Source organism: Miniopterus schreibersii (assembly GCF_964146895.1).
Source record: "Miniopterus schreibersii genome assembly, chromosome: 10".
NCBI lineage: Eukaryota > Metazoa > Chordata > Mammalia > Chiroptera > Miniopteridae > Miniopterus > Miniopterus schreibersii.
Window position 1 is genome coordinate 55,472,970 of NC_138110.1, and position 144,179 is coordinate 55,617,148.

A 144,179-nucleotide genomic window follows, 5' to 3' on the forward strand; every position below is an offset into this window, starting at 1 on the left:
GAACGTAGTGAATTTAGGCATAGAAAGAAGGCTAGAGTTTAGTTAGTGTGGGGGAGCACTTGGGGTGAAGAAGTAAGGAAGACAGGTAAGGGCTGAATGAGGACCCTCCCTGCCTATCTGATTTTGTCTATTTTTCTAGGAGGGCTGCTCCTAAGTGCTGCAGCCCTCCTTGAGCTTCTTAGGCAGCCCGTAAGCTGTAATGTACTTTTAAAATCAGTTTTTCTAGTTTCTGAAGTTTCCCAACATGCCGCTTATGCTTCCTTGCTTTTGCTTGTGTTTTTGCCTCTGGGGCTGGGCCCCCAGGGGCTCCAGAAATGCCTGCCAACAGGAGCTCATATTTTCAGTCTGCTGCCAGGCCCTGCTTTGGGAAAACAGGGCCCCATTTCCTCCTGGGTCTTCTGAGCCAGCATCCCAGGCCTCAGGTGGCTCCCTCCACCAAAGGAGGTTCAGGAAAATCAGGGCACGCAAAGGGTGTGGCTGGTATGGGCTTCCCCCAGCTCAGCATATATATGGGTATGTGGGTGTCACTGGCAAAGCGTGCAGCTGCGCTGGCTGGGAGGGAGCAGCCTAACACCCACACAAGGCACATGCCTGTGACATCACCAGGCTAGTCCTGCTTGGACCTGTTTCTGCCAACACTCAGGCTTCAATATGCCCTGGCCCACACCAGTACCTGTGCCTGAAGTCTGGGGAGGTATCTCAGCCCACACCATCCTCTGGCCTTGTGGGCCTGACCTCATAGGTATTCATTTACCAAACATTTAGAACAACACTTAGCATATAATAAGCCTAACACAACTGCTTTACCCACATTGGCTCATTTACTCCTCATTATAGCACTGAAATAAGTACTTTTATTCCCATTCTACAGATGAAAAACTGAGGCACAGAGAGATTGAGACATGTTCATGAGAGGTGGCAGAGATGGGATTCGAACTCAGGCAGCCTGGCTCGAGTCACTGCTACGTTACCTCCCATATGGGTGTGAATGTTTTATTGTGCACCCTCACCCTTTCCATTCTACCCATACCCAATACGTTTTCTATTTTTAGTTATTTGGTTAAGTGCTGTCACAGGTTGGGTTCTTTGGGGGAACAGACTGTACAGAGGTTGGTGTGCAGAATGTTTATTAGGGAGGGCCCTTGGTTGGGATGAGCACTGTGGAAGGAGGCAGCACAGGGAGAAGCTGTGATGCAGGCCAGTCTCCAGGGAGCCCCACCTCAGCCAGCCAGGATGCGACTGCCCTGGGAGGAGCACAGCCCCAGCCAAATGGCTCTCTGCTGCTGAGGTGACATTAGGGAACTGACAGCTCTCCCAGCAGTTGGGGCAACCAGTGCTTCCTTCTTAGGTGATGTTTGGGTGGCATACATCACTGTGCCCACCACAAATGTATTCTTTTCCAGTCCTTTAAAAAATAGTTTAGGGTACTTAAAGGACAAAAATATTTTAGTACAGAAATGAGATCTGCAGTTATAAAAGGAGGAACAGAATATGGTTAACATGGGTTAATATTAGCTCCTGTGACAAAATCAGATGTGGCTGAGCTTCCTGGTAGCCAAAGCAAAAGCTATTCTGATGACTGATAACTTAGGGGAGAAAAGTTTTCCTGGGGATACATTATAAGAGAAGTTTCTCATATGGACACTTATTTGATTGAAATAGTGGAGAACATACTCAACAAATTTACAACAAATCCTGCCAGTTTATTTGTTCATGGTAATAACCTTGAGTAAATATAGAAGGTATAATATAAAAGTATAGCTCAGTGAAGCCCCTTCCACAATTGAAGGTAGGCAGATTTATAGATTGGCAGTGTCTAATTTGATCCATACATAAAACTTTAGCCCTTTAAACTATTCTTTAATTTTTATTTAGTAAGTACTCACCTCAGTGCACCTTCAGCTCCACCCACAACCTTCAGTCTAGGCTCCTTAACCTCTGGCTCCAATATCTATTTTTGCCTCCAACTTAGTCGCTGGGCCTCACACTTCTTAGGTGATGTCCTCCTGCTTTCCTCCTCACCTGGGACATACTCTCAGCCCCTTGAGAGCCTCATGTCTTCTATCATTCAAGGCAAAACAAGGCCTGGCCCAGCCTCTCCCAGGGATTCTGCTCTCTCTGTAGATACTGCTTTGCCTTTGCTGATGGGTCTCTATACTGGGATCCAGAGAGGCAGGGGAGCTGGGCTCCAGATGTACCTTCTTCAGGGAGGTGGCAGGGATATGTAATTGTTTCACTGAAGGAAGAGAAGGGGAGAGCCCTTGCTAGCCACTGGCCCAGGCCAGGGCAGACCTATTTCTCCACTTTCTCTCCCTTTTTCCTAATAAATACTCCTGATACCTCCTCTACAGCAGTAACGCAGTGGAGATGGATCAGACCAAGTTCCCACTCCAGTAAGGGGTACAGAAATGCCAAAGAGGACAATTCAATGTGATAAGGGCCTCTGGAGCCTTGAGAAGGGACACAGACCTTACCTAGCCCTTTGGTGGCTGTGGGAATGGAACAAAGTGAGGCACAGAGTACATGCCTGAAGATATGGCAGGTCCAGATATAAGGTGATCACTTGTTTTTCCAAAAAGGTCCTTCAGGTGTTCTGTGGCTTCTTTTGCAACTAAAATACAAACATTTTTAGAGATGCAGGATTCAAATATCCACACGTAACAGTTTATTTAGTTACACATACATATTTTAAGTCACATATTATTTGAAACAATATTTCTTACAAATATTGATTTCCCCACATCTTACCTGTGAAGTAATAATGTTCAAACTCTTTACATGAATCTTTCGTTTCTTTGTAGAATCATTAGAGCCACTTTTTGAGTCAGATAATATAATTTCTGAGAGCACAGCACCTTCACTGTCTTCTAAGTTGTTTGAGAGAACACTTTTGAAAAATCGACTTTATTGAGAAATAATTTCCATTTAATAAAATGCACCCATTTTAAGTGTAAAGTTTGGTGAGCTTTGGCAAATGTATACCACCCAATCAAGATGTAGAACATTTCCACTGGCCCCAAAAGTTTCTTGATGCCCCTTTGCAGTCAGTCTCCCCTGTCCCCATCTGGCAGTCACTAATCTACCCCCCCCATTTTGAGAAAAGCAGTTTATTCTGAACTCAAGTTTTCTCTCACACTAATCTACTTTCTGTTACTACAGATTAGTTTTGCCTATTCTAGAATTTCATATTTGTGAAAGCATTAGCATATGCACCGTGTCTAAGTTTAGCATAATGTTTTTGAGATTCATCCCTATTGAAGAAAGAATACTTTTTGAATCAGTATGTGATGCTATCACTGAACATTTTAACCTAAGCCTGAATACCTTTCTGTATAACATTAAAACAGGTTTCTTTTCCATTCTCTATTCAGCGGGTCATGCAACCTACAGACCCCTTCCATAATGTTTTGAAACAAATCTTAACTCTATAATGTTATCCATAAATATTTCAGTGTTTTTCTAGGAGTCTTTTTAAAACTATATACAGAACTATAGTACCATTATCAAACCTAAAAAAATCAACACCATATTGCTATTTAAAGTGACCATTAAGAGGCTCATTTACATCTAATACTTAGGATTGTGCGAAATAATTACTAAGTCTGTGGTACATTTATTTGCCTCCTTGTTTACTGATTTTTGTCAGGGGACTACTTATAATCATCCAAAAGTAGCTTGGCTGAGGTCATTTCAGGGTAATGTGTTTTCTCAAAAAAAGTGCTTTTTGGTTCAAAATAAGTTTAGAGAGCATCCCATTATATGAGGGATTTTGTAGGAACCAAAATATAAGTAAACTCTCTTCTCAGAAGAAAAATTTAAGTTTTCTGTGGGGAAATACCTATACTCGGTGTGTAAAGTATTAGGAGGTGATTTCAGAGGCATTAATTTACTGGACGTGGAAGTGAAAGGAGTAAGGAGGATGGCTACCCTGGGTTCTGGTTGAGGGGACAGAGTGGATGGGTTTCACCATTGGGTTTGTAGTAGGCACTGAACTCAGTTCCAGAGATCTGAGATTGAGTAGCCTGCGGACACCCCCTGCAGAGATGTAGTTGGCAATGTGTGTCTGGATCTCAGAAAAGGGGTCTAGGCTGGAGCCCTCACGTTCAGGTATGAATGAAATCAGGCCGTATGAGAAGAGGAGGTAACTGAGGAGCAACAGACTGATAGAGGTAGGAGTAAAGTCAGAAGGTGGCGTCGTGGGAGCCAGAGAGAAGTGCTTTAAAGGGGGTGGTCACGTATGTATTGTATGATTCCATGTATGTGAGGTGTCCAGTAAAGACAGTTTACAGAGAAAGTAGATTAGTGAAGGTTGAAGGTGGTGAGGTGGGGGCATGAGGGATCTTACTGGGCAGATGGTGTTCAAAACTGATTTATGGTGATGGCTGCACCACTCAGTAGTTACCAAAAATTATCGTACACTTGAAATAGGTGGATTTTAGAATATGTAAAATATACCTCAATAGAGCTGTTAAAAAAAAAGTGATCAACTATCTAGTGCCACAAAGAGCTTAAGTGGGACGCAGAGCCCACTTACTGGTTGGTCCCTCATTCATCGGTGAATTGAGGTCAGAATGGAGAGGCAGAATTGGGGGCAAGACAAGGCAAGAAGCTGGTTGCAGTGGTGGGGAATGCCGGCGTTTGTCCAGGACTCATTCCAGGTGCTTGTGAAATGGAGAGGGAAGGGGTGGTGCCTGGAAAGGGCTGGGAGTTGTGGTTTCTTTTTTCCTGTTTTAAATGTGTAAGAGGCCTCAGGTAGATTTGGCAGGGAGAACGGACAGGACCTGCTGACCAGATGTGGGGGGTGAGAGGAGAGAGTAGTCAAGGAAGCACCAAGCTGTCTGGTACAGATAGCACATAAAGGCAGTCTCCCTCTGCCCCACCGCTGGACTCAAGCATCACAGAAAGGCCTGACAGGAGGTGAGTGGTCGGACCCTGCACATTTGGCCTCTGCCAGCCATGGCCGGGAGGACACCAACAGTGAATGAATAAGCAAAGGGGTGGGTCTCCTCACTCCATGCTCAAGCATCTTTCCTGTTCAGCCTCTTCCCTCATGCCCAGTGGCCAGGCCAGCTTCCCACTCTGGCTTCCTCTCTGAGGGCTGCTGCCACTATGCAGGGTGCTCTTCACAGCTTTTCTTGACCAGCACCTAATTGCCTTGCACCTACCCTCAGAAGACATGAAGAAAGGTCCTTGCTGGAAAAGGTAGGCACAAGTTGCTGCTTGTTAATAAAATCTGCCTGCAAGGCTTCCTGTTCCTGATTTTTGGTTGTGGACCAAAGTTTGTACCCTAGTTGTGGCAGGTCCTGCTGAAATCCCAAACTCAAGGTCTACTTTCTCATCACCCACCCACCCACCCACCAGCCAGCCATATGGTTTATCAGTTGGGCACTGGAAGATCCTCTGTTGCTGTTTCTTACACCACCACCCCCCCCCCATTGTCTGCAGTGGACCCAGCCTGAGCCTAGCCCCCAGGAGTTCAGAGACCATCAAGGAGATGGCTCTGCTCCAGAACATACCTGCACATGCTAGCAAGCTGGAGGGCCTACAGCTAAGTGACCAAGTGCCAAGACTCTGGCCTTCTTGCTCCATGCTCCATTGGACCCAGAGATCTCACCCTTCACCCTGAATTCCAGACTTAGCTGTAACCTAGGATGAGGAAAGGAACAATTTTTGTAGGGTCCCTGGTCAGCCTGGGTACCAGAGCACTGGGAAATGATCATAGATCACTCTCTTTCAATTAACCAATCAATGCAGGGAGGAGTCTGCATTCCAAGTGGGAGAGGGCTTCTGGGATCCAGTGTCCTAACTGGCTTAGTACCCTCAATTCCTGCTGTCCTGTTAAGTTTAGCCACATAAGCAAACCCAAAGCTCCCTACTGCTTCTGGTCAGCACACATGGATAATGCTTCCAAAATCTGCCTCCCAAATACACTTGCTTCATAAACATCCCCCGCACTAGGTTTCTAATATAGTCCCTGTACCCCATCTGTTCTGCACCCTCCCTCACTTCCTGGGCTGCCTTTATCTAAGGGTGTGGACTTTGGCTCCCCTTCAGCCCACACCCACTGCAGCAGGACTTCTGGGGAGGGACCCACCCTTGCTGACCTGAGCAGCCAGGTAAGTCCCAGCCCCAGAGCCCCACTCTGGCCTGGGGCCCTGGGTAACAAAGAGGCAGACACTAAGTTTCTGTTAGGTTGTAGGAATTTATTTTAAATAACCTACAGTTGATTAAAAGGGAATTCATGATAAAAATAGAAGATACTTGAGGAAAGATGTGGGAAATGGACTCTGCACACACGCTAAACTAACAATGCCTCTAAAACTAATGATTATAGCAAAAAATGTTTTCACATTAAAATTCTGCTTTTTATGGGGTTTTTTTTCCATTTTTTACACAATTACAAAAGAAAAAATAAAAGCCCTAAAATCTTGATTATTTTTCTTTTTTTGGACCAAATACTCATTTTCCTCTAGATTTATTGACCTATGGAACTTTTTATACAATAAAATCTTTCAAGTGAAAGACTGGGGTTTAAAATGAAAAAGATGGATATCTGAAAGGGTACAGAAAATGCTCAGAACAAAGGATGATGGGAAAATGGTTTCAGTCACTGATTATTTCATTATCCTTAGACTCACTCACCCCTCATCCCTCCCCGACCCCAATCTACACGATCTTTAAGATCAAGAAAAAGGTTTAAATATTTTAAAATAATTAAAAAGAAATAAAAATTCACATTTAAAAAGGAACACTCAAGTCAGGAAATATTTTCCCATCATGCTTTTCTGTGAACAGGTGTCTGAACCAAAACACTGCCAATGTCACAACTGCTTCAAGTTTAATGAAAATTGATTCCCATGACAATAGATATTGAAGACTCTTAACAGGTGCGCTGGGTTTTTGTTCTACTTAATTTTAAATTCCTGAAATGGGGGAGAGGGGAGGGAGTTTAGGAATTCATTTCTATTAAAATATAGAAGTTATTGCAAAACCCTAACTGTAAAAACGCACCAATATAATCGGACTTCGTATACAGTAGCTAAGAGAATCCAAATGCTTCAGTGAAACAGTGAATTTGCCTGGCAGAACTCTTGACAAATTCCCATCCACTTGCCCTCTTGAAAATAAAAACAAAATTCAAAACAAATCATACAGCTAGAATTTTGATATCTGAAATATTTTTAAATAAGTTGTCCATAGGACAACTGGCTCAGCTCTCCCTTATAATATCTTCAGGTTTATCTTTTCTCAAAGATGTTGGTTTGTTAAGACTTGCTGCCTCTCTCCCTCAGTTGTGAGGGCAAGTGAGGCTCACAGTTTATCCATCTTCCCCAAACCACGCTGTTGCTTTTCACAGAACTGCTCCTCCAGACTGGCTAGAACTCATAGTCCTCATCAGCCATGTCGATGGCCCAGGCAAACTTCTCCCTCTGGGTTTTGTTGTAAATTTTCTCTATTGGGACCCCCCACTTCTTGCACCTGCAAACAAAGGAGAAAAAGGGTGGGTTAGTGTCTCAGGGAGCAGTGGCCCAGCCTGGCGCCAGGGCTTGGATGTGCTGCCTTCTCCACATCCATCTGGTGAGAACAAGAATTCAGGGGCTCAACTCATTTAACCTTGATAATGACCTCTAAAGTAGGTGCTATTACAGAAGCACAAAAGAGAAAGGTACAGATGAAAAGACTTAAGGCAGAACAGTTACTTCTTCATGCAGCTAGTGAACATGGAGCTGAAGACTGAACCCAAGCAGTCTGGCTCCAGAGTCCGCAGTGCCTTTCAAGCTAACCAATCCCCTAGCACCAAACAGGGCAAAAAGAGTAGACAGGGTATAGGAGCAGAATGGAAATAGGCCCAGAGGAGCAGGCGCCACAGGGGATGATTCCTCCTCCTAGGCCCAGAACTCAGCAACTCAAAGTAACTAATAAGCACCTTCAAAGAAGCCACTGATTTTGGGGTGTTATTTTATGACTGTGTGTGGCAGGGGATGGAGGGAGTGAGCGAATAGAAAATTTATCTTTGTTAAAAGGTACCTCTAACTCTTTGAATAAGTTGCTCAGATCTATGTTCTCATCTGTCTTTTCTCCTTGTTCCTACCTTCCTTATAAATTATTTTATTGAAACATTTTATTAAAGTGAGAGGTTCTTCTATAGTTTTCCTTCAATATGGGTGAAGAGTTTCCATTCTTGTCCTAAAGTTCCATAAGTGATGGGACTGCACCTGCCTTTTCAAAACAGATGTCAGCACACTGAAAGGCAGTGTAACAGCGCTGACACTGAGGACCACCCAGAATGTTCCAAAGCCTTTGCAGCATGCGTATCAGAATTCTGGCAGAGGTTTCCCAGAGCACAGAAAGTGTGCTGTTTTCTTACAACCCCACTACCGTTCTCCAGCCAGCAGCAAAGAACTCAATGCTTACCAAGCCACTGAGATCCTCGGGTCCAGATAATTGAGTTTGGAGGTTCCCAGAGCAATTTGTTTATTCTCCTCTCGGTCTGTGGCCTGAACTTCGAGCTTCATCAACTGCTCCTCCAGTCTCTGCACAGCCTTCTTCTTTGACTCTACCACCCTGGGAGAATGGATCTCATCAAGAACTAGGCCTAGCCTCTGGATAAGAACACTGCAACCCCACTCTGCCACTTAGGAGGCAGGACAAGCAGAAAAGCCCCAAGTACAGAGATTTCCAAAAGGTATCACTCCGAAACCCTAGAAAAGCTGGAGCCCAGGGCACCTGGCTGTATTACACATGCTTTTCTCTCTCAACCAACCCCCAGCTTTGTACACCACCAGGCACATACTTCTTGGTCTTTGCATCCTTCATGACCTTGGCATCAGCTTTAGCACTTTTCAGGTCTCTCCGGGCATCTGCTAGCTGTTCCTTCTTGGCATCAATCTGGGTGGGGGAAGAACATCAGTCAGTTTTAGAAATAAATGAAGCCCAGAGAGAAGACAAGAACTATATCAGAGAAGATAAAACCTAGATGTCTCCACCAGACAGGCAGTTCCTCTTGGTGGTCTGCCAGGTAAAGACACCCAGGGGTAGCGTCATGAAAGCACAAAGTAGGTGCACAGTGATTGCTGAATTCAACTGCCATTTGGCCATTTATGTTCTTCAGTGACCCATCAAGAAATGAGCATTCTACTGGCAGAGATACAGGCCCCCACTAATCCAGGTGTTTGAGGAAGAGAACTCGCTGGGACTGGGAATGTGGGTGCTAATATTTCAGAGATCCTTTTGGCCTCAGACACCTAAGAAGAGGGCTACAGATGAGCTGTTTTTCAAGTGGAGCCTGAGCCAGGATATAGCCTTCATTCCAAGAATGCTGCAGAAGATACTCTTTATGAAGCTGAGACAGACAGGATCCTTGCAGCTACTGAGCCCAGCTCACTCAGATTCTGCCAGCACTCTGGGAAGGAGCTGCACGCTTTTCGAGAAAAAAAGGATGTATGAAGAGAACATCCAAAGGACTGGAGAATGGCAGTCTGTTCCAAGCTGACACGTGGCATGGCCTGCCTTTGGCATTCTGTTTTCAAAAGGAGAGGGAGTTGAGCCCTGGCCAGCGTGGCTTGGTTGTAGTGTGTCCCATACACCAAAAGGTTGTAGGTTCGATTCCAGGTCAGGGCACATACCTAGGTTTCATGTTCAATCCCCCATCAAGGCGCATAAGGGAAGCAACCAGTCGATGTTTCTTTCTCTCTTTTCCCCCCCTCTCTAAAATCAATAAACATGTCCTCTGGTGAGAGTTTAAAAAAAAAGCACTAAGAACGGGAAGAATACGAGTTTCCTCAGAAACAGAGATTTGAAAACACTTTTAGCTGTGGAGCTCTTTTTCCAAAATGAATCTCATGGAGTCCCGGTCTATAAAGAAAAGACCAGAGCTCTTCTCTGAGTTCCTGCTTGAGGATGGCAGCAAGCAACACCATGGAACTAGAGCCCAAACCTGTAAGCTCTCACTGCTGAGCACAGGTACCCCAGACCTGCTCACCTTGCTAACCTGTGAGGTCGAGGGAACCTCTGCACAGCAAATGCACGCCTGACTCTCACACACTGGGCTGTTGTTCTCAGCCTAGAATTGTCTGTTAGATACACACACAGCCCCAGATTGGAAACAGAGACTACTATTGTGAGACAACCATTAAATGCATTTTACTATGAATGGCTTACTTCCAAACATTTATGTTGTCCAAAGGCAAGCTGAAGGAACTAATCCTATACACAAAAGCATCACAGACACCACTAGCTAGATTCTTTTAGGCTAGAAATGCAACACACCACAATCTTTTAACCATTTCTGTGAACGCTAAATTGGCAGACTGTGTCAAATTCTCTCAAAGCATCAAAGACTCCATTGATTCACTTGGCAAACAGGCGTGTGTTTGCTTTGTGGGCACACAGGAGAGGGTTCCTGGGCTTGGAGGGCTCGTCTGGCAGGCAGCCTGGGCTGCTCAAACAGTGGTTCCAGAGTGAGATCAACAAAAGACCTCCTCATGCTCCAGGGAGGGGTCTCCTGCATTAGGTAAACAACACCTGAATATTCATGCTTTTAATTCTGGCTCAGAACAACCTGAGAATAAACTACACCAGGTGACCACCATTTAACAGAGTGGCAGCAAACGGGAGCTGCTAGGAAGGGTTGTCTGTACAGAGTTCTTTGCCTGCTATCCATAGAGTGCAAGGACCTGAGAGCTCTATGGACACATACTCATTTACTGTGGACATGTGCATCCCTTCAGGAAAGCCAGATGGCCCCACAGGTTGTGTGTGTCTTTTGACCCAGATGTACTGCTCCTGGGTATTTATCTTCAAGATATTTCAACAGAACACAATTTCAACATGGGCCTGAAAATGTGTTATGTGGTCTCACTCTATAGCAATTTTTAAACTCCAACTGTCCAAGTACAGAATTCTGTGAACATGGGTGGGAAAATATGACATCTATAATTTCATTAACCTCTAGTTGAAATTCATCATTTCTCCTTCAATTATGTGGGCAACAAATCATAGTGATGTGATGCCAGTAGTACCTATGACTTTATCAGCAATAGACTGTACAGGTATTTTCATATAATTATTGCAGAAATCCTGAAGTACCATTTATGTTCATTACTACCTTGAAATTGACAGAGGTTATTAGAACCATCTTAAGATCTTAGTAAATTAATAAGGAAGCACATCTATTACTGTATCAGACTTTAAAAATACATTTGGTAAGTATATTTCAAGATAATTGGTTACCTTTGTAATCCTATGTGTCTGTCAGCAATGAAATATCTGCAAATTTTCATTGTGGATTAGTACATGAGAATGGATTAGTTCTGTAGCCACTGCCCACACAAAAATGCTCACTGTCAAATGTTAAGTGTCTTGTGGCTTAAAAGTTCAGTACCAGGTAGAGTCAGAGGGAGGAGAAAGACACATGGAAGAGGAACAGCATCTATTTGTTTGCACGTCACTTTCTCCCTAGGGTTCAAAATATGTATGAGGAAGAATTACATAAAATATGATTCCTGTGGAATGTGTAAAAATAAAAATAGTGCTAGAGTTGGGGGGAAATTATCATTGTTCCAACATCTTTTCAATTTCATACAATCTAATTTGGAAATAATTGCATTTCTAGGCTGTGGCAAGGAATTGTGAAGACTCTATATCCATTATCCTCCTGTATAATAAGGACAACAATTAGCAATATTTCAAGGAGGGTACATCAACCTTAGCTTTTCAAAATGGGAAGTGGCCAATGCAAAACTTGTGTCCGCAAAATTAGCACCTCCTGAACTGGGCACCAGGTAGTCACTGTCTTCATCAGGGATAACTACTATCATAGGTCCACTTGTTTAGCTACAGCATGGACCTTTCTTCCAGAACAGACCCAGAACTGGCCTTCTGATATCCCAGCTTGGAAGGCTAGATTAAAAATGCCTCTCGTTTTCAGATTATCAGCCCATGGCGAACACGGTTCTCTTCATTTTGCCACCCTGCCACCCAGATCCAAGATACCTTAGATTGCAAGTTCATCATGGACTTCTCAAAAGTTTTTGGTGGTGCCCTCTGATGGTTACAAAGAATTGCAACAGCTCGGTTGGCACGGTTATAAGATAGGATCTTTGCTGGGATATTCTCATCCGCTGCACAGAAAGAAACGCGACAGTAAAAGAGTGAGTTTGTACAACCAGAGAGAATACGCGTGCCTTCCCCACTGCTCCATCCTCATGACTTTACTGGCTCTCGTGTCACTCTAATGGTCAATTCAAGTTTCCCCAAGCCACCAACCAGGTCAAAATCGGTAGTCAACATGCTCATCTGCTTGCTGCAGTGTCCACCTCCCCCACCTACCCACCCAATGTAACCTGAAGAAAATAGGGACTTGGGGACAGAAAAAGCCTGTAGAGGAGAAGACAAAGGGACCACAAGTTTTACATTTTAAAACCCCAAGGCAATGTATTTTTTAAAAATAAAATCAAAAGTGTTACCCAAGGAATTTTCTTACTTGTGTCATTCTTTATCCTACCCTAAAACACTGACCTTCTATATACTGATCTTTGGCTTTTCTGGCTCATACTAAAGCCATTTGACCTATTGATAGAGGACAGTGGGAATTTAGCAGTGGCTGGGCTCCAGGAAAAAGCTTGTGGATTGTGGTGATACCTTCTACAGCTCGTTTTTAGGAGAATACTACCTACTCTTAAGGGGAAAAAAATGACAGAAACCTCAAGGGAAGGATTTGCTCTGATATTTTTTTTAGTAACCATGACAACCTACTCTCTCCAATTTAACAGAACATTACAGCACTGTGTCTTCTTTCTATGAGCTTTTAAAAAACATACATATAAAACAAAGTGCAGGCATTTTCAGAGCAGAAAGAAAGCCACTGTCATCATTCCATAAATCGATTCTAGAAGCTGGGGTAGGAATGGGAGAAACAGCAGCGGTCTTATGTTTATACAAAGTAAGCCTTAGCTCTCTATTAGAGGAATGGAAGGAAAAAGTTTCCAGTCACAATGTTAGGAGAAAAAGTGGAACAGATCTAGGACTTAGCGGAGCAAGAGCACCAGACATCACTAGTAGGGTGTGGGCCCTGGGTGGCCAAGCAGTACTTACGGGCTGTGAGTTCTTTTAGCTGCTGCTGTAGCGTGATGGAGGCGTTGTATGTACGAAACACCTTGGCTGTCAAGCCCTCCATGAGATCCTGAAGATGCTTATTTAAAATAGCAGTCTGGACAAGATAAAGCAACAGGATGTCAGGATTTAGGTAAGAGTCACACAACTCTGCCCTTCTGGCAAGCGCTAGGACACTGATGCCAATGCAGTCATGACCTTGCCAAGTTTACTGCTCTGCCAGAGGGGAGTTAGGAAAAGAGGGGAGAGAATTCCAGAACACAGGGTTGCAGGATACATCCCTAAGAAGTACATCAATCTTAAGCAGGCCAATAAAGTAAATGTGTCCTTCCTTGGTAACACCTTCCCTGATGTCAAGAACAGGTCTTGGGTCCCCAGCAGAGGTGGCTGGCATCCAGCCAGGGGCAGGCTCAGGGGAGTCAGAGGAGGATAAGCCAGGTCTGCCTAAGCCTTAGGGCTTTGGCCTCGGATTTGCCGAGTGCCCCAGGGAGGAAGAGCATAGAAGACACTGCAGGACAAGCTGAGGGGAGAGCCCGCACCACCCCCAGGCAAGCCTCTCCTCTAGGAGCTTGTGACGCTCTGGCTAGGCCCTCCTCAACCCAGTGCACTTTGTCCACTCACATTGAGTCTATCAAAAAGATCATCCTCAGGCTGTTTGTTCTCCATAAATAGTTGTAAGTTCTTAAAAACCTAAAAGAAATAAGCAGAGCCTAATTATTATTTTTAAAACCTTTACTTTGGAAACAATCGCAACTTTAAAAAACCCCACAAAGCACTAGGAGCACCCACATCCTTTACCCTAACGCACTTACCATTAACATTGTACCTTACCATTTGTTCAGTGTGCATGTCTGCTCACTCTTTCTACATCTGTGTGTATGTGCTAATTATCTGAACCATTTGGGTACTTACGCAGAATAAAGGTACACAGTATTTATCAGCTTCATAAATTTACACTGATACCTTTTATCTAACCTACTGTCCATATTCCAGTTTTGTCAGCTGACCTAATGATGTCCTTCACTGCCCACCCCCAGTGTGGAATCTAATCTAAGTTCAGGCATTACATTTAATTGCCAGATCTCTTTAGCTTTGTTTCATTTGGAGCATTTCTACAGCCAGCAAAGCCTAAGTACTGATGAAGCATCAGCGAGAAGGGCTGGATTACTGGGATCCTGCACTCTGTAGGTCTCTGGTTCAAACCCAATTATTTAGGGTGGAGGCACTGAGCTGCAATACCCTCTTCAGCTACAGGCTCAGAAATCTGTGGACCAAAGGGCTACCTTTTCACTCAATCAGGACCTGGGGAGAAACTGAGCAAAGGGACAAATGACAAATGTTCAGCATGACCAGGGGATATGGAAATGTGGTTAAATCATTAGAACACATGGTGGTTCAATCTTATCCTGAGTTTGTTGTGAGGTCCAACCTCTACAGAACACTTGAATGTTGCTATGGGAGATGGCCCTCATTCCCAGGAAGGTAGAATCAGGGTTGGGGGTTAGGGCAGGGACACCAAACAATAGCTCTTCCCTCAAGTGATTTTTTTCTAGTGCCCAGCAAAGCACAGAGCACACAAAAAGCACTCAACAAATGCTTGTTGGAATGAATGGATGGATGGATGAATGAATGAAAAAACAGGCAACATTAACTTACTCGTTTCTCTACGGGGACTTTGTTGTAGTATCTGATTGAGTCCTTCCCAAGGAAGTCAAACTCAACCACATATTCCTGGCCATCCAACTCCGTGTGCAGATTGATGTGCTCCACGCGTAGGGAGCAGCAACCCACAGTGTCCGCTGTTTCTCCTTCCTCCTTCTCATTGCCTGCTCTCAGAGCAAGCTGTCCCAGGAGGAGAGAGAAGAAAAAAAGATGAGCACGACTGAAGAAACTTGAATCTCACAGGACCTCTAGGAAACCAAAATCAGAAGCCTCCCAATTCTCTTTGGGGCAGAACATCCATTAGTCTACAAGGCCTGGGAATTCTGGATTCTGCACTGTTGCTTATTCCTCTATAAAATGAAGTATGGAGAGTCGTGGGGATACTAAACTTCCCTATAAATCCAACCTCTTTACTCTGACTTCTCAAATGGGAATGGAGGAAAAGAAGAACCTTTTTTAAGCAGCAACTGAGGGAGCATTTCTAGTCTTGGCAATCAGACTCAAAAAGTTAGTTTCTTAATTTTGCTTAATTTTTTAGACAATTCAGAATTTGTGCTCAAATATAAGAAGTGCAAAACTGGTGGGAAAAACATGAAATCTTTTCTTCTAAAGAATACTGAGCCCGGCCAGGCGTGGCTCAGCGGTTGAGCACTGACCTGGGATCCAGGCAATCGGGGTTTGATTCCCAGTCGGGGCACGTGCCCGGGTTGCGGGCTCGATTCCCAGTCGGGGGCGTGCAGGAGGCAGCCGATCAGTGACTGTCTCATCGCTGATGTTTCTCTCTCTCTCTCTCTCTCTCTCTCTCTCTCTCTCCCCCCCTCTCCTTTCCTCTCTCTGAAATCAATAAAGATATATTAAAAAAAAAAACAAAAAACTGAGAAAATGATCTCCAGAGCAGTCTCTCAAACTGTAGTTGTGATATGTTAGCAGATTATTTAACCAATTTTAAGAGTTACAATCTTTTTAAAAAACTAAGAAACAGAAAAATATCAGAATTCACTGCTCTGAGAGGACGGCTAAAGCATTGTTTTGTGCAATTTTTGTTTTAGTTACACAAACACAAATATAATTGTGTGCTGGGTTGTGATGTCAAATTATTTTTGGTGGTTCACAGAAAGTTTGAAGATGTCTAAGTATTTCTGACACATTCAGGTTCAGGCAAAACCCTCCTACCAGGCAGACTGTTCAGGGAGCAGCAGACTCGGAATGACTCTCTTCTCACTTCTACCTTCCCTACTGGACCAGAGACTTGAGTGAGCAGGACCCCCCGGGTGTCCAGCTGTCACCACCTCTCCAGAACTTAGCAAGGGACCCAAGGGAGTAAGCACTCCCTACATCTTTATTAAGCTGAACACAGCCAGTGATATGACAGGCAGATGCTCTCACCTTGTCGATGAAGTACAGGGCTACAGCTCTCTGCCGGACTTTCATCTCTTTGGACTTCCAGTCTTCTCGATACTGGTTCCGGATCTTGTCCACACACTTTTTCAGCCGCCGAGCAGTCTCGTATTTCTGCCAATCTTTCTCACCCTGCAAAGACCCAACCCCAAAGGTGGATTGTTTAGGGATGGTCTGTAAAGACAGACAGACTATAAATATCCAAGTTCAGGGCTTTGTACCAAAGAGAAGGAACTTGAGCTTAAGCAAGGCAGAAAAAGAAAAGTATTGATGAGAAATTTTCAGGCCTTTAACCTGATGAGAAATCATGCTGTCCCATTTCACTGTTGAGTTCAACTGGCTCCTGTCTAATTCCTAAGAAAGCCTGTGGCTTCCACGCTGTGAAATGTTACGTTCCTGGGAAAAGCCCACATGGCATGTCCCAAAAACTGACTTCTGTCAACACAAAGGGTATAAAGATCCCCATCACAGCTTTACTGTGGAATCTGTGCCCCAACAGCAGTTTTCCCGCTAGAACTGAATTTCATTAAATTCAAGACAACCATTTAGTTTGATGGAAGGAACTGTCAAGGAAGCAGAACCAAAGATTACAACATGTAATTACCAAGGAACACAATGATTTCTAGGAACAGCCATAATTACTCACCATTTTCTAACTTCTGCATTTAACAGTATTCTTGATTAGACTGAAGGAAACAATGTTACTGGGAAGTCTTTCCTTTTTAAACATTAGAGCTTTTTGTGGAAGGTTTAAAAACTGAATTCTAAAGCCAATTAAAGCTTTTTAAAAGGGTGTGAAAAGACTGAATGTAACCAGCAGTGATGGAAGATTTCTGCTAGCAAGGACTAATAGAATCAAGTGAGAAAGGTAAGGAAGGAAAAAAATATCCAAGAAATGAAAGAGGGTCAGAAGTATTACAAGGCCTAAAACGGACTATATGACAATGAACACAAGGATGGAATTTAAGAACTCAAGAATCTCTGCTCTTAATTCCCCTACCCCAAAACAAAAGAGGGGTAGTGATTTTACCCACGTATGCCTGATTCCTGCCTAAGGCACATGGTCCCTAAGGCATAAGAACTGTGGACAAGGTAACTGGCCTTCTGAGCACACAGGAGTGTGGGTTACATGGAACAAGAAAGGTCTTCTAACAAATGCTCTGAAATGATAGCTCACCCAAGTATGCTAAGGAGTCAGCACATTCTCACAGTTGAGTGTGGACTGGCTATATGTACTTGTTTGGCAATAAAACAAGAGGTTCGGTAACTACATGTTGCTGTGGGTGGGTGAGTTAGTAGTTTGGTGATCCGGAAGAAATATCTATTTCCTGACAATGAAAAGCTGAAAATTTCTCAGTCATTTTTCTCAGTACATTTTGACATTTAAGAGTAAGAAAAGGTGCGATACAAGCTGTCCTTGTGTACAAGTCAGTAATACATCTCCATGAGATTACACTTACATAAGATTACACACAAAAGGCTCGTCTTCAACAATATAGTTTCCAGCTCAGGAGTGGGCTCTCTCCCTTTACTCTAAAGGCACACAGGCCTACCAAAGCCTGACTCTGACTCTTCAAAGTCCTGCAGAATTTACTTCCTCGGTCCCTTAGTCATGCCAGTGAAACACTGTTTAGAAAACCCAACAAATAATTCATTCACAGAGGCTACCAACTTTTCTTCATATGTTGGTTGGGCTCCTGGCACAAGGATCCAGGATTCTCTGAAATAGGGACACAGCGATGGGGATGAGGCAGAAGCCACCTTGTCTAGGTCCAGTGGGGGGAGGGCGGCCTCCAGGAAGTATGTACAGACATACATCTGCTTCTGTTTCCCTAGACAGAATCCAGAGTAAAATGCACCACAGCAAGTTTTCTCAGAATACTTCTGGAAAATATCTAATTGGTCTTTCCAAGCAAGGTGGTTATCAAGACCATCTCAGTAAAACAAGGTGTGCACTGGAGCGGGGCGGCCTTTAACCCCCCACCCCCCGTCCTCGCCCCTTACTCAGTCAACACTCCATAGAGGACAAGATCCCGATTTGATCAGTGTGCCGAACATTCTTTGGGTGACTTTTTTTTTTATTAGTGGGCCCACCATATTTTCTCTCTCTTTCTAATATAACTACTTACCTACTAAGCGCAGTGGGTAAATGGGGGTCAGGATCTGGATTCAGGATAGCAAAGTGGGAGGTGAGCTAATCCTGCTCTCTCATCCTTTCTCAAAGATTTGTACAGGGCAACAGTGGCATTTGCCAATATCCTTAAGTGGCTCTTTACTTCTCACTTAGCTGGTGACCCCTGTGTCACTTTTCCATTGTACAGAGCACCAAAGAAAGAGTGAATGGCATTCTGAACCCCAAACATATGTCATTAAAACAAAAGACACAACAAATTGGCCCTGTATATTTATACCATGTTTAAAAATAAAATACAACCACCTCTCCATACATGCCCATTTTAAAATTTAGCTATCCTTTTATTATTGATTTGGAGACTTTATATTTTTTATTTAAATCCTTTTTCAGATATTAGTGTTATTTTCTTCCAATCCTTTCTTTCACCTTTTATTTGAATAAATCTTTAAAAGATTTTATGTTACATATATTTAAGTACACAGTTTGATCAGTTTTAATCCACTACACCCACCCACCAAGACAGAATATTTTTATCATTCCAGAAAGTTCCCTCATGCCCCTTCCCAGCTAATCACCAACTAAACAACTACTGACCCTTTAATCTATCATCATAAATTAGTTTTGCCTAATCTATAATATTACATAAATGTTATCATACAATACAGACTCTTATGTCTGTTTTTAAGATTCATCCATGTTGTTGTAGTTATCAGTAGTTCACTCCTTTTAATTGCTGGTATATATGGTATGCCCTATGACTATCCCTAATGTGTTTGACTATACCATAATGTATTTTTCTGTTATGTTGATGGACCCCTGGGATGTTTCCAGTTTTAGACTCTCAGGAATATAGCTGTGCTATGAACATCCCCCCCTTTTTTTAAATCATCATCCAAGGATAGGTTTATTGATTTTTTTTGAGAGAGAAGGAGAGAGAGAAAGAAACACAGATGCAAGAGAGAAACATCCATCAGTTGCCTCCCATATGAACCCCAACTGGGGATTGAACCCACAACCTAGGTATATGACATGACAAGGAATCGAACATGCAACCTTTTTGGTGTACGGGACCATGCTCCAACCAACAGAGCCACCCAGCTGGGGCACTATGAACATTCTTGTACAAGTATTTTGTAGACATGTTTTCATTTCATTTGGGGCAAAAACACCTAGAATTGGAATTAAGTATCTCACTGTGGTTTAAATATGCGTTCCCCTGCCTGGTCAGCATGGCTCAGTGGTTGAGTGTACCCCTATGATCCAGGAGATCGAGGTTCGATTCCCAGTCAGGGCACATGCCAGGGTTGCGGGCTCGATCTGCAGTGGGGGCATTCAATGAACCGCTCATCATTGCTGTTTCTCTCTTTCTCTCCCTCTCCCTTCCTCTCTCTGAAATCAATAGACATATTTAAAAACAAACAAACAAACAAACAAATATGCATTCCCTTGAAAATTGGTGATGTTGAATACTCTCTACCATGTGCTTAGGATGAGCAGAGAAAAATGTAAATGAACTCAGGATACTCTTTTTAGTACCTGTAAGACAAGTTACTTTGGCTCTCAAAAGTCCTAATCATTTCAGTGACATGGGAGGGTGGAAGTACAACCCTGGCTATGACTGTAAGTAAGCCAATCCAAGTTTCCAGAAAGGGAGCAAGGACAGGATACATGCTTCAGCTGTGCTCTTTTCTACCCTGACTGAACATATTTTTTAAATTGTCAAAAATTCAGTCACATTATGCTTGAGCTAAATTTCCCAACAAAGCAGAGATGGGGTAGAATGATACCATGATGTTATATGGGGGAAGTGAACAAGTAAAATATAGATACAAAAAGAAGCAAAGAATCTCAGAGTAGGAGAAATCTCTGCGGGTTGAGCAAAAAGATGTAGAATAAAAGCTCCGTGATGGTAGCCCCCCATAAATTGCACCTAAAGTCCTCCAAGAAGTAAAATGACCATACAAAAGCTTATTTTTATAGATGTTTGGGTCAGATCAGGTCAGTAAAATCGTGCTTTAAACATCCATAGCAAGGAAAGAACTCCATGCCAGAAGGGACCTGAAGCCAGGGGCTGTGTGAGCTTGGGCTGAGATGGGCTAGAAGACTCCCTCTAAGACAAGAGGAGTGAGCAGAGAAAGTGGAGAGCAAAGAGGATAAAAGGGAACGACTACCAAAAAGGACAAGAAGTTATAAAACAAATGAAATTAAATAAAATCAGGTAGATTTAGGGAACTGGAAATGAATCCTAGAGAACTACCCCCAAATGAAGACCAGACATAAAGAGATAAAGAATACGAAAATACAGTTTTAAAAAGCATTTGTAGATTGAGACACTTCAATATTCACCTAATAGGACTCTAAAAGCAGCAAATGGAAAGAAGGGCCTAGCAGCTATGGAAGAAATAATGGCTGAGTTTTCTAGAATAAAATACATTAGTCCTCAGATTGAAAGTTTAGTCTGAGTACCTTGAAAAATATATCTATACTTAGATACAGAATAGTGAAACCAGAGATCACCAATAATAAAGATGCATTCTTTATTTGAGAAAAGGCAGTCATGAGGATGAAAATAAATTTTCAGGTAAACAAAGGGAGAATAGGCTGCCTGTAGATCCTCACTAAAGAAACAGTAAAAGATGTGTTTCAACAAGAAAAGTAAACCTGGAGGGAAAGTACTGAGTACAGAAATTAATCAAATATTTGACCGTTGACTAAAGAGAGGGTAGGAGTTTTACGGATCCTTGTGGAGGTCTTTTAAATAAAAAGTAAAATGTAAGCAAAAGAAATGATGTATAACTGGAAATAAAAAGTTAAGACTGTCTTTATAGTAATTTCTTTACCTATATGGAAACCCCAAAAAATACACTTCTGGAATAAGAGGTCAGCAATGTTGCAGATATAAGACAATATTAAAAAATCAACAGTATCACCACTCCAGTATAAACCAACAGAAATATAATAGGAAAAAAATATCATTCAATAGCACTAAAAACTAAGTTCTCTAAGAAAAAAAAGTTTGTAAAAATGTGTAAAACCTCTGTGGAGAAAATTATGAAATAATACTGAAGGATATATTCAAAGACATGAATTAGTGGAGAGGTATATAACATGTTCATGTATTGGAAGACAACAAAATATTGTTAATATTTTCTCCCTATTAATCTATAAATTCAATGCAATTCTAATAAAAACCTCAAGCCTTCATTGGAACCTGACAAATGTATCTCAAAATTAATATGAAACAGCAGAGAGCTGAGAACAGCCAAGACAGTGTTGAAGAATGAGAGGAAGGAAACTTGTCCCACTCAGTAGTAAAACTCTCTAAGACTACAGTAGTTAAGGCGGGATGCTGGCAAGGAAGAACTAGAGGGGCAAACGCAACAGGACAGAGCCCAGAAGCAGTCGGACATACAGGTAGAAATCTGGTATATGACAGAGGGGGTAATACAACTAAATAATTCTGGGACAGCTGGTTATTTGTGTGGGAAAAATATCAGATCTCAATTCATACCATACACAAAAATACATTCCAGTGGGTTAAAGATCAAAATATAAAAAGTGAAACTCTAGAAATGTTGGCAAGGTTGTGGAAAAGGAACCTGTATGCCCTGTTGTAGGGATGCTGGTGATGCAAACTGGTTCAAGTACTTTAGAGAACAATTTGGAAACGTAAAGAATAGTTGAGGGAAAGTTTCATCCATACACACAAGGAAAATATGTTTATTCCAGCACTGTTTATATAACAGCAAAAGATTGTAAACAACCCTAAAAGTCTAACAAGTGGACAGTTTCTATAAGACCAGAATGCCATGTAGCGAACAATAAATTAGAATGTATGTCAAGATAATAAAATCTCAAAACCAAAGCTGGGTGAAATAAACAAGTTGCAGAATGATCTCAATAACATAATTATTTTAAAATTAAACCTGATAAAGCAATACTACATACTGTTTATGCACACATAAATATACTGCAAAAACACAACAATACGCACGAGAATGAAAACATTAAATTCATTATAGTAATCTCCAGGGAAGGAGATAAATGTCACACAGGGGACTTCAGCTGTTTATCAGAAACGTTCATGAGATGAAGGAGTTGAATAGGACACAATGTTAAGGTTTGACACATCCAGATGGTGGGCATGAATGTTCGTTATATTACCTATTCTTATAGATTTGAAATACTTTATTAAAAATAAAACATGTAATGCTTGTATCTTTCTATTTTATCTATAAAGAGAACACTTCTCTTGCTGGCTGTGCAGTTAAAAAGCACTGTCACATCCAGACCTCAGAAGACCTCACTGTTCCGCTGAGTGGGAGACAGCCAAGGAGGGCTGGTAGAAAGCTGAAGGAATCACATTTCTTTTTCCCTCAACACCACCACTTGCCAAGCCTTTAACCATCTTCTTGACTCTTAGAATCCCAACCCAGCTGACTGGAGTCAGCTTCTGGATATAAGGTTCTAGGCAGGGCTACATCTGGGTGACTTCTAGGTTCACTACCATAACCATCATCCAGAAACCTGCACAAATTCCTATGGTGCTAGGAGTTATGTGGATATTGTCTGCAATAATTGACTGGCTCTCTGCCCTTGGGGTACTTCACTTGGCTTTTCTTACAAGGATCGAAACACTCAGAGACTTTCCCACAATCAACTCTAATCCTGTCTGTAAGGGTACACAATATATATTTATTTTGAATCTGTTCAGCTCTCCCCATCCCTGCTGCCATCACTTGTTTTAGGTCATCACCATTTCTTGTCTGGAAACCCACTGGTCTCCCTACTTCTTGTTTGCCTCTAATCCAGTCTCCATAGAACAGCAGTCAGAATGATCAATGATCAATTATGTTACAGGTTTCTAAAACACAAACCTGGCATTATTCACACTCTTTAAAACTCAGTGACCTCCTATTGGATTTAAGATAATATAAAAAGTTTTCAGGAAATGTCTGAAGATCTGGTCGCATCCCCCTCCAGCCTCCCCTGAGTTTCCTTCATGAAGTTGTTCCTGATCTCTTTAACTGCTGGAATAACTGCTCTATTTATCTAAAGCATCTAACACATTTCTTCTAATATAACTGAATTCTTACCCAATCTGCCCACCAGACCACAAGTTCTCTGAGGGCTAAAACCACTGTTTATCCACCTTTGTGGTATTTCAGAGGGGAATATAACATGTTTCTTTATATGAGTTCACTTCTGCTCACCATGAGGGTTCTCTGACTCTACACTCTAAACTAGAAAAAGTGACACTTTCGAAATGAAGAAAACATATAGATGGGTAGTTTTCATTAGAAAACATGACTATAAGCTAGAAAAAGTGCAGTTTAGTCTAAGACACATAGCCTTTTGAGCTGTGGCCTTACTGTGTTAACAAACCTCTAAACCAAGATTAAGAAGATCTTTAGTTCCAGTCCCCTGCATATAAATAGTCACAGTATGTAAGAAACTAATTCCTTGACTGTTTTCTTGTGAAGCTCACCTCTTTCAGGCTGCTGTTCACATTTCCATAGTATAACTATGGGAGAAAGTTTGTGGGACTCTCCCAAGTAGGGTATTCCTGGCCAGCTAACAAGAACTGACTGCCCTTCCCAAACAGTTTTCCCCTTTCAATAATAGCATTGATATACAACACCAAATGGGTATATAGAAATTCGTGATGTGCTTTCATATGCATTATCCCATTTGGTCCCGGTGAAACCCACCCACATGAAACTTTGTCGAATCAGAGCAGGTAGGATTTTACAACTTCCTTCTGGATTCAGAGCAATTACTTTCCCTTCCTCAGAGCCAGGAAAGGTAAGGAAGAGGAAAGGAGCTATAGAAGCCAATAGACACGTACTTACTACATTCTCCATCACATTCTGACACTGGATAGCAGGCAATGTGAAAGCAGAGACTTGTCTTGTTTACTAACACAATTCCTAGCACCATGCATATACTGTGCCAGGCGCACACTAGGATTTCAGCAAATATTTATGAATGAATAAGATTACAGTGTGAATAATGCAGAAAATAGATATGTCTCAGGGAGGTCACCAGGTAATGCTAACCATGAAAATACTTGCCTTCTTTTTGTGGAAAGGGATTTTAATGTGCCAAGGTGACTCTAGAGTCTAAGAACATTACAGTTCAACAAAAAGAGACTAACTGGGAATCTGAGCCACCCCCTTACCTTGATTCGTGAACTGGGATTCAACATGATGTATTTAATGGAACCTTGAATGTTCTCTGTCCAGGAGACCAGCCAAGTAACCTTGTTATCATGTCGGACTTCTTTCCATTTATGTCCTGGAGGAGGAGAAGGAACCTTGGCATCTCTGTGGACATAACAAAACAGGAGGGCAGTGAAATGAGGACATGTGAGGAACAATTTCACCTTTCTTGACCTGATGTGAATAAACCTGCTGAGTATATATGCCCAAGTTTCCTCCTCACCAATCAATACATGAAACACACTTGGAAATGTACACATGGAAATACTGAGCTGCCCTGATCAGTTCTCTGCAATGTAGGAAATATTCCCCACTACTAAGGACAAAGGAAGCCCCCATTTTATTTCTGGCCCAAAGGATGAATTGGGCTCACTTGCTACAGTTGATGATTATGTCCTCAGGCATGATCCGTCTCTTCAGCATGCCCATCTTGGGGTGGTTGCCACGGCCACGGAAAAGCCCAGGCGGTTCTATCTTGAAGTTAGCAATCCTCTCTCTGTGGTTATCCATAATACAGAAACCATATTCTTTCAGTAATTTTTCATTCTCCTCTTTGATTTTCTGGAAGATAGCAAGAAAGTAGTTAAAATGAGTTCAAATGGCTGTTCTCAGATATTCCTCCCTCTTATGTGAGAACAAGTCAAGGTAAAGTCTAAAAATTACTAAGAAATGAATTCAAGTAAGGGAAAAACCTTAAACACAATAAAATTCCCCTAGAGATCTACCTATAAGGATTAACTTCAACTATAAATTCAAAACTGATTCTCTCATCTTTAAGGATGTATATTTATGTTACCTCAGTATTTTTACGTACAACTTTAAAAACTAACATTGTTTTGCTGAGCAGTGTCAAAACGGGATGGAGAAGAGCCTCTGTGACAGGCCCTCATAGGCATCACCTCCATGTTCTCTAACAGGTTCTAGAGACATTCAGTTGAACAGCATTTCACATGGGTTTTCAAGCTCAACAAACCTGTTAGGGATGCTTTCTTAGATATAGGTTATAGACATTGTGACCCTTGCTCCAAAACGGCGAGGGAAAGGATCTGAAGCCCCCGACCCTCTGCTGCCTCTTCATTCCTATTATACTTAGCAATTCAATTTTACTAAGTCCTGCTGCCCCAGATTCACCCACAAGGTAGCAGGGGTCCTTGGCAGGCACTCTGACAAGGTGAGACTTATGAAACCTATCTTTGGATCAATATTCCAAGAACAAAATACCAAAGAGGTTTGTAAGTTTAAGTGAGTAATAAACCAAATTTCACTATTCTAGAATATTGGGGAGAAAACTAAGCCAAAGCCAACACAGAAAAGTCTGATGCAGTTATCGTCCTTATGATAACTTATCATTTTAAAACTAAAGGTCAAATAGGCAAAACTAAAGGTCAAACAATGGGTTATAGAAATACAGCCCTGGCAGGGTAGCTCAGTTGGTTAGAGCGCCATCCTGATACATCAAGGTTGCAGGTTTGCTCTCTGATCAAGGAACAAACAAGAAGCAACCAATGAATGCATAAATAAGAGGGGCAACAAATAGATGCTTCTCTCTCTCTCTCTTTAAAATCAATAAATAAAAAATTTTTTAAATAAAATAAATACACTGGCCTAAATTTTAGAAACATGCAAGTCTTTTAAAATACTGAAATTACAGGGCTTTGAAATGCAAAGAATTTCTTAAAATCCTTAACTTCTGGACCTCCAATTTAAAAAATGAAACTCTAGCTTGTACTCCTCTAGATCAGGGGTTGGTAAACTTTTTCTGGATAGGAATTATTTTAGGCTTGAGGGTCATAAGGTCTCTGTTGCAACTACTCAACTCTGCCACATAAACACAGCCACAGATAACATGTAAATGAGTAGGTGTGGCTGTGTTCCAATAAAACTTGTTTACAAAAACAGCCTATCGTTTGCCTGCTGATGGTCTAAAAGAAAATGACATCCCAAATGGATACTGAAAAGAGCCTTCAGGGAAAAGGATGGTTAAGGCTGGAAGATAGATATAGATGAGCATGGCTAGATTCCAGTGCAAAATCAGAGAAGAGGGAGGTACATGGCCAATAGTATTTGATTTGTCATAGCTCTAATATCCAGGAGCCACTGCAGGGAGGCAGATCTGTCCATCCTTAAAACACTGTATTATTGGAGTTACTGACTGGTTTTTAGGTCAGCAGTACTAGGGTTCTTATATTGAGCCATTGAACAAAGTGCATATTCACAATTTCAGTCTACACAAAACCCTGAAGAAAATTTACTCCACTAGACTGAGAATTCTAAATCTTTAGTACAGAGCTGTGTGAGATTACAAGTCAAAGCTGTCCTGTAAGAACCAAGAAGAAAACTGGATGAACCAATCACTATTCCGAACTCCTCGGGAGGTTTAAGAAATAGTACCAGTTTCTCTTCCTTGCTCATCTGTTTCCGAGCTTCTGACTGGGCTTTGAAATACTGGCTCATCTGGGTAAAATCACATTTGCTTAGGTTGGTGATAATATTCTTCTCTTCATTAGTCATTTCCTAGTCAAAAGAAAAGGGGGAGATAGAAGAAGGTAAATACACTAATAAGCCCTCAGGCTTCCCTACAATTATAGCAAAGCACCATTTCTTCAGTCAAAGGTGTCTGGATAGGTAGTAAATCTAAATTAGTGAGCTTTGAAAAAATATACAACTTTATTACTTCCTTTTATTATAAAATATGTATCTGATATTAAAATGTTTAAAATGAGTTATCATTGAAAAAGGTAACTTATGTAGTATCTTAGATTCCTTGGCACATCGCCACAATCCCCTAGGCATATGAATACCACAGTTGGCGAAACACGAGTATGTCATTTGTTTCAGTAATGAAATATTCCCATGCCCAGTCTCTCTTAGAAACATTACCCCTGCTCTATTCATTTATTAAACCTTATTTCCAGAGCTATTCAGAAGGCAAACTTCAACTTGACCTATGTCTATATTATCCAAACTGAGAATAACAAGATTGTTTAAAATCACCTAGGCAGATATAGGATACGTGGTTTAAGAGCAGAAAGTACCTAAAGCAAATAAGCAAGAATCAAGAGGGACTAGGACATCACACTAACATCTCTCTGCAACAGCAAACAGAGGGCAGCTCTCCGAGACAAACTCTCCCTTGCTCAACTAGAGCTGAGGTTTCTAGTCGGCCTAATATAATAAATTCCCACCTTGAGGGAGTTATATGACAGCGGGGAGGAAAGAAATGTAAGCATTCTTGTTAGATAGAAACCCTATATAATACAGTAAATAAGCAGAAAAAAATAACTTTAACATAATATAATTCATAAACTCAAATTTTATATCCAGGGATTTGCTGTAAAATTAGTTTATTATTTAGTAGTTAATCACTATTTTTGCAAGGTGATTTTGGTAGGATATTACTACATGAGCTACAATACCTTTCTCCAGTCTTTAAAGAAATTTTTCCTAAATATTTCCTTAGTAGTATATTCATGGTCGAGCATTTTTGCAAAGAACGTAGCTACTTCTTCTGCTTTAGGGCTCAGCTTCATGACTTTACCTAGAAAAAAAAGTGGTTCCAAAAAAATAAGGTATAATATTCATGTTCTGAGTATAAACACTGAGCTCTGGAGAAATCTGCTGTAATAACTGTTTACCTTCCCAAGGTATCTAGAGGTCTGGTGACACGTGGAAACAACAACGACGACAATATTCTGACTTATATCTACTTGTATAAATGTTCCTTCTCTTTAGCAGATATTTACCTGGGTCATTCTCTGGAGACTATATCAGTAAATTGTTCCCAGGTGCCTGCTCAGAACAGGGATGACCTGGGGGAGGCCCAGTCACTCTTCCTTTTCCTTTCAGTAAGCAGGGTCCTTTACACCTCCTCAGTGGTTTTTAAAAATCAAATCCTCAGAGGGACTCTTGCCACTGCTAAACTAAGCAGTTTCTGTTCAAGAAGGGGAGGAAAGGATAGGGCAGGGAGTAGAAGAAAGGAATTGTGGGGAAAGGAAATAGGCATCTTTCTTCTTTAAAGTTAGGTGGGTGGAATATGAATAAAAAAATATATCCATAGCAGGTAAGCCCAGATATCCTTTATGAAAAGTCTAAGTAAGACCCTCCTCTACACCCTTGCTACTCAAAGTGTAGCTCACAGACCAACAGCATTGGCATCAAGCGGAAGTTTGTTTGCAGAATCTCAGGCCCCACCCCAGACTTACTGGATCGGTAAGTGCACTTTAACAAGACCCAAGTGGCCTGTGTGCCCACCAGAGTTTGAGATGCTCTGCCCTGGAACACAGGCATTATGAGGTTGCCTCATTCAGGGCATCAGGACTCAGCGAGAACACAAGGGATGACTGGGTCCTCGGCACAGTGCCCACATTTAGTAAAAGCACTTCAAGGAATCCTGATGTTACACGGCGTAGAGTAAATCTGAATGGGGCCTTGGGGTTTTATGTACCTCAAGTAGTTAATAAAAGTACTTGGGAGTTTAATCTACTTTTCAAATAGAGTACTTTTTAACAGTACTTTAGGGCCCATTTCCTTTTTTTTCTTGAAAATCCGACTTTACAATACCATCCATGGCGTAATAATTTGGCTATACTTAAAATTGGGTTAAATACTATACCACTACCTTACTATTATATAGGTACTAATAATTCACCAAGGATTTTCACATGTTATAGAAAACTAAAACTTAACCAGAATCTAGTCATTTCAAAACTCAGATGACATCTCATCTCATGTTGACTGGCAGGTTATGGTCCCTGATTGTAGGAATGCAGGGAATCGCTGCACAAAATTGAAACTGCCATGGTAGACAAAACAACCTGCTTAGAATCCGTAACTTAAGAGGCCGACAGGTGGCGCTGCTTCCCCCCAACCTCCAAGCTCCAGACTCTGGAAGAGATAGTGGGGAGGACACAGGGTTTTCTGCACTTCTTCAGAACCCCCCATTCAGGTCTGACCCACAGTTGTCACTAAAGCTGTAACATGCTTCCAATATAAAGGAAAACATTAAGTCTCTAAGAATAAAATAAATGGCAAGAAAGAATATAAACTGTTCTCTCAGGTCTGTTTAGTATAAACTAAATAAACAACAGTATTTTCTTTTAAATGGAGACTCTGGGCAATTTTACTAAATTCTGTCTCAATAGAGGAAGCAATTCTGACACCTCCTGTTTTAGATGGGCTGTCAAAAGACGAAATGACAGCTCCCAGCAGCATGTGATGGAGGATGACTCGAAGGCTCCTGGCAATGAGCACTTTGTGGAAGAGGCTGAGCTCCAGGAAGAAGAAAGTGCTGAGTCAGAGTTGAAAACTGGCCGTTCTTAGAGGAAATTCACCGCTTCGGCCAGCCCATGCCCTACCTCCCTGGCAAGTTCTAAAAGAATCTGAGAATTCTCTTCCCTAGAGAGTAGGCAGGACTGCAGAATCAATTTGGACCAGCAAGACAAATGCGACTTCCTGGCTTATTGCAAACTGGGAGCTTACATAATCAAAGAGAAGAATTCCAGAGAAAAGACCAACTAAGAAAATACTATAGCCCTGGAACTGGAGCTCCTATGACCAAGGACTGGGCAAGAATCAGGGGAGAGAGCATGGAGACCAGTGATGACTGTTCAGGCCTTGGCTTTCCATCCTGAGAAGAGAAACGCAAAGACTAGGGAATCTAGTGTCCCCTAATAACTTTGAACCTCAAAGTGAGGCTTTACCAGTTGACCTTTCTAAAGCTCTTGGTAAACCCAGAAGGGCTACAGAATAATTGTACTTTTATGACTATCTTCTTCAAGGTCTTAGGCTCTTTCTTTTCTTTGGAGTTTTGGCTTTGAGTCATATTTAAGAGTCTCCAGGAATGACCCATTGTGAGGGCTGACAGAACTTTGTCCTGTGCTCTCTGGTGAACACAGGTCAGAATGTTTATTTGATGTGTTTGTCACTGAGCCTATGAGGTACCACTAGACTGCAAACACCACGCGATCGAGGATTAGTCAATACTGGCCACTGCTGGGTCACAGTATCTGAACAGGCATGATGAAGAAACACTTACTTGCAAGACCCAGCCTCTGAGTATAAACTATTATCTTGACCTGTAAGCACCCATGGCCCCGAGGTATTGCTGGTAGACAGAGATGCATCAGAACTCTTAGTGCTCACCACTGATACTTTGAGTTCTCCTGCTGAGCCTTTCTCAAAGTTTGGTCAGCAGACCAGTTGGTTCAGAAGCACCCAACTCCACACCTATTAAAGGGGCCCAGATCCACCTGGGGTTAAGAGCATAAGGGTTTGAGAAATCATGCTCTAGCTACTTCTGGATAGAAATCTTGGAACGAGGGATATCAGTTGAGCATTACTATCTGTATACTGACTGCTATGCTGCCAAAAGGAGGAGCGTCAAAGACTGCTCTCAAATTCTTCAATCCAAGGACAAAAATACCTATGAGAGTTAACAGACAATTCTAAAGGTTCTACAATATCTAGGCAGGGCATTTCTTCAAAGCAGCACATCAGACTAGACTGCACATGTAGCAAAGGCGTAGTGTTCTGCTATGTACAGTGAGTGACAGACACCCACCAGCCCTACTCCTAGATGTTGATGGCAGACTAATCCTCAACCAAACATTAATACTATTTCTAGTGATGCCCGGCTTGTCAAGTTTGCATTATATTGCTAAAATAAAACACTATCATCCAAGTAAGACTTTTCTAATAACTTTTGGAAAGAGTAGCTCCTTAGAAATAAAGTTCAGATAAAAGCACTTAGACTGCGGGCCCAGTGCTGTGAGCTATGTGGAGGAACTGTTTTGAGACCATGTAGATAAGGCATTAACAGCCTCTTTCTCATGGTACCTTCTCAGCACCAAATGGGCCTTTGAGAGTTAAATAAATACCTGACGACCCTTCCCCCAAACAATATGACAATAAAACAAAATGAAATAAACAAAAGTATTATACAGCACAGATCCTTCCTCACTTTCTATTCCTAAATAGAATCAGTCTTTTCTTGGCCAAGAATTGGATAACCTTGGAACTCACCATCATAGTAAAACTTGACACTCTCTGGAAGAGGCTCATATGGTGGAGCAAATACAGGACCTTTATGTTCTAGGAATTTCCACTTGATGCCCTCAGGATAACGCTCTTCTTCCCACCTTTAGAAGACAAGGTACAACCTCATTTAGTGATCACTTTACCTATTATAGAGAATATCACCTATTAAATGCCAAAATTATTATCTGCTCAATCGACTGGTGCGCTTTACAATAACTCAGAGCCCCACATTCAAGGCCTGGATCAAAATAACCAGTGTTTTTCACTTTGAAAAAGCCAACACAACAAATAAGATGAAATGGAGGAAAATACATTTCAACAGTTCAGTTCAAAGATATTGAATACAAGAGTCATCACTCCAGGAGCTCAGCAACAAGTGGGGATATGGAAATGAACCAGTTTTATCACTATGGTATGACAGTAAACCACAATGGAATACATGACATTTACACTGTTGACACATAGGAAAAGGACTCCTGTGGGTGGAGATGCCAGTTGAAGGTATAGGGGAAACAACCCTATGAGAAAGTACATAATGGAACAGAAGACTGGGAAGTAATAGTTCAGTTGGGTTATATTGAGTTTAAGGTACTTCTGGGCTATCCAAAGCTATCTAGCAGACAATGATAAGTGAATATAAGCCTCAGTGGAAATGGCTTTTAAAAACCTTTTTATTTTAAAAATGAGCAAACATGGAAAAACAAAGAATCATGTATAGAACACCATATACCATCACCTACATACAACAATTGTTAATATTATGCTAAATTTCCTATTTTTTTTGCTGAACCATTTCAAAGTAAATTGCAGATATACCACCTCACCCCTGAATATTTCAGCAAACATCTCTCTAAAAATAAGGATGGTCTCTCATTTGGCTATAAAACAATTATCACATGTACCAAAATTAATAATTCCCTAGTAGCATTCTACTATCCAGACCATATTATAAACTTCCCAATTAAATCCAAAATATATTTTATAAATTCAGATCTAATTAAGGACCATGCACTGCAATTGGTTATATGTCTCCAAAGTCTTTTTTCTCTAGAATTAAATAGACCTCACCACCACCACTTTGTTATTTTAAGAGTCAATCAGTTATCTTACAGAGAGAATATTTTAAAACGTAACAAATTTTAATCTTCACTATTTCTACCTTAAAATAAAAAGTTCTAGAGTTCTACAGAATCATTTCAAAGGCCAATTATTCACATTATTACTTCCTATCTTCCAACTCCAATATTTTAAACAAAGATCAGAAACATCAAATAAAAATTACATGTAACAAAACTGTGCTGTAATAATAGTATACTACATAACCAAAGTCAACATATAGTCAAATGATTTCTGACAAGGGTTCCAAAACCATTCAATGGAGAAAGTACTGTTTTTTCAACAAATGATTTTGGGAAAATTGGATATTCACACGCAAAAGAACAAAGTTGGGCTCATATTGCATACAAAAATAAACTCAAAATGTATCAAAGACACAAATGTAAGAGCTAAAATTATAAAGTGCTTATAAGAAAACATAAGGCAAAAGCCTCACAACATTGGATTTAGTGATGATTTCCTAGGTATGACACCAAAAATACAGGCAACAAGAGAAAAATTAGATAAACTGGACTACAAAATTTAAAATAGTGCATCAAAGAACACAACCAACAGAGGCAAAAGCAATGCATGGGATGGATAAGGGGTTAATATCCAAAATATATAAAGAACTACAAACTCAACAACAAGATAAACAACTCAATTAAGAAACAGGCAAAGGACGGAATAGATATTTCTCCAAAGATGCACAAATGGTCAATGAGCACCTGAAAAAATGTTCAACATCACCTATAATTAAGAAAATACAATTCAGAGCCATGAGATAGCACTCACAGACATTAGGATGGCTAGTAAAAACAGAAACAAACTAGAAATAGTAAGTGTTGATGAGGATGTGGAAAAATTGAAACTCTTGTGCCCTGTTGGTGGGAACGTGAACGGGTACAGCTGCTGTGGAAAATAGTATAGCAGGTCCTCAAAAGTTAAACACAGAATTACCATATGATCCAGCAATTTCACTCCTAGGAATATACCCAAAATAACTGAAAGCAGGTATTCAAGCAAATACTTGTACATGAATACTCATAGCAGCACTATTCACAACTGCCAAAAGGTAGAAACAAGCCAAGTATCCATTAGTAGGTGAATGGATGAACAAAGCGTGGTCTTTATATAAAATTGAATATTATTGAGCCTTATAAAGGGAGGAAATTCTGACACATGTACAACATGGATGAACTTTGAAGACATTATGCTAAGTGAAATAAGCTTGTCACAGAAGGACAGATACTGTATGGTTCCACTACATGAGGTACCTAAAGTAACCAAACTCATAGAGAAAGTAGAATGGTGGTTACCAACAGCTAGGGGAAAAGGGTCAGATGAGAGAGAGTTATTAAGAGTTTCAGTTTTATAAGATGAAGAGAGTTCTGGAGATGGATGGTGGTGGCGATGGTTTATACAACAATGGGAATGTACTTAATACCACCACTTAACTGAAACTTAAAAATGGTCAAGATGACAAATTTTATGCTATTCTACTACAATTAAAGATAATTTTAAAAAACAGACCTCAAGGTGAAGATGTAATAAAATCTTAGACCTAGAAGGAACATTAAAGATCCTCTATGACTAACCTACCACTCCACAGATGTGAAACTAGCAGGATCTCTCAACGAGACGTTGGCATAAAAAGGTCTAGATGCAGGAACCCATCCAAAATGCCAAGTCTATTACTCTCCAAATCAGTTTAAACAGAAAGAACATATCTTCCCACAGGCTGCTATCACTGGATCAGCAACTCTCTCTATACAAATGTCTCTGACAGTACTGATGCCCTTTTACACCCCCATCAATGTTTCGCCAACAGAATGAAGAAAAACGTAGATATCGAGATTGACATCTCTATAGCAGACTTGACTTACTAACACAAGTTAGGTATAAATTTGACAATAAAGTGTGCTTGAATAAACAAAGTGGAAAAGTGCTAGAAATGTGTGTAAGACAGGAAAGTAAACATCCACACGCTCTCGGAAATCAAATTCCCTTGCAGTTAAACACCTCATAGTACACTGTAAAATGCACATTAATTTTTACAATTTCAGAAATAAAGGTCACAAGCTACAGCTTTCTGGAAGCTAATCTATGGAATCAATGGCAGTTTCTCTGGTTTGAGGAGACTATCGATCCATATTCCATAAATTTCTTATCACTACTACTGGTTGTATTCAGAGTCCTGGTCTTTCAACACATTATAATCCTTTGAGTCTCTTTGCTAAAAAAGACTTAAAACTCCATTTAAAGTCACACCTAACACCCGCAACAAACTCCACGGTCTCCAGGTCTTTTGGGGAAGCATCTTCTGTGTAGAACAAACATGGGACCTGGGTCTCAACAGGTGCAGCCCTTACACAAAAGTGCGCTTACTGGAAGGCGAACTGAAATCCTACACGGCTACAACAGCACCAGTTAAAATGGGGTCTAGGTTAAACAGCTTTCCACGGGACTAAGCCTGAGCACACTGCCGCCCCTTGTAACTATTCCTAAGGGAAAGCCGCGATACGGTGAAGAGATCCAGAGGGGTCTCGACCATTTCCCCATCCCCACAATTACCAAAGACAGGGAAATAGGGATCAAAGTTTGTTTCTGGCAAGATGAACAAGTCTGTAGACTCTGCGGGGAAGCAAAAGATCTGCACACTAGTCAAGTTGGTAAAGTGTGTAATTCTTTCAGTGCAGTAGCAAGAGGACAGTACAAACGAGAGTATCTGCCATTAAAGATCCCTGGCTGCACAGTCAGAGGACTGGGCCACTAACTTCAGAGTGTAACATGCAGCCAATAGTGACAGAAGGAAAGAGAAAGAGAGCTCTCAGGTAAGAGGCCAATTATTCCTGTTCTCTACTTCTAAAACTCACACTGTACCACAAAGCACTGTGCTAAAGAATGCACAAGACTTAATCAGGCTTGAGAAAAGCATGCAAGGAGGCTATAGCAAAGACTGCTTATTCTCAAACCAACCATCTTCAGTTAAAGACTAACCAGTCCCACACTTAAACAAAAAACAAACAAAACCCACAAAGTCCAGTCTCTCAGAATTAATGTGTGGCAACACCAGTAAGAATTTCAACCACGAAAGCAAAATTAGACTATTAGACCCTTCCAGGGTACACACACAAGGCTGGGCTGGGAAAAGAATACATCAGGGCCCAAAAGAGCCAAGGAAAGGGAAAGACAGCAAGGAGATAGTGATGACAAGGAACTTATTCATTCAACAGACACAAGCTCCCACCACAGAACCTGGCAAGACAACAGACTGATGAGTTTCTAGCCCTTCTCATGACACCCAGTAATAACCCCTGATTTACACAATCACTTCACTTTATCTAAACAAACAAAAAAAAATTTCACTTTATTAAAGGCCATAAAAACCTTTCAATATTCTATCATTGAAAAACTTCAATTAGTTCCAAAGAAAAAAGTGAAAGAAAGTGAAAAGAGCAAAAATACACCTTTTGTTTTCTGACTCTGACCTCTGCAAAGGCCCAGGATTCCCTGATTTTTTCCTACACTTTCCTTTTAACCCCATGTGTGTTCACACACACAATGCCAGTTTCACGGCTGTGCTGACCATTTCTGCCACTGCAGCTCTGCTCCTCTTGACCACCTCCTTCCCCTTTCCTCAGATCCTGGGAAGATTATTTTTCTAAACCATAAAATCCATAGAGTAAATGCATACAAATGGGTCTGGAACTCTACCCACCAAACTACGAATAGTGGTTGCCCCAAAGCTGGAAAGGAAAAGCGGGAATGGGAGAGAGGGAAAGAGAACTGTCATTTTTTTCCTAACTCCTATCCCTCTGGATCACTTGAATTTTTCAACATAGATACAAATCATCTATTACTGGTGTAGCAGTTAAATAATACAAAGTTTTAAGTAAATCAGTATTAAAAAAGTGTTTATTTCAAAATTCTAAACATCAAAACTTATTAACTAGAAAACAAAATTTCCCACCTAAATATCCTTTTCAAAAGTAACCTCTGTAATTGCTAAATTGTCCTTCATAAGACTGCCTGGTTCTTCATCCGACAGTGAAGGAAAATGTCCGTTTTCTCATACAAGCCTACACATTTTAATACTTACTAATCTTTCCCAGTCTGAGAGACATTAAATAAAAAGATGTATCATTTATTATTTTTCTTTGTGCCTTTGTTACTTGTAAGGGTGACCGTATTTTAAGGTGTTTACTAATCATTTATTTTCAGTGGGTTGTCTGTTCTTCACTTTTCTGTCATATCACTCCATTCATATTTGTTTTAAAAGACCCTTTTTCATATTAGGAATCTCAGCCCTGTGTATTACAAGTATTTTTCCTTAAGACTTTTTCAAAATGGAATGAGTTTGTCTGTCATATAGAAGATTAAACTTTTTTTTTTCCTTAAATCCTCACCTGAGGACATGTTCATTAATTTTTAGAGATAGGAAAAGGGAGAGAGAAAGAGAGAGGGAGAGGGAGAAAGAGAGAGGGAGAGGGAGAGGGAGAGGGAGAAAGAGAGAGGGGGAGGGGGAGGGGGAGGGGGAGGGGGAGGGGGAGGGGGAGGGGGAGGGGGAGGGGGAGGGGGAGGGGGAGGGGGAGGGGGAGGGGGAGGGGGAGGGAGAGGGAGAGGGAGAGGGAGAGGGAGAGGGAGAGGGAGAGGGAGAGGGAGAGGGAGAGGGAGAGGGAGAGGGAGAGGGAGGGAGGGAGAGGGAGGGAGAGGGAGGGAGGGAGGGAGGGAGAGGGAGAGGGGAAAACAGCGTTTTGAGAGAGAAACACTGATTGGTTGCCTCAGACACGCTCCCGGACTGGGGCCGGGGATTGGACCCGCAACCTACATATGCCCTGACCGGGAATTATACCTGCAGCCTTTCAGTGTACCAACTGAGCCACCTGGCCAGGGCAGAAGATTTAACTTCGACGTATCAAATTTATAAATCTTTTCCTTATGGCTCTGTTATGTCATGCTTCAAAGGGACTTCAGTATTCTACAATTATAAAAATATTCACCCAGGTTTTGGGAGATTATTTTTTTAAAACAGGCAGTTTCCCAGGCATTATTTATGGAATCATCCATCTTATTTAAAATAATTCCTATTATTCAAAATGCAGTGTTCTTCATATGCTAAATTCCCATATATTCATAGCTCTACTTCTACAGTTCATTCTGTTCCATAGGCTGGGACCTAGTTTTGAGATCCAACAGGTTAAGAGCTAGTTAATGCTTTCACTAGGACCTGGGAAACTTCTTTCAGAATGTTATTCTAGAGAGATTCTTTTACATACTTCCCTCCTCCCTCAAATATCAGGGTATTAATTTTAATAATTCAACACTATTGCTCAATTAGGTTGTGGAATCAAAGAGCTGACATTTTAAGCCCGTGCTGAGATGTTACCATTTCCACTTCTGCTCCTCTTCTTTCTTCGGCTTCTTTTTCTTGCTATCTGGCTCAGGAACTTTTTTATCCTTATCTTTATCTTTATTCTTGGGTTTTTTCAATTTACCGTCCTACAAAGAAACATTGTGAGAAAGCACTTAAATAAGGACTAGTTGCATTTCTAGAAGTAGTTTGGGGGAGCCATTAGGAAGAAAAACTGGAATCACAGAACATGACAACTAGAGACATTCTTAGGTCCAATTCCTCCTATTTGACAGATGAATAAAAATTTACTAGTACTTTTCTCTAGAGCAGTAGTTCCCAAAATTCCCTGACAAATAATTACTCAAGAAAGTAGTTAAAACATACATTCTGCAGAGGAAGAGCCTGGGAATGTGTAATTTTTTAACCTCAGGTGAGACTGGGAAAGCACTGCTGCTGTACAGAGAAACCCCATTGTATTATCCTCACTTATGTTTAAATCTACTCATCTTTATACCTCTTCTAACACCACCAAATAATGAGGATATGAGGCTTTTTATTAGATGCTTAATATACAATTGGAAAGAAAATTCCTGAGCCTAGTGAGGAACTTTCTATTACTGCTGTCTGCAAACACAGTCACAAAACAGTAAGCAAGGGTTTGGAAGGTCCTAAAGTTATTACTGATTCTTAAGGTGGTATTTCTTTATGGCTCTGACCCTAGCTGAGCTGTCACAGTGGCACAGAAAAAGATCAAACATAAACAAGTGCAATTCACCAATACAGGAGATAAATCTCAAAACATATACACATCCAGGCAAATATGTGCTGTTCAACAGGTGGAGCTACCACTCAAGAGAATTCAAACTCTTTTAAAGAATATTTTCCTTTGTTCTAACTATTCAAGATCATTTAAGTCAACAAGTTTTACACAGCTCTGAAAGGTGGTTTTGAGCTATCTTAAAAGCAATTACAGAATGGCAGAACTTGAAAGAGCTCTATAGACAGTTTGGTTTGACCTCTTCCAGTTATAATCAAGGAAACTCTGAAACAGATGTTTTGTTACTTCCCCAACGTCACATCGCTGATATTGACCATGATGAAAGCCCAAGCTGACCAGAAAAATAAAAGAATGTGACACATGGAAATGACTGGAATAGATAACATTCTAGGACTACGTGATAGGATGGCATTCAAGACAAACTCGGGATCTTTAAGCAAATGACCTTTGGGGTAAAAGAAAGAGGAAAGACTACAACACCATACATATTTAATAATAGGAATATATGTGTGTGTATGTTTGTGAGGAGAAAGTACTAGAGGATCACATAATTCAGAGAATGTTTACTATTTAGGCTGACACACACCACAGGAAAGGGAAATGTTTTTCAGTTAAGACATTCTCTGAATAGTTCTTCTGAACAGGAATGCAGATGGCCCCATCATCAGTAAAATACTGGCTACTGTATGTTTTCAAGCCTTAAAATGGGATAATCAGTCACTGAGAGACTTCAGAACAATTCCCAGAAATGAAAACACACCATAGCCAGCAAGTGAGGTTTCATGACCAATCCTGCCATCTGGGGTCCTTGCCACGATAAGACTGTATTAATTCAGTCTTTCAGCCTGAAATTTTTTCCCCTCCCTCCCCCTGTAGAGAGAAAGGGGTTGCTAAACAACAACTAAAGGGGGTGTGTGTGTCAATTTTTCTTTTTTCCAAATGGCCTAACAGTTATGACTAACCTCTTCCAAGCTCTAAGAAGAGTACTATTGTGCCTAAATGCAACATAAGCGTTAAGGCAATATGGAAAGCATGGAGAGCTAAGCTTTACATCTCTTTATTGACTAGTCTGATGATCTACACCAAAGTGAAGTGACTGACTACCATAATCACTACTCAACACCCCACTCTCAATTCCTTGAGTTGGCTCTCATAAACTTGAACTTCTGCCAAGAACAGAGTAATTGTCAGAAAAACTACAATTCCCTAAATTCAGGACCCAATCATCTCTCTATGGCTCACCTACTTGTTAATATTCTTAATATGATTTCGTTAAAGGCACTTCTCCTCTCTTTATGTGGGAAAAAAGTCTCCCAGGAGGCAGGATGACATGGTAGCTATTGTGCTGGCTCTGAAATCCCTTGTACATTCCTGGAACATAATCAGCTATACAATACTGCATGGGATCAAACCCCAGCTTTACCACTAGAAGCTGTGTCAACTTAGGCAAATGATTCGACCTCTCTATACTTCAGTTTCTGCATCTGTAAAATGGAGCTAATAGTAACAATATTTGTCTCTAAGGGTTGTTCTAAGGATTAAATGAAATGACATACATATAAAATAAGAGCAGTGCCTGGCATACAATAAGCACCTGTTACATTTAACTTTAATTATTACTTTTACTCTTATTGCTATGATAGATTACACTCTGAAGATTCACTGCCCCTCACTATCACTATCTTTACTGGCAATACTTCAAGCTATTGTCTTTATACTTGTTGAATCCCCTCTGCCCAAGACAGCAGCTACCCTCAAATGCAGCATGAGAGTTAAAACTCACTCAACTCCTTCTTCTCATAGGAGAGTGCAGGATTAAGACCCCTGTGAATTTCTGGCATGTTTTACTTGAACTACTTGCTAACAAATCTTTAGTATAAGAAATAGAAAAGGTCAAAAGAAGGAACCATAACATTATATGTTCAATCTACCACAAACATCAAATAGAACCCTTAGAAAAGTATTGGTTTTAACTGAGATTTTTAAGGAAGTTTTATAAGCCGGGAGAAGAAGAGCATGTGTGTTCCTGACACAGGAAATAGTAGGTGCTACAGAAAGCACTAAAGCACAAAAGAACAGTGTGGAAAAGAAACACAGGTGGTCAGTGCGGCTAGAACAAAGCAAATTAGGGAAGAGGCACAAGATGAAGAGAGGCACAAGATGCAGAGGCCACACTGGACAGAGCTGTGGTCAAGAGCCTGGACTTCACCCTATGTCCAAGTGGCACCTACTAAGGGACATTACATAGGCATGGTTACCCAAAGTGAGGGGTGAGCAAGCCTTGTTAGATATGGCAGAGCACTAGAAAACGTTCTTAGGGAAGCTCTTCTAGACTGTAGGCAAATATGATTTCTTTTTTACACCTCCCTCTGTATGTATGCTGACGGCAGAGCTTCTCTAAGAGGGTCAGTTGGCAGCATAGCTATGGGCAGACACCCAGGAAGGCTGGGAGAGATCTTCACACTATCAGTGCCACAGCCACTATACATGTGTAAGAGTTTTTCCTCCACAGCAGACCAATTAAATCCCTAAAACCCATTTGCCTTCAAAAGTTGTTTTATGGGAAACTCCCTATTCCAAACTCAAGCCCCAGAGGGCCTATGTCTCTTTACTAACCTCTTCTTCCTCTAGTTTTCGTTTCTTCTCTTTCTTGGTATCTTCTGTTTTAATTTTCTTAGGTTTATAATCAGCACTAGAAAGGGGAACATGAATATGCAATTAACACAACTGTCACTCAGTAGTTCTCACCAACAGGATTAGGATCTCCTAACTCTAATAGGATTAGAACCTCCTAACTCCTCTTGGAGACTTCCAAGGTAGGCCTGTTTGCTATTATTCTAGGCTCAGCATCCTAGTCAAGAATGGGAGAGAAAGAAGGCCAGACCAAGGCCCAATCCTTATAGCCCTAGATGGAACAAAACAAACAACTTTATACTACACGCAGGCCTGGGGGGGAAGTGGAATGGAGGGACATATACATAAATGACACCACTAGAAGATGGAAATCTAGGAACCTACAGTGCAACAATGGTTGCCACAAAGTAATGACTGGCTTGAAAGGGGAGGAAAGAAATTCTGTATGAATTCTGAATGAACATAAATGAGTTCACTAAGTGTTTCCCTCCTCCCTCCCCCACCACCACTTTCTACCATAAATCCTTTGTACATTCCTGGAACATAATCAGCTATACAAGAGTGAAAATAATGAATAGAATTTAACTTCAATGATTGAATCTAAGAAAGAGGTACCTATAAGCCTTAAATGTTTTAATTAAGAGCAATTTTAGTACTTCTTCTATCCACTGAAACTTCACTTAGACTGTATTAACAGGCACAGATCCCAAGAGAAATTGCTTTAATAGTGAAAACTTATCTTTGGTAAGTGATGGTAAACTTAGAGTAACTTAAGTAATTTAAATATTCTTCATGAATTCTGCTTTATTTGAAATTCCTATAATATGCATTACCTTTTTAATAAGAAAAATGGAAATATATATTCTCCATTTAAGCCTCAGGTACACCACTTATTTGCTCAGCAAACCCTACTTCTCATAATTCAAACAGAAATCAGTCACCCAGTCCATTAATCACAAATTCCAAATGAATAAAAGTCCGTTAATGTGGTTTTTCTGTGTACTGCAGAGACACACATCACACTATCCTTTAAACAGCTCCTCTGGCTCTCAAAAATCAAAGTAATGAGAGGTACTCACTCATCCTCATCTCGAGGTCTCTTCAGTGGCTTCAAATCCTCTTTAGGAGAAGCAAAATAGCCATCATCTTCAGGCTCATCTTTAATTCTTGGCGGACTAAAGAGGAAAAGAACTGTTAGTTAATGAGCACTGGAACATCGATATCAAGTAATCCAAAGTAGGGATAAATTCTCTCACTGAGAAGCAGCTAATAGGACAACCACATACACTTTATAAAGGTTTTCCATGAGCACTTTTTCTCACTTCATCATCAGCTGAACCCTGTGAAGGAAAGTACTGTCCTCACTTTACAGAAGAGCAGGCATATCCAGCTTTGGGATCAGGACTCCCTCTAAGTCAGTCTTCTCCACTATACCTTAGCTGCCTTTACAGGCATGACCCAAACCACAACAGGAACAAAACGAAACTGAATTGTTTCCTCATTTCACATGAAGGGTAGACTATGTATCTGATCTGAGGAATGATTCGAACTGATTATTCTAGTGCTCCAAAAGCTAAAATACAGTTTTTACAAGGAAAGGAATAAAAATTTATTTCCCAAACTTGGTATCTTAAAAGGTCTAGGAAAATAACCTTAGTTACATGGGGAAACAACCAAGTTGACATTACAAGAAAAGAAGGGCATGTGCTAAATGAGAGGCCCAGGTTGAATTCAATTCATTCTAAGCCATATTTAGTCAACGTTCAATGTCCTCCTTAGGTTTATTTACTTGATACACAGAAGAGTGTCTTGCCTTATCTTTACTAAGAATTTGTCCTCTGAATATAAAAAGATAATTCTGTTAAACTATCTTGAACCAAAAAGAGGAAGGAAGAGGAGAAACGGCCATGGGACTAGCAATCACCACAGCCCTGGGATGTTCCCTGGCTTAGCTCATTGCATCCGCACTTCACTGCTTACAGCCTGAAGCACTCACAGAGCTAACTAACCAGTGCAGGGAATGGTCTCTGGACGCAAAGTTTCCCATCTCTAAGAGACCCAAGGGATAAGCTTAGAGACTCTGCTGCAAAGGAAAGTCAAGATATTCACAGAGTTTTAAGAGTAGAAAATGACACCCCCACCCCACCCCACCCCCTCAAGCATACTGGATCCCCTTGCTTGCAACAGAATTTGAATGTTTACAGAAATTAGCTTTCCTTCCTTATTTCTGCACACTCCCCAAATGCCAGCCTCTAAAGCTGTTTCCCCCACCACAGAAGTGACTGACATAGACCCAACAGTCCAGAGTCTCCACAAGCTTTGCACCAGAAAGAAACACTGCCATTTACCCAACCAATAAATGCTAGATCCTAGTCTCAGCGCAGGTGAAGTTAAAAACATGTGGGAAGGGTTACCAGGCCTGAAGAAGCTCTAAAACCATTTCTCAGAAAACGAGGTTACACCCAATGAACATGTGGATTCCCAGCAGACACCGTGCACGCCAACAAGCAGCCCAGGGAGGTGGAGAGGCCACCGACCAAGGGTGTTCCTAACCTCCTGACCCAGAAAGGCTGAAACTGAGCCCAGACTGTGCCAAGTCCAAGAGTCCATTAGTTTCTGAGGATCTATTAGTTCAATAAAAACCCAGGCAGTCGGTTTCTTGGCAGAAAATAGCCTCCCTGTGCTCCGTCACTTTATCTAGGAAATCAGAACGTCTAGGCTAGCTTATAGTGAATTTTATTATTCAGCATTCCCAAAACAGTTACAAAACATGCCTGAAGAGGGCTCCTGCTTCTCCTAGTCTAAGGAACTTGGAGGACATGGCAGTTTTCAAAAATGTTCTCAAACGAAACTGAAAGTTCAAAGTTTCAAGGAAGCAAAACTCTCAAAACAGTTTGTCCTAGACAATAATGCAATGCAAACACTGCCTACAATTCCTAATAAATCCATTCTGTCATTTTGTGGAGATGAGTGAGAATATATGACCATAAACTTGTAGTTTTTGATGCTCAACCACTGAGCCACACCAGTCAGGCAAACACAGTTTTTTGAAACTAGAGGGAATCCTCAGGCTTATTTTAAAATGTTGAGGCTGATGAGGAAAACAAAATCATAACAGCAAAAATAGCAAAGGAAAAGTGACCTCTAGACTGTGCATATTTTCCTTTCGTTCTACAAAAGAGATATGTGTAGGGTGGGGCAAAAGGAGGTTTATAGTTGTTCCTATGGAAAAAGAGGTGCAGGTCATGATTATTACAATAGCTTTACTAACTCTGTGTTTTGAGTACTCACAACTGTACACCTACTTTTGCCATCCCTGTATTTCTACTCAAATTTACACCCATCCCTAAAGTGTAGGTCAAGAAGGCATCAATATGTGAGCCTCGGATTATTATCAGTAATAATTCCTACTGACTGGGTATGGAGTTTCCTTTTGGGGTAATGAAAGTGTTCTGAAATCAGCACGGTAGCGGGGAGGACGCACAGCCTAGTGAATATACTAAAACCCAATAAACTGTATACTTTAAAAGGGTGAATTTTATGGTATATAAATGATATCTCAACTTAAAGAAATTTCTTCCTATTAACCTTCACTCAAAATAACTTCTGGAAAATGGGCTGGCCAGTCTCACTAAAAGGCACTCTAGAAATGCTCCAGTGAGCTTCAACCAAGGCCTCTCACTGCCACTCCCCGAGACCTGGAGGGCCGGTCAGTGTCAGGCACAGGCACGCTTGGGCAGCAGCACATGTGGGCAGCGGCCCGCTGGCAGCCACAGAGAAGCCGGGGGCCCTTACCTAGAGAAGCCATTCTCCTTCTCCTTCTTTACTTTTGCATCTCCGGAGGCTCTAACCTGAAAGGCCAAACATCAGTAACTGATTAGTTCCTTGAAAGAGCTACATTTGAAGAAGCCTCTCTCTTATTTGAGAACATGTGGCCTCAACCCTTGGGAGCACCCTGATAGCAGACTGACTCTTCTTGCTAAGCAGGTGAACTGAAGGACTTCATATTTTTCTAAGACTCAATTTTTACAATTCTTCAGGATGAACTTCCCAATTCACTGAGAAAAGTTTCCCTGCAAAATGGCAGCTTTTTACCTTTAAATTGTGGCAGGTCCCCCCTCCCTCAGTAAATATATTCCACCTCTCAAGGATTTGCCCTTGGCAGTACAGAGAGGAAATAAACAAACAGACTATTTCCTGCCTTCTCTGATTTGGGAAGGTATATTCACATTCCCCTTCTTCAACTTCCCATTTTCTAGACTTGTCAGACACTCTAGGTATTTCAAAATTCTTTGTACACACACACACACACACACACACACACACACACACGTACACACACATATACACACACAGTATTTTTGGAAAAAGACAATAAAATAGTTGGTGTAGTGGCCACCTCCAGAAAGGAAATGATAGAGGCCAGTGAGTCAGGGATAAAAGGGAGATGTATTTTTCACTATATTCCCTATTTCACATTGTCTGAATTTACCAAGTACAAATGTTACTTTTCCAAAACCTAAAATTAAAACAATTTTTAAAACATCGATCCACAGCACTACTCATTCGAGGCCAGAGGAGTTGGCCGTTTTGAGATAGCTGCACTGGTTCTGCTGGAACCAAAAGCCAGAAGAGGCACCAGCATCACATTTTCACTCAAGAACCACCTTCATTCAACACGGGACCAATGTAGCATTAAGCCTTCCCCCAAAACAATTTTCCCCATGAAGGAAAACTGACATTTCCAGAACCCTACATCCTCAATTTATCCATCTGCCATGTAAAATAATGATCTAGATAGCTATGGTACTGTAAATACAGTGGCAACAGGCTTTGGTTTCATAGTTTAAGAGTATGGTTGACTCTAAAGTCTCCTGACGGAGATCTTTTCACTCAAAGGCCAAGGGATCTTACTATGCAATGAAGCTACTTTCATTACCTGTTTTAAAAGATAAACAAAATGAAAAGAATGTCCCACGTCTCTTCCTCCCCCACTGGAAAGTTCTGTACCTTTTCCTCCTTTCGTTTTTCCTTGTCTCTGTCTTTATGCTTGTCTTTATGTTTTTCTGAACTTCCATCTTTGTGCTTGTTTTTTTCCTTCTCTTTGTGTTTCTTTTCAGAATCTTTATGTTCACTGTGAAAAATAAGACACAAAGGGTTAGCCCAGAGTAGGGACCACAAGGGTTCATTTCACAAGATCAACTCACAAGATACCTTAAGATCACATGAACCATGGAAACTTACAATGCTTTAAGTAAACAGTCCTGACAGAAGGTTCAGGTAGAGGCTTTTCTCTACATGGGACTTTATTTTGTTTGATGTTTTTATTTTTTCAAAGGAGCAAAGGAACCAAATAGAGAAACATAGTCATTCTAAACAAACCAGGACATTTTTTTAAAAGTGACTAAGAATATACAGCAAGCTCAATTGTACTTCTACAACATTCTACCAGCAAAAAAACCATAATGAAAACTTCAACTTGAGCATTCACATCTGATGTGAGGGTAAAGACAATTCACCAAAAATGCATTTGGTAGCTCTGAGCCAGACCTGAGACGTACCATCCATGTAGCCAAGCCAGGGCTTTGTGCAGTGAGCAGTCCCACACAGTAGATGTTTCCTGCTAGGTTTTACTAGAAAAAGTTAGCCACTGCTAGATGGAGCTTATAAATCCTGCTTGGTCCTTTCCTCACAATAAGACAAGATCCATCGAAAAGCAAAGGCACGTCCTGTGCTAAATGTTTAAAAGCCTTGCTTTTAAAAGGGGTTGTAGACACACTGGCAGCAGTGTAAGACAGCATTGCTCCTCTGGAAAACAAAATATGACATTACAAAGCAAGAGCCATTAAAATGTCCACACCCTGACATCTAACTCCGGGAAATTTCTCTTTAGTAAATAACATTACACAAAGATGTTCATTTTGATGCTTCCCGTAACAAGAAGCAAACAAAAATAAACAAACCACCAAAAAACTAGATACAGCCTTAGTGAGTAACAAGAGGAAGACACTGTGATATATCAAATTAGGTCGCTAATATGCTATAATTTATGAGTCCTACAAATATACACGGGAAATATTTATGACACAAATGGAAAAAGGGAGTACAGTCATCCCCCAGTATCCGAGAGGGACTGGTTCCAGGAGCACCACCTCTTCCAGGTGCAGGTACTAATATCTAGGGAGGCTCAAGTCCTTTATGTAAAATGGTATAGAACAATGCATATGCATATAAAATGACTGCAACTACATAAAAAACATGCATGCGGACAGAGACTAAAGGGGAATAAGCAAAAATCACACAGTGTAATTTAAGGTGGCAGAATACCAGAAGACTGTTTTCTTCAGTGTATTGGAGAGATGGTTTAGGAAACTTGCTCACATCACCAATATACTCCACAAGTTAACAAAAGGAAGCTTGAATTCAAGTGCTATGAATTGGGGGGTGGGGGTCCATCTCACATGCAAAACAGCTGACAGCAACCCCAGCTGACAGGGACAGTCAGGCCTATGGGCAGCATCGGCTCTTGCCTTTCCCACCATAGACTGAATTTTCCCTCTGTCACATCTGACATCTTCAGTCCAGAAAAAATAGATTTACCAGCAATGAGCTCATTAGGTTTATATCCATCCCATGAAGTCTGTCCTAAAGAGATTTGGCCAGCATACTTTAGCTACATCGAAGGCCAAAAACGAATAAACAAATGGTAGCATCCAGTGAGGTGAGAGCCACAGAACCTGGGTCAAGAGAGCATCTGCTATCATATACATCTCTGCACACATAAGGAGCCCAACTGCATATAGGGGGTTGGGTAATAAGCAGAAACTATGAAATCTAGCCAGAGGCTACAGGGACTACAGGACTACAGGTTAGGGGAGACCCAGGAACTGTCTGGAAAAAACTGTCCATTGTCCTCTTGTTTATATACTCTGCCCTCATTGGGTTATTTAGAAGCGCCACACATAGAAATAACAATTTTCTACGTGAGCAAATTTTCTTTTGAACTCATGAAGGCTGAGCCTAGTTCCAGTGTGCCTGGAGGTACATGGCAACCAAGTTTTCCCACCATGCTTTTTATTCTCAGCATCATTATGATATCACTCTCTACACACTGTGTTCTCATACTCTCTTTTTACCAAAATGCAATGTTTTATAAAAAAATTTATTCTTTACTTTGTACAAAATAGCTCTCAATTGCATAACACTCCAGCTTTAGAATGATGGGTGAAATAACAAAGTTGCCAAGATTGCAATTGATCCTTCAGGAGTTTACACATGGTTTTGATATTATCAGCAAAATGTATGGTAATATCACTATGCTATTCTACAAGCATTGTAGTTTTAGTTGTGTTTTTTAAAAAAACATTAACTGTGAGAAATATTTATGGCCATCTACACAAGTTTTTGCTTAAAAGCAAAAAATATGGAACAATTACACCCATAATTTTGATGGGTGAATATACTTCTCCCCACAAAGTAAAAAATTCTAAGCAAGCAGTGTGCTTGGTGTGTTCACATATACTTTTCATTCAACCCTCACAACACTCCTGTGAGGTAGGTTTTATTATCCATTAGACGGATTTAGAAATAGAGGAGCCAGTGGTTCAGTCTTACTCAAAGTTATGTGTTAGAAAGTGCAGTTAAGGTTTAAACTCAGCATTTCCATCTCAAAGTTCAGAGTACTTCCCACTAAATCAATAACATACATTTCCATGAAGTTGATAACTGATACCTACCACTAAAGGTAGACTAGAGTAGGGGACCAATGCACAGCCAATCGGAGGTTTAACATTCAGGCAGCAAAGTAATCTGAGATGTCCAGAAGAGACACCTTGGATAACTGGAATGATAAAGCCTTGGGTCGCTGCTCCTCACTGTGCCCTCCCACAAAACTAAATGGCTGGTTTGGGGTCCAAGTTAGGGACGCCATCCTCCTTTATGCTCCCCCTTCCCCCTTGCTCTCTTCCTCAGTGAAAGCAATTCTTAAAACTCAGTCTATTTCACTACAAAGTTGGCTTCCTAGCCTTTTGGCATTCACAGCATAGGCAGTCTGTGAGTGCACACAGCCCTCCAGCTTTCAGCTTTGCTGTTCATTATCACACTGAATAGAGATAAGGGAAAAGAAGACAACAGATGACACAGCAATGAGACAGGACCCAGGCCACCCTAGGAAAGTGAAGAAGAAAAAAGTCATGTACTTCCCCTGCCCACTAACCAGAGGGAAACCTATTCAGGAAATTCAGAGTCCCTGCTAGGGTAGTAATCCCTTTGTAGGTCATAATCACAAAGACCAGAATGAGATGAAACTATCAACTTGACTTTCCAAAGGAAACTCTCTTCCACTGTTTAGATGAAAGAGAGCGGGTTTGGATTTTTATACTAAGTGAGCTCAGATGATTCAAGGGTAAGGACATCTTGTGGTACACAAGGCATTCCTTCCATTGGGGACTATCAGAAATTAGTGTTTGTGAAGCCCTATTCCTATTAGGCCTCCAGAAAGAGAGCAGAGAGGACTGAAGTCCGACCCCTCATCCATGACCCCTACACAGCAGGAGTGCTGGCAAAGGGCAAGCCATGGTGCCAGTCTTTCCTAGGAATCTACCCGAAGGAGGAAATGCCTCTGGGGGACAAAGTCCTGTGACACAGACATATGTGTAAGGCTGTGCCACAGAAATTAGAAGCAGGATTTGGCGTGGTAGAAAATGGAGCAAATCAGGGATCAGTTAGGTTGACTCTCGTCATTCAGGATTTCCTAGCATGAACCTCTTTTTCCAAAATGTTTAAAACTAGTTAGGCTTTTATGGTGGTTTAAAGAGCAGCACCTTTCCCACTGATAGATGATAGAAATTCAGACCAGTGCAGGAGTTCATGTGTTGACTGCCTGTTTTAAGAGATGTTACCCTTGTCTTTATACTGATCCCACTACTTTTACATACACAATGTCAAAGTCACAAAAAGGGCTTTAAATACCACTGAAGGCTACAAATACTGGCCAGTTCAGAGGCTGTAGAACAGATGACTGAGATATTGAAGAAACTTCAGCAGAGCTAAATAAGAAAAATATTTTGGAAGAAAGGCTTAAAACTGATTACAGTAAGGAAAAAAAAGATCTGAAGAACAAATACATTTTAAGAACAAATTTAACCTGGGATACACTAACGGCGAAAATACAGACAGTAGCTAGCATTCCAGAACCTCTGAGATGGTCACACTTTTGGATGAAACAGGAATTTCACTATCAGTAACTCTGAGAAAACACCCAATTAGTAGCTACGCATACATGCTGACTCCTTGGGGCTCAGGGCTCATGTCTGTCTGGGGATAAGATCCACCACACCAGCAGAGTCTGGACAAGCAGAAGTCAATGCCAAAGAGAACAAATGGAAAGAGTCAAAGCCACCTCTCCAGAGTGTTCATGCCTGTCTTATGCTTCAATTAGCTAAATTCCACTAAGGAAAAAAGTAACCTACGCTATTTTTAAAGTGACGACGGTGAAACTTTTGGTCTGTGACCCTTGCTGAAGCTGAGCAGACAAGTTTGACCAGGGTTCCTCTAGGGCACTTGGGCAGAAGGTAGAAGTAGGGATATGCCAGGAGGGAAAAGTATTTTCCTTCTGCCCCGGATGGCATTTGCTACCTCTTTAGAAAACAAAACAAAACAAAACGCCGGTGTCTAATATTGTGGAAAGCTAGGGTGTTGGCTATGGGAAACCATTTAAATCTGTTAAAGAAAACAAACATAAAACAACCACACACAAAAAAAATCCTCGTTTGTCCTCCATCACCAATAAAAGTATTTAACAGATACTTGAATATCACTAAGTGCCTGGCACTCTTCTAATTAATTCAATCCCCATGACAAGACTGAGATAAGTTCTAGTATCTCCATTTTATAGATGTGGAAACTGAGACATGGCCGGTAAAGATAAGTAACTCGCCCAAGGAGACACATCTAATGAGATAAGTAGGCTTTAAACTAAGGCAGTCTGGCTCCAGAGTGGACGGACCACTCTGTTACAATACTTCCCAAACAAAGCAAAAAAGCAGCACTGCTAGGAGCAGAAAGAGCCTCTTTATCTTCTGAGAACAGGACTTAGCCACTAGGTATGAACTCATCCCAGCTACCTGACCATTCCTCAAGGCAGCAGGCCCTTCCGTGCAGGTTGCAGTCAATAGAATCAAAGGGGATTCTATGGGAGAGCCTAGAGAACTTTAAGGCTGTGGAAGGAAATCTACAGCCCCTTCAAGGAAAGCAGATAATTAAAGCTTAAATGTTTGCTAAATAAAAATTCTAGGTAAATTCAAAAGTTGTCTCGGGGGCGGGGGGGAACAACAGCAGCAGTTTCTACAAGACTCTTAAGAAATAAAGATTTCTTAATGCTTATCACTTAATGCTCAAAATCACAAGAATTATTGGTACTTTGAGTTGAAAGGAATCTCAGAAATCATGTAATCCGTTGTTTGCAGACCAGAGAGGGTAAAGGGATGTGCCCAAGCCAGTACATCGTCTCAGCTCCCATTCCTCCCCTACCCCTGAACTCCTTATCTCTAGTAACAGGGAACAGCCACCCAGCTATCCAAATGAGGAGCCCTTTCTCTGAGAGTCCTCATGCCATTTATGGCTAAATTCTATAGCTCCCTTTCTCAACTATTCTCAATGGTCTCTTGTTCCCTTCAGAATCAAGTCCCAACCTTTTTTCTTTTTTTATGTCCCAACTTCTTTAATAGCTTTTAATAGTTTTAAAGTCACTTTTTTGACCTCATTTTCTACTATCCCATCTTGTTAATCCAGGCACCCGCCCAAATGAAGTCTTCCCAGAACAAAGTATATCACACAATGTTTCTATGTTTTGTTCATGCTTCTCTCACTGTCTGAAATGCCCCTTTCTAGCCATCACCTTCCTTTGTCAAGATTTTAACCATCTTTCAATGACTGGCTCAAATGCTGTTTCCACCATGAAATCTTTTAAAAAGTGATTATAGTTCATTATAACAGGGCTAGATATAATTGAAAACTAGGGCTCCAAATTAGATGTTATCAATAAATAACTACTAAATTAGATCAACTACCAGAATTGACAGCTCCAATTGATACTCGCCAGGCTTTGTGGCAATCGTCATCGTCATCACCACCACCATCATCATCTCAAATTGTTTAGTATGTTGTAACAAACTTGAAAACGTGACCAGGCCAGTACTATTCTCAACACTTGACCAAAATGGAAAATGAGGCCCAGAAGTTAAGAGGATTGGACCAGGACACACAGCTAGCAAACGTGGGGCAGGTTAGTAAATGATAGAACCTGGCCTCTCAAGTTCTATTTTAGCGTGCTTTTCACTACATCACACTGACTCCCATGTGCACAGTGGTGATGTACTCAGTTCCCTCATTTCTAAACTACTCGGCCTTCTTCTCTGCCTACATATGTCAGTTGTTCATCTCCCCCAGACAGGTTGACACAGGGATATGCAGACAAAGGGCTTCAGCAAACATCTCTTAAATTTGATTACTTTCAGAAAAATTGCCCCTAATCTGAAATTCCCCTAATATGGTTGCATAATTCCAGTACATTTTCCTAACACCTTACATTCTCTCAGTTCTGTTTCAGGTAGAATCTGGAACTGAAGCGAAAGCAGAACCCAAAAGCATCCTTATTTTCAGACGTCTCTCACACTGAGTGTATGCATCAGCACACGGCCATCATGGCTGGAAAAGCATTTTTTTTATTAGATTACAGTAGTGCTTTTCTGTCTTCCCTGGATTTCCAAAAGTTGTCACTCCAGCCTAAGTGCCAGGTTTAAAACTGGCAAGAGATGCACACAGTCAAAAACCAGCAGGAGGAATTTTGTTTTTCACACGATAGCCTTTATTTTCTAAACCTGCCCCTCCAAATTGCCTTTTTTTAAAAAAAATAATAGTTCATTGGCTTTTAGAGAGAGAGGAAGGAAGAAGAGAGAAATATCGATGTGAGAGCATAACTTCGAATGGCTGCCTCCTGCACTCCCCCTACTGCGGATCAAGTCCAAAACCCAGGCATGTGCCCCGACCGGGAATCAAACCAGCAACCTCTCAGTGCACAGGATGACGCCTAACCGAGCTACACTGGCTAGGACCCAAACTGCACTTAATAATGGTTTACAGAACAGATCTAGTATTAAAGATCATTTATGGCTAAGAATGCAACCTCTTGCCCTGGGTGGGTGGCTCAGTTGGTTGGAGTGTCATGCTGTACACCAAAAGCTTGACAGTTCAATTCCCGGTCAGGGCACATACCTAGGTTGTGGGTTTAATCCCCAGACAGGGTGAGTGTGGGAGGCAACTGATTGATGTTTTTCTCTCTCCCCCCTTTCCCTCTCTAAAATCAACAAACATATCCCTGAGTGAGGATTGAAATTAAAAAAAAGAAAAAAAAAAAAGAGTGCAACCTTTCAAGAGAAGTATCTGGTGAGATCCTACAAGCCCAGTGATCCCTTAGCATCTAGTAAGAGTATCCCTGCCCTAGCCAGTGTGGCTCAGTTGGGTGGGCGCAGTCCCATGCACCAAAGGTTGCCAGTTCGATTCTGGGTCAGGGCACATGCCTGGGTTGCAGGCTTTATCCCTCGGGGGGGGGGGGGGGCATGCAGGAGGCAGCCAATCGATGTTACACTCTTACATTGATGTTTCTCTCTCCCTCTCCCTTCCTCTCTCTCTCTAAAACTAAAAAAATAAAAATAAATCTTTTTAAAAAAAAGAGTATTCCTCTTGTTTCTTTTGAGAGGATTTATATATTTTAAGGACCTAAAGTGCTAAATATCAATGCTAACAGAAAGAAGCAGTGTCAGATAAACAGAAGAAATTATTTTTATTTGACTTTGAAAACTCTTCCTGTGATGTTACAGACTAAACAGGAGATAGTCATAGGGTCAGAATTTAATGAGATTAATGCAACTAGTGCCAAAAACTTTAGTGGATTTGGGGCCCAAAGTGAAAAAAGCCGTGCCTGAAATGTTCTGGCATTTTAAACCCTTAGCCGCCTACAACACGCAAATAAAAAAGAGGTGATAGTATTTATACAGACATTTTAGCTATACAACTAACTTTCCCTGCGGAGGCAATAATGTAGTGGAAGAAAAACCTGAGGACTCAGAAGCCCTGCTGTCATCTTGCTGCTACCCTACTGCTCTGTGACTGAGCATGTCACCTCAGGCTCCTGTACACACACAGAAATGAGATGGAACCATCTTTAATACCCTCTCCCTTATTTTGCACCTTGAGTGAGAACAAAGGGCAAATCGCAGGAATAAGACAGGATCCCCTTAGGGCTGGGTCCACACCCCATTCTTTCAGTGGAATGGCTGGTTTCCCATTCTCTGATACTCCAAATATGCAGCACATGTTACTGTGCAGCAGAAAGATGCCTTTTGGATTTGGGGTCTTAGTGTAGCTGAAGGAGAAATGATTGATGCTAGTATCTAACAGAGAGAAAAGGAGCATAGAAACACATTACTGTTAGCGAATTATTAGAATAAAGTGAAGCATTTTCAAACAGAACATGCAAAATCTTAATTATTCTGGGCTTCAGATATGACTAAACAAGCCTCAAGGTCTTTAATCTGCTACAGAAGAGAAATGAAGAAACCTAAAACTACCTGAAAGATCAGAAGTCACATGAAAAAGGAACACGGTGTACAGGATTTTAATGGACTATAACCAAGACACTTCCTTTGTTGCAAAGAGGTAGTGTGTCAGTAGAGGTCAAACAGGAAGTATTTAAAAGTCTGCTTACAACACATCATCTGCTTAAACTGTCTTAAAGTTATTCACATGTGAATTGGAGATCCAGGGCTAGATTCAGTCATGTAGTCATGTGTAAACAGAAACTCAGGCCAGGTTTTCCAATGCCTCTTGATTTTGATTCAAAATGAAGAAAATACTAAAGGCACAAAACTGCACAGAACGAATTCCTGCCTTGCTCATGCTATAATCTTGGGAAAGGATGCTCTGATGGATGCACAAAATATCTCCCACATTCGTCAAGCAGTTCACAGTTAAAGAGCTTTTACGCTTCCTGACCGGTCCCCTCTGAAGAGCATATAAATATGAGGAAACTGAGGAAGGTGAGAAAGCTGAATGAAGAAAGGCTATTATTTAACTTGGCCAAGATCACATGAACCAAAGCAGACGAACCAGGACAAGAGGCAATTAAGCTATGGTTGATTTTTCAAGAAAAATAACACCAAAATCTCATTCTTTATTTTTAAAAAGGAGATTCTGATAAGACAGGGCAGGACCAAACTTATGTTCCAAAGCCTTTTATGCCACTTCTACCCCATCTTTCCTCCCACCACAACTGTAAATCATGGTTGGTGAAGAATGTATCAGAGAAGGGATCAATTTTTAAAAGCTCATGTTTTTAATATTAACTTCTATCTTTTTAAAGTCTTTTTGGGCAAACTTCTGGTAACATGAGAATTAGCATTTCTTCATCTGATCTCCAAGCATCTTCCTCAGGTGATAAAGTTCTTCGTGGTGAGATTATCTCATTTTCCTGGCACTTCACGTCAGCTAGCGAAGCTTAAACACGACAGGAAGGATAAAAGTACTTGTCCGACACGATCCAGCAACTCTCCTCCCAAGTACACACTCAAAAGACCTGAAAGCAGGACCTCAGACAGATACTCGTACATTCGCGTTCACGGCAGCGTTCTTCACGGTGGTCAAAAGGTAAAACCGACCCAAGTGCCCATTAACAGATGAATGGGGGAAAAATTGTTTTTTGGGGGGAAAATTTCATAGTAATTTATTTGAGCCAAACTGAACACAGGTGCTGGGAAGCAAAACCTCAGATGCTCCCAATGACTGGTGGTATAAACATACCATGGAGCATTATTCAGCCGTAAAAAGGAACGGGGTTCTAATATGCAACAGCATGGGGGAACCTTTAAAATATTATCTAAGGGAAATAAGCCAGACATGAAGGCAAATATTTTATGATTCCACTTACATGAGGTGCCTAGAATAGGCAAATTTATGGAGTAGAACACACACTGCCAAAAATGGGGTAAAGGAGAATGGGGAGATAGTTTAATGGGCTCAGGGATGGTTTGGGATGATGGAAAATTTCTGGAGATGGACACTGGTAATGACTGCATAATACTATGAATGTACTTAATTAAGCCACTTCCAACGGCAAACTTTATGTCATGTATATGTCACCACAACAGACACAAAAAACTTGTTTGAAAAACAGGATGGCCAAAGGGAACTATCTAGTAGACTACTGTGAATATGTGAAGAGAGATGATGGTAACTGGTATATCGACAGGTCATCCACTCACTGATTCAATAAACATATATACTAACTGTCATCTACCTGCCAGGTACTGTACTAACCCTTGAGGATGTAAAATGAATACAACAGACCCCAAGTCTGCTCCAAGGGGCTGTACGACACTAGTAGGTGAGTGTGAAATGAATCTGAATTTAACTACTGAGATTAAATTCACTAGAGTAATGAAAATGGAAAAACTAGATGATCATGTGGTAAGAAATGAGTAGTGAAAAAAAAGAACACAGAAGTGGTAGATGATTCATGATGAAACATTCCCACTCGACAAAATTAACCTGGTTATTTTAATGGTTCAGAAACATGTATTCATAAAAAGAATTCATTAAAAATAAAATTTTAGTTATTCATAGAAAGAGCAGACTTTGAAAGCAATTCTCACTTTAACTTGTCTACAGACAATAAATCAAGCTAATGAAGTATAACTGACCCTCGAACAATAAGAGGGGTCAGAGGTGCCAACCCCCAACCCCATGTGCAATCAAAAATCCACATATAACTTTTCACTCAACAAAAACTTAACTACTAATAGCCTACTGTTGACAGGAAGCCTTACCGGCAATATAAACAATTAGCACATATTTTGTATGTTGTATGTATTATATACTGTATTCTCACAATAAAGCCAGAGGAAAAAAGACATTATAAAGAAAATACATTTACAGTATTTATTTAAAAAATCTGCATATAAGTGGACCAATGCAGTTCAAATCCAAGTTGATCAAAAGTCAAGTATAGTTCTAAAAGACTCTAGGCTGGAGGCACTTGTTCTAATAAATGGTTGATCTTTACATTCCTTCTAACAAAATGTAGGCCACTATGGGAATATCATACAGCTTTCTTACCAACTGCCTTTAACTCAAAATAGAAGCATACGTTCTTCATTTTCGACAAGTAGTATTATATCCAAAGATACCTTACACGTCTTTGGGCTTAACCCCTTGCCTCCTACACCAAAAAAATGGGAACAAAATGAGTAAGAAAACATCTTTCTGAGGCTTGGATCCTAGAGGGCAGCATTGCTGAGTTTCATTTATATTAGTGGTCAGTGGCTTTTGTGAGAGCTCAACCCCTCTGATAACTTGCTGAAAGCTAGGAATGCCCTCTCGAGGAGAACCTCATATACCCAATCTTTTGCATATGATTTTAGTTCACAGACCATGGGAGCCAAAGTTAAGAACTGTTAATTTATACTCTAAAAAGTACATAGAGAAGTTAAAAATATATCATGTCTCCAATCCAGTCACTTTTCATCAAGACAAGCTCTCTGGACACTTGCTTAAATTTATTATTACAATGAATCCATAGCTGACTTACTTAAAAAGTAAGGTATATATTGAAAGAAAATTCACCAATTCTTGCTTTATATATCCTGATGTGAACAATGGCATCACCAGTTAGGCCTGAATTATCAAATCCATCCTCTTAGCAGCTTGGATCAAATACAGTCTCTGCTTCGCTATCTAGGTTATTTGCCTATGGACCAAGTTAAGGCCTATTCTAGGTGAGCCAAGCCACAGCCAACTGGCTGAAAAATGAAGGACTTGCTTGTTCAACCCTTACCTGTTGCTATGCTTGGACTTTTCTCGGTCCTTCTCCTTGTCCTTCTTGTGCTCTTTGTGCCGGTGTTCCCGATCTTTGTGTTTATCTTTATGTTTATGAGAATCTGCAACCATAAGAGATGAGTCAGTTAAGAGGAGTCATGAGCTATCTCCTGCCCGCCTACCTTGAAAGGCTGGTCAAGAAGCACAATGACAGCCGGCTGGAGTGGCTCAGCTGGTTGAGCGTCATCCTGTGCACCAAAAGTTTGTCAATTCCATTCCCAGTCAGGTCACATACCTGGGTTGCAGGTTCGATCCCTGGTTGGGGCACATATGGAAGGCAATTGATCACGTTGATGTTTCTTTCTCTCTCCTCCTCCTCCTCCCTTCCTCTCTCTAAGCATGTCCTTGGGTGAGGATTTTTTTAAAAAGAAACACAGTGACAGGATTCAAATGGCATTTGTAACACATCTTGGTTTCAGAGGCAGGATAATGGGATACCTTGTCTCGGTTGCTTTGTGAAATCTTTCTTGGAAGATTCCATTGGAAGGAAAGATTTCACAAAGCAGCAGAGACAAGGCAGCCCATTACCCTGACCCTGAAACCAAGACTTGTTACAAATATGCAGGCTGGAAGGGGAGACAATTCTACTGCAAAAGAAAGCAACAGTTTGATGCTCTTCTAGATCTGACACAATTAAGAATAAGCAATAAATGATACAAAGATAAATCTGAACACTGACTGTCAAGATTAGACAGTTATCTATATAATGTATGGAAAATCCAAACCTCAAGAGGTATGCTTTTAAATCAACTTTAATAAAGTATAATTTTTCTACAGTAAAATATACACATTTCAAAGACAGTGATATAAGTCTAACAAACATATGCACAGGTATAATCCCTACCACAATCAAGATTTAGAATAATATGATCACCCCAGAAAATTTCCTTATGCCGGTTCCCAACCAATCCCCATCTTCTATCCCTAACCCGAAGCAACCACTGATCTGGCAGCACTGTGAATTAGATTTGTCTAGATCACTAGAATTTCATATGAATGAAATCATATAGGATTTACTCTTTTGTGTCTTCTTTCACTCAGCATAATATTTCTGACATTCATTTATGTTGCTGAATTAGCAGTTGATCAGACTTTACTGCTGTGTGGTATGCCATTGCATGGATACACTGCAATTTATCTGTCCATTCACCAATTGTAGGACATGTGAGTTGTTTCTAGGCACTGGTTATTCTGAATAAACCTACTATGAACATTCATATACAAGTCTTTGGTTAGACGTTTTCATTTCTCTTCAGTATAAGCAGTACTGAAATCACTGGATCAAATGGTAAGTTTATGTTTAACTTTATAGGAAACTGCCAAACTGCATTCCAAAGTAGTTCTCCCATTATACATTCCCATCGACGATGCATTAGAGTTCCAAATGCTACAAAGTCTCACTAACACCTAGAATTATCAGTCTTTAATTTTAACCATTCTAGCAGGTGTGTAGTGGTTATCTCACTGTGGTTTTAATCCAAGTTTCCTAATTAAATGATGCGTATCGTCTAGTGTTTATTGGCTGCTCATATATCTTCTTTGATGTAGTATCTCTTCAAATCTCTCCCCTATTTAAAAAAATATTTGTTTTTCTTATTACTTAATTATAAGAGTTCTTTATACATACATTCTGGATTACGATTTTTTTGGTTAGATATATGTATTATGAATACTTTTTTCTAGGAGTTTTACAGAGGTAAGGGACACACAGGGCACATTTTTTAATCTATAAAGATGTCCAGTTGTTCTATCACCATTTTTTTTTTTAAACACAGTCCTCTTTCCCTATTGGATTGCCTTGACCTCTTTACTGAAAATAAAGTGACCATATAATCAATCATAGGTCTATTTCTGAACTCTATCCTATCCTTCCTTACACAGACACGTCTACTACTATAGCTTCACAGTAAGGTTCCTTCTCATAGGAAGTTTTGAAATCAGATAATATTAAGTACTTTAGCTTTATTCTTTTTCAAAGTAGTTTGGCTATTCTATGTCTTCTGCATTTCCATATAAGTTTTAGATTCACTTTGTCAATTTCTCTTTAAAAAAGGCCAGCTGGGGAACTGTGTTCATAGGACAATCTGGAAACACTCATGTCTTTTGATACATGAACATGGTTATCTCTTTCCACTTATTTGTTAGACTTCAAAATTTTAGGGTGTATCGGAATTAATACAAGGCCTGCTAAAAATGAGGTTCACTGGGGTCAGGTCACCACAAAGTTGAATATTCATCAATTGGAAGTTTATGTACACAACACATGTGACTTTAAAACGGATTCTTTAATGTTCCTCTTTTCAAGAGGTGTGGCCTAATTTCCTTCTTGAGTATAGACTACAGACTTAGAAATTCACTCCTAAAAAACGAAATAAAGTGGAAATGTTGGTATGTAACTTCTGACACCAGGTCACAGAAAGCACTGGATCTTTCTCCTTGCTCTGAGGGAAGCCAGCTGCCATACTGTTAGAACACTTACGCAGTTCTGTGGAGAAGCCCGCGTGACGAGGAACTGAAACTTCTGACAATAGCCATGTGGGTAAACTGTCTTGCAGTAGGTCCCCCAGCCTCAGTTAAGCCTTCACGTAACTGCAACCTCACAAAGACCCTGAGCCAAACCACCCAGGTAAGCTGCACCTGGATTCCTGGCTCACAGAAACTGTGAGAAAACAAGTGTTTGTTGTTTTAAGCTGCTATTTTTTTTAAAAAAAATATGTCTTTATTGATTTTAGAGAGAGGAAGGTAGAGGGAGGGAGAGAGATAGAACATTAATGATGAGAGAGTCATTGATCAGCTGCCTCCTGCATGCCGCCTACTGGGGATCGAGCCTGCAACCGGGCATGTGTCCTGACCAGGAATCGAACCATGATCTCCTCAATCATGGGTCGATGCTCAATCACTAAGCTGGTGGCCAGGCAAAGCTGCTAATTTTTGAGGTAGCATGTTTTATAGGAATAGATAACTAATAATAATGTATGGGCAATGTGTGTGCTCATCCCATTCCTGGCTCACAAAATGTGACAAAAGAAGCCACATTTGGAATAATCCACTAATTATCTGTTCTGTGCCAGGACCTATGGGAACAGAAATGTACATGACCATACCCCTACCTATAAGAATTTCTCATCCCACAGACATGGAAAAAACAAAATCATGTGGTATCAGAAGTAAGACTTGAACTCAATTCTCCATGCAGTATACATATATAGAAGACTCCAACTTCTAAAAGTCCCAAGTCTAAACCTTTAAAATGCAAAGTCAATCCAATATACAAAGTTGGTGGCCACCAATACCCGACAGTAATAAAAAATCCCAATTGCTTCTGCTCTAAACTAAGCACTTATGGTTAAAAATCATAATAATGACAAAACATGCCACCAGTAGTACAACCTGGAATAAAATCTGTATTGTTTGATTTTGTTTGTGGGCCAGACTTAACAAAGAGGAAACAGAATGTTATGATCTGCTATTATGGCCCAAGGTATGTCAGGAACATACTTTTCTTTAATTACTTTTGTGTATAATTCAACAAACACAAAAACCAAACATGTATGAAAAAGACCAGAAGACAGATGCCAAAATGTTAAAAGTAGTTATCTTTAGGTGGTAAATTTCTGAATAACTTGATTTTTGATGTAAACACTTTGTGTTCTTTTCTAGTCTTTTCCCATGTGAATCACTTTTATAATAAAAAAGTTATTTTTAAAAATTATCAAGCTTTAATATTTTACTTTGACAAGTACTGGTGTACACAAGGAAAAAAGTAGTTTAATTCACTAAAAAGGACTAAATTTAAATAAGGAAACTAAATAAAAGATAAACTGAAAGTAATTCCAGGCAGGTTTCAAAGAACCTGTCTGCCAATAACATTACCTTTTTAAATGCACAAAACTTCAAAATTGATTTTAAAGCCAGGTCCCAAGTCTTTAAAAACAATTGCTAATCTAAAAACATAAAATCAGAATGTCTGATAAGAAACTTAAGGCTGTAGCTAAGTAATCCACTGACATTTATAAGACTTAGGTCAAAGATCTAAACCACAAGTGTCCCTAATTTAAAAAAGAAGTTATTATGTGTCTATCACATGCTCACACTGTGATATATGTGTTGTGACAGGTACCAGAAAGTACAACATGTAACTTCTTCAATTATCTGAAGGGCTATGGTATAGCTCCACATACACAGGCTGGGCTTCTGAGAGAAACGAGAGGGGAGGCAACACAGAATGGGGTGCCTCCTGGACAACAAAGTGTGCAGACAAAGAAAATCAACTGAGAGAGAAACTGCACAGATGACCTGCACTAGTAAACTGATGGATAAATAACCTCTAAAAATGCATAGGAAGTCCCTTCTGGGTAAACGATGTCTGGAATTTGCTTTAAAATACCCTCTAGTGAGATACTCCTCTAGGGGAGATGGAGATGGATCAAACTACATTGGCAAAAGGTTGAGAGTTACTGAAGTGGGCAGATATGACACACACTACTCTCTCTACTGCTATATGTGCTTGAAACTTTTAATAAAAAGTTTAAGCTTCTTCCCTTCCAATCCCTTTCTTTTTCTTATTATATAAGGGAACATCTAGGAGAAGACTAGTCAAGAGAGGATTTGTGTTAAGGAGCAGTAAGAGATAGAGTCTGATAAATAAAATTAGCCCAAGAGTCAGGGTGTCCTACTCTAAGGATAACAAGGAGCCACTTCAAGCAGAAAAGGAACAGAATAAAAATCATACTTAAGGAAGATTAACTGAAGGACAGTGTGGGCAGAAAGGTAAAAGCAGAGTGACTAGCTAGTGGTTTTCGAAGCAGTCTAGAAAAGAGAGCAGCACGGCTGCGAAGAAAGGAAGAAATGTAAAAGCATGTTGAGGAAATTGGAATTAGAACTCAGTTTCAGGAACTCACTGGCTAAGTGTAATAAATAACTGCAGGAGAGTCAAAGACTCAAAGACTTTGGGTCCCTGTGACTAGGAGCACGAAGTGGCTCTGAAGACACAGAAAGCTGTGCAGATAAAGGTGGGGAGAAGGAACAAGACTGGAGAAATAATGAAACTAAGTGAAGTCATACTGTACTTAAGGGAACAAAGGGGCATCTGACTGAAGATGTTGGTCAGAAGAGAAGCCAATAAGGGCATATTGGTCTACAGCCCTCACGGTGAAATGTTTGCTGACAGCGTACTAACGGCCTTGCAGATCACTTTTAGTACATACCCTTTCCCCTTAACTGGAATCACCTAAAAACAGATGCTGTTAAAATGCTTTGGAGAAAGGACCTTGCCACTTGAGTATCAGTTAAATACACAAAGAACTGTGCAGAATTTGACTGACAGATTCAGGAATGAAAGGTGCAGACCACTGCATAGTAAATCACCAGAAAACCTCATTCACTGTAAATTTGGGTCACCTAATAACCACTGTTTCGAACAACGCCTGAAAATAAGGCAGCCTTGAGAAGACACAAGTCATGGAACTAATCCCTTTTGCTACGAGTTACTCCACAAGGATAAGTATGTGGATAGAGAGAATAGGAACCAACACCCTTTGTTGCTGTTATCGAAAGCATTCCTTGGGGTTAACAGAGATTTTAAGTAAGGAGATTTTCAAATGACAAGAGGAAAGTATGGGTGTCTTCTCTGAGTGCTGGAATAGTTGCTGGCTAGCATTATGCAAGGACTTGATGGTTAACATGCAAAAGAAAAGGAAACCTTTCACTACTCGATTCAGAATATTGAGGTCTAATTCAGTTTACAACCATTTAAAATATATTCTTAAATCCAAAGCACCCTGCTAAAGACTTATCTACATGAACTCTGCCCTCAAGGAATTTACAATCCTAGAAGGTCGTAATTAAAGATAGGAACCCAAAGAGCCAGGGCCCAAGGCATGCAAGAGGAAAAGGGCACTAACATGGGTGCGAAAACCATGCCAAAGTACTTAACAAACATTGTCCCACATTCAATTTTCTTACCTCTCTCGTGATAGGGAAGTATCATCCCCATTTCACAAATGATACTAGTAATAGCTGTCTCATACTTAGCATGTGCTCTGTGAAAGGTAGTACACTTTCCGTATCACCTCTAGTGTTCACAACTCTCTGGGTGGTACCAATTTCATCAAATCTAAGACACATTTTTGCCTCTCAACACCTCTGAAAAGGTACATGTAGTTCATACAATCTCCATGGAGGGGGGATTTAACAGTATCTGAAAAAACTAATTTACACTCTCTCTAGACCCAGCAATCCCTATCTAGGAATTTAACTTGAAGATACACTTCCAAGGCAGAAAATTTAAGCTGGTTTATGTATACGTGAACGCAGAGAAAATTGAGTCAGCAGGAGAAACTTGTTTTAATTTTAGACTTGCTGGAATGGATTTAAATTCCTTTCCTACACCCAAAATCTCAAATGTCAAATGATTGACATTAATGTAACAGTGTTTTTATTGCATCATTTTGCTCCTATATTTAGAAACTATGAAAAACTTTTTATGAAGGTAACAGGCATTTTTTCAAATGTCCACACATGAAACATGTGGGTGTCATTACCTCTATCTCTTACAAGATGGCAGAATTTTCTACTTTCCTGCACTGCTATTTTTCAGTAAGGGTAGGAAGGCAGTAGGACTTCTTAATTGATGGGCATTTTGAAAAAAGTCTTGAGTAAAAAAAAAAATAAAAAAATTAATCTGGGTTAACTGCCTCTTTTGTTTCCAAATGAAAAGTAATATAATGAGGGAAAACAGCCTGATTCCACCAGAGAACAAAAAATAAAGAGCCTGGATCTAAGAGGGCAAGTGAGGAGCCCACATAGGCTCCCTGGAGGAGGCAGTGTTTGAGCTAAGTCTTACTAAAGGTTAAGAGGAAGTCAAAGCAGAGGAAGGAGAAAGGCATTCTTGGCACATGAGCCATGAAAATCAACTATCTATAATTATTGTTGCTGCTGAAAAATTGATCTTGTCATGATTTAGCAAAATTAAGTGAGATCTACTTCCTGCCAGGTAGGAAATGGTCGAGCTGTTTTTTGTAAGGGGCATGTTAAGAAATGAAATCCTAGACTTGTGTTTGACTCTCTAAAGGCATGCATCCCAAAAGCAGTTTCTTTAAAAAAGACACAGATAAATTTACGCAGCTTGTAGCTTTGAAGTCCTAATCCTCTGCTTAGATAGAAGAGAAATAAAACACCTAGGAATAAAAAACTTCAGTATCAACACTAAGTCCAGCAAAATTTGATCCAACTGTTATCAACTCCCTGAAAGCTGGCATAATCACAGTATGAAATGAAGCCGCAGGTTTGGAAACCAGGTACAGAGTCAGCCCCAAGTAGCCACCAAATCAGTGTCAAAGATAACGAGTTCGCTCCCCACGGGGGAACCAGACACATACACAAAAGTTAAGGAAGTCAAGTCCATAAAACACTTTGTCAAACATGTTCAAGAATGATTCATTTAGCACAAAAGACCATGGCTAAACTCAGTGCCGATTAGAGACAGCACAGAGTAGCACAGAATGCTACAAGGGACCTCTGAAGGAAGCCGGCTGGTTCAACAGAGTGAAAAAGATCTGATTCAAATCCTTGTTCTACCACTTACTGTGTGACCTTGGGAAAAGTCACTTAACTACTGGGTCTATAAGAAGGCAGCATAGGTCAGTGATTAAAAGCTTCAAATCTCTGTTCATCATTGACTTGATAACTGTGACCTGACCTCTCTCTTCTAGATGGAAAAACAAGCTCAGAATATTTAAGTGACCTTAAAGCGTTTTATTTCAAGTCAAATGCTTTGTGCATGGTTGTAGAATTCCTGACTAATCTCCACAAAACGATGAACATGTTGACAACTATCAATAAAGTATGATTTTTTACCGAACCCTCTTCATGATTAATTTACATAGAACCAAGCTGAACCACCCAATCATTCCAAATAACTTTCGGGTCAGGTTCTATACATGCATTTAGGACAGCAAACATGCCCATTCACCTTGCCCAGCCAGCCAATGACAGATAAAACGCTGTCTGATTTTCTTTCCTGTACACCATCCCAGGAAAGAAAAGCACTTGTGAAGAAAGAAGTAAAACTTTGGCCTGCTCTAACAATCATATCCAGAGGCCTAAAAAACCTACAGGTTTTAAGGGATGCACTGATAACCAGTTTACACCCCCCCATGTAGAAAAACACTTGTGTTAGTTTAGCTGCAATCAGTAGGTGGCTAACAATGCTACTAAGCCTATTCCACCCGGGTTTCTAATGCAATCACAATTCAACCCAAGCATAAACATTTATACTTTCTTAAGAGAGAAAGGTTAAGAAATGGCAAAGATTACTGATCATGTTATCAACTATTCTATGATCTTAAGCATCTTGCTAACTCCCCTATTCTTCTAAATGGTTAGGGGTAATCAGATCAGAGCAAGAGAGAAGTCTTTTGCTTCCTTATAAACAAAAGCAGAGAGAGACACTTTTCTGATATAAAGGAGGGACTCTGCCATGTTCTGAGCCAGACGTCTTTACACTGACTTTTGACAACAGGTTTTGAGACTTAAAGCAGTTGTGTAATAAATATGACAGGCTCCTCCTCTAAAGGCAGTCATCAAGTCGTGTGTGGAGGACAGGGAACAGAATTACACAACCAAAGCTGCCTTTCCCAAAGAGGCACTCACAATACAACTTTGTCAAAGATAACTCCTGCTAATCTCTGACACACAAATACACAACTTGTTCATTAGGAAAGTAAAAACACTGGGTGAAGAAATTAATCTTCTAAAGAAGGTGTCACCTGCTCATCAGTAAATCACTTCTACTGGGATAAATGCTTACTTACATCTTCTCCTTCCTCCCTGACCTTCAAACCCATGGATACCACATCCCCAGGAGCTGGAGTTTAAACAAAATCAACATTTCTACTTAATACTCTACACTTTAAAAGAAGACTGTTTTTGTCTAGGGCAGATAACAAGCTGGTCTCGGTGATAAAGATTGGCACCCGGGAGTGTGGTAAATATCAGGGGTGTGCAAATCTCCCCAGGAACTTAATGCCAAACTAAAAGAAGTCAGGAAGCCTAAAAGCCCATAACTGGAAGGGGAATGGGTTGAGGGGGTGAAAGAATTCTACTCTTCCCTCTTCCCCTACACAGCTGTCTAAGTTCAGACTTTACCAATGTTAGCCCATTTTCAATCCAGAAAACCCCATCTGCGACCCATTTTAATGGTGGTTCACTTTAATTTGTAGCTCATAGATGAGTCCATATCACTCCTTTACATCGATTCCCAATGAGAACGCTTCCAAAATTCCAGGGCATAGTTAACAGCCTTTCAAAGTAAGCAAGATAGAGGCTGTTCTGGCTAAAAGCTCAAAGAACTCCAGAATTTAAAAGAAAAATGCTGGGAGGATTCTGCTCTTGAACAACAAACAAAACAAGCAACAAAAAACCCTTGAAACTCAAGAATAAGAGAAGAAACTGGTAACATTTCCCATTTTTAAAGCGCAAATTATCATCTGTTCTCCCCAAATGTGTATTGTATATAAACAAGACCCTTTGTCTTGGACAGACCTTTTCGTTATTGAAACTAATGGGGTTCACCCATTAGGGACCTAGTACTCTCAAGCTAATAAAACACCACAAACAAAACCTCCAGGCTGAGAAGACATCTGGAACTATAAATATTTCTTCTCTCCTTAAGGAAGTTGGGGTTCAAAATATTCATTCAAATGCCTGTTGAGTGCCAACTTTGTGCCAGACATTGTCCTAATGTAGGACTACAGCAGAAAACACCACCAAGTCTGTCGTCATGAAGTTCCATAGTAAGCATCAATACCCACCCCAATAGCAGCAGCTTGTTCAGTGAGTAACTTTGAAAAGAGAGGGAAAAGGGGATCTCCCATAACTGCCCAAGTTTCCTTGGACTTGGCCCCATTAAGTTCCAGAATCAGATTTTAATGTTGCAGTTAGAAAAGACCGTCCTAAGAACTTACGGAGGCCAAGTCAAAGAAAGGGTCAAACTTAATCACATAAAAGTTGCCAATTATTTTGCAAAGTACTTAAGTCTCTCCTCAATATTCAATGCTTGGTAAAATTTCAACATCGGAAACTTAGAAGTACACTGCATTAAAAGACTCAAAGACAGATGCCCAGCATTTTCAATTTTGTTTTTATCAGTTCTGCAGCACAACTTCAAATTTCTAAAACCTGTCACACTTTCCAAACTGTCTACATATTCAGAAGAAATACCACAAACTGACTTAAAAACACTTAAGGACCTACCTTGATTCCTAAACAGCAATAATGCTGAGCTTAGTGGCCAGATATTGTCCTAAGGGCCTTGACATGCAAAAGACACAACATGAAACAGCCAACTGGTTTGCTTTAGGCCTCAATCCCACACAAAAAAAAGGTCAAATGGTCAGAGGATGTTTTCTCTTCCAGTCCACTTCCACATTTAAATTTCTTTGTCTCCTTTCATGCTTTACAACACTACAATTACCTTAATCTTTCTTTCGGCCCCTTCCAGCCTATGCACCCTATTGTAAATTACTTTACAAGCTTCTTTCCCACCCACTCCTTCCATTATTCTCCTTAAATTCAAGTTCATCTTCCTTTCTCTGGTTCTCATTCCTGGGGACCAATTAATTATATATTTTTAAAATTCAGATTTAAGTGATGGGACCACCAAATTGTCTTTTTAAAAAAAGTATATTAGCTAATTAGCTATAAGGTCTTCTGAGCTGAAGTTCCTAGGCACGATTAGGGGCCAAAAAAGTTATTCACTGTTATATAATATTGCCAAGAACTAAAGGACATATTTTAAGTCAATTCTACTTTCTAACATTAAGAAGATATCCTTAGAGAAAGTCCAAATCTCTTATGTAATGTCCTGATGGGATCCTAGGTTATTCATTTCTTGGCTCTGGTCTCAGTTTTCTAATCTGTAAAATGACTTCTATTGGCCCGTTACACTTCCTATCACAAGAATTCTATGACCTTTAAAAATTGTTTTGTTCAAATGGATTAAGGTAAAAAGAAAAAATTTAAATGCTCGAGAGTAGTGGTTCTCAAACTTTCCTGTGTATGAGGCCTGGGACTTACCAGATATGTGCATTTTACCACAAGCTCCCAGGGTGACTATAATCTACATTGTCCAGAATCGTATTTTGAAAACCCCTGCCTTGTTTCCCACGTGCAATAATAAACATGCCACTGATTTTAATGTTTTTATTTTAATTATGTCTCTCTGTTCTTTAAAAAGCAGGTACAAGGTGATGAGTCCTGAGAATTTTATTTTTAATTTACAGCTGACTATTGTCTCTACAATCGAGGAAGAAAGAAGTGTTTTCACCTGCTACTCTCCAAGCCCCTATTTAAGAAAAGCAAGAGTTACACTGCTACCCCAACTTAGGTAAGGAACAGGGTAAGGAACAGGTTAGTCAGGCTCTTTAGAATACACATCTTGTTTATTGTTTGGGCATCAGAGGGCAAAGCCATGCTCAGAGAGAAACATTTAACTTTAGTCTTGCTAGTGGAATTCAGTTGGGAAAATGACCAGAAAAAAAGATGGATTAAGACTTAATGAAGCTGCAAGCTTACAGTCAACTTTTGACACTTGGCTTACAGATTCCTTTGGGAGCTGGAGACTACCAGGTAATCTGGAGTCCTATAAATCTCCTGTGATACACACAAGCACCACTGGCACTTCTTACCAATCCAAGGGTCAGTAAGTTCTTCTGTAAAAGGACGGGGAGTAGTTTAAGCTTTGCAGCCCATTTGATCTCAGTTGCAGGTACTCAACTCTGCCAAGTGGCACAAAAGCAGCCACAGATTTTATGTAAATGAATTAGCATGCTGCATTCCACTAAAACTTTATCTATGAACATTGGAATTTGAATTTCATATAATTTTCCTGTGCCATGAAATAATAATCTCTTTTTAAAAACTGAGGTGTAATTGATATACATAACAATATGTAGCTTCAGGTGTATGTAACAGTATTCTTTTGTATTTTTCCCCCAACCAGTAAAAAATATAAAAAACATTCTTAGTTCATGGGCTATATTAAAAGAAGGCATAGTTTGCAAAATGCTGCATTAACTAATTAATAGTGACTAGAAACTATCTCGTGCCCCATGTAAAAAGAGGGGCCTTTCTCAGATCAGTGTGAGTGGGAAATATCCTCCCTGCTTTACCTACAAGACCTCTCTGACTCAATCTTTCTCCTAACCAATATCCAGGATAAGCCTGGCTCCCAACCCTCTCCTTCCTCCCAACAGCTCATGAGCAGCCATTCAAGAACTTGACTTAGTGGTTGAAAATCTATTCCTGCTCTGCAGAACTAGAGAAAGTCACATGAATGCAAACTCTGAAGGGGAGGCCAATGCTGAGCCCACTGCTAACTCTGCTTCCTAAGCAGCAAGCTAGTTAAGTTTGTCATTCATTCCCCTTGAAGTGGAAACATCATAGTTGTTCATACTGCTAACCACCTCAGATGAAATTCCTCTGTGAATATGCAGACTTCAGAGATCCTTCTGAAATTGGGGGGTAGGGGGATTCTAGTTAATCCTTGGTTAACAAAAAGATCCTTTTTTTGGAATACTCAGATAAAGAGAGGTTTTACTTATTTCTGGAATAACTGGCTCCAAGCACAAGCTGAAGTGCTAAAATATAAATTATCAGGGGTCTTTGCTGCACAGGCAGGCAAGCTTTCCTTAAGAGGGAAAGGATTACATATTAAAGTACAGCAGAGCTTACTAGTCAATGCTGGTAGTCTGGCAAGGATCCACTGTAAATAAAGGCGAGTGCTCTATGAAATGAGAGCCTTTAGTCTGATACTACATGAGTAGTAGCTCCCCTACTGCCCAGAATTCCCAGGAGGCAACTGAGTCACCCAGGCTCCCCTTGACCTTGTTTCGTGTCATATTTAAGAACTCAGGCTATGGCATCAGAGAGGCCTAGATCAGCCTCCCAGTTCTGTGGATTACTTACAAGCTATACAGCCTTGAGCCTCAGTTTATTCAAAAGTAAATCGAATAAATATCTAAGCCTCAGTTTCTTCAAAGGTAAAACGGAGACAGTAAATGTTCCAATTATGACCTATTTCATTCCTATTCCATTTCTTCTCACTCCAAAAGAACTGATCATAATTTGAAGCTAAAGCTGGAGTAAACTGGATCTGTCCCTGGCCTTGAAGCAGTTTAGTTAAGGTGTTGTCTGAGACCTCCTATGCCCACTATGTCAGTGGTCCTCACAGTGGCCAAGAATACAATCCCATTTATTCCATCAGACTACTACTGTCTGGATAACTATGGGCCAGATGACTTGTAAGTAAGAGGCAGCCTACACTCACTACAAGCATGCAAATGAGAGGAAGAACCCAGATTGAGTGCAAAAGCCCAGTTCTGACCTGCTTTTACTATCAGCAACACCCTGGGTGAGTTAACTTCTTGAGTGTTGTCTGCTTACCTTTACAATCTTAGATTCTTTATCACTTATAATCAGACATTCACTCATTATTGAGTACAATTTAACAAATACATATTTAACTTATTATAGCAACATGCTAAAAACTTGCAATTTCAAATGAAGTTGTGGGCTAATACCAACCATTTTAGGTAAAGGTGCATATAAATGGACCTTTAGGTAAAGGATAAAGGTGCATATAAATGGAAGTTAATCTGTTTTGTCACCTACAAAATAGACATGACCTACACCTCACTGGGTTGCTGAGATAAACTGAGAATTTATTCAATCCAAAACGCCTTAAATGTTCATCTCTGTGTAGTACTACCGAGGTCAAATAAAATGGAGAACTGTCTGAACTTCCAACTGCTTTAGTAAACACAACTTTACTTACCAGTCTAATTCCCCTTAGGATGCCACCCAGGCTAAGGCAATGTACGCACACAGAAGGAACACTGTTATTCAAACTCATAACACACCAAATTTACACCTGCTTTGGACTTTTAAGTGCTAAGAGCTCCAGCCACCCATATTCCAAGCAAAATCTAAACCTGAATCTCTTTGCTCTTACCTAAATTTTATCTAGAGCTGCTCTGTCCAATATGGTAGCCACTAGCCACATGTAGCTACTTTAATCTTAAGTAAAATAAAATTTAAAAATTAAGCTCTTCAGCCACACTAGCCACATTTCAAGGGCTCAACAGTCTCATATGGCTAGCAGCTACCATATGGGACACCTCAGATATAGAACATTTCCATCACGACAGAAAGTTCTACTGTCAGTGAAAGTTCTATTTCAATCAGTGCTGACTGACAAGCACTTGGATCCAGGTCAACACCTTCCTTTTACTGTTAGGAAGGAGGAGCTACCACGTAGTGTGACTGAGACCTCTTTTGTCCTGAACTCCTTGCCTAGCACTCTCCACTTCAGCACCATCTCCCCTCCTGGACCCCAGTCAGAGGCCTTTTGCCTACATGGCAAGGCTCTACATGCTGTGTAGTTCCTCAAGGCCAGCCAGAAGTTTGCCTGGCTAAAGAGGCCATCTCAAAAGCAGGCCACTGCTGCATAGGCCCTGGAGAATCACAACCTCAATGAGTGCTGCCTACCAAGGTAGAGAAGTTACACCTAGAGAGAGCAATTATTTTAGGCTTCAGGAGGATGGCAAACAAATCCCATTTTACTAAGGCATCTTTGTTCTCTAAATAGAAACAAAGTTGGAATTTTTTACTCTTGCCTCCTAAAGTAATTAACCAGTACAAGACCCTTAAGAGGGGCATCTGCATTTCATATACTCTTCCGTAGTGAGTCACAAGGACATCTCTGCACTGAAAATGCTTCTCCTCTACCAGAAGGCAGAACTCAAAGGGGAAAAATGACTTGTCTAACCTGAAAATGTACCTTCTCAAGCCAGCTCAATTAGGGCAAGTCCATTCCTGCCAGCCTGTGGTCCTTTGCTTCTAATTAAGTGAGCCCTTAATGCCTGATAAGTAGTGAACTTGAGTACAAACCTCCTGCCTATGCTACATAGGAATCCACAGCTCAGCCTAAGCTGCTTGTTTACAATGCGCATAGGCCTCAAAATGCCACCAAGTCCACAAGTTGTCTGTCCATATCGTGTCAAGTGTGTTGATGTGTTGCTTCATACATCTTCCTACTACTAATTCAACCCTGAGGCTTTCATTGTCTAGAGTATCACTATTGACTGTGCTTGAAATGCACAGGACAATCTCTGGGACCAGCTGTAGAAAGACTAAGCCTGAAAACACATTGTTTAGAAGGTTTTCTGATGCTAATATGTAACTGGCTCCTTTTTATGCTCCAGAGGACCCTCCTCCCATTATAAATTCTCCAACTTCATAATTATAAAGAAGTACAAGTACTGAAAAACTACTGAGGCCCAGCTACCTATCTTGTGAAAAAACAAAGAACACTGCTTAAAGAGATTGAATCACTATAAAACCAGTTCTAGGCGTCATAAATGTGACTAAAAAATTTGACCAGAAGCTTATTTTGATCAGTCAACTTATCTTATTCTTGTCAATTATTTGACTTTGGGGAAATAGTAGGACCAGGTCCTAGTTGCTCTTTCATATGACTCTGAGGTAGCTATTATCCCTACTTTTACAGATGAGAAAACTAGGATCAGAGTTGTGACTTCAAGGCCATTCAGCTAGCAAGAGTTGAACCCAAGTTTATCTAACTCCAAAGTCTATATTTCACTGGAGAGTATGTGGACTTTGTCAACTGTCTTTCATTTCTCCTAAAAATGTGAGGCTCAACAGGAGAAAGTGAACTTCAAATCTTACTTTATTCCACTGGTTCTGAAACTTCAATGGCCATCAGATCACCTGCTTGACTCCTTAAAACCTAAATGGCTGAGCCCCCACTCCCAGAGTCTGAGCCACTAGGTCTGGGTGAGGTTCTAAAATTTGCATTTCCAACAAGTTCGCAGACAGTGCTAATACTGGTGATCAGGCAACTACACTTTAAGGACCCCTGCTCTATTCAAATCCTCCCATTTCTATCACTGCCAGTAGTAGCTTAAAGACCCCTAACTTAATCTAAAGGTAGTGACCTCCAAAGATTAGATCCTTAGCATTCCACTAAACTATGCAGATACCTCCTCTTACTTCCTTCCTAAAGCCCTGCCTTAACCATCCTAGGAACATTAGCATGAAAACAACCTCTCACTTCATGCTCCGTTTAGTCACCTAATCCTAAAAGATGACACCAGAATCAAATAATGGCTTGTTAAACACGTGGAAGTAGGAGAAAGGATTCAGATTCTGATGAGACACATAGTAAAACAGCTACAAAGGCAGTTAACTATCTGCTATTTAGGTAAATACTCACTGAAAAGTAGAAGGTATTTATTTAGAGTGGGATAGGTATCAAGGTTTAACAAACTTATTTTGGAAAACACTGTTGATACTTTTAAAAATCCTATAAGCTTAAGAGCTCAACCAATGGAGTACTTTAATCAAATAAGGCAAAACACACCTTAGCCATTTATGACAGTCAAGTCTAGATAAATCAGTTTTTTCAAGGGTCATTTATGATCACTTGTATTAATCAGAATCCTTTGAGATTGTTAAAGATATTTAACAATATTTAAAATGCAGAATTCTCAGTACACTTCACTACAAAATCAAGTTGGAGGCATAGGACTAGGAATATGTATTTTTACTAAACACTCCCAGGTGATTTTTTTAAAATGTTTTTTATTGATTTCAGAGAGAGGAAGAGAGAGAAGAGGGAGAGTGAGATAGAAACATCAATGATGAGAGTCATTGATCGGCTGCCTCCTGCACACCCCCTGCTGGGGATCAAGCCAGAGCATGTGATCTGACAGGGAATTGAACCTTGATTGCTCGAATCATAGGTCAATGCTCAACCACTGAGCCACACCGGCCCGGCCCCAGGTGATTCTTACATATGTTACAATGAAAATTTAGTGGAAAGCTCTCAGTGTTTCTCACTTGATCTTCAACCAGCTGAGGGTTTCCCATTTCATAACATTTGTTGGAAGCATCTGTATTGAACATATAGGATAAGATAGTGCTCTTGCCCACTTTCTAGTAAAGTATGCAAACATGTAAATTTCTCCAAACTAGAATAAAAAATTGGAACAGGGCAAGGGCTCCTGTGAAAGCCAGAGATAAGTAGTCACTTCTGGCTTGGGGTTAAGTGGTAACTGCAGACAGGTGTCGCTGGAAAGGAAACAGTATCAATGACTATGCCTTCAATACTAAAACAGGCTCTGAAAAATAAACAGGCTCTGAGATGTTTCTAACCTCAAGGAGCTTACAATACTACAGCCTTCCTAAAAATAGGTAGTAAACTGGAGAAATCCTGGGTATGCTTATTTAAACCCAAGAGGCACTCTGGGGCAAAGAAAAATGCTTGAACAGAACAAAAGAAGATTGGAGAGCTGTGGGAGAACACACTCTGAGTTTTATTTCCAGGAAACAGGGTGGCTGGAGAAGGCCTTTAAAAAAAACATGTTTTCAATAAAAGTACTTAACAAAGGATCTTCACTTTTGTACAATAGCACCTACTGGCATGCATATTTATATATGTGCAATCAATATGGATTTGCTTGATGTTCTTCCAGTCTTACTTATGCAAACACTTTTACTGTGTTTTCAGTCACATTTCATCATATTATACTATAACTTTAAAACTATTTCACTAAAAATTTGAGCTCAACACTATCTGACATCTAAATTCTAGAGTTAGCCCCAGTCCTAAAGGAGTTCTGTAGTATTTTCAGAACTATAAGGAGAAAAATTTTAACTTGTTTGCCCAACTAGAATCCATCTCTCCGCAGAGAAAGCATACTCCTGCTAACAGACAACTTTCCCAACATTTTGAGATTAGGGTGGTTGGTGCTAACATCTATAAAGGGTTAGGGTTATAACGTTCTGCTGAAGTGCCTATTTTAATATCACACTACCTTCAAGGGAGGAAGGTGATTTGATTTTTAAGGAGAAAAAGTAATAACTATCATCAAACTAACATCAGCGAAACCTCCACTGAGCCTAGCCCATCTGCCCAGGACTTCTGCACTGCTAAGGGAGGTAACTGGGCGACCTCTCAGAGTTGGGGTATCCGGCCTTGGAGAGCTTCTTGTTTGGAAATGTATCAAGTGGCAGTTACAAAGACTAGTCAATTTGTTTTCATCCTCTCCTTTCATGGTCCCTTTCCAGTTAACTGAAACCATGAAAAATGAAGAAACAGATCCTGAGGTATGATCAATTTCTAGAGAGGCTCTTGCTTCTTTATTTCTGATGTTAAGTAGCAAGAACTGCTGACATTGCATCCATTCCTGAGAAAACACACTGATTGCAAGGATAAGGTACAGTAAGTCTAACATTTCGTTTCAATCACTTTTCCAGTATTCAAATCACTATAAGTAATACCACTATGTACTTTGACCCTTTCTCTGAGTTTGACAGTTTTAGTGTATTGTCCGTATCAAAACACTTCATGATTAGGAAGGAGTAACAATAGTAAGTATATTCAAACTGTTTCATAAAATTAGTTTCCCAGGAGTTTAAGTACTGAGTCTAATCTCTAAGATTTTAATTTCTCAAATTTAAAAAGATGGTGATTTCACACTCTTTATTACATTTCTAGTCACTCTAACAAATCTACCTGTTCAGGGAAACCTGAAAACTACTATTCTAAAGTTCAACATTCAATACAGGTGTGTCTGATACAAAACGATACTGAGAAATAAATTTATAGAACTTTAAACTATTCTTCTATTACAGGTGAAAAGGTTTAATGAGCTTATAGGCATCCTAAAAAAACACACCACGAAACACATTTATGAGTTTGAACATTTTTGAAAATATAAGAACCTAGGTTTCCAATTTTTTAAGGGGGGGGAAAAATCTCCTAGTACTGGGAATAAATGGAGACATCACTACTCTCTTTCACTAATAAGTGAAGCATTAAGTGCCAGAAAGTACCTTCCATCTCCATTCACCCTGGTAGGACAGGAGCCTTTGTACTGTGGCCCAGGAAAAAATATGGAAATCTCAATGGAGAAAGTGATTGTACAGACCTACAAGAGACTAACTTCAGCGTGTTTGTTCTGAGAGCCATATGGGTTTCTCTTGTTTACCTGTGTCTAATCGTTACTGGTATTTATTTTCTGAGTGCTTGAATTAATGAATATGGCAACTTAAATTTTCCATTTGCAATGAAACATGAAATTCTCTTTTTTAACATATCTTTATTGATTTCAAAGAAGGGAAGGGAAAGGGAGAAAGAGAGAGAGAAACATCAATGATGAGAAAGTTGTCATTGATCAGCTGCCTCCTGCACACCGCTGACTGGGGATCAACCCCACAACCCAGGCATGTGTCCTGACTGGGAATGGAACCGAGATCTCCTGGATCCTAGGTTGACGTTCAACCACTGAGCCACACCCAGTCGGGCAAAACATGAAATTCTTAGCTTCCTAAGTAAGCTATAAATATTGCACCGTCCCAGATTCAAAGGGGGAAAAGTTACTCGCTGCCAAAGATTCTTAAACTGTAATTTAACTTATGAGTAAAAAGTGGTTTGTGCACGGCCATAAAGTCAAGGCAAGTCTGTACCCTCCTGAGCCAGCCTGTCTCAGTCACAGCAACAGTATCATATTCATGGCTCCCTAGTGATTCTCCCCCTTGGGTACAATCTCACAATACCCAAATTTCAAGAAATTAAAGAAGTTCCCTTCGTACAAAAGACTAGCGAAACAATCTCTGAAAGAGGTGTTTGGGTTTTTTAAGGATTGGCAAGAAACTAAAAATTTTGTTCTAGGCTTTACCTTTCCTAAAGTGATCCTCACGTGCTCTGTAATTCTCAATCTTGTGAGGTTAAGTATTAGACCTAGTTCACAAGTGAAGAACTAAGGCTCAGAAATCAACTTCCCCTTGACTCAGAGTCTCTCTATCCTTTCCACTGTATCATGGTTGCCTGATTTGAGGCAGGGGAGAGACACACACCTCCACCCAACCCCCCAAAACTATTCACATTCTGAGAATGATTCCAGAGAAAAATTATATAAAAGAAAGAGGCCAAAATTTTGAAGACTTTTTAAAATCCAATCCTATTTTGGACACACACACTGAGGGCAATATAGCCATGCAGTATTAACAACTAATCACTTTCCCCACAGATTTTTTCCCATATACTTTAAGAACCATACATTCCTAAAATGTTTATCATATTTTTAAAAATAATTTTATTGATTTTTAGAGGGAGAGAGGGTGGGAGAGGGAAGGAGGAAGAAAGAGAGAGAAACACTGATGTGAGGGCACATCAATCACCTGCCTCCTGCACCCCTCTACTGGGGATTGACCCTGCAACCCGGTTATATGCCCTTGACTGGGAATCGAAACAGCAACCCTTCGGTGCAGGGGACAACACCCAACCAACTGTGCCACACCAGCCAGAACAAGATGTTTACCTTTTGAAGACCTTATCTTCAAAGACTTTTTAAAATTAGACCCTATTCTGTAGTGTCTATCCTACAAAATTAATTTCTCTGGCCTACCTTTGATTGAATATTAATTCTTAAGTCTGTTCCTATGGTGATGCTTCTCTGGTTCCTTTGTATAAGATCTCTACTAAGATCCATTTGGCTTAATCTAATGGACATTAGTGAACATACCCCTAAACTAACTTTGGTTTGTTTTCTTTAAGTAGCACTTCCAAAATAACACATTCAAGGCAATTCAATACTCAACATTAGCTAGACGAATGAGCCATTACTGAAATTTCTGCTGACTAGATACATTTTTTTCATGGACTCTCCCAACTTAGGCTCATATACAACTGTTAACATAGAGTTTACTACTTAAATTCTCACACCTATCTCAGCTTTATTATATAAGGGGTTCTTGTTCCCAAGAATTATTATTTCACAGGAAGATGAGTTGGTCACTTTAAGCAACCACCTGGATAAAGGTAACTGGATGCTTTGAGTCTTCCCAGTTTAAAAATGTTAGGGGAGAAGTAAAATAGTGGCCTTTGAAAAAACATGCTGACACAAGACACACGGTTTTGTGGTTAAAAAATAGTCACAAATAATGAATTTGGCATTTCATTTATTAAATATATCTAAAAGGTAAAGCTCTGGCTATCTTTTATAGAAAAATCCATAATTCTATTAAAGGGCTGAGAAATTAGCCACATCTATACACTTCTTTCATTTCTAAGCCTGTCTTCTCCATAGCTGGAAGAAGTTCTTTTAGCAATGACCACCTTGCCTTAGACTCATTCTTAGAAAGGTAGAAACCAGATATACATTGGGCTGCTAGCTGCCCAAACCTAGGTATAGATATACCACCTCTTATTTTACAGTGATTGCTTGATAGTCGGGAGAGATCAGCGTAGGCTATGCAGTTCAGTTAGGTGAAGGCTCGTTATACACTACTGTTCACTATGTAATTGTCAGAAAGAACTGAAAACATTAACAGGGAATACCAGTGAAGGAAGGAGTCACCAACATCACCACTTCAAACACCTAACATTCAAAATAAATATCCATTTCAGAGTAGAAGCTGTCTGACCAAAGTTCAAATTTTAAAATGTGAGCAGAGAGGCACATTCATATACTCATTTAATTCTCAATAGTCTGTGAAAGATAGAAATACCAACCTTGTTAATACATGACAAAACAAGGTATAGTGGCCAGGCAAGTTCCATAGTAGGAACAGGGACTTATCTAGATTTTTCTGATTTCTGATTTTCTATTTTACCACAGATGCTCAAGAGTATGCTATCTCCCCACAGCCTCCCTCTTCATCACTTTTACCCTTCAATATCAATCTGGTTCCAGCTTTAATACAGAAGCATCTCTTGAAGACCTAACATTCCAGGTGCAAGGGATCTAAGCTATCTCTACCAGCAGAAAATTAAGGTCAGGCTGTGACATCTGTACTAGAAGCTTACAAACTACAGCCTGACTGGGGTTTCTGGAACCTGAAAGGCAGTATACTACCAAAAGGGGAGGTGAGAAGGTGTAAAAAGAACAAAAAGTTTCCTTTCTTGGTCTCCCGTTCTTCCACAAACCTATGCAATCTGTACTATTTGCATTAAATTCAGATTTAATGAATACAAAAATGTGGTGTTTACTAAACTCTCAGAATTCATTCCCTTCTTCTCACTCCCTCTTCTGCTGCTGTGCAGGAGCTCAGCTACCATGAAGAAATAAAGAGCATTATAGCAGTTGGGTAAAGTAAGGGGTCTTAGCCAATGAAATCCCCTAATTCACTGATCCTGACACCTGCTAGGCAAGTCTTCTGCCCAACGAGTATTGTGCCTATGAAACTTTATGTATCTGGGCATTCATATATGGTAGCAAGATTAAAACCTGAACTTTTACTAGGCAGCAAAAGGGTGCATTGCTAGTGTATTCTGTTGTAAGACTAACCTTCAACTTAAAACTTGGGATGGGGGGGGGATCAAACAGCCAAGGATATCTCCTCCAAGAAATCTCCCAAGCATCTATCTTTGCTAGGCTATGCTAAGAAAGATACAAAGAATATTGGGTCCAAGAGTTGGCTGATTTTTGTTTTTAAAATACATACAGGAAAATGTAATACCTAGGAATCTATTAAACTTGTTCTCAACAACATGAACAACAAAAACCCCCAATGTCACTGATGGCTTTAACACCTGTTGTTGGAACTTACCTAGGTGTGTCTCAGAAATGCTAATGAACTGAGTCCTTTGGTTCCGTAAATCCACAGACACAAAGTTAGTAAACTTCAAAGGCTCAGAGAGGAATTGACAGCTTAGTAGAAATGCACCTTACCCCAAATCTAATCAGGAGGGAAGAAGGGAGATGTAAATAAAAATATTTGCTATACATTTCAGAAAAATTTTCAAGAATAGTATATAAAGTAAAGGTGGCAGAGAGATAACTGAGTGGATCTAAAAACTTAAGACAACAAATTAAAAATGAATACCTACCAAAAAGAAACTGAAAACTTAAATTTCCTAGCTCCATGGAGTGTCTTTCTTTACTAAAATTTGGAGATATGACAGACATTAATACAGATTTTGATAATGGGTGGTCTAGCTTGATGATATTACAACCTATAAACCATAGACATATACTTTATTTAATCAGCAAAGTCACTTCTCTCCCACTTTGAAAAAAACTTTAGAATCTCTCCTGAACATAGAGAATAAAAATCATGTTAATCAACATTTGCTATTAAATCATTTCTGCAAACTATTAGTCATTTCCTATAACACTACGAAAAATATCATTACTACCTAACAGATAGTCCAGTAGAAACTATAAAGCTTTCCCACCTAATACACAGTTGAGGCTACTGTACTCCCATCCCCATCTTGATCCCCTCCACCATTCCCAGTACCTATGGTATCAACAGAGCACACTGCACACACCTAGATAGGCAGGTTGGGGGGGGGGGGGTGCAAAATGCTAATTATCCCATGCCATTTGCCTCTATTTTAGATTTCCTACTTCAGCTACTGGCCTGGAGCCCTCAGGATGGAAAGCTGCTTCTCAAACTTCAGATTTACTAAGCATGGAAATAGAGAGAAAAGACCTGTTCCACCTATTACTGCTCAAAGTTTAAACACAATTGAAAGCTTCCTTTAAACACAATACCTCATTCACTTCTTAAGGACCAGTTAGGAACTTCTCCCATCCCAAACTTTTGACCCTAAGAAGCAAAATGCTCAACTGTTTTCCCAGTGCCTTTATTATGAGAAGTTAATGGTTTCAAATTAAGGGACGGTCAGATAATCTAAACCACAGGAAACAGAAAAGTCACTCAATTGACTTACTTTGACCTCCAAATGCAATGAATTGATTACATTTTACCTTTCAGGAGGGTTTTTAACTCAGGGTCCCACATCAAATACTCATTTCAATCATTTCCATAGCCTCATTCAAATGTAAATAATTACAATTGTGTCCACTTTTCCAAGTGAACCTAAAGCTTTATTGGTGCTCAACGTAGTTTAATATGGAAAGGATGCAATTCCTCACAAAACCCACTTCTGGGGAAGCAACTATGGGTTTTTAGGAAAACTGGTTTTATTTTGCACTGAAAGTATGGCAGAAGTTGTTAAAAAACCTGTAACATACACACCCAACTACTGTGAAATAACAATTTCAGTACAATCTGAAGGCTCCTAACATGAAGTAACATCAGAAAGTACAACAGAATCACTTCCCATACCATTAGCAGTAGAGAATAAATGTTACTATAATTAACATACAGCACAAAGCTTTCTCTAACGTATTTACAGACTCAAAAGGCAGACATTTTTTGTGCACCCCCCTACCCTACCCCCACATGCCAAAAACAAACAATAAAACCCAACAGCTTAATTTTTGGAATATAAGCTTTAAAACATGTTAAGAATCCCTGGCACTGTATAATGTATAAATGAATACTAATTCACTAAGGCCCAGAACAAATTAACAAATCCCTTTCTCAAATTCTCACAATTCCCCATTTTTATGCTGATGTTAAAGAAAAAAGTCAGACTCAATTCTTTTTTTTGCTACTATTAGTTAAAATGAGATTTGGGGACTGACCCTGGATTCGTATTTTCCATTTTACTTTACTTACCAAAGAAAAGTATGAGTTGACGACAGTTAACATTAATCTAGTGTTCACCTTTCAAACCATTAGCTATTTTGTATTCCTTTAGTAACTTCTGGATTTTCTTGTTTTACCAAGAACATCAGAATCTAAAATTTGTTTGTTAGTTCTCATATGCTGTTAATATAAAAAGCACATGTTGACAGGCAACTTAGTTTTGTATGTAAGTGTGGTGTGCTCTACAGAAACTTGTTAATTCTGAAAAGGTGCCCCAAGGTAAATCTACTGTGCTCCGAAAGACAACACTGGAGTCTGATGCTTAAGTGTTTTTGGATTGAAGAGGAAGATGTGTCAGATTTCATTTGAAGGTGCCCTGGGTTTGCAGTTTTTAAAGCCCTGGGACTTTTCAGGTAGCCACATCATCAGCCATCCCCCACCTCAACCCACACCCAACAGCACAGAAGTACACCTATCTGTTAACATCAGAAACAATTTGTATTTCATTCCCCAACTCATTTGAGTACATTAAACTAACCAGAATCAGCACAAGATGATGTCAAACTACAATCCCATATAACCTTCCTCAGAATAATCGCTGATGGAATCAAGCATCGCACTTTGCTCATGCTGGGGAGGGAAGAACCCCACAACTCCAAAGTAGGCAAAAACTTCAAGTCCTTGAAAGAGTAAAAGGAGCACTCCCCCCAATCTGATGTTACTATTACCAACTCTACAAATAGCTGAGTCTGCACAGTACTGTAACAATGACTCAGCCCCACTACAGAAGGGAAGTCTTTTAACTTAGGTAAAAGAGAATATAGTTTCTGCTCCTGAAACTCCCAGCTCAGTCAATATTTTAAATATAAATACATATGAAAGATTTCCTCAGCAGTTGAGCACAGGCCAGAATGTTCTAAATTCTGTAAAAACAGCCAATAGTTTTAACCATTGTAAAGAATGAGCTCCAAAAGGCAAAATCTTTTAGATCTTAGGGGATGAGAGCAGGCAAAATGAGGGAGGTTTGCTTTAATATATGAACTTGCACAGATAATCTGTAAGATGGCTTTATGTTAGGTCCACTTAAAATCAGGCTTAAGCAAGCTCTTAATATAAAGTGCAATAATGACATGTCTGAGCATAATTTAACAGATTTTTATTTTTTCAAAACTGTCTTTTACAGTTACATAAATCAATCACCAATGACCAGTGTGTTCCTTAATAGAGCAAGCAGTTACTAACTCTACATCATTCTTCTACACACTATTTACAAAAGATAATCATTCCAGTGTCAGACCCTTAGGGTGGTGGGGACGCAGTGAAAGTGCCTTTTCTCAGAAGAGCAGATCTAGATGAAAAAGTAAGCAAATGACAAACTATCAGATTCTTCCCTCTTGCCTTTTTCAGCTCTGTAAGAAAGTAGAGATGTGCAGCTTCTAACAGAATCACACCAGAATCACATATATAGCATAGAGGCTACACTTGTGAGCTTTGGAGTGCCCAATTCACTGCCCTTGGGCAAGCTAGTAAATAAAACTAAGCCTCAATTTCCTCATCTGTACAATGGAGATGACAGTACTTAACTCATAAGGGTCCTTCTGAAGATTAAATGATCCATGGAAAGAGCTGAAATTCATGTCTGGCAGACAGAACGTATTCCATAAATATTAGCAATTACTGTTATTACAAGTCAACAAACATTCTTAAAGTCAATATAGCCAGTTTACTCCAGCCTCTATAAAAATGTCACTGAAGATCAATAACCTACCCACTTCACAATCACTCACATATTCAATAGTTCCTTTGTACAATTTAAGTGAGAACCATGGAGGTTAACTTTCTGAGATGGGACTAAGCTCTGTTTCATCACAAATATTACCTACTCAGCCCAGTCTGAAAGTAAAAAAAACCCACTTTTTCTGTATTAAGATCCTACCTTCCTTCAAGAGAGGTTAAAAGGACTTCTTACATCCTCACCTGCCACATCCTTTCTTGGCTCCCACATCCCAAAGAAGTGTATTTAATTCTTTGCAGTTTTCTGAACTGCAGGGGCCTCATGGCCCTCTTTTAAAATCCTGATAGGTTAGCAAAACATAAATACTCCAGCCCCTGACACTTAGCATCTATCTAGTCTTGCATAACACCCAGCTCAGAAGTCACCTCCTGAGAAACTTTCCCACCCCCAGGCAAAATTAAGTCCCCTAGTCTCCCAAAGCATTTTGGGTATACATATGACCTAGCACCTACCTTATAATTAACTAATCACATCTCCCCCAATAGACTGGTTTGCGGGCAACAGCAGCACTGTGGCTGAAGTTTCAGCTCTAGCACTGAGCACAGTGCTTGGCACATATTAGGTGCTCAAGAAATGCTACACTTTAACTTAAGCACACTATCTCCTGGCAGAATACTATCTCTTGCTAGATACCCACTTCAAAATCTGAACATATGGCTGCTCTCAGTAGAGCAGGCTAACATGATGGGCTGCTGATTACAACATCAGAAAACCTACTCATCAGCTTCTCCCATTGGAGAGGTTCCCGGAACCCAAACTCAATTGAACAGGATTATGTACCAACAGAATCAGTGGGGATTCCCAGCACACCACAGTGGGAACCTTCTCCTTCACCGGGATTGCTGAAAAGCCCAAAGAGTCAGCCTTTTATTGGGGGAATCTTCACTGGGTAACTGAAGTGGAAATAGTCAAAGAATAAATAAATGCCTTGCTTTGACTGAACAGAGTTCAAAACCATAAAGATCTAGGAAAAGCAAGTAGCTCTTGATTCCTGAAAAACAGCGGATTTTTAAAAAGAATGAACAGGAAGCAGGGTGGGTGCTGGCCACTCTTTGTTTCAATAAATAAAATCCTTTTTCTCCCCCACAGTCCAAAAGAAAAAGCCAATCACGAAGGCCATGATGAGATGCTCAACAACCTTTTCCCCTGACAAGTACACTAAACTGCATTTCTAAAAAAGCACTGCCTTAGGAACCTCAGCCACACTGAAAAGTTCTAGTCAATAACACTTTAATTTTTTTTAAAAATCAATATGCCCGAGTTCAACATTTACATTGGATGGCCCATAGAGAACTTGTAAACTTTTTGAAGGTAGGTACTACTTTCAACCTCTGCAAACAACACAACTTGGGAAAAACAATCTCAAAATATGAAGAATTCCACAAAGGGTGGCTTTAGTTTTAGAGCCATAATTCCTATCATAAACATCTTACCAAAAAAAAAAAATCAAAAAAAAAAATCAACAGTTGCCAAAGGGTAGCTTTCATTCTGGAAGCAGAAAAGGAAACAAGCAGCAGAAAGGGAATAACCCACAAAATAAAGTTCTCTTCGGAAAAAATAGTAACAATTCAGTCTCCCACCCTTCCCTCTCTGGTGAGGTCTGTGATTTATATGGCTTTGCTCTGTAGAAGGCTCTTTCTGGGCAGCTCAAGGAAGGAGCCGAGGGAGGGAGAGAAAGAGACACAGGCACAGAAAGGAGAGGAGAGAGAAAAAGAAAATGGCGCAGAGACTAAGTCCCGACTGTCGACAAGGCGACTTTCCCGGGAGAAATCCGGGCCCGGAAAGGCTCCCCGAGGCCGGGCGGCAGGCGACATGGGGTCTCCGTTGCCTCCTCTTGGGAGGGCCGCGATCTGGGAGGGCTGGGGTCCCCGGAAAGGGGGTCTAGAGGCCGCCCGATGGGAACAATGGGGCCGGTGAGCTAGGAGCCGGGACTTAGTCTCTGGGACGCCATGTCTGTCCTCTGCCCAGCTCCGGCCCGGCGCGGGGTAGGCGCTCGGCAACCCGAGGGGCCCGGGGTCGGGGCCGGGGGCACACTCACCATTCAATCGGAAATCCGCTTCGATCTGGAGAAAGAAAAGAAAGGAATATGAAACAACAGGCACATTAACCCCGCGGGCGCCGAGCGCGCGCACCGGGGGCCTAGCCCACCCTGCGCCCCCCAGAGATGGGGCCCCCGGGAACGGCCCGAAGGGGCAGCCATCCCCCCCAAACTATAACTTCGAGGCTTTCGTCCGGGGCCTAGAGATCAGATTTCCTCTGGCCGGCCGGCCCTGGCCGGGGGCTCTGGCCTGTCAAAGCAGAGGGGCCGGGGCCGGGGTCGCGGGGGGCCGAGGCGGGGCCGGGAGGTCGGGCTGTACCTGGGAATCGTTGTGCAAATGGTCCCCACTCATTTCGGCCGGAGCGGCGAGCGCTGCAGGCGGCAAGGGGCGCCGAGGAGACGCAGACGGTCGGGACCGGCCTGTGCGGGTGGACGGGGGCTCTTAGAGGCTCCCGGAGGCGGGGGTAAGCGGTGGCGGGGGCGGCGGGGGGTCTGACACTCCCGGAACCGCTGAGGCGGCGACAGCGGCGGCGACAGCAGCGACGACGCTCACACTGCCGGGCAAGCGAAGGGAGCAGACCCCAGCAGTTGTGTAACAGCCTAAGTTCGCATTTCGGCTCACTGCGCCTGCGCGGCCGCTTTTAAACGGGACGTCGGCAACGTCAGAGACTCGCGGAAAGAGGCCGCGGGTTGCGGGGACCGCCCCCTCGAGCTTCCACAGGAGCACCTGGGTTTGCATCGAAAGCCCCGCCCCTAGCCCACGCGTGACGCCATGATTTGCATAAGGAGCCGACTCCTCTCACGGCCGCCCACCCAGAGCCGCCTAGCCTTCTTCTCCCAGCGCCTTTTCTCGGAACCCGGTCCCCTCTGCGAGGCAGTGCGCAGGCGCGTCCAGGACGCCGCCTCCGGGCCGGGCCGGCTGCGCGGCCACGTGGTGGGCCTTTAAAGGCGGCGGCGGGACCGCGCCGGCCGGGCAGGCGCTGCTGCAGCGCCTCGGCGTCTACCCGGAACTGCGGAGACCTCGCCGACCCGGTCCCAGCGCTCCCACCGGCGCCTCCTCGCTCGTTCACCAGACCCGACGCGGCTCGGCGGGCGGAGCCCCCGCCCCAGCCTTTGTCCAGGCTTTCCAACTGCTGTGTTATTTCGTGCCCGCTTCTTAAAATATAATGTTACAGCCAACCAAAGATCTGTTCAGCTCCAGCTTTCAGCCGCGTACGTGTAGCCCCGGGACACAAGAGGCCCAGTTTCATGCGTTCATTCTGCACACATGGAGCATCTACTGTGAGCCAGGAACGATGCTGAGAAAGGGGGTGGCGCCAGGGGCAGGGGGGACGGAGACCTCGGGCTAAACACGACCGGGCTCTGGCCCGCGCGGCATCCCTCTCTGCCCCTCTGAGTACACACGCTCGCTCTGTGAAGTCGCCTATTTTACTAAAGTTAAACTATGTCGGAGACGAGTGACCTACAGCCTCCTACCTGACACCTGCGCTTGGATCACACCTTCCTCCTCCACCCAGCAAGAAAAGCTGCACCCTGGACACCTTCCTCTCCCTCATGTCTCATTTGTCCAGCTGATTGCATGTCTTTAATCCATCTACTTCTCTCCCCTGCCCACACGCCTGTCCAAGTAGGCATTATCTCTTGCTTATATTATTATATAAAATACAGTATACTCCTAACAGGGGTGCCTGCTTCTGTCTCGCCTTCTCGCAAACTGCTCATCAATCGTAGCCAAAGTGATCTTTTCAAGGCAGATCTGTCATCCCTTTCCCACAATACTTCCCATCTCTCTTAGTATAAAGTTCAAAATTCTTAAAGTAGCTGCCTTGCATAACCTACCTGCTTAATTCAAATGTGATCTTAGTGAATTTTGTCCTAGTATCACTTCCACTGCTATTACTTAATATTTAAATTGATACCCTTCTTCATTTACTTTCATCCTAAATAATAATATCTATGAAATAGTAATGTCTATGAAATCACTTACAAATAATTACAGAAAGTGTTCATCCACGGGCCATTGAAACCATCTCTATCACATCTGTTGGTAAATGCTTTGGGATTAATTCTTGTGAATGCTTCAAAGCTCAACCTTAACGTATCGTTTCCTCAAAGTGACCCCCCCCCCCCACTCCCTGACTTCCTCTTCCCCAGTCTGATTAAGTGCCCCTCATAGAGTGTTCTTCTCCTTTGCGACATTTATCACAATTATTAAATTACTAATGGGGGTAATTAATGATTTTATGTCTATCTCCCCTGACTTAGCACTCAGTCCCCATCACCCAGCAACAGAGCCTACAGATGTGCAATCAGCGAGTGAATGAAAAGTGAAGAGAAGACCCTAATGGAGTTTAGAGCCCTGGTTCCTACTACCTGCTGAAGCCTTGTTTCACTCCTACCCTTATAACTTTAAATAAATCCCCCCTTTCATTTGATGGAGCTCTGATGGGTCACTTAAAATCAAGAGTTCTCAGTGATGCAGGCCTAATGATTGATTCCTGGCCTCTATTTTCCCTTTGGCCCTGGCCCTGGGCCCCTCATGTAATGGCACCTGGACACCTCCTGGCATTTTGACCTTGGATGCTGGCACAGTCTCGACTTTGCCAGTTCTTGGGCAGCAGTGTCTTCTGGCAGTTCTCCCTCCCTAAGGACCTGCTCCCCTTTTGAGATTTGGATCCCCTCAGAAAAGAACCTGCTTGACACCCCAGAAAGGAGACTTAGGCTGGCAATCCCAGAAACAACCAGAAGCACCCTTTGCCTGCTGGTAATTAAGCAGCTCAGCAAAGGTTAAGATTTGTAGAATGAAAAGAAGAGAACCAGTGGGAAACCCTTGAGTCATGGAGTGAGAGGACAGGCAACAAGGACATAGGAGCTGGCCACGTAACTCAAGCAAGAAAGGGGGTCCACTTTCGCATACCTCCTTTATCTTCCTGCCAGAAGACACCCTTTCTGCCATGAGGACATTTACCCATTCAGCCAACATTCCTTGAGGAGTGAGGAAGTGGGAACTACTGTGGTAGGTAGGTACTATGCTAAGCCCTGGGGATACAGATATTAAGACCTAATCATCATTTTGGAGGAGCTCCTAGTCTGATAACAAGATAGACATTCCCCAACTGTTACCATAAGTTAAAGGACTAACAGGCATGAGGTGGCCAGGCCCCAGTTGCCATGAGAGGCACATCCAACTCACCAGTGGTGGTGGCAGGGGCAAAATTAGGAAAGGCTTCCAGGTCCAGTTCTTTCTCTTAATCCTCACTGGAGGATATCTTTTCCATTGGTTTTGAGAGAGAGTGGAAGGGAGGGGGAGAGAGAGACACATCGGTTGGTTGCCTCCTGCAAGAGCCCTGACCTGGGCTGGGGATCGAACCAAAGTACGTGCCCTTGACAAGGAATCAAACCCAGACCCTTTGGTCAGTAGGCCAACGCTCTAACCACTGAGCAAAATGGGCCAGGGCTCCATGCCATCCCTGAAAAGTGAGGAGGGGCTGGCCTGTGGAAGAGAAAGGAAAGCTTTGCGGGAAGAAGATCATCCTATTCGAAGGCAGGGTCATGGGTATGAATAGCTTTGGTCGGGATAGAACAGAGGGAAATGAGAAGATAAGGAGGCTGGGAAGGTGGAAAGGCCTCCCCAGGGACAGCAAGCGACGGCAGGGGAAGCTATGCCAGGGGTTTGAGCAGGCTTGAGAACAACCGTGAGTTGGGGACAGTTTGGCAGAGCTGTCATGAGATGGGAGGATTACTCAGTAGGCCCATGGAGACTGCTGGAAGGGTTTCAGAAGCATTGTTAACCGTGGAATGACTGTGAGGATGCAGACTGTGAAGGGGATAGAAGCTATTGGCCTGTGTCCAGGGTACAGCCCAAGCAGAAGTTATTACAGCAGCTTTCTCTGAACCTTCCTCTCGCAGGGTATGCTGCTGGGATGTCATGCTGTTGCTCAGATCCAGCTGCCTCTAACTCCAGAACCAGTGGGCAGGGGAAGCAAAGAGGCAGGAACTGGGGCTCCAGGAAATACTGGAAAATTCTGGGAGTGAGAGAAACCCCAAGCTGATTCAGCGTGACTCTCCAAGAATATGGAACGTAAGTGGCAGCTGCACTTAATAACCAGCAGGTGACAGCTTAGCCAGATCAGGTTTTGAAAAGATCTGCCTCCTCTCTCCCCCAATAAGTCCCCAGAGTCCTCAATCACATCCCCTCCACCTCCCCAGAACCTGGCTCACTCCAGCATCTTCTCTTCCTCCTGCGTCGCAACTTCTCCACTTGCTTCCTCTCCCAATTACCCCATTGACCTTGTTAAAAATAACATCTCACATTAATTACTTACCATGTGCTCTACCCTATACTAAATACTTCACCTACATTCTTTCTCAATAACCCTATGAAGCAGGTACTACTTGTTCTACCATTTTACACACCAGAAAACTGAGGCTTAAGAAGGAAGATTAAGTTGCCCAAAGTCACACAGCTCTTGCATGGTGGGACTATGATTTGAACTCAAGTAGTCTGACTACGGAGCCCAGTCTCTGAGTCCCTGTACTGGCTCCCAAGTTGCCCTGAGGTCAGTTTCCTTCACCTTGTTTGAAATATTTGGAAAGGATAGTCCACGCTTGCTGCCTTTTCTGCCTTATTTCCCATCCCTTAAACACTGTTGATGTGACTTCCATTCTAATCAGAGACTGCCCGGTTTCCAAACAGAGTAGCCTTATTCTCCTGAACCTTTCTGCAGCACTCAAGGATGTGGATGGCACATTTTCTGGGTCCTTTCCATTTGGCTCAAATGACCATGAATTCTCCTGGTTTTCCTCCTACCTCTACAAATGCCATTTCCACTGCCTCCTTTCTTCTAGCAGAATGTAAATAGTCCCAAAGCTTCTGTCATCAACTTCTCTCTACATACCCTCCTCTTAGAAGCTTTATGGATTTTATATTGACTTCTGTAGATAGCTTCTCAAGTGGATGTCTCTAGTCTTGACTTCTTTTTGGAGCTACAGAAATATCTACCCACTGTCCTATTGCATATGTCCACTTGATGGTCCCCAGAGTCCTCTGCTCCTGAGTTTGACTTTCTCCCTGAATCTACCCTTCCCTTCTATTGTTCCTGCTTGGTAAATAGCTCTACTTATTCCCAGTCATGCCGGCTCAAAGCCTAAGAGCCTCTTGAATTGACCCTGTCCCCCACATCTCATTGTGGCTACCACCCCTGAGAGTCTGCCAAGACCTACTTCTGTAATTATCTCTCCTTCCTTCCCTAGAGTTCTCACTGCACCAACTATAAGCCAGGTGCCATGCCTGGTACTAGGGATTCAGCCGTGAGCTCAACAGACAAGTTGCCTGACCTCAAGGGCCTAGTAGGTGGGACAGACACAAGAACAAGCAATTGCCACTTATTATAAGTGCTTTGGAGATAAAGTACAGTGTTTGATACAGGAGCCCTTTAGGGGAGCTGCAATCCCAGAATTGAGGGGTCAAAAAGGCTTCCAATGGAAATAACATTTGTACTTTCCCAACAAGGGACTTTCCCTTGTTGGACTTTTCCATTCCCTAAAAGTGGGAACAGAAGTTAGCCAGGTGAAGGTTAGGGAAGACAAGGAAGGCAACTGAGGGAGATGAGCACTAGGGGCAGAGGGCAAAGGCTTGGACATTGGGTAGAGTATGGTTCATTGGGGGAACTACTAGTAATTCAGTATGGATGAGGGTTAGAGTGTGAAGAGGGGTGATGAGAGATGAGGCTGGAGGGGTAAGCAAGGCCCAACTCACTCAGAGTCTTTTGGTTAAAGAGTTCGGAATTTATCCTGAGACCAATGGGGAGCCACTGATGAGTTTTGAGCAATGGAGGAACATAATATGCATTTTCGTAAATACTACCTAGAGTGTAGAAAATAGATTTGAAGTAGTCAAGACTAGAAGCTCATTAGAGCACAGTTAAGAAGGTTGATGTCATATAGGCAAAAATGATGGTGATGATGGTCCTAATGGGCAAAAAAGCTGTGAGGATGGAGAACAATGTATCCATTTGAGGGATATTCATGACATGGGCTTGATGTATTAGTGATTGATTATATATATATGTCAGAGAAAGGAAGAGGGGCGGAATCAAGGATGTGGAGAGACATGCTATTCACAGAGGAGGAAACGCTTGGGGACGGCCTGACCTGGTTTGGGGGAAGGGTGATGAGTTCAGCTCTATATATTTCAGTCTGAAGTGTCTGTGGGTGAGCCAAGTCAAGATATCTAGTTGGCAGTTGTATATATGGGTTTGGAGTTCAGGAGAGGGACTGGAAGTTGTCATCCAGGTGGTACCTGAAGTAATTAGACTAGATAAGGTCACTTGGGAGAACCTGGAAGGAAAGCCTTATTTTAGAGATGGGGCTGAGTGAGGAAGTAAATAGAAGGTCAGGAAGTAGAGGATGGCAAGTTTAGACAAGTTGTTCAAAGGTTTAGCTATAAACAAGAGGAGGAACATCAAGCAGTAACTAGAGTGCCCTGGGGTTAAGGGGCTTTTGCTTGTTTGCCTGTTTGCTTGTTTGTTCTATGATGGACAAGACATGCTAATAAGAGGGCCTGTAAATTTCCAGCACAGGGTCTTTTGGACCCCTGACAAAGTACTAGTACAATGGGTTGATATGCCTGGAATTTCAGATAAGGAGAGAGGTCTCTTTGGAGGAGACACTCCTCCTTGCCTCTGAGAGGCCACAGACTGCTTCAAACCTTACCTCCAGAGTGAAGACTGACTCAGGGAACTCGTTTTTCAGGATGGCTTATCCAGGCCCCTCAGGATATTCTCCTCCCAAAGGGTAGAGCCCGGCCCTTCAGAATCTGTCTCTAGCTTTGCAGGATCAGCTGCATGTGACAGGGAAAGAATTCAGCAGAACAGACACCAGCTCTGGTGGTAAGCCAGAAAAGGACACCCAGAGCACGGGGGATGGATGTTCCTTCTCAGATTCTGCAATGTGGTTAAATTCCACTAACATTTCCTGATGCCTGTTTGGTCCCAGGCCCTGGTAGTAGCACTGTGATGAATTAGACAGGATCTCCACCTGGAGGAACCCACAGTCCAGGAGAGGAGAGTGACAAGTTAACCATCAATTACAAGACACGGCCTGGCAAACTAGACAGGCTCTTCCATCAGAGCCCAGCCTCGAAGGTTTGATGGCAGAAAGCTGAGGGTTTTAGATCCTCTTTAAGACCCAGAGCTTGGCCCTCCTGTTATTTTGGGAAAACGGCAGCACAATCTATTTCAAATTGATCTTCTTTTCTCCATCTGCAGACTTTTTCTCCCTGGTGAGCATGTGTACTCAGAAGTGGGAGGTAGAACACTGAGAAAATATTTGCACAAAATTTTACAGAATCTCCAAGACTAGCCTTGGAGTCCCCTAATTAAAAGCAGGTGAGGCCACCATTTCTGGGTGTTGGAGAGCTACGGGGCTTGGTCCTCAGATCTCTTCTCTTTGTTCTCTTTGTTCAGCTCATTCACTCTGTGGCTTTAAATACCCATTCCATACTGAGGAGTCCTAAGTTTATATCTGCAAATCAGGACTTTGCTTCTCAGCCTCAGACGTGCATGTCTAGCTGCCTACCCAACATGGCTATTCGGATTTCCAATGGGCTTCTTAAACACACCACCTCAAGCCGAGCTTCTGTCTTTCTCCCCAGACTGCCCGCCTTACCCTTGGTCTTCCAGTGAATGCTCAGGCCGAGCCTCAGAGTCATCCTGGACTTTCTCTCTCTTGTCTACCCCTCATATCCTGTAGACAACACCTTCAAATATCCAGATGCTGAACATTTCTCACCATTCCCTCTGCCTCCACTTTAGCCCAAGCCTCCATCATCTCCACCTGGTTTAATGCAGAAGCCTCCCAATTGGCATCCGCTGTTTTCATGCTTGTCTTCCCATGGGACATCCTCAGAACAAGTGATCCTTTTGAAGCTGTGATCCTTTGAAAATGTGAGATCTTGTCACTCCTCTGCTCAAACCTCTCCAGTGGCTCCCATCTCACTCAAGGTAAATGTCAAAGTCCTTACAATGGCCTCGAGGCCCTGCCTGGCTCCCCCCACCCCTGGTTCCCCAACTTCATCTGTTAATGCTTTCCACCTCCATCCCCTCCCCAGCCACCACACATCACTCACCCTCCAGCCTCAGCACCTTTGCATTGGAGGACCTTTCTACATAGAAAATCCTGCCCCCAGATATCTCCACAGTCTACTTTCTTACCTCTTTCAGATCCTTCTTAAAATTCCTCATTTTCAGTGAGACTTTTCTGACTACTCTATTTAAAATCACAACCTCCTCCCCTCATCATGTTTCCACCTTTCATTCCTGATTTGATTGTCTCCAAGACGCTTTTCAGTATTTAGTCACAAAGTACTGAATGTTTTTCTTGTTTATTGTTTATTTTCCTCCTGCTAGAATATAAGTTTGATGAAGGCAGGGATTTTTTAAAAATCTGAATTTAATGCTGAATTTCTAGCATCTATAGCAAGGCCTGGCATACATAGGATGCGCAACGAGTACTTTTTGAATAATGGGCTGCAGTGAGCTCCTCCTAACATGTGTCAAGCAGGGGCCTGGAATGTGCCAGGAAACTCCCCACTATAGTGAGGGACACGTTTTGCAGATGAGGCTGAAGATTGGAGAAGTGTGAGTGCCCTCCCTCTCTGTTCCCATAGCAACCAGTGCAATCCCTATCATTCTGCACTGTCATTGTCCCATTTCCTCAACTAGCTGTAAGACTTACGATCTCAAGGGCCATTCTTACTCATTGTAGCATCTCCATCACCCAGTGGAAAGCTGGGCACATAGTTGGTGCTTAAGAAATCTTTGTTGCATGAATAAATGAATGAAATGGCCAAATCAGGATACAGACTCACAGTTATGACAGCCACAGAACAACAGTTGAGAGTCCCTGAACCCTGGCAGAGTGCCTTCTTGCATGTCCTCACCGAGCCAGAAGTGTTTCAGGTGGTGAACACTGTACACTGGCTGACAGTTTGTTCCCATCACACCAGGCAAACAGAAAGAATTTTCCACTCAATCCCTTCACAGTTCCCCAGATGCACAGTCAAGGCCTCTTAATTCCCCCCACCCTCCCCAGCTACAGTGGACCCCACTAGTTCCCAGTCTTCAGCAGCCGCGTTGGGCTGCCTGCCCATCCATTCACTCGCCCAGCCTTCTCGGGGTCACAGCGATAACTGAGCCGATCCCCCACCCTCATCCTCACCGCCCCACTGTGCGTTGGCTGGTTCTCTGAGTCTTCATTCCAGCAAACTCTCTCTCCTTTGCCTCTTCTTTCCAGATTCTCCTCCATCCCCCAAAACCAGTGTCTTAGGTTCGTGGAGGTGGCCCCCTCCATCCATGGGTGGTGGTGGGCCTGCTTCCTTCTCTTGTCCCTTCGTTTCTCTAGATCAGGAATTCTTAAACAACTGGAGTGGTGGTGTCACAGAGCCCTTGGAAGAAACTGATGTGGGCTATGGGCCTTCTCTCTCCAAAAACTACATATACTCGTAAATGCAGCGTTTTGCATGGGAATCCAGGGGCACCTGATTAAGAACCCCTCCTCTAGGTGGTGGTTCTTCTCCCCTCCCCTTTATTTCTGGTTGTTGTTGGCCCCCCGATCAGTCCACCTGGTCTTCCTTCAGGAGCAGAAGCTTCTCCCTACCACGCTATTGCCAGTATTGTTGTTATGGACGGTAGCTAAGAGATTTGTACCCTTTTCCCACATGCATCAGTTGGCTTCATTCTCTGAACAACCCCCAGAGGATGGAACTATTATTGTCCCATTTTCACAGATGAAACAACTGCTTAGGTGTTTTGCCAACACCGCATAGCTTTAAGTCCAGGGTTCCTTTCCTTGGCACTACAGTGTGTTGCCTATTATGAACTGCTCTTTTCTTTGATGCTTCCCACCTGAAACCTACCTTCCCCACCCCTAAGCCCACGGGGTGTTTTCTGTTATTCTTAACTGCCGTAGTTTGGTTTTGTGTGTTTTTTTACCACCCCCCTCTGTCTCCTGAAATGCACCTCCTTCATTACCTCCACCACTTCTCTGAGGCACCCTCTTTCTCCCCCAACCATGCCTTCAACTGACCACAGGTGGCTTCTTTGCAGTTACTTGAGCACATGTGAGCCATGCAAGGTTTCATTTCCTCTTCCATCGTCAGCAGCTGTGCCCACTTCTGAGATCGTTGCTGGCTCTAAATGAGGTACTCCAGCCTCTTCTGACAGAGGGCCTTGGCACTTCTGGTGCTGCCATACCTGAAAGGGAGGGGACACCTAGTTGAGCACCTACTTTGTGCCAGGCCCCATGCATGGCATGGGGACACAGAACCCAACCTTTAGAGGCTTGAGCTTCCAGAGACTCCCGAGTATCTTAGTGATGGGTACCTGGAGGTTCTAAGACGATTGATTCAAATTCATCTGCTGCCTGTCTGTGGATGGTTAGGGGCCTCTCTGCAGCATGGCTAAACTTCAGCTGCCCTCTGAGCCAGCAAAACTGCTGCTCAGACCCTACAGGAGAAACACCTGGCTGTTGGTTAACCTCTTCCTCCCTAGCTCAAATCTCAGACCAGCCTGATAATTTTAGTCAGGTTAATCACAATCACTTTTGTTCTTTGTGTGATAAAGTCCTATATCATCACAAAAGCATCTTCTAAAACTCTTTACCAAAGTGATATACACACAGAAATGTGTGTGTATCAAAAGTATGCAGACTTGCAGATTGCAAATTTTCACCAGCTGAACACATCTGTGTCACCTGCACCTAATCAAGAAACAAAATTTTCCAGGCCCCCTACAACCCCCTCTGAGCTTCCTTCCTGTCATTACCCCCAAGTTAACTGCTATCCTGATGGCTTCTAACAGTACAGATTGGTCTTGCTTGCTTTTGGCCCACAAAAAACAATTTTAAATCAGACCATCCTCTTGTCCACCCCCCAGACATACATACATTTTGATTGGTTGATGATTAATGGATTTGATTAGTCATTGACCAGATGTTGACTGCTTATAAAATAGATCAAAAATCTTCTGAATTGAACCAAGGGCCTATAGCCTCAAAGGGGCTTTGGCTGTAAACTGACCCTCCACTGGGCCTCCAGAATCCCAAAGTGTGTTCTTCATAAAGGGCCCAGAACATGTCTGCATGCATCTTGAATCACTTCCTCTGAGGTTCAACTTCTCACACCCACTGCTGCTTCTCTTCTTTCTTTCTTCTTTTCTTTCCTTTTGTTCTGAAGGAAAGAAATTAGAGACCCTGGGGAAGACTGCTCTCTCCCCCGGAACTCTAGCCTTGACCACTCCTAGTGATGGAGGAACTATCATCTTATAAGGCCACCAATTGCATTTTCCAGACAGATCTGGCTAGTTCTTTTTAAACTGTTAAAAACACTCACATACACACAAAACTCCAAAAATCTTTCTTGTTTGAGCTCAAATATGTTGCAATTTTTTCTACTTACTGATTCTGATTCTAGGCCTGACCTCTGCAGCTTCCCAGAATTAGTTCAGTCAGCTTTTGGGTGCTTCCTCTGTGCCAGCCTCAGAGGCACATGAGGTGGGCTCCCTGAACCTGAAGTTCTTTCCGTGGGGATCCCAGGATTGCCTGAGCGAGGGATGTGGCTACACCAGCACTTACCAGGGAGCATTCCACTGGACACTAATCCCCAGCCATGCTTTATGAAAAGAGAGCTCTGAGCTCAGAGGAGTTGTGTAAATGCTGGTGCTCTGTGGTCAGCGTCTAGTATCACATCGTGCATTAGCAATGATAAGACGCTGGGAGGTCCTGAAGCATCAAAACCCTGTTTCACTTTGTTGGGGTTTTCAAGACTTATTTGATTTAGGATCGTTTTTTTCTACGTCATTTTTTTCTACAGGATGCCTAGGAATATTCCTTAGAATTAGTGTCTGCCAGAGTAGGACAGGCCAGTTAGCTTTAAGCATCCTCTAAACTACTGTTCAGCCCTGGCTGGGTAGCTTGGTTGGCTAGGCAGTCATCCCAATACACCAAGGTTGTAGGTGTGATCCCTGGTCAGGGCACATACAAGGATCAACCAGTGAATGCGTAAGTAAGTGGAACAACGCATCAATGTTTCTCTCTCTCTCTCTCTTCCTCTCACTCTCAAATCAATAACTAAAAAAAAGAAGTAAAACTACACTGTCCAGTCTTGTAGCTACTAGCATATGGTGATATTGAGCACTTAAAATGTGGCAGGAGATGTGCTGTGTGTGTAAAATTTATACCAGATTTCGAAGTCTTAGTACGAGAAGAGAAGGAAAAATATTAATAATTTTTATATTGATTTTATGTTGAAGTAAGTCTAGTTTTTTGAAATATTGGGTTAAAACATGCTATTCACATTAATTTCATGTTTCTTTTTACTTTTTACAACGTGGCTACTAGAAAATTTATATTTGTGCATGTGGCCTGCATTACATTTCCAGGGAGGCGTGTTGCTCCGACATTCGGTGCCAGCTGCGAAGGCTTTGCTGGCTGATACAGGGGCGTGTGAGAGGAAGGGGGCGGGTAGCCCGGGGGGGGGGGAGCAGGGGGACTGTGGGAATTCACGGAGTGATGGCTCAGGAAGCTTAACGGAGGGCAGTCAGGAAGTAGTGACTCAGCTGAGACCTGAAAGATGAGAAGGGGTTAGTGGGGAAGACAGCCACAGTAGCATGTGCCAAGGCCCTGGGCAAAAGAGGAACTGTGAGTATTCCAGGACACCAAGGCTTGGGGGGGCAGGGCCTGACCGGGTAGGGAGCGACCTAACCTGAGACCAAGGTGAGCAGCAATGGCCAAGGTTTGGGGGGGCCTGGTAAGCTGGGGAAAGGGATCTCTCTTGAGGGCCCTGAGAAGCCACTGAGGCATTTTCATTGGATGCGATTAGGAAGATTTTCAAAAAATTACCCTGACATTTGGGTGAAGGGTGAAGTATTCACGAGTGTAGGGCTAACCTGGAGGCAGAATGGCCTATTCAGAAGCTGTGGGAATCATCTGGAGTGAGACAGTGAAAGTCTGGAATTAAGGAAATCCAGTGTCTGGGAACCAGAGTAGGAGGTGGGGTCACTGGTCCAGGCTGCTGCTTGGAGGAGGGACCAGGGGAGAAGGTGAAGTCAAGGTCGATGTCCTGGTTGCTGAGTAGTGAGCCTGTGATGGGAAAGCAGAGGCCTGTGGTGAGGAATGTGATGAGTTTAGGCTCGTTCAAGTTGAGGTTGAGAAGTGTGTGGGGTATACGTGGGGATGCCCAAGACGAAGTAGATAGCCAGCGTGGAGCTCAGAAAGAGGTATGAGGTGGAGGCAGAGTTGGCAGAAAACACCTCTCCTATCAGCCCCAGGTTCCTCATGCAAAATGGGGACGTCACCTACTTCCCACAGTACGTGTGATGATTAGAGGATGTGGCATGTTGAATGTGCCTGCCAATGTGTAGGCACACAGTAGGTGCTCAGTATTGGTTCTTTGTTTCAGAGGGTCTATCATTCCCGTTTCCTACATGGTCAAACCCAACAAGATCGTCGCAGTCCCCACAGGACCCACACCTGTTTTACTAAGTGTCCTGCGCAGTTATGAAGAGATGTTGCTGGGAAAGTTTGTGGAAAAAAGGGAGTGACGGCAGCTCCGCCCCCCTCCTGGGTAGCCCAGGAGTAGGAAGGGAGTGAGCACTTGGTACTGTGCAGTGGAGAAGGCTCGGGACTGGGAGGCTGGCGTACACAATAAGTCCTCACTTAACATTTTCAATAGGTTCTTGGACCTGCTGCAAAATGATGTATACCGAAACCAATTTTACCATATGCTGATTGATGTAAACAAGAGTTAAGTTCCTGCGGCATCTCATTGACATTATAAGAGACGTTGTATAAAATGAAGCTATTCAAGGACCTGCTGCCGGCTCCTTGCCCCACCCCTGCCACCAGCAAATGAATAAACCGTGCCTGTGCTAAGCCTCAGTTTCTCCACTGGTTCTAGGAGGGGCCTGCCAGCTGGGCCTTCCCCTTGTTCTGCCCCTGCCTTCTCCTCTCTCCCAGAAAGCCTCTTCCCTTCTCTTGACCCACAGAAGACATCACTTCCTTAAGGACTTGGCTCACAGTGGGCCTCCTGGCAGCTCCTTCCTGGGGCAGAGGGCCAAAATCCTGACAAGATTAAGAAGAGGCTTTGGGACTGGGCCAGGCTGGGAAAACAGGAAAGATGACGAACCGATCCCCCCCCCCCCTTCTAGGGGTTGTTTATTCCAATGTTCCCTCAGCTGAGTTTTCTGGATACACAGTAACCCTTGACTTTTCATCCTGCACCCAGCCCCTGGCCCCACAGCACCTAATGCACCCTGCTCGCGGGACGGGCCTGCTCCTGTGTCCACTTGGCCAACGGCACCGAGCTTGTGGCACAATCCTACCACGTTCCATGGGAGGAGCTGTCCTCTCACACAAGCCTCTTCAGCTCCCCGGGGTAAGCAATGTTCTCTTCTTTAGCCACGGAAACTGAGGCTCAGGGAGGTGACCCAGTGTGTTGGTGTCTGATCCAGAAGTGGGGAGGGGTAGAAATGAAAATGAAGTCTTATCAGTTAAGAGCATATTCTCAGGGGGCTGATGAACCTTACTTGCTTTGGATTCTGATCCTACCACTTCCGGCCCATGGAATTTGAGCAGGCTCCTAGCGGGAGGCTGTCTGGGGTAGCAGTCAAGAGCATGGGCTCTGGGATCAAATGTCAGTTCTACCATCTGCGAGTCGGTGACCTTGGGCAAGTTCCTTCGCTTCTCTGCACTTCAGTTTCCACAGCTGCAGAGCAGGATAATTATAGCTCCTACCACATCGACTTGCTGTGCGGATTAAACGTGTTAATCCATGTGGAACACTTAGCACAGTGTCTGGCCTGTGGGCCAGCCCTAGTCATGTCAGCTATGGTATGAATGCAGACCTCACTGACTCTGATCGCCACCTGTTCCCCAGTCTGTCACTCGTCACCATCATGACTCACTTAGCCCTTGATGCATGATAGGTGCTTACTGGCTTGTTGACTGAAGGAGTGGTTGGGAATTGCCCAGGTTCCTGAAAACAGGCTTCTAATGACACGTGGGAGGAGGATTCTGCAGGAAGATGATTTTCAGGAGTTTCCCAACCAAGCAGCAAGTGATTGCTTTTTTGCACACCAGTACGAACTTCAAGATACTTTCAGACTGCGTTTTCCTCTCTGATTACAGAAGCAATGTATGCTCATTGTGAACTGTTCAAATGTTACATAGAGATATAAAGTGGAGAGTTAAAGTCCTAAGCAGGCCTGTTTCGAAAGAAGTGCCACTGTTCATCTGAGGCATGTCCTTGCAGACTTTTCCTATGCCAGTCCCCAGTTTTTGAGCTCTGCTGTGTGCCCCATTCTGTGTCAGACACTGCAGAGCCTCTGCAGGAGGAGAGATGACTATCTGTACCCTAGGGGCGGGCACAGCTGGGGCGGGACGCAAAGTTTCAGGGAACACTTAATCAGCAATTAGAGTCACCATTGTACTGATGACTCATTTGTTCAGCATGCACTTACCATCTGGGACCCGGAAATGACAAGTCAAGGTCCCACTTGGCTGTGGAGGGAGACCTGAGATTGAATCAGTGGAGAGACCCTCTGGTGTACTTGTCCGCTGACTATGCGCATGTCAGCCAAGCCTCAGAGAGTGGGCAGAATGGGAGACACAGCCCCCCTGCCCAGAGAATGGCATTTTCCTACCTCACTCACTGTGCGTAGGGAACTGAGCCCAAGGAACCAGACAGGCTGGGCTTGCCGCAGGTGGTTTCTGTGACCTTGGGGGAGTGACTTCCCTTCTCTGAGCTTCAGGTTCCTCATTAGAAGAGTGAGGAGAATCTTCCTGCCTTGAGAGGCATATTCCCCCATTCATTCATTTATTCATTCATACAAGATGGTATCTTCTAAGACTGTACTAGGATTGCTCAATAAACACGGCCATCTAGGAAAAAAAAAGAGTTGAGTCCTGTGGTAGATTGTTCAGCAAATATTTACTTCCCCCTGCCCTCCTTGTTGTGGGAGGAATATACTTCCCCACTCTGTTGATATTGGACTTAGCCATGTGACGTGCTTTGGCCACAAGAATATGTGTGGAAGTGAAAAGAGCCAGCTCCAAGACACCGAGTGTTTCCATTCATCCTTCTTGAGCAACTGTCTTCAGCCGTGAGAACCTCGAGTCCCCGTTAGCGGTGAGGCAGCCCTGCACTCTACCTGGAGCCTGGAGCCCAGCCCCGCCCAGCCCAGCCCAGGCAAACCCTGTTGAACCCTAGCTGACCCACAGACCCCAGGGTGAGAAATGAATGTTTACTTTTGAAAGCACTGGGTTTCTAGAAGTTGTTTTTTCTACGTAGCGTTGTCGCAGCAAAATCTGACCAGTGGTTCTCTAGCTCACTCCTTATGTGCCTTTAGCTTGGGTCCAAGGAAGGAGTCTCTGATTAGGCAATATTCGACCTGAGATCTGAACGTTAAGAGGGAACTAGTTGTATGGCCATCTGTGGGGGGAAGTGTTCCGGGCAGAGGGAACAGCAATGTCATGGCCCTGAGGCTGGAGGAAGCTTGGCCCGTTCAGGAGTAGAATCAAGGCCAGCAGGCTGGGTTGTTTGGTAAGGGAGGGGAAAGTGGTCTGAGGTCCACACCCGTCTGCTCCATGGGCACTTCACATTTCCACTTGGATGTCTCTCAGACACTTCAAACTCAAAACATCAGCTCCAGAGCTGAACTTGTGGTCTTCTCCACAACCTGTCCTTCCCTTTTTATTTCCCCATAGTCACCAATGACACCACCACTATCCAGTCACTCAAGCTGCACTGCTGGACCTCAACTCCTCCCTCTCCCTCCACCTCTACAGCCAGCCTGTCTTCAATTTCTGCCAGTTCCACCCTGCCCATTCTCTCGTATTTGTCCGCTTCTCTCTACTTGCACTCAGACCATCCCAGTTGAAGCCACTGTCATCTCTTGTTTGGGTGACAGTGTTAGCCACCTCCCTCGCTTCCCTGCCTGCATTCTCAGCCCTCCTCCATTCAGTTCTCTATGTGGCAGCCGGTGTTCTTATTTAAAAACAAATAATCTCTCAAGAATTGAATGGATAAACAAATTGTGGTATGTCCATACGATGGAATATTATTCAGCGATAAACAGGGATGCACTAAGTTCTGGAGATAGATGGTGGTGATGGTTGCACAACAATGCAAATATACTTAATTCCAACAAAATGTACACTTAAAAAGGGTAAAAATGATAAAATTCATGTTACGTATATTTTATGCCCCTTTCCCACACACAAAGCATGAGCTATCAAGCCATGAAAAGACATGGAAGAACCTTAAATGCATATTGCTAAGCGAAAGAAACCAGTCTTAAGAGGCTACATACTAAATGATTCTAACCGTACGTCGCTTTGGAATAGGCAAAACCATAGGCGACAGTAAAAAGATCAGTGGTTGCCAGCAGTCGGGGGCTACAGGAGAGGGGCAAATAGGTGAAGCACAGGGTATTTTTAGGGCAGTGAAATTATTCTGTATGATATCCCGATGGTGAATTCATGTCATTATACATATGTCAAAACTCAGTGAACTGTACCACACAAGAGCGAACTCTACTGTAAGCTATGGCCTTTAGTCCATTAGAAAAGCCCCTCCCAACAACGACAGATCAAACTTGATGACTCCTCAGCTTAGACTTTCCAAAACCTGCACCCAATCTGGCCAAGAAGCTTTGTCCTTCCTTCCTGTGGCATACCCTGTGTCATTAAGGCTCAGCTTAAATGCCACCTCTTTGGAGAAGCCTTCCCTCATTCCCCAAACTAGATCAGCCCTCCTTGTTCTACCTTCCCCATAGGTTCTGTTCTGCATCTCTGCAGCCTTTGCACGTCTGTAATCAGAGGGTTAATTGTGTGTATTTATTTGCATACTGGCTGTCTCAGAAGCCCCATGAAGGCGGTGGTCACATCTGCCTTCACCATCTTATCTCTAGCACTTAACTAGTGCCTGGTACATAACAGAGCTCAGTAAATCTGTGGTTGGACATAGTTTGAAATAAAAGATCACATAAAGCGTGATTCTATTATAGGAAATATCCAGAATAGGTAAATCCATAGAGACAGAAAGCAGATAGGTGGCTGCCATGGGCTGGGGAGAGGGGGGAATGAGGAGTGATTTCTTAATGGGTATGGGGTTTCCTTTTGGGGGATGAAAATGTTTTGGAACTTGACAAAGGTAGGGATTGTGCAAAACTGTGAATGTACTAAATACCACTGAACTGTATACTTTTAAATGGTTTATTTTATATTATGTGAATGTCACCTCAATTAAAAAACAGTTTGAAGTATTTCTCTTTTTTTGTACAAGGACTTTTATCCCATCACCTTTCTTAGGTTCACACTAGTCCCTTTGGCCTTAGGGGTGTCTTTTACAGCAGGAACGTAGAAAGAATAAATAATGTTAGCTTTTTTCCTTAAAAATTTTTATTATAGAAAAACTTAAGTATATACAAAACCCGTATGTACCCATCTCCTAGCGTGTATGTGCCCATTTACCTCCCTCCTCTATTGGGTTGCTTTGATGCAAGTGTGAGGCATCATATCATTTCATCTGCAAACATTTCCTTATGTCTCTCTAAAAGATAAGAACTTTAAACATGTAACCACAGTACCACTATGTGTAAAAAACCCAACAATTAATTCTTAATATTATCAAACATCCAGTGTTCAAGTATACCCAATTTTTGCATAATTTTAAAGTATATAATGTATTTGTTTGAGTCAAGATTCCAACAAGGTCCATATATTGTACTGGTTGATACGTCTCTTAAATCTCTCGTAATCTGTACGTTTTCCCTGTGTCTCTCTGTTTTTCTAAGCATGGGAGGTGAAGCAGATAGGACTTGGAGTGATTCTCCCTTTCCGGCTTCAATTTATTTATTGACAAAATGAAGTATTTGTCTTGTAGGGTTTCCTGTCTTCTGGATTTTGCTGACTGCGTCCTTGTGGTGTCATTTAACAGATTCCCCATCCCCTTTATTTCATGTGACTAGTATCTTAATAGTCAGGTTAAATGTATTTTAGCATGAATCTTTCACAGGTGACTGTGTATCTCTACCAGGAGGCACATCACAAATATTTATCCCTCTGTGAAATTCCTCGCCGTTGATGATCAAGGCTTACATTTATTATTTTGTTAAAGGTTACAAAATATGAAATGCAAAATCTTAATTCTTGCCCTTGGCCAGTGTGGCTCAATTGGCTCAGCACAGTCCGGTACACCAAAAGGTCGCCGGTTCAATTCCCGGTCGGGCCACATGCCCAGGTTGCGAGTTCGTATGGGGTGCACGTCAGAGGCAACTAATGTATGTTTCTCACATCAATGTGTTTTTTTTCCCTCTCTCTCTCCTTCTCCCTTCTTCTCTGTCTAAAATTAATAATAAAATTTTTTTTTAATCCTAATTCTTTAAATTTTTTTCCCATTTACTAGCAGAAATAATTCTATGAAGAGAAACTTCCCCTAACCAATTATTTGGTTACGAGATCAAATTCATTTAGGAAAAGTAGAAAAATTGGTTAATTCTTTCCCTTTATTTAGCAATTTTCAAAATGTTGAGTTACTTTCCTAACATGTGCAAAGGGAATCCAATGACGTTTTCTTTCCTTTTTTTTTTAGTATAATTATAAATTTATGGATTATAACTCTTACTAATTCTCAAATAATCTCATCTTTAGCCAGCCAGAGCCTCTTCCAAATTGGTTCTGAGCCCTTTTGACATGACTCTGTTCCTTTCTTGCTTTCTGGAATGGCCAGGTGTTCCAGGTTCATCTAGTACATTTTTTTTTTCTCCAGACCTTGAACCAGCCATTTCTCCAAGGAGCCCTGGTTCTCTCATGGGAAACAGTGTTTAGCTCTTTCACCACCTTTTCTCTAGGGGTGCGCATAGCTATTGCATTGGTAATTGTTTCTAGGCCTTTTCCTTAGATAGAGATCAAAATAAGAGGTCTTGAGTTCACACTGATATTTTCGACTTCAATTTAGATTACAGTTTTTACTTAACTTCTTTGATTTTGTATTTGTATTTCTTTTCTCTTAGGCCAAGAGTCTTGGTTTCTAATGGCAATAACATTAAACTTCTCTGTGTTGTACAATTGTGCACCTGAAACCTGTATAATTTTGTTAACCAGTATCACCCCCAATAAACTCAATTAGAAAACATTAGATTTATTTGCTTTATCTTATCAGTATAAAATAACGATTTTTTACTAATAAGATTACCAAAAATATTTTAAGATTATAAACTCCCCCCCCCCCAGTTCTTCTTGTCTTTTGAGTATATCCTGATGGGAGTGTACAATCAAATTACTGTGTCTGACGAAAGTATTCTTCTCTGAGTGGTTACACTATCAATTTAATTCAGAGTTTGATATATTTGTTTCATTTTGCTATCAAGTTTTAGGGATTACTTTATTTAAAATTCAACTTTGCTTTAATAATTATGTAGAACTCTTATACCATTACTAGCCAAATCTTCAAAATAGTCAGGTGATCTAGCTTTTTATTATATATATATATAATATATATATATATTTTTAATCCTCACCTGAGGATGTTTTTTCCATTGCTTTTTCAGAGAGAGAGAGAGAGAACGAGAGAGAAGAGACATCGATTGGTTGCCTCCCACTCTCGCCCCTACCAGGGCGAGCCTGCAACTGAGGTGCATGTCCTTGGCCAGAATCAAACCTGGGACCCTTCAGTCTGCTCTAACCACTGAGCCAAACTGGCTAAGGCAAGTCTAGCTTCTATACCTGTTCTTTCCACTCTAGTCTCTTCCTCTCCCATAGATAATAATATTTTTTAAAAAGACTTTTGTTTTTAAAATTAAAAATACAAGCATATAAATGGTAACATACCATATACACGTCTCTTATTTAACAATATATTGTGAAGGTCACTCTATTACAGTGTGTAAAGATAGCTCTCGTTCCTTTTTATGGCTGCATAGTACTCCATTGTGTAAATGTACCATGATGAATCCACTTAACCCCCTGTTATGGACATCCGGGTAGTTTCTAGCCATTTGCTATTATAAAGAGTGATGTAACAAATGGTCTTATCATAATTACCCTGGAGATTTTCCCAGCATATTTTTGGGGTTGATTCCTAGACATAGTATTGCTAGGTGATGCATGTTTAATATTGGTTTTTAAAGTCCTAGCCCAAAAAAACTAGAGTTTATTCACACTATGCCTTTATGCTTCCGTTTCTCATCTGCAAAATGAGAATAATAACAGTATTTATCTCAGAGAGCTGTTGGAAAGACTAAATGGGCTGATGGTTTTTAGGTGCTTAGAAGATGCCTGGTACACAGAAAGGATTCAGTGAGTGTTAGCAAGGTGGGGGTGAAGTATGGAAGTATGTGGTGGGGGGCACAATAGAGTTAGATGCTGGGGTGGGCCTTTGAGAAGGGCTCTGTACCTGCCCCGCCTGCCCTGCAGGAGTGGCAGGAACAGTATAACCCCGAGATGAAGTCTGGAGATTAAAGACGAGGTTGGTTGAGTAGGACATGGACTAATAGCTGGGTGCCAGCATGGACAGCAGCCCCTCTGGCCCAAACGCCGCCCCTCCCAACACTTGGGCGCCACCTACACACTCGGACCTGCCCTGAGACTTAGACGAACTCTGAGAACAAGGGAAGGAAAAACCCTCCCACGACTGCCTTGAACCTGAATTCATTCCGAGTAAATCTCTGCCAGTGGGCAGGATGGGCGCTTGAGATAGACATTACACTCGATTACAGAAAAGTTAAGTATTTTATATATTAATTTCCCCCGAGTGAAATTAACGTCCATTACAAAGTAGGTTTTGACCAGACGCTTGAGCGGCGCGGGGAAGGGAGGCTGTGGGAGGATGGAAGGCGGGGAGGCCGCTGCTCACCTCCCCCACGCGCCCGGGCCGTGCTGCCCACTGTAGCAGCTGCCGGCCTGTGTGGCTAATGGCTGTTGCATTGGAAAACCTCGCTGCAGAACATTGTCACCTTTGCAGAAAGTTCTCGTGGCCAGGGCTGGCCTACCCTAACCCTCCCCGGACCAGCATATGTGGGAATGTTGATTGGATATGATGGGGCAGTAGAATGTAGACCAGGAGCCGAAGACCCCAGCCCGGTCACCCATATTTGCTGTCCAAGGAAACGGGACAAGATTGGGTGTCCGAAGGTTCGGGGTAGCTGCCGGCATCCACGTGGCCATCCAGGTCTGCCTCAGGCTCTTCCTCCCTCCTCCCTCCTCCCTCCTCCAGGGGTACCTGCCCTCCATCCCCTCCTCTCCAGCCCATTTCCCCCGAAGTCATGGCCAGGTCTCTTTCCCAGGGTCCGAGCAGGTCCCGGCCCAGCTGGTCTCTGCCCTTCATTACCTGCCGAGGCTTGGATCGAGGTTGCTGGTAGGCTGCCTAGCGGTGGAGGCAGGCAGGGCACCCCCAGCCGGTTCCTACTTAATCCCTGCTGCCTCCCATTTCCTGTTCCTGTAGCCAGGGCCTGTCACCGTGGTGCGGAAGCCTGCCCATCCCTCTCCCACTGTGTTTATTTTATTTTTATTTTTATCGTTGACACTATTACAGATGCCCACCGTTGTCCCACCTTTGCCCACCTCCGCCCACCCCCTTCCCTCTGGCCAACACCACTCTGTTGTCTGTTGTCTGTGGGTCATGCATATATATTCTTCGGCTGATCTCTTCACCTTCTTTCATCCAGTCTCCCCCACCCCCAGCCCCTCTGACAGCTGTCAGTCTGTTCCATGTATCCATGCTTCTGGTTCTATTTTGTTCATCGGTTTATTTTGTTCATTAGATTCCACATATAAGTGAGATCACATGATATTTGTCTTTCTCTGACTGGCTTATTTCACTTAGCATAATAATCTTTAGGTTGTCCATACCGTCAAAAAGGGTAAGAGAGCCTTCTTTTTTACCGCCTAGTAGTATTCCGTTGTGTAAACGCACCACAGCTTTTTTACCCACTCATCTACTGACAGGAGCTTGGGCTGTTTCCAGATCTTGGCTATTGTAAATAATGCTGCTATGACCATAGGGATGCATATATTCTTCCTGATCAGTGTTTCAGGATTCTTAGGATATATTTCTAGAAGTGGGGTCACTGGTCAAAAGGCAGCTCCATGTTTAATTTTTTGAGGAACCTTCACACTGTTTTCCACAGTGGCTGCCCCAGGCTGTATTCCCACCAGCAGTGCACCAGGGCTCCCCTTTCCCCACATCCCCACCAGTTGACGGAGCCATTCTGGCCAGTGTGAGGTGATAGCTCATCGTGGTTTTAATTTGCATCTCTCTGATGATTAGTGACAATGAGCCTTTTTTCATGTCTCTTGGCCATCTGTGTGTCCTTTTTAGCTGGTTCCTACTTAATCTCTGCTGCCTCCTATTTCCTGTTCCTGTAGCCAGGTCCCTGGGCCTGTCATTGTGGTACGGAAGCCAGCCCCCATGACCCGGCCCTCCCCCACGTGTTTACTTTTGAAAAAGGGGAAGTGGATCTGCCGCAGGGTGACAGTTCATTCTCCAGCAGCCCTCGAGCCCTGAAACTTCCAGCTCTCAGTGCAACTCAGATGCCCACCCACACGTTCCTCACCAGCAGCCCTGTCAGAGGTCTGGGGAGCCTGGCGCACAGACCCAGAGGCAGCCCCTCTGCTTTGTCCCCCTTGACCCTGCAGGGATGATGTGACCACCCCGTGACTACCCCACGTCCATTCAGGAAATATTTATCACTCATCTACTTTGGGCCAGGCCCTGAGAACACCAGGGTCTAGAAGACGGATGAGGCCCCTGCCTTCTGGACATCCCTCCTAGTGGGAAAGACAGGTGACAGACAAGAAAAGGGGGGGTCCTGGCTGAGGTTGGGAGGTGCATTCTTTGCTTGTTTGTTTGTCTGTTAATCCTCAACAGAGAAAATAGGAGGGATAAAGGGAGGGAGGGAGAGAGAAAGAAATCGATGCGAGAGAGACACATTGATTCTTTGCCTCCCGAATGTGCCCTGACTGGGGCTTGGGCTTGACCTACAACCCAGGTGTGTGCCCTTGACCAGGAATCAAACTCATGACCCCGTGGTGCATGGGCCGACACTCCAACCGCTGAGCCACACCAGCCAGGGCAGGAGGTGGATTCTAATGTTGGAGTTTCTTCTGGGCTTGGAGGGCACTGTGGATGCTAAGTTGGGAGATGGGCTTAGAGAGAAGGGAGGAGGTGTGGGTATCACAGGAGCTCCATGAAGACAGGGACTCTGGCCCGTTTGCCCTGGTTGAATCCTTCAACGCCTCGCCCAGAGCAGAGCTCATTAAACAGTGAGTGGATAAGTGAATGAATGAATGAATGAGTGAAATAATGTTAACTGAGATAGGGGATGAAGCTGGGGGCCTCTGAGCTGGCCTTCCCTCTGTGGTCCCCTCTGCTGCCCACTGTTCCATGGGGCCTGAACCCCAACCCCAGACTAGCCAGTGAATCCACTTGGATTCACTGTCTGGTGCCTCGCAGTCTTTCCCTGGGCTGTGAGCTCTACCTTCTTCCAGCGCAGGACTGAGCAGGACCAGGCAGCTCTATCCAGCCAGTTCCTCAGTTAGCAGTTTGTCGAATGGAGACATCAAGTGGTCAGATCCTGAAATGGTGGCGGTCAAGCTGCAGCTGAGCCCTTAGGCCAAGAAGAGCTGGGACCCAGCCACAGATGGGTCTTGACCCTGCACCCACGCTGACCCTTATCCCGGCGGATCTCTTCTTCCAGCCCTAGGATAAGCTCCAACTCTGGTAACAGACTGGCTCCCTGTCCCCTCAAACAGCACCCCTAATTTAAAATTTGTATTATAGTGACCTGATACCAGTTTTTAAAACTTTTAAAAATATATATATACACTGAAAAAAGTGCCCATATCACAAGAATTTTCACAAACTGAACATATGTCATCAGCACTCATGCCCAGCATCCCAGGAGCCCTCTCCCGCTGCCTTGTGGTCATGACCTCCCAAGGTTAACTGCTATCCTGACTTCTAGAACTGTATACTAGTTTTGTCTCTTTCTCTGTATCTTGCATCACGCAGTGTATACTTTCTGGTGTCTCATTTCTTTTGCTCAACATCGTTTTGGTGAAATTTATCCATATTTCCGTGGGTAGTTACTGACAGTTCACACTCATTGGTGTCCAGTGTTTCCACAAGCTCACCGAGAATCTAGCCAAAGGAATCGAACTCACCTCTGGTCCAGTCTCTGGATACAGTTGGCAACTTGCAGGGAGCACAGAGGCAAAAATGAATACGTCTCCCAAACTTGTAGACTCATAAAAGGATGACTTTGATCACTTAACTTCTAGTTCTCAGTAACCTTTACCTGAACAGGTATCTGGTAGCACTTAGCCTTGGAGGATTCACCAGGAGAGAACTGTTTTTACTAAACTGGGCTTCAGCATCACACCGTGGGCCTTCAACAAGAAGAGTTATAGAAAACAGCCCTAGAAAACCAGTTGCTGGATTTATTGTGAGGATCTTGCCGAGGACAGTGTTCCTTCATTCTTTCCACAGTGGCCTCCCACGAGAACTCCAGAATAAATTCTTTCCACATGTTAGTAACAGGAATGGGCATTTTTCTGGGGGGGGGGGGTGCTTTTAACTGACAGGGCTTATGAATCATGTGATGGATATTGTTTCCCTTTTCACTATGGTTACTAGGAAGCTCAGAGTCAGATTTATGGCCCATGCTTTCCATGTGCCTAGAACTCTGTAAAGCTGTGTTGCCTGCACCAACCTCACTCCTGGTTGCTCTTAGCGTTCCTTCTCCCATTTCAATATTTTTCCCTATTTCTTTACCTTCCTATTTTTTTTAACCTTTTACTTTTGAATTGTCAGTTTTGTTTTGTTTTTAAATATATCTTTATTGATTTCAGAGAGAGGAAGGGAGAGGGAGAGAGAGAGAGAAATATCAATGATGAGAGAGTCATTGATCAGCTGCCTCCTGCATGCAGCCCACCAGGGATCGAGCCCACAACCCAGGCATGTGCCCTGACTGGGAATTAAACCGTGATCTCCTGGATCCTAGGTCGATGCTCAACCACTTAGCCACATTGGCCCGGCGAATTGTCAGTTCTTAAGGGATGCAGTGAGGCAGCCGTCTCAGGAACATGAAAATGAGAAACAGGTTTGCCTTTGAGAGTTAAATGCAGAGAATCAGTCCAGTCTGTTTGGAACAGAGACTTGCAAAGGCTCCAGGTGGAGACAGGACAGCTTCCAGGCACAACCTGGGATTGCGTGGTCCCTAGCGGGGTCTCCGTGCCCCCACATGGCCTCCTCTCGGCTCTCCCGCCCAAAAGATGAACAGATCAGGCTCTGATCTTGGTATCTGACCAACTTCCCCCTTCAGACTGTGAAGGTTGACCGCTCCTATGTATGTGTCTCCTGCAAGCAAAGGCGACAATCAACCTGTCAGTTAAACAAGAGGAGATTTATGACTTTCAGCTAAAAGGACTGTTTTTACAAGGGGGACACGTGAGTGGCTCCCAGCTGTGGTGGCTTCCACGGAGTGGGGGCTGGAGGGTTTCCTGAGAGCCTTTGCCTTGTCCTTCCTGCACTGTCTTGGTGGCTGGGAGTTCAGACCCTGAGCCAGGAAGTCAGATAAAGCGGGGGGGGGGGGGGGGGGGGAGGCACACACACACACACACACACACACACACACACACACGGATCTGGGTCCCTGGGGACACCAGTGCTCTCTTTGTTTGGGTCTGTTTAATACTTTCTGCAGAGCTGGAAGGCAGTTTCTTAAAATGGCCATTGCATCTTTGGGCCATCTCAGTTGATAGAGAAATGGTCTTTTTAATAACAATGAGCAGGAGGTCTGGCAAAGTCCTTTGTGGCCTGGGTTTTACCCAGCAGGCAAAGCTTCACACTGGTCACCACCCCTCGGGATCACAGGGAGGTGAGCGTAATGTCCGGCACAAATTCTAGAAGGAATGAGAGGAATGCTGACTTCTTTACTTTCTGATGGAATATTTTATGAAAATTTCTTTGGGCTGAGAAGCAGGTCTGCTTTTCTGGTTCAAAAGTTCCTCTTGCCCTGGCTGGTGTGCTCAGTTGGTCATGCATCATCTCCTGCACCGAAAGGTTGCAGGTTCAATTCCCAGCAAGGGCACCTGGTATTAAAGTTTTTATTTTCTTTAAGCAAAACAGAAAAAAAGTTCCACGCTTGGTAGAGCAGAGAGCAGAGCATTCACAGCATCCTAGGAGTTTTTAAGGCCAGACCCCGTGCTGGGCAGAATATGGAACCCCAAGGACATCTGCATCCTACTCCCGGGAACCTCACATGCAAAAGGGACTTTCCAGATGTGATTAAGTTAAGGGTCTTGAGATGGGAAAATTATTCTGGATTATCAATGTGGGCCTACTGTTCTGATAAGAGGGAAGCAGGGTCAAGGTCAGAGGAGATAGGACAGGAAGCAGAGTCATGTGATACAACTGCTTAAAGATGGACAAGGGCGGCTTCAAGAGGCAAAGAACAGATTACATACACCCTGGAGCCTCCAGGAGGAGCACAGCTCTGCTGACCCCTTGATTGGCCCAGTTCTGATTTACAACGATAAGATACTACGTATTGTTGAAGTGGTTATGTTGTTAAAGTAGCCACAGGAATTTAACACAACCCTAAATACACACACACACACACACACACACACACACAGAGCATTCGAAATATATCTTGTGGACTTTTTACCTGGCAAATACATTCAGTAATATAAAGAACAGAGTTTCCCTGGGGCTTGGGGTTGGACTGGCAGAGCCCACCCAGGCACATTCTGAGGAGAGGGGGTCTGAGCCAGTGGACTTCAGGTATCCTGGGAGCTGCTGGCCAGGCAGCCCTGAGGAGTGGACTCGGCCACCCCAGGCTGATGCCACGGAACACCCCCGTCTCCTGGCTCTGCCTCGGGGATGGGGACTGCTCACGGGGAGAGGGTGTGCTGGTCGGGCCACTGAGAAAATATTGGACCCCACCCCACTGCTCACTGCACATTCCAGACAGGCCCCCTGGGTCCACCTCGGCCCTGTGTTCTGATGACAATAGCAAACATTTATTGAGAACGTACTATGAGCCAGCACTTCCCATGGGTTAGCTCATGGAATTCTCACCAGGACTCCGTGAGGCTGGCTCTGTACTGGACTCTGAGCCGTCAGTGTGGACTTCAGAGTGGCCATCGAACCCAGGGATTTGGTCACCCATGGGGGCTCTGTGCTGAGAGGTCCTCAGGTGCCAGCATGACCCAGGCCAGGATCTATTCACTTCCATCTTTCTCTTTTCCAATTTCTGCAGTTGGTATCCCTAAAACCTGCTCGAGTCCTTCTGGAACAATGTGGGGATCAAGGAACAAATAGATGGTTAGTGTAAAAATCTGACTGCGCACTGGCGGCAAACTGGTCCTCTAATCCTAACCTCATACTAAACTAGCTCTCTTCGCCACCCAACCCCTGACCCTGGCCCCAGACTTGCCAGTAATCCCACTGGGTCCTAACTTTGGACAAACTTCTCTCAGTTGACAGGGATAAACTCACCGAGGGTTTAGTGTGTGTCAGGCACTAGTCTCCGGGTTTTACACTCATTAAGCAATTCAGTCTTCCCAGTGACCCTAGGCGTGGACATTAGTATAACTCCCACGTTAGAGTGAAAGATGACATATTTTAAAAGTATTGTTCGATCCTTGGACTCTGTATGAAATAGATCAAAAGTGGTATATCAAATTCATGCATTCATTCAACACACATGTATTGTGCTCCTGCTTTCTGTGAGACCGAGTGCCAAATGCCGGGGATAGCAGAGACCAAGGCAGATAAGGGAGGGGCTCCGGCCTGCAGAACTCACAGCACAGTCTTCTCTCTTCCCCATTTGCCCCAACTCATCGGTGCCCCCACCTCAGGTGGGGTCGCAAGGCTGGGGGCAGATGTCAACTTACCTCTTAGTTTCAGACCAGGACACTTTCCCAGACCCTCCCTCCTCTCCATAGACTGAAACAATCTGGAGGTGTGAGAAACACAAGTGAAACTTCATCGAATGAGTTTTTATGTCCAGAGTCCGGGCGAGGGCATGGGTGCAGCTTCTGAGAGCACCGCAGGAGCCCTGCACCAGGGGCCCTGGGCGTGCTGGGGCTGTGCTCAGCTGGGTACCAAGACCAAGAAAGACCTCTTACATAGGCCCCCGCCCAACGCCCGGCAGGGCGAGTGGGCCTGAGGTTGGGCTGTTGTGACTCATCTGGTTACAATCAACTCAGCAGGTGTCCGAAACTGTCCTGTGAACAGACGAACTTCACTTGGGTTTCCAGCCCCGCTGGGCAGCTCGGCAGCTGTGTGGCCTTGGGCGAACTGCTTCTCTCTCTGAGTTCTCCCTTTATCATCCATCAGAAAAGACCAGCTAAGACCTACTAGGGCTGTTCATTCAGTCATTTCAGTCTTTTATTTTTTAAACCTTTGTCGTAAACAGATACAGAAAACCACACAAAATTTTTTGAATGGCTGTTTTAATGAATTATCTTAAGGCAAACACCTTTGTAACCATTACCAAAGTTAATAAAATAAAACTTCCCACACATCTCCCCAACTCTCTCCAGCTGCCCCTTTCCAATCTGAGCCCTCTCATTTTAAAATTTTTTATTTAATTAAAAAAAGATTGCTAATACCACTTTCCTACTTTAAAAAAAAAAAAAAGCTTATATTGATTTTTTAAATTTATTTTTTTAGAGAGAGAGGAAGGGAAAGGGAGAGAGAGAAACATCTATCGGCTGCCTCCCACATGCCCCTTACTGGGGAACAAGCCCACAAGTGGGGCATGTGCCCTGACCGGGAATCGAACTGGCGACCTCTCTGTGGTGGGGTGACTCCCAACCAACTGAGCCACACCGGCCAGGGCTAAACCCTCTCATTGCCCCTGCAATTGACTAGCAGTCTGATTTAGTAATTATTTTCTTGCAATACTTTGTTTTCTCGCCTAAGTGTGTATCTCTATCTACTATTGTTTAGACTTGCCCTCTTAAAAAGAAAAGATACCTCTTCAAAGTCACTTTCAGTCAATAGGTCCCCCTCTGCCCCTTCTTTCCTCACAAGCTATTTGTTGAAGGGCCCAGCTGTTTGGCCCGTAGAGTTTCCCACAGTCTGGATTTTGCTGACTTCATCCTCATGGCGCAGTTCAGCATGTTCCACTGTCCCCTGTGCTTCCCGCAAGTTGGCAGCTGGATCCAGAGGCTTGGCTCTTTACGATCCTCCGAAGGAGACACCGATGAATTTCTTTTCAGTTTCATTATGAACTCTAGGATTTAAACATATTGATGGGCTACAATCAATTACAAATATTGTTTATTTTGAAGCTCAAATTGTCCCATTTCATTGTGCCATGCCAATGAGAGCCTCTTCGAGTTGGCTTGAGTCCTTTTGATATAACCCTCGCGGCCTCTGAGAGCTGCCTTGCACTCTTTAGACGAGACGTACCAGATTCATCTTGTACATTTTCTGCTCCAGACCTGGAATCAGCCTTTTCGCCGAGAAAGCCTCCCCCCACCCCCTTTTTTAAAGAAAAGTGGGAAATAGTGTTTCATGACCACGGTCTCAGTGCTAGGGATGTCCATTGCTACTTTTTGGTTATAAAGAAATATATTTTACCCCACACATACCCTTCAGCCAGAAACCAAGAAGGTGGCATCTTAAGGTCCAGTTAGTATGCTCTTGTGTCCTTTCCATTTTAGCTTTCATTTCTAAAATGATTTTTTTGTATTTCTAATTCTTTTCTGAGTTCTGTCACCTTACTGATAAGCTTTTCTAATTCTGATTTGCCCTTTCACATCTTGCATAATTAAAAAACACCTTTTAGGTCATTTTGAAATAGAAGGCTTTGGTTCTGATCTGTTTTGGAGAAGCATCTTGCCCACACACTATTATCCTTTGTTAGGATGCTATTTTGCTCCCAACTCTCCTTTTGCTTAAACTCCCTGTGGGATTTGGCCTCCAGACTTCTCAGTTGCTTGTTTTTATGTGAAGTTAGTTTTGCTAAACTTGAAGGTGATGCTCAGGGAGGCATTTCCAACCTCAAGAGCTCCCTCCCTTCTTGTTTCCATGTGCTTTACCCAAATGTGGGCCTGCATTCTGAAGTTTCCAGCTCCATCTCCTTCTGCCACTTTGATCTCGATCTTCTCCTTCCTTCCTCCTGATTGGACCTGTTTTCTTCCATTTTGATCCGGCTCCAAGCAGTTTCTCCTCAGTAGGGAGCTCTGCCCTGGGAGGGAGCAGGGCTGTGTTGAGAGTTTGTCAGGTTGGAGTGCGCCAGCCCCTCAGGCCTTCCTGAGGACTCTGGATCTTTCAGCTGCTCTTATCAAATTATCTCTCCACGCTCTCCAGGGAATACCTCCTGGCTATTTGGGGTTCTCTTCTCAGGTCTATCAGACATACCCCTGCTTCTCTCTGCTGGTCAGTGGGTGGGGCTTCAAAGGCCAGCCTGGGGGGGGGGGGATCCCAGGGAATCCAATAACATGCAGGCAGCTACTCATTTTGTTGTTCATGGGGATCCCTATGTTGCCCAATTTTGTCTGTGGTTTGGCTTTTGCTAATTTTATCTGTTTATTTTTATGTGGGAATTGGGAGATTTAAAAAATGATGCATTGCTACTATCTGCCAAATCAATCCACTATTTTTTTTCTCTCTTTTAAAAAATTGTTGACCGTTGCCTCCCCTCTACCCTATTTTTGATGTCAGGTCCCATTCTGGGCCACAGGGGAGATAAGATGAAATACTAAATGTGTGTAAAAGTGTGTAAGGTGCCTGGCTATCTTAAGTGTCCTGTAAACGAGCTGCCCCTCCCTTCTGATGCCCTGCCACCGAGCCTGACCTCATTCTCCCGGAGGCTTGACCTCTGCAGGCTTGACCTCTGCAGGCTTGACCTCTGGTCCTCGGCGGGGCTCAGAGGATGGGGCATGCGGTGGTGTAGGTCCCCCAAACTGGCTGCCTTGAGGCTGGGCGACCCTCTGGACTTTATGCCCTTGCTTTGCCTGCCTGGGCCCCTCTGGGCATTTCCTCCTCCCAGAGCGGGTTTTGGAGAAGAGAAGGGAAAGAACTGGCCCCCCGCCCCCACTTCAGGGCGCTGAGGAGCCGGCTGCGAGCCTGCCGCGCCACCTGCTGGCCATTTGTTTAATTGCAGGGGGAGCGGCGTTACGTTTAGCGGTGGGAGCGTCTTGCCCACGGCCTGCGCCCCACGAGCCTATGAGTTAATCCTTTCTTCCCCTGGTTGAATAAGATGTGTTTATGTCAAAACAATGAAAATTTTAAAAACTAAATACAAGTTATTTTCCCTAAGGGGACTGGGCCGGTGTGTCCTGCCCTTCTGGTTCCTGAAAAGGGGTCCAGAGGCCCTGGGTATTTACATATAAAGGCAGCAAGGGGAGAAGGAACTCAGTTTCTGCAGCCAGAAAGACTTGGGTTTGAATTGAACCTCCTTCTCCACTCACAGGCTGGGAGGGGTGGGCGAGTGAATTCAACTCTGTTTTTGAATCTGTATTTGCTAAAGATGCCATAATGCCCTGTGCCCTATGCCCCCGCCCCAAAGATGCCCGTGTCCTGATCCCTGGAACCTGTGAATATGCTGGAAGACGTGATTCAGGTTACAGACCTTGAGATGGGGAGGTTATCCTGGATTATCCCAATCTAACCACAAGTCTTTCAAAGTAGAGAACCCTTCCTGGCTTCAGTCACAGCTCTAGGAAGTTGCAACTTTGAGGGTGGAGGAAGGGGCCATGATCCAAGGACTGGGAGTCCTGTAGGATCTGGGAAAGGCAAGGAAATGGTTTCTCCTCAGGAGCCTCCAGAGGGAATGCTGCCCTGCTGATACCTTGATTTTAGCCGTGGGACCTGGGTTGCACTTCTGACCTCCGGAACTGCAAGATAAGAAAGCTGTGTTGAGTCAGTCACTAAGTCTGTGGTAATTTGCTACTGCAGTGATAGGGAATGAATACGCTGTGTGTAATGTGGAGGTAATAATAGTACCCACTCCCGTAGGTTGGTGGGAGAATGAAATGTGGTCACTGTGAGAAGTGTCTTGTCAATTGTAAAACAACTTACAGGTGTTATGAGGTCTCTTCTGGGAAGATCTATTTATTCTTTCACTTATTCCACAATTATTTTCTGAGCACCTACTATGAGCCAGGCACTGTGCTCAATGCAAGGGTTCTAGGTGTGACCATGACCCCTTCTTTTATAGGGCTTATAGGTTAGGAGGGTAGCAGGACATTGAAAGGTCACATAAGCACACATGTCATGGAAATATAATGGCCATGCATGTGATGTAGGGGTAGTATGTGGAGCTGGGACCCTGCTAGACCTCAGGCTTCAGACCTCAGGTGTAGGCAGTGTCTCCAGGTCATGGCTTGTCCTTGCTCACTTTCCCATAGACGCTGGTCTGCCCGGACCAGGGAGTAAGGTGCCAAGGGCTATAAGCCAGGCCAGGGATGGCATCCTTGGGCCATTGGATGGATGTGTGCTCATCCCAAGATCTGGGGTCTCATAGGGGACCCCCTGTGCTGCCTGGAATGGTGGGCAGAGAAGACGGCTAGGTTTGGAATGTGGCCACAGACCACGGACCCCTGGGCTTCCATCTACCTCTCCAGGTTGGTCTGGGCCCAACCCAGGCCATGGCTTCAGGGAGTGGAGTAGATTCTGGGTTCAAAGTCTTATGGTCACAGGGGGGAAGGGACAGAAGCTGGGATAGGGAGCAGGGCTGCCTTACTGGGTTCTGGAAATCCTCTATGGGATGCACACTGGCCTGAGTCTCCTCATGTCCCCTGGGTTTTCCACGGCTGTCTGGTAGCCCTACCCTATGCCTCCTGTGTGGTGGAACCAAAGGGTTCTTTTGGAAACAGAAGATTCTCTCTGCCTCAGCTGACTGCAGTGCCTTATCTAGCTGGAGGGATTTTCTGATTGGGGAAGGAGGACCCAGGAGGAATCACAAAGCTGACACAGGCAGAGGAACCACAGGCCGTGAACACCTGAGAGTCCTAGTGGACCCCCCAGCCCAGGGAGAGACCAGGTCCACGACCAGTGCTTTTTCTGCCACCTGGTGGCAGGTTTTGGAACTGCGGTTGGATCAGATGCCCTGTCTCTTGGGGTGTGACTTCCTGTTCAGCCCTGCTCAGCTCAGCTCCTGACCGAGTGGGCCAAGGAGAGTGCCCAGTGAATAAGTCTGGTAGAGAAAGTGGTGAGGCCTGGCCATAGAGTCCCTTTCACCCTTCACTATTGTAGCATTTCCCAGGCTTCACCATAGTTCTGAAAATCAAGGACAAGTTCAGAAGAGGGGCCGTTGAGAACTGGGGAATCACCTCTCACTTGGCACACACACACACAAAGAGAGAGACCACGGTGGGCCTCAGGGTCTGTGTCAATGTTACCTTCCTCAGACCTGACACTCAGGTAACCTTGGATATGGGGGGAGTTTGCACACACACCTGGGGCCAGGTGTGGGGCTATACACAACGAGGGGGATCAGCAGGAAGCGTGGTCCTGGCTAACTCAGGTTTTCCCACTAGCTCCTCGAAGGCTGGGCAACGCCAGACACCGCTCTAGGTATTACACACCTGCTGGCCACGTGGCGCCGCTTCCCCAGGTGGGGAGGTGGGGGGACAGGGCTCGCACCTGCCTGAGACCAGCCACCTGAAGGCCACGATTTCAGCTGAAATTCTGAAATCAGGCTTGCAGAAGGTAGAACTGTCTATGAAGTGAGTGGTTAAAAAAATCCCATCATTAAGACCCTTTAAGTATGTGTCCTAAGAAGTAGTCTGTCTTGGAAAAATTATAAAAGAAAAAGGAAGAAAGACCGAGGTCCACAGAAGTGTAGGACATGTTTGGGCAAATGTGTCTCAGAACTTTACCTTGGCTCCAGCCAGGGTAAAGGAACTCATAGATGAGTTTGTTTTTTTACACATTTTAAAATAGAAACTTATTTTCTCCCCTCCCCCACCAAAGTGATGTTAAAAAAGTTTAAAGGAATATGGGCGGATTCCCCAGGGGAACTAGAACCTATGGACACTCTGAGGTGCACTGCTTGGAGGATGTGGGCTGTCGCACTGTTTGTAGGAGTGAAAATTTGGAAGCCACCCAAACATCATCGGGGGGGCATGGATAAATAAATCACAGTGCACATGGGAGATGGCAGCACTATGACAGTCTCCTTAGTTAAAACGAATGATTCTAGGTGTTGACCTGAGGAACAATGTAGAGAGAGAAAGCAAGTTGCAAAAGCACATATTCAGTATATTATTTATGGAGTTATATTGGACACACTGTTTCCACTTGCTAATGAATGCCTCTTGGCCTGGGTAAGACTTGGTGGTCTTTCAGATCTCAGCTCAGTGGGTTACTTTTTCAGGGAAGGCATCCCTGCCCCCCAGGCCAGGTAGGCACCCTGATATCCTGTCTCAGAAACCAAACCTTTCCTTCATGTCTCTTGCCTCTGTTGCATGTTTATTTGTGTGATTATTTGGTTATTGTCCATTTGGGCAGGAACCCTGGCCACCTTGTCCAGTCCCTAGCCCAGCATCTCGGGCACAGTGGGCACCTGATAAATGAATCTGTGATTTCTGTTCCCCAGTGAGGCTGTAAGCTTCAGGAGAATAGGGGAGGGGTCTGTTTTATTTCTCACGGATTCCCCCAAGGCTTAGCCATTAGGAGGGAAGGTGGTGTGGCATCAAGGCTCAAATTCTGGCTCTGCCACTTGCTAGCTTTGTGACCTTGGGCAAGTCACTTTGTGTCTCTGAGCCTCAGTGTCCTCATCTGTATGAAGGACAATGATACTTTCCTTAGAGTGTTGCTAGAACTCAGTGATGTGATGCATGTAAACAACCCATCAAAGTCCTTGGTATTAGGCTCGATTAATATTTCCTGAGTGTCTAAAGGTATATAAATGCTGAGTCACGGTACTGTACACCTGAAACTAATATTGTATACCAACTATATGTAAATTAAAACAAACAAAGAAACCCATCCGTACATACATACACACCCCTGCTGAGAGAAGCCCCTGGCCTCCAGGGGCAGCTGGGCCATCCCCCCACATTGCCACCAGGTGGCGCTGTGATCCTTTGCAAAGGCGATGCTTGGCCCATTAGCTCAATGAATGCACTTCACAGTGATTTCCAGCCTTTCTCCTGGCAGTTATCCTGTTGGTGGGTCTCCAAGTGGCCATTGGGTCTTTGCTTTAAAGTCTCAGTGGTGGGGAGCTCATTGTTCCCAGGCTGGCGACCCTTGCAGGGCAGGTCTGAGGGCCCCCATCCCCTGGGAGGGGGCGGCCAGACCCCAGGGGGACCCAGGTGGAAAGTAGTGGGCAGAGGAGGGTCAGGACTTGACAACCGAGGTGCCCAGGGTGCAGATGTGTGGAGTCTGTGAGAGACACTTGTGGCCCAGCGGTGAGCCAGTCCAAAGCTTTAGGGCTGCCTGCCTTCCACTTATCCACAATGTACAGGGCGCTCACCTGGTGCCAGGCTGCGCAGCAGCAGCTCATTGGTTCCTCTGAGGAGCCCAGCGGGGAAGAGCTGGTATGACAGTCATTTTTCAGATAAGAAGCTTGCACGTTCAGTGCGGCAAAGCTGGGGTCTGAACCCTGCGGTTTGGCTCTGGACACCCCTTGGACCCTTATGTTTGACTGTTCTGCTGCTCTGTCCTTCCTCCCGCCACCAACCCACCTTCTGTCCAACATTTCGTCATTTTAGTTGCTCGGTTCCAAGCACTGTGCCAGCGAGGCCCAGTGGGGAGCCAGGCAGGACCGTGCCTGGTCCTTGTGGAGTTTACAGTCCCTCAGGTGAGGTCCTGGCACTGCCGTGTCGCTATCCTGACCTTGGACAAGGTATTTGACTTCGCTGTGCCTCAGTGTCTTCGTTAGGAAATGGGTATAATTGACAGCCCGGAGCTCTTTGAGTTGCAGGGAAGATGGATGATTCACACCTGGGGAAAGCCCCAGCGGGGCACACGGGAGGGGCTTGGGAAGTGTCAGCCAGAATCGTTATTGGTGTCACCACGGAGAAGCTCCATCCACCCCACCCGGCTCTGATCTCCATCCCCGGGAGCCATGTGCCTGAAGAGGCAGGTCTGAGTCCCAGACTTCTGGCCCTGAGTCTTGGCTTTGGGACGAGCTAATCCTGTCCTCAAGAGGAATCCCACGACCACACAAACCCAGGGATCAGCACACCTGGAATGTCGGCGTCTCCCCTTCTCCAAGGAAGGCGTGGCCCTGACAGGCTGCAGGACTAGCTTTTTCTGCTTCCTTTCTTTCTTTCTTTGAATTTTGTTGAGAAAGGGGCTTGCTTTTCACAGTTTCCCGTGCGTGGGGCTCCATGTCAGATGTCCTGGTGCCCAGCAGAGGGCTATACCTTGGTCCCTTGTCACCTAGAGCAGTTGGAGGGTCATTTGGTGGGTGTGGGGGTCCTGGGGCCTCCTCTCTGGACCCAAGGCCTCCTGAGAAACCAGATGGGTGGGCACCCCTGTCTGGTCCAGCCTCCTCCAAGGTGTCCTTCTCTCGTCTCCCACAATATTCCTGCCCAGACACCAGAAGAGGGGGAGAGCTGTCGCCCTGTCCTGGGGGTGCTGGGCAGTGTGTGGTGCCCAGGGACCAAAGGGAGGGCAGCTGGCCCTGAGAAGTGGCCTAGCAGGCATCCCCCCCCCACTAGCTCCCCGCTAGGGTCATGGTGCTGGGAACCGCATGTGGGGGTTACCCAACACTTATTCCTCCCAGCTGGATGCTTCCACACACATTGTCGCTCACACCATAGTCACAACTGCGTGTCAGAGATGGGGACACGGGCTCAGCAACAGGACCACAGGTGCCCGACCCAAGGCCCTGGGGCAAGGAAGTACCTGAGTCTGGGGGGGGGAGATGCTCCCCCAGCTCCGTGGCCCGACCTCCCCTCTCCCTCCTCCACTCCTCTAGCTCTTAATTTTAATGGCCCTTTGATTGCACACCTCTTCTCAGGGAGAGGCTAATCATTATTAATGAATTTGGGCTGTTCCAGCATAAATGAGCCAATGGGCCAGGGTGGGGAGCGGGATGAGCGGGGAGCGGGCAGTGAGGCCTCGCCCTCTGGGCCTCGGAGAGCCAGCCGTGGCCTCCTGTTGACCATCTATTTCCCTTTCCACGTAAAGCAGACACTCGGCTGGGAGGGGTGCTGGAGTCTTACTGTTCCTCTGTCGCTAGGCCCATGGCCCTTGCCCTGGAGAGGGGGTGGCTCGTGGAAGACCAGAAGGTCTCAGCTTGAAGCAGGACCCCTGGAACTGCCCGGGTCCCCCACCATCCAGCAGCCTTCTGGGCCTGGGAGGGTGGGGACAGGGCAGCAGGTCTCACCTCTCACCCCACACCCTGCGCCCTTCTCTTGACTGCACCAGATCTTAGGAAGGCTCATTGGCCGGTTTCGATTTCTTTTCCAAAATGAAAGGAGAGAAGTAATCCTAGCGGGGGAAACAAGCAAACAAAAGACAGCAAGCAAAACCCAAACAAAATCTCTCTTAGGGTGTTTTGGTCTGAACCCTGTGTGTGTCGACTTCCTGGCATGTGACCACCTTTGGCACTAGCCCCCCGGCCGGCAGAGCCGAGCTTGCCTCTATCGCACCCCTGGGCCCTTGAACCAGCCCCAAACCTCTCCGAGCCTCAGTTTCCTCAGCTGTCGAGTGAGGATTATGTTATAGGCCCGGGTCTGGAAGGTGAGCGCGGATGAGAGGGGGAGATGGATGCGTTTTGCTAATGAGGCCTGAGGATGATAATTTTATCATAGGCAAGAGACAGACACGCTCAGTCACACGCCCCCAAATCACTAATGGGGCCTCCCTCTGAAGGTGCTCCTTGCTTCTAGAGACAGCGTGATTACTCAGTAGGTGCTATGTAATTATTTAATCAAGCCCCGACCACATGCTCAGCGAGGGGCTGGGCGGCTGACCAGCCCGACGTCCCTCCTCCCAGGGGGGGTAATCAGTTAGAGCTGGGGGAGGGGGTGCCAGGCCCCAAGCCGCTTCTCTTTGTGTAACAGCTGGGCCGGGAGCGAGGGACCGCGGAGGGAGGGGGCCAGGTCACCTTGGGGCTCTCTGGGCTGAGGACGGGGCAGGAGGGGTTTGTGCAGGCCCCTTATTTCTCCTTGAGGATCTAGAGGAAAAGGCAGCAGAGGTCCTGTGGCATCTCCGCCCAGACCTGGCTTCTGGGGTTCCCTCTCTCCCTCCTTCCTTCCTCCTCTCCCCTCCCGCTCTTCCCATCTCTCCTCCCGGCCCTCCTGTCCCCTCCTCTCCCTTTCCCTCCCCTCCCTTCTCCCCTTTCTTTCCCCTTCCCTCTTTCCTTTCTTATTACACAAGTAATGGACAAATACCTACATTCCCACCGGCAAACGTGCAGACAATACACTTGAGGCCACAGTCTCCCTGGACCCCCCACCCCCAGAGGTAACCCCGCTCCCCAGTCTTGCCTCCCGGGCTTTTCTTCACGCACTCACACACTGACCCAAGTTCCTACAGGAATACTAGCTTTGGTGTTGGCTTTTGTCCACATAAACATCCCCGATGCTATCCAGACCCATGGTTGTCACTTGGGGGTGACTACCCTGTAGGGGACATTTGGCACTGTCTGGAGATTATTTGGTCATCAGGACTTGTGAGGAGGCTGCTAAACGCCCTTCAGCGCATAGAACAGCCCCCTGACCCCCAGAATAATCGGGTGGTTGAGATGCCCTGGTCTAGAATGTTCCTCAACTTGCCTTTTTTTTTTTTAACGTATCTTCAAAACCTTGGCAGGTTAGTAAATGTATTTCCCTCATTTCTTTTACTTGGGTAGAGTTCGACTGCATCCCAATCTACTGATCTAATTCTCTCAATAGATTTCAGGTTGCTTCCGACTTTTTGGATGAGCGGAAATGCTGCTGCGGGGACACCCTTGTGCCCCGCAGGTGTCCGAGCCCACGGTTCCCCCCACGGCCCTGGGAGTGGGATCGAGGGGTGGCTGCTGGTCCGTGGACTCACCAGCGCTCCTGTGTGCGGGGGGGACGCTCCCTCTCAGTTTCAACGGACACCCTGTCAGGCTCTTCCACAGAGGCTGAGCCAGCTCACCTCCTGACTTTTCCCACCACAAGCCCACGGTTTCAGGAAAGGTAATGACACATTTGGGGTTATGAGTGTTACGTCCCCAAGAAGACTGAAGGGAAGCCGACCTTCTCGGATGGGTGGGGCCCCAGCCATGGCAGCCCCACCATCCTGGCCGTGGACCCCTCATTGCGTAGCTGGTGGGGGGCAGCCTTGCCCACTCCCACCAGCCCTGTGTGGCCTGTGGGGGAAGGACAGGGGCCGATGGAGGCCTCCATTTACACCTCCACAGGCGAGGCTCAGTGAGGTTGGGCGCTTTGCCCACCAGCTCTGGAAGTCATGTCCTCCAGGAGCCCCCAGCTGGATGCACACAGGACCCAGACAGGGACAGCAGGTGGAGCGCAGGGGCAGAGGGCGGCTGGCCATGGTTACCCGCCCTGGGGATCTCGCGGTTCCCCTCAGCTGAATACCCTCCCAGACCCCTCACCGTCCTGGGGCTGAGGTCGCCAGATTTTACAGGACACCCATGCATTATTTGGAACATTGTCACCCTAAAAATGTGTTCATTGTTGATCTGAGATTCAAACTTAACTGGGTGCCCCCGTTTTACTGCAATCCTGCCTGGGGCAGCAAGGAGGAAGAGGGAGCCCTTTGGCAGGTTCCCACCAGCCTGGGTCTCCTCTTTGGGTGGTTGGCTTTTCATCTTTCCTTCCCCTAAACCGTCCATACCCTCCCGATCTTGCCTTAAGGCCCCCTTTCCCTCCAGAGAACTGGGAGGAAGCTGGGGGGAGCAGAGCTGCTCGCCACACTGTCTGCCTGCTCCAGGGACAAGCAGGGGAGGGCGTAGATGGCTGGGCTGACCCTGTTTCTCCCCTCTCCCCTTCTCCCCTCTCCCTTCCTCTGAGACCCTCGGCACCCACATTCAGAGACCCTGGTCTTGCCTGTGCGAGAGTGGCTGAGGCTAGAAGGAAGGGCAGTGGGTGTGCCCAGGGCAGCACTGATGACCACATCGACCCCACCTCCCCCTGCTTAGAACCCACGGCCGCCGCAAGTGTAATTAGTTAATAAATCACCCGGAGTGATAAATAGAATGATAGATGCGGGTTTCACTTGATCACTTTTTTATTAAGGAGAAATAAATCAGCTCCACATTGTTGCTATAAACCTTTCAAACCGGGCAGATCCTGGCTGGTGGAAGCTGATTAACATGGCCACATGTAGGGACCATTTGTAGCTGATCACGGGATCAATCAATCCCCGTCAAGTTCCCTCGGTGGAGGAGGTGGTGGAAGCCAGGTGCCGTTCCATCATTCGCTGCTGCCCTGGCTTCTTGCAGACAGTGAGCGTGTCTCGGTGCCAGGCAGCCAGATCCGATCCCGGCTGTGCCACTGGCCGGCTGTGCAGGCCTGGGGAGCTGTCGCACTGTCTCTGGGCCTCAGCGTCTTCCTAACAGGAGGCGGACAGCAGTGCTTTCCTTAGATGGTTGCTCTGGGCATCTGATAGAGCAACGGATGCTAAACTTCTCAGTCTTAGGACCTCTTTCCACTCCTAAAAAGTACTGAGGACCTCAAAGAGCTTTTGTTTATGTGGGCTCCATCTACCGATATTTACCATATTAGAAATTAAAACAGAAAGTAAAAAAACCCAACTTAATAATTCATTTAAAATAACAATAACACATCTATCACAGGTCAGTGTAAAGCACTTTTTTTAAAAAATGGAAAGTATATTTTCCAAAAAAAGAAAAATGTGAAAAGAGTGGCACTGTTGTACATTTTCCCAAATCTTTTACATTTCTGGCTGAATGGGAGCCTGCTGGGTTACCTTCTCTGCTTTTGTAATCCATCTACTATGGTGAGTTGTTTTGCCTCACTCAGACACGCCGTTGGGAGAGGGAGGAACGTTTTAATAGATTTTGAGGTCATTGCAGCTCTCATGTAGCCTCTGGAAAATCCCACTGCACACCCCTCTCCCCAACACTCCCCCCTCCCCAAGAGCAGGAGAGTAAAAGGGCAAATCACTTCTTAGTATTATTATGAAAATAATTTTGACACTTGACCACCCCAAAGGATCCCAGGGACCCCTAGGGTTCCCCAGGCCACACTTTGAGAACCACTGGAGTGATGTCTGCGTAGAGAAGGGGTTGGATGCAGGTGGCAGTCCCGTCCCTGGCCTGTATCATGTAAGGTCCTGGGGAGTCGGCCTTCTCCTCCTGAAGCCCACGTCTGCTCTGCAGAGGTGGTGCTGGACGCCTCCCCTCCACCCTGCTCTGGCCTCGGGCAGCCCACCCCCGAGGACTGCATCACGGGCTTCGCTGCCGTCCAGCTTCTGGATGCACTCAACCAGTGGGAGATTCTGCCCGGAGACTGGAGGGTGGGAGGGGAGTGACACTGGGGACACTGATTTCTCCAGTCCCTCCCTAAGAGGCTGGCGATGGGAGCCATAGCTGCGGCCAGTGTCCGTCTCTTTCTTTTCCCTGTCCCTTGTTCCTTTCTCCTTTTGTCCCTCAGGCTGCAGTGCAATAAGGGCTCCCCTCTGCAGCTATCCCTGGGGTATTGCACCTTCCTGGTAGATTTTCCTACATCACTTAAAAAAATTGCACTCTCCTCAGTTGCCCTCTATTTCCTGTGGGATTCCAACTGATGCACAGTTTTCTGGGAAAACTCCCTTTCCAGGATAAAACTGGGGAAATGGACAGAATGAGAATAACCCGACCCCAGTCGAGTACATGCAGGGGCTTTCTGCTTTACGAAGAACCTCCCCAGACGTCTTCTACGATCTCCCTGGGAGACGCTCTGAGAGGCCGGGGGTGAAACTCTTACCCTCACCCGGCTGTGGAGGAGCCAGGCTCAGAGGGGACAGACCTGCCTAAGGCTACCCAGTGGGGAAGAGGGTCTTGTCTTGTGGTTGGCCCAGGACACCTGTGGGGCCTACATCACTTCCAGGAGCTGTGAGGGTTTAATGGAGGAGCTGTGTGTCCTTCTTGGCCCCCTTGCCTTGACTCTATCTGTCCTGGAGCCCCACCCCTGGAGCCCCACCATGTCCAAGCCCCTCACTCATCTCCTGCAGCCACAGCAGGTGTCCGCACTCCACTCCTCCTCTCCTCCTAGCTGGGTGCTTCTTAGCTCTGCCCCCTCGCATGTCCGAGAGGAGCCTGAAGCTCCCTGCTCTTGACCAAACCCTCCCTCTTTTCATGACTTCATGCCTTTGCCCATGTTCTTTCTTCTGTCTGGTGGGCTCCTCCCACCTGCCTTCCCCGGACAAACATGTGCTGGCTTCTTCTCTTTTGGAAAGCCTCCGCCCACCGTGGCTCTTCCTTCTTCCCTGCAGAATAAGCCTCTTTCCTGGGCGCTCTCGTCACTGCCCACATCTTGGATGTGTCAGCATCACATCGTGCTATGGCCTGTGCTCTCCCCCCTTCCTCACCATGCTCCTCCAACCCTGCCCGGTTAGTCCGCCGGTCAGCTACTGCTGTGTAACACACCATGCTAAAACGTAGTGGCTTCAAACAACAACTGTTTAGCTAACTCATAATTCTGTGGGTTGGCTGAGTGTTCTGCTGATGGTGGCTGGGCTTGGCTGAGCCGTTCTGTTTCTCTCGGCTGGGGCTCCCTCCCACATCAACTGCTTGTTGGCTAGTCTAGAGTGGCCTTGGCTGGGATGACGCAGTTCTTCAACCTGTGGTCTGCCGTTCTCCAGCAGGCTAGGCCAAACTTGTTTCAGTGGGGGCTGAGCAGAGTTCCAAGAGAACAAGCAGAATCTTGCAAGGCTGCTTGAAGCCTGGGCTCAGAACTGGCACAATGTCACTTCCAGCATGTTTTGTTGGGCAAAGCAAATCACAAGGCCAGCCCAGATTCAAGGGATGGTGAAATACACTCCATCTCTTGATGGGGGGAGCTGCAAAGTCACATTGCAAGGGATGTGGATACAGGGAGGAGAAAAATGGGGACCACATTTGCAATAAATCTATCACAACTGAAACTAATGGAGAGATGGATGTTTCTAAGACTCTTGTGCATGTGGGTAATTTTTATAGTCTAAAACTCTTGACCAGGACCTACAAAGCCCTACATGGACTGGGCCTGCCAACTCTCTCATCTTTAGCCTGCACTATGCTCCAGCCACATGGCTTTTGTTCAGTGCTTTGCCCTTAAAATGCTTCCTCCTGCCACAGGACCTTTGCATATACTGCTTTCGCTGCTAAGACCACTTTGTTTTAGTGTTTCCCTTAATTAATGTCTCCCCTTCCTTTGCTTTTCAGCTCAAGCCCTTCCTGACTTTCCTGACTCAGTTGAATCCTCCTATTGTAGGTTCTCAGAATACTACACATTGCTTCTTACAGTTGCAAATTTATATTTGTATTTATTTGACACTTCCATGGAGATTCCTATGTACTGGGCACTGTTCCAAGTGTGCTGTAAATATTAAATCATCTCATCCTCATCATGACTATGAGGTAAGTATTATTGTCATCCCTGTTTTCCAGAGGAGGAAGCCCAGGCATGAAAGAGGTTGAGTGACTTGGCCAAGGTCACTCACTTATTAAGGGATGGAGCAGGGACTCAAACTCAGGAAGTCTGGCTCCCCTCTCTGTCCTGTCTCTCATTCAGGGGTGACTATTTGATTCAAATCTGTTTCTCCAGCCATAGTGTGAACCTGATGAAGGCAGCGACCACAATTGTTTGCTTACTATTTTGCACCCTCGGGGAGAACACAGTGTCTGGCACATGCTAGGTGCTCAACAAATATTTGTAGAGTGAATGACCTGGAGACATCAATTGCTTAAAGCCACCGATGATGAGTGGCAGGGTCCTGCACTCTCTGAAGCCTGATCCCTCCCTGTGGGGGTCCCTCTCACGCCCTGGAGGCCCTCCCACCGCCCACAAACTCCATTTTGCAGAAGCGCTGAACCCCAGGAACCTCCCTCTTCATCCGTGTCTCTGCCAGCTCTTTTCCCTGCAGTGGCCCCGAGGACATCCCAACGATGCCAGTTTCCAGCCACGTTCTATCCACCCCGAATGAATGACCCTGCTAAGAGTGCAGTTTTCATTCCCTCTCGCCCTCACTTTGATTTGATCAGGCCAAATCTGAAATGATGTGTGAAAGTAATGATATTTTGTAATTAAATCTCTGGTGACGGCCACCGCAATTTGTGCTACATGCATTGTTCATAAGGAAAAAAACGCATCAATTCATTTTCTGACTGGCTACTCCAGGGACTGGCAATTAGGAGCAGCTCATCTCTCCTTGCCTCGCATATTAAAGAGCTACTGAAACGCAAAGAGAATTTGGGAGGGTTTTTTCTTCTTTTTTTCAACCTTCTAATAATGTTAGCTTAATTAGAGAGGCTCAGTGATAGCCGGGAAAGTTTTGGATGATTTGAGCATATTGTGGCGGAAGGGAAAGGAAGAGCAAATAAAGAGAAATGAAGGTGTCCGGCGGAGGCTGGGATGGCTAGAGGTTAGGAACGTCCCATCCCGAAAGGCTGACTTTGCTGGACCAGGGCTGGCTGTGGCTAAGGACAGGAGCCCCCCGGGGCAGGCTGGGCCTGTGGACTCGGCAAAGCGCTGCTCTCTTCACGTTCTGCTGGACACCTTCTATTGAGTCTTTATTTTTTACGATTGAACCTTAGAATGGGTCTTTTTCATTTGCCCCCCACATGATGTCCCTTCCTCTAAACTGGTTATTGCTTTTGGTTTCTGCTCTGGACGAAGGCCCTGAAAAACTATTCCATCTTTAAATAGACTTTATTTTTTTTTTAGAGCAGCTTTGGGTTCACAGCAAAATTGAGCAGAAAGTACAGAGTTCCCATATCTCCTGCCAAAAAAGAGCCTCCCTCACTGTGAACATCCCCTACGAGTGTCACATTTGTTAGAATCCAGTAGGAATACATCATTATCACCCAAAGTCCATAGTTTATATTAGGGTTCACTCTAGTGTTGTATGTTCTGTGGGTTTGGACAAATCTATAATTACATGTATCCATCATTATAGTATCATAGGAAGTAGTCACTGCCCTAAAAATCCCCTGTGCTCCACCTACTCATCTTTCCTCACCCTCAAACCCTGGCGACCACTGACCTTTTTACTGTCTCTATAGTTTTGCCTTTTCTAGAATGTCACATAGTTGGGGTCGTACAATATGCAGTCATTTCAGATAGACTTCTTCCACTCACTAATATGCATTCTTCAGGCTCACCTCTCAGAGCCCAGCAAGGCCATTGTCCCTGATACCACTGCCCCCGCCCCCGTATGTCTGAATTATTGGTTATGTTTCTGCAGGCCCCTGGGATTGCTTGAAGGTGTGGGCAGAGAGGTGGGTGTGAGGGAGTCCGGGGTCACAGAGGATGGGGCTGGGGAGGGGTGCAGCCAGACAAGGTGCTGGTCTGGGTGGTTTCACGTATAACTTTTAATCTGGCGCTTGGGATAATCCTGCTGCCCTGGGTCAGATGATCAATACAGCCCATTTCACAGGAGAAGAAACTGAGGCTCAGGGAGGTGAGGTGCCTTGTCCAATCTCACAGCAGCAAGGGCAATGCAGAGTCTGAACCCAGGCCTGTCTGAGTGAGGCTCAGGTAGAGCTTCTTGTGATGATGGAAATATTTTGGGTCGCAGCCTGTTTGGGCTGCTGTAACAAAGTACGGTGGATTGGGTGGCTTAGAAACAACAGGAGATTTTTTTCTAGCGATTCTGGAGGCTGGAACGTCCAAGATCAAGGTGCGGGCCTTGTGTGATGAGGGCCCACTTCCTGATTCAGGGACAGACATCTTCTCAGGGTCCTCACATGGCAGAAGGGACGAGGGAGCTCTCTGAAGCCTTTTTTTAATAAGGGCACTAATCTCATTCAGGAGGACCCCACCTTTGTGACCTAATACCTCCCAAACACCCAACTCCAAATGCCATCACACTTGGGATTAGGTTTCAACATATGCATTTTTTTTGGAGGCGGACACAGACATTCAGTTTATAGCAGGTAGTCACCAGCCACGTGTGGCTCTTGAGCACTTGACGTGTGGCTAGTGTTACTGAGGAACTGAATGTAATTGTATTTAATTTTAATTAATTTAAATTTAAACAGCCACACGTGCTTAGTAGCTATCAGATTGGATGGCACAGCGCTAGGCTCTCGGAGTTCCTGGTGCCCCAGCCTGTGGGTTTCCCAGCATTGTGAATGGCAATATCATGACTGAGCTTCCTGGGAGCAACTCTGCACATCCCACTGTGCTAAGTCTCCCAGCAGCAACTGTTGGATAAACATCTGCTTGTGCCAAGGGCTTAACCTGCAGGATTTCAATGAGTCTTCTTAGCAAAGCTCTGCAGTAGGTCGATTATTCTTCTCACTTTACCTTAAAGGAAAGAGAGGCTCAGTAAGCTAACCGACTCCTCCTGTCACACAGCTGGTAAATGTCTGGGCCAGATTTAGAGCCCAGGCATCTTTGTTCCAAAAGCCCATCCTCTCTCCTGTGCAGCATGCTCAGGGGCCAGTTTGGGGTGGATCTCCATTACAGCTGCTAACCCGATGCCCCTCCTCCCCCCGCCAGGGGAAACAGGCAGGAAGATTTCAGGGCCTGTCCGCAGGGTGAAGGGTGCCAATGATTGGAGGTTAGACCAGTGGGTCTCAACCCTGGATGCACAGTAGAGTCACCTGGGCAGCTTTTAAAAAATACTGACACCCAGGCTGCCCCCAGACCAATGAGAACAGAGGGAGGGGCTGGGAGTCGAGCCTGGGGGAGGTGTTTCAAAGCTTCCAGGTGGGGAGTCAGCTGAGAACCTCAGCATTAGTGAGCACAGGGCCTCTTTCCCGATGCTGAGTCCTGACAGCCAGCGTACTGGAATAGATGTGAACACCAGAGCCAGGTGGACCTGGGTTTGAATCTTGACTCTGCTACATATTAGCAACTGGACAAGATTTTTAGACAAGGTATCTTGCCACTGGGAATCGCTTTTTGAACTGATGATGATGATATTAATAATAATTAATAGTCAGACTTGACTTGCAGGGTTGCTCTGGCTCTGCAATGGGACACTCAGGCTCTCAAGATGCGTGGGTGTGTGGTACTCCTCTCACTAAGCGCCACGGCCCCAACCTCTGCCAGCCTGGTCCTAGGTGGCCTGGCTCTCACCCCGAGCCCCAGTGCTGGCCACCGCATTGTAAACTGCCCCTTTCACCGATGCCCGCGACATGCTCAGCCGTGCCCATCTCCCCAGAAGGATGGTATCGACATTTCAAAACAGTTTAATTATTCTGCGGCTGTCTGGCTATTAGCTGCGACAAGAGAGCTCAGGGCTATTTTTCAGCATTAATTTTCCATTTGAAATGAATTCCTTTTGGTTACACTTTTTAAATGTTTCTTTTAATTAGACGCAATTACTTCAGAAGAATTGCTTTTATTCCTCAGCCTGAGATCCCAGTGATAAAGTCGCTATCTGGCCCCACCGAACGGCCGGGACGGCTCATTTAGTCGCTGCACTAAAGTATATTGAACTAGGAAATTATACAGCGAATCAACTATTAATTCCTTTTATGATCGCTCACTCTAACATCTTGAATGAGATCTTCAGGGGGAAATTTAGGCACAAAAGGGATCATTGTTCTCCAACTCCAGCCGCTGGCCAGTGGGAGAGGGGCTGGTAGCTGGGGGCTGTCCTGGCGCTGGGCCTGACACGGGGGCAGGATGGCAGGAGGGCTCAGGCTTTCCTGGGGTTTGGGGGCTGGGGGCAGTGTAGGGCAGTGCAGCCAAAACCCCTTAGCCTGGCTGGAAGGGGTGCCCCTCGGCCCTGTGCAAGGGGATGGGGCTGTGGGTATGCGGAGGGAGAAAGCACACAATTGCTTGAGTTGCAGGTTGCATAGCGTGCCGATTCCGTTGGTGGTTCAGTGTCTGGAGGGAGCCTGGGACTCAGTAGGTGGCACTCTTCCCTCTGTGTTGGTAACTCGGCCTGGGCTGACGGCTGGCCTCCGAGGAGTTTCCATAGCCAGAGTTGGAAGAATGCTTTCTTTAGAGGCTTTAGCCCAATTGGCTCTTAACAGATGGGGAAACTGAGGCACAGAGGGGTACACAGTCATACCCAGAGACAAAGGCTGCACCAGGTCTTTTGGTTCCTGGCCAGGTCTCCCGACATGGGCCCTGGGATTTTCTTAGGGTGGGAAGCCTTCCCTCCAATCCTGGCTGGCTGATGGCTTTTCTCGGCGGGGGGTGTTGGTGGTGAGGGCCACAGACCTACCACCTAGGGCTACTCTGCCACTCATGCACTCCCGGCCTGCTGAACGAGGAAGGGATGGGCAGGACCCCAGGCTTCAGGGGCTTGGGGTGGGGTGGGGCAGAGAGGGCCTAGATGCTGGCAGTGACCTCGAGGGAGTCACTTCCACATTCACAAACACTGTAGGACAACTGCACTAAGCAGGCACTGGGGTGATGGTTGGAGGGATGACAATGAAGAAAACACAGGCCCCGACCTTGAGGAGACACTAAAAAATCATGACATAATGAATGTGTGGAATTTCTCTTAGGGGAGCTGGGCTTTGAAGGATGTCTGGGAGTTTGCAGGGGACAGGACCTTCTGGGTAGAGGGCAATCCAAGGGCAAAGGCCTGGCAGTGTGGAAGCGAGAAGGCTGGGTGCACGGAGGGGCGGGGGGAGGTGTGCGTGTGACTGCCTGTCTCAGCCTGTGTGCCCTGCTGGGGAGTTTGGGCTCTGTCCTGAGGGGTTGGGAACCACTGAGAGTTTTCAACTGGGGGAGGCACGGGCAGATCTGTGATGCAGACAGATAATGCTGGCTGCGTGTGTAGATGTATATGGAGGATGTATGAGGATTTGAGATAACAGGCTGAGAGTCCTGCTGGGAGGCTCATCCCACTGTCTACGAGAGGGGAGAACATGGCCCAAGTTAGGACGGGAGCAGGGGGTGGGATGCAAAAAGGCCAGCCCAGGTGAGTTTCGAGCAGGGCTGCCTCATGACCTCCGTGGACCCGGGACACTTCTGCCACAATGATAGATTGTTGTGGATCCTAAATATCTCATTTGTTTCTGATGAGAGAAAAAATTTAAACATTTTTGCCTACTCTAAAAGTGAATTTGTTTTCTAATTTTAAAAGGAATAAAAAATATGGCATAGACATACAATGGAATACTATTCAGCCTTAAAAAAGAAAGAAATTCTGCAAAATACGACAATATGGGTGAGCCCTGAGGGCGTCATGCTAAGTGAAATAGGCCATCACACGCTGCATGATTCCACTTCCAGCAGGTATCTAAAATAGTCAAATCCACAGACTCAAAGAGCACAGTGGTGGTTGCCAGGGGCTGGGGGGAAGGGGAAGTGAGCAGTTACTGATCAACAGGCAGAAGTTTTCAGTTAAATACACCTTAAACTTACACAATTTATATGTCAAATATATTTCAATAAAAAAGTTTCAGTTAAGCCCGGCCAGAGTGGCTCAGTTGGTTGAGTGTCATCCTGTGCACTGAAAAGTTGCAGGTTCAATTCCCATCAGGGCACATACCTGGGCTGTGGGTTTGATTCCGGGTTGGGGTACGTAGGGAAGGCAACAGATCAATGTTTCTCTCTTATATCGATGTTTCTCTCTCTCTCCCCCCACCCTCAGCATGTCCTTGGGTGAGAATTTAAAAAAAGTTTCAGTTAAGTAAAATGAATTAAGTACTAGAGATCTACTGTGTGACATTGTACCTCTAGTCAACAATATCGTATTGTATAATAAACATCTCTTAAGAGGGTAGATCTCTTCTTAAGTGTTCTTACCACAATTAAGTAAGATAAAAAGAAATTATGACATTTTTGGGCATCCCTAAAATATTGTTGGCCGTAGGCACAGTGCTCCTGAGCCTCATGGAGAAGTCAGCGCTGGTTCTGAGGACGAACAGATAGGATTCGGAAGATGGGTCTCCTGCTTCTTCGACCCATCCCTCCCCTTCCTCCTTCCTCCTGGGTGCCCAGGGCGGGGGATGATAGTAATGACAATGATTACCACTTATTGAGCATTACTGTGTCCCTGTTTCATTTATTGCTCACCACAGTTCTTTGCAGTAGAGATGATTATTGTCACTTTGTAGGTGAGAAAACTGACGCTCAGAGAGGGTACGTTGGCCTGAGGTCATCCTGCCCCAGAGTCATCCCAGCAAAATCTCTCTTGAGTTTATCTGAGGGAGGGGACAAGGTCACTGCTCAGTTTTCTTTCTGTTCCCAAGTACCCTGCCCTGGACTGAATACTTGCATTTCTCCCCTAGCCTCCAATTCATATGTTGACGCTTAAATCCCCAATGTGATGGTATTTGGAGATGGGGCCTCTGGGAGCTAATTCAGTCATGAGGGTGCAGCCCTTATGAATGAGTTCAGTGTCCTTATAAAGGGATGAAAAGACCAGAGCTCTCTTTCTCTCCACCACCTGCATAATCCTTTATACACAGAAAACAGAGTAGCTAATGTAAATTCATCTCATTTAAACAAAGAATTACAAAAAGCACATGGGCTGATCATACTCTCAAAAACCTCCAGGGAAAGCAGCCTCTACCCCCACCCCCCCATCCCAGTAGCAGTATTGCAGGTATGGTCTCGGCCCTGCCTGCACATTAATATCACCTGGGAAATTAAAAAAAAAAAAATGCAGATGCCTGGGCCTCACCCTCAGAGATTCTGCTTTAATGTGCCTGGGGTGGGGCCTGGGCATCGTCCTTTTAAAAGTCCCCCTGGGGATTCAAATGGACCGAGAATGATTGTTCTATGTATTCATAGATCTCTTTAATGTCTGTCTGTCCCAAAGGAACTGTAAATATTTGGAATCAAATATGAATGAATGAAGGAGGCTATTGTAGGCAAGTCGCCTATAGGGTGCTGGAGAAGAGGCGACTGGAACCTGCTGGCCTGCCCTGGACCCCTGACTGATGGGAGCTGGCCTGCCCATTGGAGGAGTGGCACTTATGTGGGTATGGAGGCTGTAGCACGCAAGGGTGGCCCATGCAACATCAATTAGCCTAGGCTGATAAACTTGGGTCGAGAGAGCAAGGACCAACGATAGAATGACATGGTAAGGAGTGTGAAATTTCCCCCCCATTTCCGTCGTCTGGGATCCTTGCTTTTCTCAGCTCTCTCCTACTGGAGCTCAGCTTCAGGGTGGAGAAGGCTTGGGGGCAATCTCTCCTATTGGTACCTGCCCTATCATGCGCTGAAGCCAGGGCCAGAGGGGAAACCCAGCCTCCAGCTGGACTCTCGAGACCATATGTGCCTTGGAAATCATAATAAGAGGAAGCCATCTTCTTCATTAATTGATTAATGTAATTAAAGAAAGATAAGTACATCGATGCCGACCACATTAGAGGTAATTTGTACAGGCAATTAGCTGCGTTCTCTCCTTGCTAACTGTCTCAGATGTGCCACTGCCCTGGGGGGCATGAGTGAGTGTGTGGTTCCAACCTGGCCCTCTTGCCCAAAAGGAGTGCTTGAGTCCCCAGACATGGGTTAGGGTCCAGCAGCTCCCCATCCCCTCCCACTAGGGAGCACACCTTGTGCCTGACCTACAGAAGGAGCAATATTGATCACCTAATGTGTGCCAGGTAGGTGCTAGGCGCTGAGGAACACAACTGTCAACGGGCCAGGCAGTGCCCTGCCCACATGGAGCGTACAGTGTGGGGGCGGGGGGAAGGAGACAAACAATAACAAATAATCGAATAAGGAAATAAGTAATTATTAGTTGATCAATGTGACTGAGAAAAAGATATGGGGTAGATTGACTGATTGGCCCTAATTCTCCACCCTTCTCCATATCAAGACTTTACCATATAACATTGTAGTCCCTCCCACCTGTGAATTTTGGCCAATTTGGAAATTACTTTGGCCAGTGGAATGTGAGTAGTCATGACCTAAGCAGGAATTTGAAACATCTGGCACAGCGAGGCTTGCTCTCGTACTTCAGCTATGGCCATGAGAACACACCCTACCTAGCCCCCTCCTTCCTGCTGGACCCAGCCAGTCCATCCTTGACCCCTCCATCTGGGCTTCAGGGTCTCATTTTGTCTGACCTTTGCACCATCGATGATTTTTTCTCTTTCCTGTGGCTTGGAAATACTCATTAGAGCTAACTTTCATTGGGAATGTGCTTGGATCCTGGCCCTGAGCTAGGCACTTTTATAAGCCTAGCTCAATTCTCCTAACAGTCTCAGGAGGTAGATGGCATTATTATCTCCATTTTACAGAGGAGGAAACTGAGATTCAGAGACGTTAAGTCACTTGTTTGAGATTATGCTGCTCTCAGTTCCTTCCCATGGAGACTCACACATGTTTGGAGACCAGAACTCTCACCCATGTGAGGGACCGGGTCCCCTGAGTCCTTGCTCTCCTGGGCTTGCTGCCCACTTTACTTGCGGCTTGGGACAATATGATCACGGGACATGATTCTCCAGAATCTTAGGGCCGCCTTAGGTACAGGCAAAGAGGAGGCTGCCCACCTCCAGGGATCATTTCTAAGCAATGAGCTTGGTCTTACTCTACTCATGCGTCACAGACACCAAGACCCAACAGGGTAACAGATCGAGTCTTGGTTCTGGATCTCTCAGAAATACTCAGCCACCTTCGTTGCTGTATTTCGTTGCTGAACAGCCTAACTCATGTTTTTAGAGGATTTTAGAAAAAAAAAAAAAAATTCCTAATGTGAAAGAAAAAAAGCTGTGTGATGAAAAAAAAATCCGAGAGGCAGCTGTTACCATCTGCGGCCTGTGCAGCTGCTTCTTGGTGGCAGACCACTCCCCCACGTCCCCTGCTCAGCCTGGAGGGGGCTCCGGACCCAATACTTCTGAGCAGGAAGCCCAAGACACCCAAGCAAAGTGCTTTGAGAACCCCCATCACGAGCTCAGCTCACCTCTCAGCCGCCTCTCCCAGCTCCCTAACTGCATGCTGTTGACTCAACATAGTCAAGCCTTAGTTTCTCTGTCTGTAAAATGGGATAATATTTGCATGTTCCATTGGCCCAGAGAACTTAGAAATGGGGACCAGCTCTTGCTTTGGATTATAAAGCCAAACCTCCATTTACGTTCAGGCTCTGTACATATGGGTCCATCATTCATTCCCCTAACGTAAGCTACAGAAAGAGGGACAATATGTGTTTACAACCATGATTTGGGGGCTTCCTGCCATCAGAAGAGGAGGCCACAGAGAGTGAACATGGTGATAACTTTTTCTAGCTGGATCTCTTCAATTACATTGAAAGAGAGTTTTCTCTAAGGATCCCTCGGGGTTTGTGGGCCGCAGGTGAAGATCTGCTAGAGTGGGGTTTCTGTGCAGCACCACTATTGACCTTTTGGACTGAATATGTACTTGTCAGGAGCTGTCCTGTGCGTTGTAGGATGTTAAGCAGCATCTCTGTCCTCACCCACTAGATGCTACTATCACTATCTTCCCCAGTTGTGACAACCCAAAGTCTCTCTAGCATTGGAAATGTCTCTGGGGGTTGGGGTGAGGGGAATAAAATCTCTTCCAGTTGAGAACTGCTGTACTAGAGGATGGTGGAGCCACAAGATGGAAGGAGCTTGGGCCCAAGATTCATCAGGAGGACAAACCCTGTCCATTGGTCAGTGAAACCTGCACTGGGCTATTACAAGAGTGGAAAATAAATGTTCATTATGTTAAATCACTAAAATGTGGAAGAGAGAAATATACAGTGGACATCATTCTATAATGCACCTAGATTCTACAATTACAATTTTTCTATTTGCTTTATCACATATCTATCCAGATTGATAAATTTTTATATATGTGTATCTCTGATCAATATAACGGAAAGTTTCCATCAGCTCAGAAAGTTCCCAGACAATACCCTGCCCCAACTATTCATTCTGGCTTCTATCCTAACAGATTAGTTTTTCCTGTTTTTGAATTTCATGTAAATTGAGTCATACAGAATGTACTCTCTTGCATCTGACTTTCTTCACTCAGCATGATGTTTTTGAGATCCAGCTGCATTTGTTATACATATCAGTCGTTTTTTTCTTCCCTTTATTGCTGCCTTGTGTTTTGTTGATATGGATATACCGCAACTTGTTCTTCCATTCTCTCTTATTGATGGTATTTCACTGACTCCAGTGCCTGGCTATTATGAATAAAGCAAGGCACATCTTTGTACATGTATTTTTATGGATATAGACACTCATTTCTTGTGGATAAATAGCTAGGATTAGATTTGCTAGACCATATGGTCACTTACATTCTCTCCAGCCACATGTGAGGGTCCTAGCTGTTCACAATACTTAGTGTTGTCAGTTCTTTAAGTTTTAGCATCATTACGAATTGAAATTGTGGTATGTGATACCAACCTCAAATGGGTCAGGGGTTATTCTAGTAATGGGATCAGGGAGGGAACTAGAAGCAGGGGCAACAGCCTTAGTAAAGGCCTGATGGTTAGAAGGAGTGTGAGAATTTGGAGGAAGCGAGAGGTCACTGTGGCTGCAGGAAGAGCAAGGAGCAGAGTGAGGGGAGATGAGATTGCTGGCGTTGGCAGAAGCCAGGCTGTATAGGGCTGTGACATCAAGGCTAGATGTCTTCACCATAGAGTGAAGTGTCTCATACATGGCTGGCGGGAATGTAAAATGATGCGGCCCCTTTGGAAAACAGTCTGGCAGTTCCTCAAATGGTTACACATAGAGTTACCATATGATCTGGCAAGTCTATTCTTAGGTACATACCCAAGAGAATTGAAAACATATCTGTACAAAAACTCATATGCAAATATTTGTATCAGCATTGAATTATATCTCAATAAAACTGTTAAAAACAAAACAAAACAGAATAAAGGGAAAACCCATTTAATGGCTTCCTCTCTCTGAAATCAATAAAGACATATTTTTTTTAAAAAAAAGCTGAATATGCTTGTATAAGGCAAAAGAGGATGTGGGGGACATTCTAGACACGGAAAACAGCAAGTGCACAAGTCCAGAGTATGCAAAAGCAAGGTGAGTTTGGGAGAAGTGAGGAATTCGGTGCCCTCCGAGAGGAGTGTGCTGGGGATTATGTGTCAGGAGACGAAGGGGCATAGGCTCGAGTCAGATTGTGAAGGGCCTTGGGTATCAGGTCAAGAGGTTTGATTTTGGGCAAGAGGAACCAAAAGAAGTTTAAAAAAATTATTACTCATCAATTAGAAAGGGTTATTTGTGCACATGGCAAACATTGAACAATAAGCCTCCTTCCCAATGTGTTCCCAGCTTCCAGAGCCTTTCCCCCTCTATAGAACCAAATATTGCAAAGATTACCATCCTTCCAGGGGAATCTTTGTCCTACATAAACATGGAGTATATGTCTCTGTCCTTAAAACACCCTCATGAACAGCAACGTTCTAATCACGCTGTTCAGCACTTTGCTTTTCTCACTTAACCATATATCTTGGAGATGGTTTCACATCCGTACATAAAGAGCTGCCTCATTCTTTTTTAACAGCCGTAAAGATTTCTGTTGTATGGATGTTTGGCAATTTATTTAAGCAGCCCCCCGTTGATGGACACTCCGGCTGTCTCTAATCTTCTGTTATTATAAACCATGCGGCAGTGAATAGCCTTGTACATCCAACTTTGCATACATATGTGCAAGTATGTCTGTGGAATACATTCTAGAGCAGAAGCCTTCATGGGTCAACGGGCACGTGCATCCAGCGTTTTGACAGAGGGCCCGATTGCCACCCGTGCAGGCTGTGCCAGTTTACACTCTCGCCTGCCTTGGAGGGGGTGGGTTTCTCCACCCGCTGGCTGGTTCGGCGTGTGATCCAACGTTATGATCTTTGTCAACCCAATAGGTGAAAAAGGGTATCTCACTGTCATTTTCATTTGCATTTCATTTTTATTAAGACTAAGGTCGAACATCATTTTGTACGTGTGGAGGCTGAATTTCCTAACCTGAGAACCGCTTGTTCACATTCTTTGCCCATTTTTTCTTGGATTGTTGGCGGGTTTTCCTTGGTGAATTGTTACACTAGTACAGTGGTTTAACTCTTGCCTCTTGGTAAACTTCCTGCAGCCCCTGACCCATCCCAGTGGTGACAACGTGTGCATACAAATATCCCGTCTCTAGCTGAGACGGCAGCGGCAGTGGGCAGGAATGGAGGAGGTTAGAAGAATGGGGACTCTGGATGGCTCTGCCGTGGAGACAGGACTAATGGGATGGAGCCACTCTACTCCTTGGCAGAGGAGCAGACCCGTGCGGAGCCTCTGACCGAGGCCGAGCCCCCTCCCTCTGCTCCCCACCAGCATTCTTCTTTTCTCCCTGGTCTAATCCCGTCCCCCTTCCCCACGTCCCAGGAGTCCTCTCTGCAAGCTCCCCCTTTCCTAATATTAGCACAGGCACAGCCCTGCCCCCCTGTCACAGGCAGTGATTATATAGCAAATTAACCACAAGCTGT

At 43.8% G+C, this 144,179-nt stretch overlaps 1 protein-coding gene across 1 annotated transcript; it reads right to left on the reverse strand.

Annotated features, from left to right (window-relative positions):
* Positions 1-6,371: 6,371 nt before the first annotated feature.
* TOP1 (DNA topoisomerase I) lies at positions 6,372-87,590 on the reverse strand. Its single transcript, XM_081149750.1, has 21 exons — positions 87,036-87,590; positions 86,717-86,741; positions 58,315-58,417; positions 46,437-46,560; positions 45,222-45,277; positions 42,506-42,601; positions 41,409-41,484; positions 38,048-38,160; positions 31,549-31,664; positions 27,945-28,066; positions 26,920-27,042; positions 24,902-25,089; positions 24,489-24,633; positions 16,162-16,305; positions 14,770-14,955; positions 13,735-13,803; positions 13,096-13,210; positions 11,995-12,122; positions 8,795-8,889; positions 8,416-8,565; positions 6,372-7,479 (listed from the first exon to the last, which is right to left on the reverse strand). The coding sequence occupies exons 1-21, from the start codon at positions 87,066-87,068 to the stop codon at positions 7,377-7,379; spliced, it is 2,310 nt and encodes a 769-aa protein (XP_081005876.1). The 5' UTR covers positions 87,069-87,590; the 3' UTR covers positions 6,372-7,376.
* Between the last annotated feature and the right edge of the window lie 56,589 nt (positions 87,591-144,179).

What these genes read in the sequence shown, in the direction of transcription:
- TOP1 (XM_081149750.1), bottom strand. Translation starts at nt 87,068, where the DNA reads ATGAGTGGGGACCATTTGCACAACGATTCCCAG. An exon ending in ATCCCAGTTCACGAATCAAG is followed by an intron (nt 16,306 to 24,488) that starts GTAAGGGGGTGG and finishes GGGTCTTTGCAG; the next exon opens with GGTGAGAAAGATTGGCAGAA. An exon ending in AAGTCCCCGTAGAGAAACGA is followed by an intron (nt 13,804 to 14,769) that starts GTAAGTTAATGT and finishes TATTTCTTTTAG; the next exon opens with GTTTTTAAGAACTTACAACT.